This window comes from Gobio gobio (genome assembly GCF_949357685.1).
Source record: "Gobio gobio genome assembly, chromosome: 17".
Lineage (NCBI taxonomy): Eukaryota > Metazoa > Chordata > Actinopteri > Cypriniformes > Gobionidae > Gobio > Gobio gobio.
Genome location: NC_137110.1, coordinates 4,222,475 through 4,366,653, shown reverse-complemented (window position 1 = coordinate 4,366,653; position 144,179 = coordinate 4,222,475). Strand labels below are relative to the sequence as shown.

At 38.3% G+C, this 144,179-nt stretch overlaps 2 protein-coding genes across 4 annotated transcripts in view; both read right to left on the bottom strand.

Annotated features, from left to right (window-relative positions):
* Nucleotides 1-65,113, bottom strand: part of gnai2b (guanine nucleotide binding protein (G protein), alpha inhibiting activity polypeptide 2b) — a 104,144-nt gene extending 39,031 nt beyond the window's left edge. Inside the window, exon 1 of the mRNA XM_079841629.1 lies at nucleotides 64,379-65,113. Within this exon, the coding sequence (XP_079697755.1) occupies nucleotides 64,379-64,496 (118 nt within the window). The 5' untranslated portion in view covers nucleotides 64,497-65,113. The remainder of the gene's footprint in view (nucleotides 1-64,378) is intronic.
* Nucleotides 65,114-77,456: 12,343 nt separating this feature from the next.
* Nucleotides 77,457-142,940, bottom strand: slc38a3b (solute carrier family 38 member 3b). 3 transcript variants are annotated; one of them, XM_079841626.1, is made up of 17 exons: nucleotides 142,799-142,940; nucleotides 126,231-126,380; nucleotides 123,134-123,154; nucleotides 122,952-123,033; nucleotides 122,708-122,823; nucleotides 116,029-116,102; nucleotides 112,288-112,380; nucleotides 110,421-110,502; nucleotides 97,197-97,279; nucleotides 96,117-96,175; nucleotides 95,526-95,699; nucleotides 93,798-93,877; nucleotides 93,618-93,718; nucleotides 93,384-93,508; nucleotides 89,902-90,046; nucleotides 83,497-83,600; nucleotides 77,526-79,657 (listed from the first exon to the last, which is right to left on the bottom strand). In XM_079841626.1, exons 2-17 carry the CDS (start codon nucleotides 126,332-126,334, stop codon nucleotides 79,553-79,555), a joined length of 1,548 nt encoding a protein of 515 aa, XP_079697752.1. In that variant the 5' UTR covers nucleotides 126,335-126,380; nucleotides 142,799-142,940; the 3' UTR covers nucleotides 77,526-79,552. The 3 variants fall into 3 exon arrangements, with proteins under 3 accessions (XP_079697753.1, XP_079697752.1, XP_079697754.1); XM_079841627.1 differs by lacking the exon at nucleotides 123,134-123,154 and having other exon boundaries at nucleotides 77,457-79,657; XM_079841628.1 differs by lacking the exon at nucleotides 123,134-123,154 and having other exon boundaries at nucleotides 122,952-123,062; nucleotides 142,799-142,939.
* Between the last annotated feature and the right edge of the window lie 1,239 nt (nucleotides 142,941-144,179).

Genomic DNA, 144,179 nt, shown 5'->3' with positions numbered 1-144,179 from the left:
AGTCCCAGACTAAAATATTGCCAACACAACAATTCTGTATGCATGCATGCATCTGATAGCATTGCATACTCTAGAAATGATTCGCCCAGTTTCACAGACAAGGCTTGAGTGTTGTCCCAGACTAAAATGCATGTTTGAGCTGTTTTAACTGAAATCAACCATCTTAAAATATATCAGTGCCATTGTTTTGTCTCAAGATGCAACACCAAGATCTGCATAAATTCTAAAAAATTAGCATTTTTTATCCGATAAGACGTGCATAAACTAAGAATCACATTTAGCGAATAAATCCCTCGATGCGCAATAAAAAAAACACTTTGTTTGTCGTGTTTTATATGTGCAATCTGACACGCCAGCCATTTATGACGTAGGAAAAAAGAGCCACAGTGGCTTCCCCAGTTGTAGCAAGATATTTTGCACCTATTTCCAGGGAGATGATGATTTTGTTCTCTTGAACACATGGGATGGAAACGCTGCTTTATTCGCAAATGTTTTATGCAATATTCCATTTTGCGCACAAGTTAAATTCACAATGGAAACATAGCTATTGCTGTGTACAAACATCATAAAAAGTTAGGGATGCACCGGCATGAATATTTTGGCCGATACCACTGACCGAAACATCCAAATCTTTATATAATTTTTAAGAGCCTGACTACAAAAACAAGTCTCACCATTAAAAGCCATGTCCCAAGCACACAATTGTATTGATGTTCTCATTATAATTCATGTAGCCAAAATGACAGATTGTATTTTCAATCTGTAAGTGATTTCAAACCTATTTCAAGCAATTCTAACCCATCATGTTGAACAGTGCGCATCTAAAGTGTCTCACCTGAAGGAAATAATACAATATTTTTTTTTGGCTTTAAAATATCGGACAAATATTTTTATTGGACTGATAACATTAAAAATTTATTGGCTGATACCGATATGGTGGCCGATATATCGTGCATCCCCTATAAAAAGTGCCATTTGAAATTCTTCACAGAATCCAACACAGAACGTTTACCAAAAATATTTCAGTCAATACACAAATCTAAATGAAAACGTATTTCGGCGACATGTGCTATCTGGGAACATTGAGCTTAAAGGGGTCATAGAATGACATTTTTGTACAAGTTAATATGATTCTTTAGTGTCTAAATGAAAAGTTTGTAATATACTTTAATTAAAAATTCTCATTAGTATTGTAAGAAAACACTCATTTTACCTGGTCAAAACCAACTCAGTTTTCAGCAAGTCATTTCAGTGTATGTGACTTTAAATGATAATGAGCTTTGCTCACCCCGCCCCCTCTGCTCTGTGGGGCGTTCGGTTCGACCCGACACAACACCACAACACACGTGGAGTGTTGCCTTGACAACATTTGAGGGTATATTTTCGAGAAATAATGGCAACGGGAGTCTCTGAGGACACATCTAAGCAACCTTATCATTTTGAACCGGAGTCGGACCAGGAACAGATGACGAACCCATCGAAGTTCGAACAGGACGTTTCTGAATGGTTGGTTAACGTCATGTCACTTTGATCTATCTTTGTACTGGCAGAGTAGCGTAGTTGCTATGTGTTTACTGATGTGTTAGTTCATTGACAGATTGATGTTATGTTATAAGATTTTTTTTTTACATTACTTCTTAATCAGTAACAGACACCGTTATAAACCATGTACAAAAGTAAGCTTAGTGTAGTGTTACCACGTTAACTTTATCACCCGAGTACACAGTTTGTAATAACAACCATAACGCGTTGTTCATTATAAACGTGGGATTATGAATTATATTGAGAACGTCATACACAGAAAGCATGCCGTAATGTAACTTACCCTGTAAACTTTAGCCTCATTCATCGTGAAGCGTGTAAGCGATTTGCAAAGATTAATATAAAGGTTAATAAAACACAACACCACAATCGCTTAGACGCCATTCTGCTCCAGAGTATCAACAATGGCGGACTGATGACAGCTCGCTCAGGGCGGGTCTGTGTTGAAACGCTGCTGTCAATCAACAATCGTAGGGGGGGCGTACACCGTGTAACGTCACACGGTCAGACGGCTCGATTTGAGACAGGGGAAAATATATAAGGATATTAAAAAAAAACACTGGATGTATTTTTATCATTATAGGATGGTTGTGTACAGGCACTGCCAACACACATTTCCGTATAATCAACTTGTAAAAGTGCATGTACCATTCTATGACCCCTTTAAATCATGAAATATGAAGAGAACAAATTCATGTAAATTGTTCATAAAACCATTCTTGTGCAAATTGCTGAATCCAACGCATTCAATTCCAATAGCTCAAACATTTGAGCATGATGTTAGATATGCCAGAAATCATGGCTCGATTTCCAGGAAAACTCATAAATGCAATGTAAATGGTTTTGGATAAAGGGTCATTCCGTGTCAGCTCAACCATAGGTCCCAGCCTAAAAAAGCACTTCTTCTGTTTTTTGCCCCAAGTTTGCATGCATGCAAATCAAGATTTATTAAAGACACTTTAAAACCATTAAGGTTTTAAACATTTCTTTTGGTATCTTAATTTTAAAGGCCCCATATGCTTCAAAAAAAAAGAAGAAGAAAAAAAAGTATCAGCTGTGTGTAAAGTGACCCACATTTGGTTTTTGGCCATATGGCCAATTTAGCCACATTAAGATCTCCATATCTCTGGGACTGAACCATCGAGGGCCTTTAAAACGAAGACGCCAAAGGGAAAGTTTCTTAGAAAACAAAAAATAAAAGGATTTTAAGATATCTTTAATTCTTCTTGAGTTACAGGCATGCAAACTTGGGACAAAAAAACACAAAACATGCTTTTTTCCCATTTTTGAACAGTCACTGTTGGCATATAATGCAACAAAGATTGATAAAGTCAACAGATTTCACTAATAGACCTGCCAATCTCTGTGTGAAAATAAAATAATGATGCTGCCATCTTTCTAAAGTCATTTTTACCCCCCTGTGATTTGACTCCAAATTGAAAATTGTCATTTTGAATCCCTTCTACAAAACAGTGGATTACTCTGTTTTTATACACACACACACATCTGTGACATTTAATATTTAGGCTTTTATCACTATTTATCTTTGTTTTTCTTCAGGAAAAAAATTATTAACAAAAATCAAAGATTTGATCCGGGGAAGCTAACACGAAATTTGGTTGATTTGACACTGAACGACCCAAAAGCGTCTGCCAAATGCATAAATATAAAATGAATCAGCTAATGGTTTTACGATTTACACAGATTCATTCCCCTCGTGTTTTATGAATGAGCCTCAATGTTAACTGTCATAAAGTATCTGTAATCTAATAATTAAAAGGACAACTCCCGTATGAATCTCAGCCTGCACACACGGTTCACATTTCTTTTTGGCCAGCTTTTAGCGTGCCACACTACCTTCATCTGATTTAACACACTTCTGCTCATCCAATTTATCTGGAAGAATAAAGAATCTATTCGCAAGCACTTAAACAAGTATTGCTATAGTCAGACCATTGATTCACAAAAATAGCAGAGCAAACATGCTGTCACGCACTTGTTAGCGAGCCGTTATTGGTGACACAGAACACTCCACTGAATATAAACGGACCAAATTCAACATTCCCAACACCCTGAAGGATCGCTTGCGTAATTTCATAAATACTTTCAGTTACTAATTTCAGTTGAATCTCCATTTAACACATTTGATCATCACCATCCGCTCGGTACACTGGAAAATGTGGGGGGAAATGCACAGATTTGGTACTTGTAACCATTTTCCACTGTGGTTGAGATGGATTATGTGGTCTAACATCATAATTCTCATATACCTTTTTATTTAAAGTTTGACCCATGACCAGTAAATCAAAGTGTAATGTGCTGGGACGTCCAAACATTGAGACAGTGTCACAGAAGGAATGATGCTGATGAAAAGCGCTCTCTTTTTCCATAATGGAAACATGACTGAGGGAAAGAGGCAGAAGAAATAATAAAGTAATAAAGGAGAGTAGCATGACAGAGAAAGGACCGTGGAAAAAGAAGTGTGTGTGACCCAAACTTCATGGTAAACTGGTTTTTAGTTGCAAAATGAAAGAATTGCTTAATATACTGTAGATGGTTATTTAATGAGGCTGCGCTGAACTGAACAGAAACAGGACTTTCAGTTCATTTCCCACAATGACATGAATGAGCACATCTTTGTATGCACAGAATATTAAATATTAAAAAGACATTTTGGACATTGCAAAATATCTTGGATAAAAGGGTGGTGTCATATAACGACTTATTATTCACATTTGACCAAATGAGGCCGAAAAAAATATATAATCCTTTTCAATTTGACACTAAATCATTTGATACCTTTGAAACCTAGCAGAAAAAAGTAAATGCAAATTAATTAATCTAAATGAAGAATGTTACACCCACTAATATAATTCTGACGCGTCACGTTCATCTAATTTAGCTTCATTATAACTGGCAATTCTTTACAGAGAAAGATCAGCTGACTGTCTAACATTTGAACTCTACTATTTATGCCTGTCTGCCAGAGCCTCAGGTAATCATAAAGTTTGAACTAAGACTTATGGTCTTTAGCGGTAGAGCACCACCAATGAAGCTTACTTTAAAAACAAGCCATGTGAGATCAGTCTGCGTCAGTGTTGGCAAGTCCGCGACCCCAATTATGTGATATTTAGCCCCGGGAATGCGAATTTTAGTTGGCAACCATGCCAAAAAAACACCCCCCAAATGCGTCCAAATGTGGAGAAGCCCCCCTGAAATGGGATTGGGCTTATTTTGGGCTAGTTTTGAGTAGCAATTGGGCGGGTTTTGTTGTGAAAACCTGGCAACCCTGGTCTGTGTGTGCATCACAATCCACCTGTGGTGGAAAAACAATTAGAAAATGGGATTTCTTTTCATTGAAGCCAAAAACTATATTTAGAGCACCTCGAGTATTTACTGTAGATGGGCAGAGAGCCAAACAGGAAACCGCAGCACTAGATCTTATTAAAAAGGAAAAACACTCTTTTACTCTTGCTGTGCCTCGCCTACCTCTGTACTCGCTCGTTTCTGGACAACTTTGGGATCTTGTATTGCTTATGGCAGTGTTTCCCAACCACTAGTGTGCCGTGGATAATGATCAAATTACAAAAAGAAAAAAAAACAATAAATACAACAAATAAGAATAAGCCACTGTCTGGCGGAAACCTAGTATCTCTATATTTTGTCATTTTTGCTTTATTTTTTTAACTCAGTGCGATTGCTCATCCTTTACACCTGTATGTGGGTTAGTTAACCAATGAAAAGTATTAAAAAGAGCTTGTGACTAAACCACGTAACTCCATTGGTCAGTCAAACCTCATGACTCCACCCACCTCTATCCTGAATGAAGCGCGGCACGCAGTTTGGAGATGGATTGCTGCTTGTTTGCAATGCAATGGTAAATTATACTTTTGTTAAAAGTACAGAGTCAGTACTGACATTTTAAAAATGTGGTGATACCAGCATTTTGAGTGCTGTTGAACAGATTCTTAAACTCCTCTGATTGGCCACTGTGTTCACGCGCTCAACATACATGTCTGTGATTGGCTACAATGATCAATGCTTCAAAAACATGTTGTAAATAGACATCTTTCCAAATATCAACACAAATATCAACACAAAAATCAACCAAAGATTAGAGTTGTTCCGATTCCAATACTAGTATCGGAAATATCACCGATAGGGTCTGTGGATATTAAACTGCAAAATACTATTTAAATATTACTCCTGCAAATTCTACGTCTCTGTGGATGACGGGCGCAGATGCGCGGGCGCGCACACACACGCGAGACGTTCGCTGTCTTTATAGTCTCTGCCGTGTGTCACTATATGAGGACATGAACGCATAAACTCACTTTATGAGAATTTACCATTTCATTTAAGAAAACCGTCATATCACGAACACAGACACTCAAAAGGTGTTCACGGCAAAATAAAAGTTTGGTTTAACGTGAATAAATTGACAATATATTAAGCTACTCTACAGTAGATTTAGCCACGTCTCTATGTAATAAGAATACATCTATTAATAATAATAATTATGACTAGACAGTTGCTTATTTTTTACTTGTTTTGATGTAAAGAGATTACTTTCTGATGAATATATCATTGTTTATATTCCTAGACTTATTTGTTGCACAGTTATATACATTATATTGTAAAACTAAAATATATTTTTTAGTTTGCGGAGTTAGATTTGTGGCTGCATTTTAAGTTCTTTTTCACTTAAAAAAATAAATAATATTACTGTCAAATAATAAAAATCCTGTAATAAATACAGTAGTTCACTGTATGTATTTGTTCATGTTTTATTAAGGGATAAGTCTGAAGCACACCATAAAATAATTCTAGCAATTCATACAGGGCTAGTAGTATATACAGATACACACCCAGCTATCGGATCAGTACTCTGTATCAGCCGATACCCTGAGCCCAGGTATCAGAATCGGAAAGGGGAAAAGGGTATTGGAACAGATCTCTGTTTACTCCACCTCTCAGAGGAAATACAGAGCAAACATGTCATCTTTTATGGTGCAATCCATAAAAACCGAACCTGCCTTCTCACCAGCCCGGAAGAAACACTAACTCCTATAGGATGCATCTACGGGAGTAATTGCCTTTCATGTTGGCTCCATAAGTAACATCAGCTTTCAAGCAGAATATAGTTGTAGGAAGTAGAATGGCCATTGCTCAGGTCAGGACTAATGGCCTCGTTTGATCTCTGCTGGCCCGTGTCATTTGAGCTAGATTAATCCCTTTGCTACGTCACCGGTTTGAACTTTGCTTAAGCTGGACCGCAGAAAATACATCAATAGAGACCTGTTTTCAGAAGCAGACGCACATCAATCATAAACAACGATAAAACCCATCATTTCAAAGATTTCTGTCAACTGCTTTACTTCTTTAACAAACATTAAATACACTACCGTTCAAACGTTTGGGGTCGGTCAGATGTTTTAAACTCACCAAGACTGCATTTCTTTCATTTGATTGATACAGTAAAAAATCGTTTTAGAGTAAAATATTATTGCAATTTAAAGGAAGTGTTTTCTATTTTAATGCATTTAAACTGTCATTTATTCCTGTGATCAAAGCTGAATTCAGCATCATTACTCCAGTCTTCAGTGTCACATGATCCTTCACATAACACTCTTAATATCATCAAATCTCCATTTCATCATTTTTTTTCTTCGTAAATCATTACTATTGTAATGTAATTATTACTATCTGTCTGTGGGTTTAGCAAATATTTAACCAATGAAAAGTATTAATAATTGCTTGTTTGCAATGCAAGGGTACATAAAGAACAGTTTCTTTGAAGAAGGGCAGCATTTTCATTTGAGGCTGATTTTGGTCAAATGTTAATAATATAATAAAAACATGTCAAAAGCCAGACCGAAATGTTTAATTATTTTTTTTTAAAAAAAGTTTTTTTTCTACAATTTCTGAAATGTAGTGTTTCCGGATATACGGGGTTTCCACCCAACAGCAAAAATATGAGATATATCGGTCACCATATCGGTATCGGCCGATATATGTTCATTTTTTAAGGTATCGTTATCGGCCCGATAAGAAAATTTGGTCGATATATTAAACCCGATAAATAACGTATTATTTCCTTTAGATGCTGTTCAACATGATGTGTTTGAATTGCTTGAAATATGATTGAAAATCAATTCAAAAAGGAAAATGTGCAGCCCAAATCAGTCATATCGTCTACATACAATTATAATAAAAACATCATTGTTTGTTTGGGACATGGTTTTTAATGGTGAGACTTGTTTTTGTAATCAGGCTTTCAAATTATATAAAAATTTGGATTTAGATTTATCAGCCCATATATCGGTTATCCGTATCGGCCAAAAGGTGCATATCAGTGCATCCCAAGATATGAGAAACGCATTATATTCTTATCATCATCAATATGGAAAAAGCTGAATGGATAGTTCAAACAAACAGCATTAATTTTAAAAAGAAATGTTTTGTAACATTATAAATGTCTTCACTGTCATTTTTTATCAATTTAACGCATCCTTGCTGAATTTTTGTATTAAATGGTACTGACCCCAATCTTTTATTTTTTTATTTATATATATTATATATATTTATATATTTATATATATCATCCAAAATAAAAGCGTGTTTACATAATGTGTGTACTGTATAATTATTATGTATATATAAATACACAATCATGTATACATTTAAGAAACATGTGTGTGTGTGTGTGTGTGTGTGTGTGTGTGTGTGTGTGTGTGTGTGTGTGTGTGTGTGTGTGTGTGTGTGTGTGTGTGTGTGTGTGTGTGTGTGTGTGTGTGTGTGTGTGTGTGTGTGTGTGTGTGTGTGTGTGTGTGTGTGTATATATATATATATATATATATTTTTTTTTTATTTTTTTTTTTTATATTATTTATTTTATACTGTATATAAATATTTATAAATAATAAATTTTTCTTAAATATATACATGAATGATTGTGGATTTATATTTACATAATTATACAGTACACACACATTATGTAAACTATTTATTTTGGATGCGATTAATCACGATTAATCAAATTGAAAGCAATAATACACTTACATTACATACACAAACACATAATTATACAATTTACTGATTGTAAATGAGACGTACAAAAAAATGGCTAAAATTAGATTTTTACACAATATTTATTCTTTCATTAAAACACTGAAAACACAATGTGCGTGGATGCATCAGAGCACAGAGCTCATTTAGTATGCACACTAGTTTAAATGTGAATATGAAGTTAGTCTTTGGAGGTGAGACTGTTGTTGCGGATAGAGGAAGTTCAGTGCCCCTGTAGAGCGGGACAGTAATGATATCTGCGGGGAATCCTAATCAGATAACTTAAATCAAGCCTCGGGGAAAGCTTAATTACAACTGCTGCTCTTGTTTTCTAACTCTCAGTGAGACTTTATTTTCCTTCTCTCCTAATTCTTGTAGTCCAGCATTAAGCCTGTGGGGGCCCTCAGCAGCTCCTCTCGCTCTCAGGGGCCCAGCGCTCTCTTCCTGCATGTGTTTTTCTCTTCTTTGATCACTTTTTGCACAGTAACGAAACGTCAGAGAGTCTCAACTTCACCTGTCTCCTGAGGCTCCTTCATCTTCTCTGCCATCCATTACATTTTCCTAATGCACATTTGTTGTTTCCTGATTATTAAATTATGGCGTTGCATGCAGCGACCATCAAGTGCAAACACACACACTCACACACACACACACACACACACGCTACATGAAAAAAATGCGATATTCCAATTACACTCAAAAGGTCATACGGCTGTGAATTATATCCCTATAATTAAATACAGTGTCATATGTCTTGTGATCAATGCTCAGTCATATTTATATGCTGAATCATGCACTTAATTATTTCTGCTGCGCAATACATTGGTCACACTCACATCAAGCATATCTTGGTATAATGGGAAAAAAATATTAAACTAATATGATTTCCAAAGTGGTCAATCATATAGATTGATGGTATTAGTTTGTGTAACTCTAAAACATCCATAATCATTTGCTATTTCAAAAAATATATACAATTACAATAATTAAAATATTGAAAAAAACTAAGTTCGGTGTGTCACGTTTAAGCTAACATTAATAAATAAATTATTGTTGTAAAGATGATTTATAATGTTACAAAAGATTTCTATTTCAAATAAATGCTGTTCTTTTGCACTTTCGATCCTGACAAAAGTATCACGGTTTCCACAAAAATATGAAGCAGCACAACTGTTTTCAACACTGATAATAATCATAAATGTTTCTAAAGCCGCAAATCCTCATTTTAGAATAATTTCTGAAGGATCATGTGACTCTGAAGACTGGAATAATGATCACAGGATATTAATTACACATTCAAATATATTTAAAAAGAAAACAGATGCTTTAAATTATAATAATATTTTACAATATTACTGTTTTTCTATATCAGCATAAAATAAATGCAGTCTTGGTGAAAGACAATTCTTTATAAAACCACCTTAAACCACTCCAACATAAGCATATTCATGTTTTAAAGGTTCAAAACGTGCTGCAGGAATGATCCCGAGTCCCACGATTCATGTGCCTTCTGCCCTCATGCAACGCAGATCAGGTTTGTGCTCCGAATGACAAACACAGATTCATCTCAAACACGGCTCCAGAGGAAAACTAATGAATAAAAGACAAACTGGCTCCTATAAGAAAACAATAGGTGCCACATTACTTTAAGGGCCACATAAAAACAAACATTACATTTTGCACACACTTCATCCCGTCATGCGTTTACGACGTCTGCCCTCCTTTTACGGCATCAGCATTTTTATCCATTTTGTGGATGACCTGGAAACTAAGCTTCACAAGTGGGAACCATAGACTGTAAAAAAAATATGGACGTAGTGTCCGTGACGTCACCCATAGGATTCAGAAGAGCAGTTTTGAAGCGTAAAGTCATGTTGTCAGGGTGTAACTCCCGGATAACAGAAAATGGGCAAAGAGGCGGGACATGGGCGGAGCTGAGGTGACGACTAACAGACAGCAGACAAACAGCAATCCACCTGTCACTCAAAGTGGCCACGCCCTTAATTATGCAGAACTTTAAGGCTTTATATAATGTAAACGGATGAGTTAAATTTACCCCCCTCACAGTCGTCATGAAGGGCAAAATTAGCCGTATAGATCAAAAGCACAATTTGTCCCAGACTGTAAACATGTGTTCTTCTGCTGTAAAGTTGGGCATTTTAACATGAGCTCAATGAGATTCTGCTCCTTCTGGAGTCTGTCTCTAGTGGCCAGTCCATGAACTGCAGTTTAACTCACTTCCGTATTGGCTTCAAGAGAAACTGGGTGAGGTTGCCGCTTGGTGGGAACTGAATGTCTTTTCCAACATGAGAGACATACAGTGGCTCAGATTCTGTGTAAAGAACAGTTCTTTGTTAGTGTCACAAACCATAATGACGTAAGCATCACTTGGCCATTGAGTGTAGTTTGGCTTCCTCCTCAATGCATCCTATAAACACTGGCCGCATTTCCATTACCCTTCAAACTGCGCAAATTGAAAATATACCCAATGGAAACGCATCAATTTCACAAAAACTCACATTAATTGCAAAAAAGTTGTGGATTTTCAATGCTTTAGTGGTTCTTATATTGTGAAGCTCAACATCAATCAGAACTATATTCTGTGGTTTTCCTCATTAAGGGAATTTGGTCTTTGTGTTTCCTCATAGTTATACTCCTGTGAAACAGGAAGTCATGGCTGGACAATTGCATGCTTCTAGTCCCCCTGGTGTGCTAAAAATGGGAATATTATTAGGAACATACTTCAGAGATATTTTACTCCAAAAATTCTAGGGGTGCCAATTAGGGTTGGGTACCGAACTCAGTACTTTTAAGGGCACCGACCGAATTACGTCGTTACTACCAAATGTCGGTACCTGAGAACGCATCTGGTGATATAGACTAATGTCTGTGAATATTAAACCGCAAAAAGACCATTTAAATACGAATCATTGGTGTCTCTGTGCGAATGAATGCCGTAGACGTGCGGTTTACCACACGCACACAAACGCGAGCGCGCGAACGCACGCGCGCACACACGCGCGCACACACACACACACGCACACACACACACACACACGCACGCACGCACGCACGCACGCACACGCACGCACGCACACACACGCACTCACTCAGAATCGCATGTGACTGTCACATGTTTCCATCTCTGCCTCTCATATGAGGACATGAACGCACGAACATCATCTCCAGAGCCACTGAGAGACACTTTATGAGCAGTTTACCGTTTCATTTGAGAAAAACGACCGCCATATCAAACATACAGAAACTCAAAAAGGTCTTCACGGCAACCTGTCAAAATAAAAGTTCGGCTAACTTGACAAATATATCACTGCTGTACAGTAGAATTTAGACACATCTCAATGTAATAATAATAATACTAACACTAATGTAATACATAATTAAACTTTATTTTTTTAAGTAATAAATTACAATGTTTCTTCATGTTTTCATGTTACACTTTGTTTGACAAAAAAAAAGTTTAATTAAATGATAAATTAAATTAATGTCTTATGTCTTTATTTGATTACCAGAAAATACACAACACATCATTTGTGGGGAATCTTTTCATAGACATTAAATTAAAAAGAAAAAAACAATATGGTTGTTTTTACTAATTATGTGAAGTAGCTAGTAGCCTAATATTTACTAGTAAATATTACAGTAATCAAACATCACAGACAAGGGCAGACAGAGAGCAGAGCAGCTCTGGCATAATGTCAATAACACTTTTATAAATGACTTACAGGTTCTTTATAGTTATTGATGTAAACATCCCTAAAGTACCGAAAAAAGGTACCGTTGGGTACCGGTACCGAATTTTGAGTACCGATACCGGTACCAGTTAAAATGTGAACGGTACCCAACCCAATTATGGCCAACGTGTTTTGGAGAAAACATTTCTCTCAGTGTGATTTTCAATTGATCATACTTAGCAGCAGTGCCAATAATTCTGACGTACATATTTTAAATCATAACATGTAAATTTATATTGTTGTTGCCAGTGACGATCTCAGCAATAACAACATAAAAATCACTTGGTCACAAATACGACCGTTTTAGTGGCAGTCTGGAGACGTACTAAATGTAGATGTTTACCCAAAAGTAACTCTATTCAACATCTCCACAGATCAGACACTGAAGATTAGCCTTCAAAGCCAGCAGAACTGCCCAACAAGCATTTATGATAGAGATGAAATCATCCCATTTGAATGTAATAGTGCAAGCAGAGATTTCTGAAACTTCGCCAATAGAAGGATGAAGAACATGTTATTATTAACATGATATAAGTTGAGCAATAAACATCAAGAACATGCTGTTCAGAGAGAGCACAAGTGTTTCCCATGTGTGTTTCTCCAGTGCTGCGAGGCATTCATAATACCACCAGCAACACAAAAGGTCAGAAGCGCCACTCTGTTTTCTATTATAAAAACACACATCTTCAAGAACGCTGATGACTAAGAACCTTTGCGTCTCCAGTCCTATAATTCATCCTAATACAATGGCAGCTTCCTCTTTGTGTGCCTGATTCAGACAGACAGCTCCCAACTGCCTCATGTCGTACAGAAGCCGTGGAGGAAGTGAGCAGAATTGATCAAACTACAGCTGGCAGTAAAGGCTGGCACTGGCATGAAGATCCAGCCTGCAAACCAGGCCCTGCGACCCGACCCAACACGACCCGTGCGGTCAAACTTGAAGATTGAAACCGGAAAATCAGACCGAACTTTTATAGCTCTCCATGGCTGTTAGCGGAACATCTGAAATGGCCGACATCTTTTTTTTTTTTTTTTTTCATTCATTCATTCATTACAAGCTTGAACCTCAAGTTATAAAATCAAACACTGCCCCTTGTTTTATTTGTTAACCTAAAATGTTACATACTTAAGAGGATAGTTCACCCAAAAGTGAAAATTAGCCCATGATTTCTTCTCCTTCAAGTCATCCTAGCTGTACATGACATTCTTTCAGACGAATACAATCAGAGTTATATAAAAAAAAAAAGTCCTGCCATGACCCAAGATTTATAATGGCAGCCCAAAATTTGAAGCCCATAAAAGTGTATCCATCCATTATTAAAGATATCCATACAGCTCGGGGGGGGTTAATAAAGGCCTTCTGAAGCAATGCGTTTGTGCAAGAAAAATATCCATATTGCGCCAGAACGCCTTCCGTATTCAACTTTAGAAAAACGCGGAAATGCCGCGACATATGTCGGACGTAGTATAAGCGTTTTGAACTGCGAGAGGCGTTACACTTTCTTTGTAAGTTGAATACGGAAAACGTTCAGGTGGAAGCTAGATATTTAATTTTATAACGTGTTAAATATGGATATTTTTCTTACACAAACCCATCAATTCGCTTCAGCAGGCACTGTGTAATTTTACTATCCCTTTAAGTCATCATTTACTCCCCCTGGTGTTGTTCTAGTGCAGCATGACCTTATTTCTTCTTCGGACCACTAAAGGATAATTTTTTTTAACTGTCCCGCTCGTGCTTGATTATCATAATATCATATCATAATATAATGCTTGATTGACTGATGTTAAGAGTGTATGTTCAGATATATAATAGTATATCAGTCTGGCGAGTAAACTAAAACATTGACTAGCCAATGTCTGTGTATGTTTGTGTATACTCTATTTTCGTTTTTATTGATATTTATAAACAAAAATTCAGAATTAGCCTTATTTTAATCATTTCAAGCTTATTTACACATTTTGCCATGTGCTTGTCGTTTTTTATTTCATTTTTATACATGTTCTTTATGTTTTCTGATTTATACTGATTTTTAAAATATTCTTTTAATTGTTTTTATTTTCAGTTAGCAATTTTAGTTCTTCAATTTAGATTTATTTTATAGATAGAGACAGACAGATAGAGATAGAGATAGAGATAGAGATAGAGATAGAGATAGAGATAGATAGAGATAGAGATAGAGATAGAGATAGAGATAGAGATAGAGATAGAGATAGAGATAGAGATAGAGATAGAGATAGAGATAGAGATAGATATAAAATATTATATAACTTAATTTAATATCTTAAGTTTTTTGGAACACTACCAAGCAATTTTTTATTTATTTTTTTATTTTTATTTAATGATAATAACCCTGATCCAAAGCCAAAATCATGTGGTCATGGTGTGCCATCTAGAAAATTTACCCAAAAAAAACACTACATAACCCCAAACCATAGTAATATATAGTAAAACGGTTAACTATATAATCCTTTTGTAACCGTAGAAAAAGTTAACAGTCTGAGTTAGAAAAACACAGTGCTTTCAGCGCTGTTAAAAATAAATAAATAAATGGCAACATTTATTTTACATTGAATTGCATCATGTATATGCCATTATAAAGGCCATCAGCCATTGAAAATCCCATCCCAATAGAGCACTAATCCCAAGCAAATCAGATTCTGCACAGGAATAATCCAATAATTCATAATACGTCCGTACCTCCATCTGCACTACACACTATACGCTCTGATAACACAATGCATCTTGTTTGTCATTCACAATGCCCACTGGTATAGTCTTGAACCTGCTGTTGCTCTGTTTATAGTGGCTAAAGCCATCCAAGCTCGAGCACAGATGAGACATGACCGTCAGCGATTACATCCAGCTTCATCTTCCCAACACAAAACCCCTCATTTCCACAGATCCTCTTTTCTATCAACGTGAAAGGCCAATCGTTCAAACACACTCTCGAGTCGTGCCACCGGGAGCGGCGTGTGAAATGAATCCTGAAGTGGAACAAATGAAAGACAGGGAAAAAGTGGGTCAGAAACCAAGAGCGGCTCAGCACTTCTGCATGCTGCACTGCGGTGGTGCGAGCACGTCAACTCCCACTTCCACAGCGGATCCAGGCTGCGCCGCACACACACACACACACACAACATCCCAGTGTGAATCCAGCTGAGCGTCTGAAGGTGCATTTCCTTCATTAATGCAGCTGTCAGGCTCAATAGCCCGAGACGGATTGAGCCGATAAAGAAACAGTCAAATTGTAATTGTATAGCTAAGCAAGAGACAGATTGGAGTTATTATATTTATGCATTTGGCAGACGCTTTTATCCAAAGCGACTTACAGTGCTCTTATTACAGGGACAATCCCCCTGGAGCAACGTGGAGTAAAGTGCCTTGCTCAAGGACACACTGGTGACCGCTGGGATAGAACCAGCAACCTTCTGCATATCAGTTAAGTGGTTTAACCCACTGGACCACCATTATTAAACGGCATAACCAAAGGCCAAGCTTAATCCAAATGGAAAGGTTTGTTTACAGAGGATCAGATCCTGCAGTAATGCCATGATGTACTAATAGATGTAATGGACACCAAATCTTCTCAACAGAACATCTGCAACTGCGGTCATTCATTTACCGTCTTAAATACATGTACTGTGAGCGATTCATCAGTACACGGCACGGTTTGTAATTCTTTGAAATTATTTTCCTTTCCGGATAACATAGCTATATGTGACCCTGGAGCACAACACCAGTCCTGTGTCTCACGGGTATATCTGTGGCGATAGCCAACAATACATAGTTCGACTCAAAATTATCGATTTTTCTTTTATGCCAAAAATGATTAGGATATTAAGATCATGTTCCATGAAGATATTTAGTAAATTTCCCACTGTAAATATATCAGAAATGTATTATTAGTAGTAATATGCATTGCTAAGGACTTCATTTGGACAACTTAAAAAGGTGATTTTCTCAATATTTAGATTTTTTTTGCACCCTCAGATTCCAGATTCCAGTCGTATCTGAGCCAAATATTGTCCTATCATAAACCACATTAATGGAAAGCTTATGTTTTCAGCTTTCAGATGGTGTATAAATCTACATTTAAAAAAAAAAAACCCTTATGACTAGGGTTGGGTACTATTCACATTTTAACTGGTACAGGTATCGGTACCCAACGGTACCTTTTTTCCGGTACTTTAGGGATGTTTACATCAATAACTGTAAAGAACCTACAAGTCATTTATAGAAGTGTTATTGACATTATGCCAGAGCTGCTCTGCTCTCTGTCTGCCCTTGTCTGTGATGTTTGATTACTGTAATATTTACCAGTAAATATTAGGCTACTAGCTACTTCATTTAATTAATAAAAACAACCGTATTATTTTTTCTTTTTAATTTCATTTCTATGAAAAGATTTCCCACAAATTATGTTTTATGTATTTTCTGGTAATCAAATGAAGACATAACTCATTAATTTAATTTATCTTTTAATTGAATTAAACTTTTTTGTCAAACAAAGTGCTGCACAACTGAGCTTTATACAGTTCAAATTAAAACATGAAGAAAAATTGTAATTAATAAATAATAAAAAAAATAAAGTTTGATAATGTATTATTATTACATTAGTGTTAGTATTATTATTACATTGAGATGTACAACAGTAATTTATTTGTCAAGTTAGCCAAACTTTTATTTTGACAGGTTGCCGTGAAGACCTTGGAGTTTCTGTGTGTTTGTGATATGACACCGTTTTTCTCGATTGTAACGGTAAAATGCTCATAAAGACTCTCAGTGGCTCTGGAGATGATGTTCGTGCGACACATATGAGAGGCAGAGATGGAAACATGCGACCGTCACACGCGATTCTGAGGGAGTGTGTGTGTGTATGTGAGGTAAACCCATAGATTGTAAACCGCGCGTCTACGCATTCATTCGCACAAAGACACACATGATTCGTATATAAATTGTCTTTTTGCGGTTTAATATTCACAAAAGAACGCATATTGAGAAACGGCCGTAGTTTGCGGACGGGACAGAGATGTCGGCGATTCTACGTCATCCAATGTGAAACCTCCTGTCACCGATCCATCAGTCAGTGTGAACACAGCAGACACTCAATGCTACCCCAGATAGTCATGCAATGCCAATAGAGCAGTGATTGAAAATCGTGCCGTGTGAACTCAGCATCAGGCACGTGCAGAGGGGGGGGCTCTCAGACACATATCAATGATAATATCGTGGTCAATAAAACGAAATAAATGTGATTATTATAACATGACAATGTATACAATAGTAACGAACAGCTCAAAAGTCGGACAATTTCTGTTGAGGCGTTGCTATAACGCGTTGCTATGGGTTGCGTGCATTTTGATTGACAGCTGATTTTCCTCTGTTCGGAAACGGCTCTCGAGCCAAATATGGTCCTTTCAGAGAGTGTGTGGCCTTACGGAGAAAAAGTAAACCAATATTTTTTTTTCCATCCATAATCAGAGCTAATTTGTTGATTTAATTACAAATCTATAAATTATATATTTTAAAGTATTACACAATCCACCAATGCCCGTTTGTCATGTGTATACACCAACCAATCGTGATCTGGCAAAGCAAGTTCAGATTCCATTGGGCGATGTGAAGCGGTAATTTTCTGTTCTTATTCATAAATCGGTTGAAAATTACATGGACAGACAAACTAACGTTTGTGGAACGATTTCCTGCGGCTTTTCTCATTTTATAAATTGCATCACTGACTAAATGGATTTTAACTGACAACAAACAAATCTGCACAAAACCACAGCAGCAGCAGCAAAAGTTGCATTAATGGTAAGTAGTGTTAAAATCACTTGTATTTATGTATATTGATACACCGTTTACTATTTCATGAAACTATCAAAGTTAACAAAACCCAAGTGCCACCGGCTCCTACAGGCCTATATGTGAAGTGTAGGCTGGCCAAATGGTTACGTGAAAGGACTTTATTATATTAACGTTACCATTTTTGAATATTATGCAGCATTATGAAAGAAGTCTCTTATGTTCATCAAGCCTGCATTTATTTAATAAAAAACAGCAATATTGTGAAATATTATTAAAATAATGGTTTTCTATTTTAATATAATTTAATCCTGTGATCACAGCTGGATTTTCAGCATCATTACTCCACTCTTCAGTGTCACATGATCATTCAGAAATCATTCTAATATGAGGATTTAATGTCAATGATGGAAACTGTGATACTCTTTTCAAGATTGTTGGATTAATACAAATTTAAAAAGAACAATGTAATAATATTTCACAATATTAGGCTAGAGTTTTTTTCTGTATTTTTAATTAAATACATTTGAGCCCCTGCCCCTGAAGAACTCTCTGCACGGCCCTGCTCGGCATTATAGTAAGGGGTCGGTCATGAACGATTTGTTAATTTTGAACAAATCTTTAATATGACACGGGAACAACGAACCGTCTCAGAGAGCGATTCGTTCATTTAGTGTTGACCGCACATGTGCCACATCCCATAGGTTCTGTACAGGAAACAGAATTGATTCGTTCACGTCCCAAGTCTTCAGGTTCGAGTCCGAGTCGTTCGCTCATCCCGTGTCATCCTCAGAGGCTATGCTGTCTATACCGGAAAGAGACCTATCGAGTTTCCCCATTTCAAAGCATCTATGCAAGATGCGTTTGCATACTACGCTTGGAATCGCTATTGGTGTGGCCCTTCCCAAATGTCCTTTTCTTGTCTGCTCTTGCAGACAGGGGCTAAAAACAGCAGCACACGATCACATCTCCCCGGGGAAGATCAGGATAAACCCAGCATCTCTGATCTCTCCGTTCCTCGGAGCACGGCTTACCCTTTTAATCCACACACCATTCTTATAGCAAACCTCAAATGTGTCTGCAATAGTCACCTTTATTTATATAGCGCTTTTTACAATGCCGATTGTTTCAAAGCAGCTTCACAGTGTTAAAATAATGCAACAGAATAATATGCAAGTAATAATACTGTTCACTTGTTCACTCCTCAATACACACGCTCGGTCTTATTGAGCACAAAATGAAATGTGTGTCTTCATAATCTTTCATCAAAATGTAGTAACTTGCTTCAATTCTGAAAGTATGTTCCTTTTCTACTGACATATGGGCAGACCAATTCCTGAGTCCCGACAGAAAATCAATCTCACTTTTACCCTACATTTGTACTCGTTTTTCCTGTTTTATCCACTTGGAAATGCATCACATTATTCCGAATATAAATGAGCTGTGAATGCTGTTCCATGTTGAGATTTGCTCAGACACAAAACCACATGCATCCAATGTTCGTGAGTATCTCTAGATTTGATTGAGCTGATGTAATTCTGCAGAACAGATTATTAGAGATAAATCCATGTAAACACACCATGCCAATGAGATTATCATTTTGCAGTTTAATTAACAGAATATTAAAGGAAAAAAACAGCTGATACTTGAGGTTAATACTAATGCTGTTAAAATTAGCACGTTAACAAATGTGATTAATTTTTTAAAAATCGCATACATTTTTTTAAATGTCATTTATTAGTGATCTCAACACAATCTCCAAAACATTACAATTTAATATTACAAACTTTCTGGCACTCAAAGACACTCTAGGGCTGTGGATTAATCCAGAACACCTTCCTTTCCTTCACAGCGATGCGCTTTCGTTCCTTCCCAAAAGCCCAAACTTAACATCCAAATGAGTGAGTGTTGTAAAATGCAGTCTACTGTTGCTAAACTGCGGGATGTGCTTGATATTAAACAGTGTTATTAAAAGCATATTAAGCCATGAAAGAGATACTGTTCCCTAGGCGGACTCCAGTGCACACACACCGAGATGGGGCTGAACGCACATAAGCAAGTTTACTGTGGATTCAGATACACACCTGAACACTCAAAGGCCGCATTTACACTGCAGGTGTTGATGCACAATTACAATTTGGTGACTATATGGGATCTTTTTGACGATCCGCTTACATCATCTTTTCAAACCGTATCCGATATTTGCATTAACACTATACACTGGTGAAACAGCCCAAGACGCTCTGACCTGGAAAAGGAAGTAAAACGGCACGATGTGCAATGGACGCTGACAAAATGATTACAGTGTCTTCACCCCAAAGACATGAAACCTCCACTTTACTCCACGGTGTCGTACCTTGACGTCATTCGCCTCCGTCCCTTTTTCAATGACGTACGACTCGCATTTACTGGGGAATATCTGATTTGACCGCTTACATGGAAGACACAAAGGCACGTATCTGAATCATATCGGGTTTATTACCACATATGAGTGAGGCCTGAATCCGATCGGAGGATAACAGAATTTATACGTTTTTTTCCTGCTTACACGTTCACGTCATATCCGATCTGAGCCACATGTAGGGATGAAACTATTCAAGTTTCACGATAAAATGTACTGACGGTAAGTAATATTGTTTAAAATTTAATTATCATTAAAACCGCGTGTGATTATCAGGATTTTGAAAACTCGCGGTAAATCCTGTCCAACCAGCATCCGTCTGACGCAGGCGCAGTGCGCAACGCTGTTTTTTGAATGAGAAGAAGCTCCGCCCACACGATACGCCTCCAGTCGCTCTTTTTTTTCTGAAAGATTAGGTACAGCATATCTTTCTTTTATAAATATACTAGAGATGCTCCGATCAGCATTTTTGGGGCCGATCACCGATTACCGATCACCAAGATCATGATCTGCCGATTACTGCCGATCACAGAATGGGAATCTTTTATCTATAATCTTGCAGAGTTTGCACCATTTGTAGAAATGATGAAACTAACTCTAAACTAACTGAGTCAAGATCTTGAAGAACCACCAAGTGTTTATTTTAGAAAATGAGATAACTTAAGGCTACTGTAGGCCATCTTTCCCAAATAAATGTATATAATAAATGTACATAATTATCTCACTTAAATATTTGATCATGCAGTGCATTTTTGTTTTTAAAGACACATTTTCAGGTGGGTCTAACATTAGTAGCTATTGAGTTAAGAAATACTAAAGACATTTAATAAGAAATCAAATGTAAATTAATATTGGTCTTCCCTAAAAAATTTAATTAATCCTTACACTTAAAGTTGCAAAAGTTAGTCATTCAAGAGCAGTGAGTGTCATAAAGGTTCATCAAACAACACAAAACAAAGAGAAATTCAGAGACAGCAGCAGTTTATTCGACAGCTGTCACTTTAAGAGCGAACACGGATACGGTTACACACAGTTGCACAAACGTTCACTCGCGAGTCACGACGGGGTTTACGTGCACACTCGTCAAGACGGTCATTTAGTACATACATTTGTGTGTATCTGACCATTTCAGCGCAATTTGTCCTCGCAAGCTTTTTGTGAGGTGGCCTGTTTTTGTGTGCGTGCGTGCGTGCGCTCACGGTCTGGAGAGCGCGCTAGTGCTGAGCGGTTTGAACACTGGCAAGGCTTAAAAATAAATGCAAATGATAAACTTTAGTGATGATGCGACACTGCCTCGATTGTGCAAGTGTCAAATCCTGTCAACTGAGCAGCTCGATGTTAGTGCAGATGCGATGATATGAAACCATTTGAGCATTTTGAGAGGGAGAGAGAGAGCGCGCGCACGCTGTGATTCACTCTCGCTGTTTGTGAACTTACGTCCCACAGAAAGTTTTCAAATGACTGCGTAAGTTATTTAATATAGAAATATGAATTGTACCTCACCTTCAGCATTATAATTATTTTACCCGCGCTGGAAAGAGAATGAGACGGTGTCGCTGCATATCATGCCCTCGCTCTCATGGCAGGTGCGGGTTTGTGTCGTCAGCATGAGATCGGTTCATGAGATCGGCCTTTTTGGAGACCGCCGATCAATCATCCCACAGCGATTATCGGCAGATAGAGATCGGTTGCCGATCAATCGGAGCACCCCTAAAATATACTAAAACTGAAGACTTTTCGGAGATATATGAAGGACGCAATACTACTCTAGATACTATACTATAGATACTCAAGATTGACATGAGATTGACCGAAACTGAGTGTTTCACCCACCCTTTAAAAAAAAAATCAATGATATCTGTCCACTGCAACACGATCGCTTTTCATTTAAAATGGTTTATTTAAAACAATAATTTTTCAAACAGATGGAATTAGAAATACAGGCCTGGCTCTAACAAAAGCCCACTTCAAATAAAAGCCTGTTACCTTCTGCAGTTCAGGTAAATAAAGGCCCCGGTTTTTATCTGAGGAATTACAGTATTATCATATTAGACACATCTGAGTGTGTTGATGATGTGATGACGTTACTCTGTGTGTTCTCTCAGCGGCTGCTATGACACTTGTTCACACTGCAGTGAGAGTAAACCGTTTCTGCAGAATAAAACCACAAACCGAGGGGAACGCGGATATGATGTCATCGACAGGCCACGCCCTCACACGTCCCGGTTCATTGGTTAAAATACATCTCACGATTTACAAACAGTTTGGGATATTGTAAGTACTCAACTGAACAAAATATATAACACTGGCCTAGTGGTTTCTGGATATTTTACTGCAAAAATGTTACATAGTGCAGCTTTACTTAACCTAGCATTAGTTTAATTACATTTAAAATTCATCATATCACCCACCAAAAATAGTGTTAAATAACAGTGATTTCATGATTATGATTTTTACCATAATAGAGCAGCCTCCACATAAAAAAAAATTATTTATAGTTTTAGTTTAGTATAGTTAAGACTTTAAAGCATGAAAGAAAGTGCTATTTTGCCACACAGCGTGTAGCCAAAGTATTCTTATACCAAAAAATAGTCCAAGATTAATCTAAAGCGACTTAAAAGAGAAGTAAAGCAGATAGTAACATTACAAACGAGACGCACATGCTAACGTCCGTCTCCTTTGTGGATTTAAAACCTCGAGTCACAGGCCACAATGGAAACACTTGAGTTTAATAACAGCGTGTTTTAATATAATCTGCATGTTCTTTCTGAAACCGCACTGATCTTCCTGTTTTTGCCAACAGGAAGCTGGTGCAAATGTTCCTCTGCAAGGTATCAGCACATGTGTGAGTGTGTGTGTGTGTGTGTGTGTGTGTGTGTGTGTGTGCGTGTGCGTGTGTGCGTGTGTGCGTGTGTGCGTGTGTGCGTGTGTGTATGATCTACACGTTTCATTACGAAAACGGAACCGGTCGAACCAAATCCAAACAATAAATCTCTGCCTTTGTTTCTGAAGCATGTTCAATTTAAAGCAGATTTCAAGGTATTGCAGCTCAAACTGAAGCGCTGAGAGAAACTGCACTGCGTTGTGCCTTTCTATTCTCCCTTTCCTTCTACTGTGTCTTTGTTACCGTCTCTCTCTCTCTCAATTCACCACAACATGAAATATTTCCACCGCAAGTATTTGTTGATGCTCTGCAGTTGCTCAGACAAAGAAGTTGTGTTTCCATCTCAGGGTTTTGCACTCGCACATACATCAAGTGCCTGCAAGCATGAGCACATGACACTAGCTGTCAATCAATGAACATATACCATTGACAATATGCAATATATCATCAATAATCATCATCATACTAGCTAAACGGATCACCTCGACCGGCACAGGCTAAACAAATTCAGCTATTCCCTTAATCATATCAAGACAAGTCCCATTAATTAAGGGCCAGATGGATAGTCTCAGCGCACAGAGGATGCCAGTATCTGAGAGAGCGCTTCTTCCAGCTGTTCTGGGTCTGTGGGGTACCAAAACAAACAGATGCACGAAAGCTCAGGGTTGAAAGAAAGTGTCATTGCACAAACTGACCGAGGATAGCACACAGACGTCTCAAAACTAACATGGCGCTTTCAAGTTCTCATCTAGCCCATTAAAGCCATAACTTGAGACGCAACTTGAGACGAGGTATTTGTGGAAAATGGAGAACTGAGAATAGTGCTTCCTGCACCGCAAAAGACAGGACTGAATATTATAAAATCAAATTACTGGACACCACCAAAGCAAAACTCAAAAGAAAACATCTGACTGTTGCATTGTCCAGGCAAACATAGCACAACCGTTGTAGTCTGAACGAACGAACGAACGAACAACTGACTCTTATGAACCGGTTCTTTTTAATGAATTGATCAAGAAAACATCCAACTAGGAATGAACTAGAGCTGCAACTAACGATTATTTTTTCTGTCGACTAATCTAACGATTTTTTTTTTTTTTTTTTTTTTTTTTTTTTTCGATTAGTCGACTAATCTAACGATTATTTTTCTGGATTAATCTTATGATTCTTTTTTACTGATTATTGTATTTCAAAGAGGGTAGTGAATTTGTATATTATTTTAACTTGGAATCAAAGAATGATGACAATATTAATTGCATTTCAGGAAGGGTAGTGTACATGCCATTTTATAATGAAATATATGAACACAAGAAGCTTTTTAAACATAATATATAATGATACTATTCATCATAAAATGTATACAGAGTAGGCCTAATTAGGAAAAGTTGTTTACTATAGTAGTTGAGTATGATTTACTTATTGATTTGTCAATAGTAAATGAAAATGCACTTGTATTTATCTGCAAAAGGTTCACATACAGGAGCTTTCAGCATAGTTTTAATATAGTATAACTAGTCGTCTATTTTGAAGATACATGTGCATAAACAACGACTAAAGCTGGCAGAAGTTTTTGCCCAAACTTCAAAGACACATTTAAATGATTAAAGCTAGAGGCATATCTTAACTTTAATGTTACTTTAATCATGCAAACTACCTATATACAGCATGTTATTATGCATGTGTGTTTGAGACAGAGGGGAACCAGGTCGCATTAACAGGAGATATATGCAGCCCATAATAAATAAAAGCACGAGACGTAGCCAACTGGGGTCGGAGAAGAACCCCGGAAAATGTGACCGTCTGTTGCAGCGCCACGGTTCAGCTGCGCGAGAGAACCATGGAGAGAACACTGGCAGCAGGGTTGCCAGGTTTTCAGAACAAAACCCACCCATTCGTTACTCAAAACTAGCCCAAAACAAGCCAATCGCGTTGTGGGGAGGTTAATATCGGGTAAATATCACATAGTTGGGATCGCTTCAACCCGTGGACATGAGACACAGCCCGCGGCAACAGTGTAGAAGTAGCCCAATTCCGCGGAAAAAAACAGGACTTGGCAACACTGATTGGCAGTGTGAAAGCTCCTGCTCTGCCACCGCGCGCAGTGTGAAACCGGAGTTACAGAGCGAACAAAGAACAGTTTTATTCGACTTCTGTTTAAAGTACTCCCACACTTTTGAATGTCGCGGTCTGGCTTTATATGATGATAATTTTCACTATGCCCAGGAGCAGAAGCTGCCATTATTCTAGATCTTCTGTTCCATTCTAGAACGTAAATAATGTGCCACTGACGCGTCGACGCATTTCACGCACGTATTTTCGTAGTCGACGTCGGCGCGCCGTTGCAGCCCTAGAATGAACCAATCAAACTTAAGTCAGAACTAACCGGCTCTGGTTGTTAAAGGGTTAGTTCACCCAAAAAATGAGAATTCTGTCATTAATGACTTCCCCTCATGTCGTTCGACACCCGTCAGACCTCCGTTCATCTTCAGACACAAATGAAGATATTTTAGTTGAAATCTGATGGCTCAGAAAGGCCTCCATTGGCACAATGTACTTTACACTCTCAAGACCCTTAAAAGGCACTAAAGTCCATCTCACTACAGTGGTTCTACAATAACTTTATGAAGCGATGAGAATAGTTTTTGAGGTCAAACAAAATCTAAATAGCGCTTTTATTCTTTATTCTTTATTCTGGGCCTCAGACGTGAACTGGGCTGGCGTTCTGACACATGACTCGGAAGCGAGGAGTCTAAGCTGTTGAATTCTACACTGATCGTGCTTTAGGTCTTGGCGTAGTGCTCAAAATGGGGCTAAAGTGTGCATTTCATGGATGCCCGAACTGTGCTCGACGTCATTCTCGCGCATGCGTCGTGGTTAGGGCTGCCACTAACGACTATTTTTATACTGATTAATCTATCGACTAATTTAAATCACAATAATTTTCAACAATTTTACTTAAAAACATTTCATTTAACTTGCAACGTTGGCCTTCCGTCGTGTACTATAAAAAAAAAGTATAAATGTAAACAAGCCCTTGACAAAATGTGAAACTAAAAGATTAAAAATGTAAAAAAGGTACAAATTTGTAAACCAACATAAAAAAAGAGAATATCAGCAAATACTTTTTATATAGAATAGTGTTGTCAAGATACCCAAATTATGACTTCGATACGATACCAGACTTAAATACTGATACTGAATCCATACCATGGCAAAAAAAAAAAACTGTAAAAGTTAGGGCTGTACGATTAATCGAAAAATTACCGAAACCGACATTCAGAACCTCTAACTGACGTATTTTTCCCATGTCGGTTATTTCGGTTTTCACGTGACTCCGCCCCGTCATTCACATCAAGTGCAGTTTGCAGGCACACAGAGATGCAGGAGCAGTTATCTGTGTTTATAGATGCCCAGAATCACTATAGTAACTTCATGTTTTACACAGTTTATACAGGTCAGTTAATTGCTGTTCTTATAGCCTATGCGCTGACACACACACACACACACACACAGAGAGAGACGGTGCGCGCAAGGCCCGAAGCCAGATTGCTTTCACTTTCATGCTCTTAAAGTTTGTCAAGTACATGCGTTTAAAAGGTCCTGTTCTTCGTGATCCCATTTTTCAAACTTTAGTTAGTGTGTAATGTTGCTGTTAGAGCATTTATAATACCTGTAAAATTATAAAGCTCAAAGTTCAATGCCAAGCGAGATATTTTATGTAACAGAAGTTCCCTTTCAAAGCCTACAGCGAACGGCTGGTTAGGACTACATCCTGGTATTTCCTGCTTTAATTACGTCAGTAGAGCAGTATGTCGACTAACCTCCGCCCACAAGAACACGCGAAAAAGGGGGCGTGGTCTTGTTGCTCCCGCGTGGAGAATAGGAAGTGTTGCGTTCGGTTGCGTTCGTATAGTTTGTTTGTTGCCATGTCGTCGAGACGCTGTTATTTTCATCCCGGAGTCAAGTCACCTTTGTTTGGCTTTCCCAGGGACGCTGTACTTAGAGATCATTGAGCGCATGCATCCCCGTTATGGTGAGAGGCGTGACCTTTCCGGTAACGTGCGCTCTGCGTGCCCTAAGCTGCTGTCCAATCACAACACGGGAACCGCTGGCACAATCAGAACTCGTTACGTGTTTCTGAAGGAGGGACTTCATAGAACAGGGAAATCTTTCAAGCCGTTTTGAGGACAGTGAAAACAGCGGTATACAGATAAGTAAATTGTGTGAAAAATACTGTGTTTTTTTACACGCGAAACATGAACACATGTTATATTGCACACTGTAAACACAATCAAAGCTTCAAAAAAACACGAAAAACGGGACCTTTAAAGGCTTGCCAGTTTCAACATTTAAAGCGATTGTGCACTATTCAAAAACAACAATACGTATCTGTTCAGTGCTCAGCTTTTTTCTGTTACACAGAGTCGTGTTGCGTCTTTGACAACACGCGCGCGCGCCCTGAAGGCAGACTCTTTCACCCAAGTCCTCACAAAGCTTGTCATTTGTATGTGGTTTAAGCCCTGCCAGTTTGAACAGTAAAGCGAGTTTCGACCATCAGATGTGAATTATGTTGAACTAATGCCTGATATATTGTGACAAACGAACACTCAGACAGAAGCTTGCACATCACGTGAAGATCGCGCGCAGAAACACAGTGTCACCGCCGTCCTGTGACTAAAGTCACTAAAGGAGCTTAGAAACTCAACCGTTATAGTCATACATTTTAATACCTTTGAAGTAAGTACTAACCACAGCTTCATAATGAATAGAGACGGTGTGACTAATTCACACACACAATATCTCTCTCATTAATGCATTCAACTAAATGTAATGTAGGCCTACTGTGTTCATTTATTTTTTATCTAATGTACAACAAGCTGAAATCTGCCCCATAGACAATAACTGCTGAAAGTCAACCGTTTCCTTCAAGTATTTTAAAATCACAAAGAAATGCACTTTCATTAGAAAAAAAAAATCCACCTTTAATAGTAGAAAATATTTACAGTACAAGCCTTATCAGTGAACTTACTAAAAAACCTTATGAGGGCAAAAAAAGCAACAAAAATAAGCGAAATAATCGTTCATTAATCGTAATCGCGGTCAAATGTTTAATTAATCGAGGTTTTTATTTTTGGTCAAATCGTTACAGCCCTAGTAAAAGTAATTGAATAATATGACAGAACTTACTATTAATTGTTTTAGGGTTTAAAAAAACCCTAAAAACTCACTTGTCCGGCATGTTCCTGCCCTGCTTCACACAGAATATGAGGTCCGGCCCTTTAAGAGCTGCACGGACCAAATTTATTGTAACACTCGATTTCTCCTTCAACTCTGTATACGTTCACTAAAGACATTTCCGACTGCATTTACCCGAATACTCGCCAGGACGAGCATTTTTACATGTTTTTTACCAATCAAACCCAATTATCTGTGAAACTGGCGTTGCAATCTGTGAGTGAAAGGCGTTCGTCCCAGCCTTGCCGCACTTTTCTGTTGCGTTCTTTTCCCTGAGCTGCGTGTGTATATTTGCCTGTTCTGCTTCCATTGTTTAGTGAACGGTGGAGCTCACACACACACACACACACACACACACACACGTCCTCACTCCTGCTGTCACACATCCACGCAAATTGAGAAATACTGCTCTTATTAGAGTGCTGTCATTTTTAAAGTACCGGTAATAATACAATTTCATATTGTACCCAACTTACCCAGTCGACTAAAAATATTGACGACTAATTAACAGCGTCCACGCAGTCGATTGTATCGACCAATCGCGACAGGCCTAGTCGTGGTGCTTCGTGAGTTCACGTCTGAGGCCCAGAATAAAGTTGAATAAAATCGCTATTTTGATTTTTTGTTTGCACAAAAACTCTCGTCGCTTCATAAAGTTATTGTAGAACCGCTGTAGTGAGATGGACTTTGTAACGACGTCTTTAGTGCCTTTTAAGGGTCTTGAGAGTGAACCGTGCATTGTGCCAATGGAGGCCTTTCAGAGCCATCAGATTTCAACTAAAATATCTTCATTTGTGTCTGAAGATGATCGGAGGTCTGACGGGTGTCCAACGACATGAGGGTAAGTCATTAATGACAGAATTTTCATTTTTGGGTGAACTAACCCTTTAATAAAATGTACAAGCATTTGTTGTTTTTTAAGTTGCCAGCCACTGCCAGCATTTTTGGCCATTTTCACAAAAATGTCATGGCCCCCAGAATATTAAGTTGTATGAATATCTCAACATGCAATATCAAAAGAAAGAACAGAGCCTCTGCTTTATTCCAGCTTAATGCATTCATTTTTGATCAACACTTGAATGTAGGTAAGTTTCATAAAAAAAGCAACATTTTGAGCAAAAGGCTGAGAAAAATCTTGTTTTGGTCACGGACTACATCCAGATCAGATTCAGAACGATGATCAAAACACAGACGAGTCGATCAAGTCCATCAACCCCTCAAAGCTTCACAGTCCTACAGCTCGCCCGAGGTCGACATTTCATCCAGTAACATTAGGCCGTTTTGATTTATATGCGGTTTAATGTTGATGATAGCATTATTTTTCCAGAAACATAGCCATGAAAATCATGTAAAGTATGGTGGTGGTGGATCTTTAAAGTGCCACTATTATGCTATGTTGTAGGAGAAAACATAGCATAATAGTGGCACTTTAAAGATCTAAAGGTTTCTACACATCAAAAGGTCAAAAAACACTTTCATTTTCCTCATAATATACACTGCACATCACATTTTTCAATAATTCTCAAACGACTCGACGGATGAATCAGTCTCTCTAAATCCTTCCTTTCCGCGAGACTGCTCTGATTGGTCAGATGGGCCGGTCTGTTGTGATTGGTCTACTGTGTGTCAGAAGCTAAACGCTCATTTTCTCAGTGATACGCTACTCATGCTGAGGTTCATTATGAGATGTTGCAGCTGTAATTCCTCACCATCAGCATTAACAAGAGTACATCCATCAACAAACCCGTGTGTGTGTGTGTGTTTATGATTTACTGCGGCACACATGCGTGAACTGTATCAATAACAGCGCATACGCTAGCCCAGCGCTAACGTGAATGACTGATGTATTAACGTTTACAAAACAAATCTTGCTCCATCCTTTATCTTTACTCAAAGTAGTAAGAACGACACACAATCTGCATTAATAGACACAGTTTGAGGTGGGGATTACAAATTTAAGAAAGTACATTGCATTTAGCATTTAAAGCTACACTAGTATGTAACTTTTCCGTCCACTAGAGGTCGCCTGTTCAAAACAAAGGCGTAGTTTGATGACGGCACGTTTGAGCGCAGAATCTCGGGACATGTGGTCTTCACCTCACAGCCGGTGGAAAATAATCAGGATAGGACTCGGGCAGAAATCATGTTCATGGATGCGATTATTGACATTACTGTAGTCTGAAGTAGAGCAGGAGCGAGTGTTGTGGAGCTGAGCAAGGCCGCAGGAGCGATTGAAGAGCGGGACTGTTATTATGGCATAGTCGCTGGTGGGACTTTTATTATGACACGGTTGCCGGCACCACTTCCTCTTTTCCAGTCATGAGTCTGAGGTAACCCAACTCTGTTTATCGTATTAGATATATCTGAGTGTGTTGAAAAGGAAGTTATGACGTTCGCTCGGCGGCTGCTATGACACTTGTTCACACTGCAGCGAGAGTAAAGTGTTTCACTGAATAAAACCGGAGACCGAGGGTGACGCAGATATGACGCAATCGACAAGCGACTCCCTCACACGCATAGCTCACACGTCCCGGCTCCTCAGTTAAAATAGCAATTTTCTCACGATTTACAAATAGTTTAAAACATTTGGGATATTCTAAGTACTCAACTGAACAAAGTATATAACACTGGCCTAGTGGTTTCTGGATATTTTACTGCAAAAATCCTACATAGTTCACCTTTAAGGTAAATATCAGATGAATTAGTTTGCGATGCAAATCTTCCAGGCCAGTTTCCTGTTCTCTTTATTGTAAGTAAAATGAGCACCATTTGTCTTTAATGGCTCTTGGAGCCCCCGAGTGATTGAATTATCATCTATGCATTTGAATGACACGGTTATGCTGATTAAATCTGGACGGGTGACACCGTGATGTCTGAGGTGTCCTTTTACCTACACAATTACATACACAACATATGCATTCCTTTGTTTGAATGTCCCCTCCCCTGCTGTATAATCCCCACCCCTAAAATGTAGATAAAATACAACGTCCAATTTCTTTAGTTAAACTGTTTTCGGACAACCTGCAGCACAGAGAGTTCTCATTAAAAGAATAACTTCTGTTTGAACGCGATCCCGAAGTCTCCTGGTTTTCACTTCCGAGTTTCCTACACTTTAGAAGATAAAAGTTCACAACAGCTGATGAGCAGAAGTATTTCAGTAAGACCATAATAACGGGAGTTAGCCGGAAACTTGCACAATATACAACTCAAAACAAGTATTTTGAAAACCCGGTAGAAAATATACACATCAATAATTATTCATACCTTCAGGTTGTGATTCTGAGGAGCTGGTCCAAATAGACTGGCACTGACCCATCTCTCAAGAGCAAGTGTTTTGTGAATACTGCATTGAACAGTGGTCAGCAGAATAACGTTTGCGGACGGGTCAAGTTGTTCACAGGTGAATCTCGTACAACATAGGCGGGCATTATGCAAATTATGCACATTATGTGGAGAATCGTCATGCATTTAGATTTAGAATACAAACGACTCGTTTAGGCGGATCAGAGTCGATTCTTTCTTTTGGGAGATGATAACTTTATCACAAACTTTCCACTTTAAAACTTTGCAGAACGTTTACATTTCACAAACCGCTTTATTACACACTGCATGACAGGGAATATTGTAGGGAATAGTGCCACTTTAATGCTGTGGGGATTAGGGCTGCACGATTTGGGGAAAATATCAAATTGCGATTTTTCTGGTTAAAATTGCGATTTAAAATGCCGTTATTATTTTTATTTTTACAAATGAAAAGTGTGTATATAAAATTGTGTTTATATATTAATATGGTTAATAATATTATTATGATTACTATTATTGCTTAATAAAAATAAGAAATATTACTATTACAATAACATTTTCATTATTACACTTTTAAAATAGCATTTAAGAATATAACAGTATAATAATAATAATAATAATAATATTTTACTAGAAAAATTATTTTACAAAAGAAAATTATGGGTTAATATGCAGACAGCCTATGACTAAAAATCATTAGAAAGGTCTAAGGATTTATTGTAAAAAAAAATACATACACAAATCTGTGCTTTTTATCTGTGATATCAATTTCTTAAAGACTGTCTTTAATATGAAATATGAGCCTCTTATGCATCCACTGTTGGGATTAAAACTCCTGTACATTGAAGAAAAACATATGGATTGTCAAACTTTTGGGTAGAAAATAAGAATAAATGCTTCTAAATAAATGTATAATTCATACAGGAAGCCAGAGGGCGCCCTCAAGCAGAAACTCCACATTTGCCTTAGAAGAAGTAATCGTTTGTTTTCAGGAAATCCCTTCCCTATGGGAAAATCCCTAAAGTGAAGCTCACGCTGTAGGGTGAATAAAACGAAGATAGAAATGCTTTGACTGATTAATAATAAACATGAAGATAATACTTCTGCGACAAGATATGGTGTATTGAGCTCTTCAAGCTTTCTCTGGTATTTTCATAATAATAAAGTATGCAGTGCTGATTGACATTCTGTGATAAGCCACATCAGCTCGACTGACGATATGAAGTGAGTTAAAACGTGTTATTAAACGTATTTTGTTGGACAGGTTTATGAACACTTCACACTGCTAGTTTGTGAAGATGTTTGACCCGTGTGGCTTTTTCAAATGCGCGTTATAAGCGACTCAAACTCGCAGTCTTTCAGACGGAGCAGCGTTTACTGATCTCAGAGCCGCTCTTCACTCGGGGCATTTATTGATTTCATTAAAATCGCAGACTTTGCGCTTTCATTATCGCACATAACCCAAATCGCGATTGCGGTTTGATTTCGATTAATCGTGCAGCCCTAGTGGGGATGGTTTTCTTCCAAAAGCCTTGGACAACTTGTTAGGATACATGGTTTATAAACTCCAAGTACAAGCAGATATTAAATCAAGACCTGACTGACCCTGCAAGGAACCTTAAAATTGTCCATGATTTGATCTTCCAGCAAGACAATGATCTAAAACAACTCAATATCAACAATAAAAAAGGTTCACTGCCCATTAGGGGTGTAACGGTACACAAAACTGACGGTTCGGTACGTACCTCGGTTTTGAAGTCACGGTTCGGTACGGATTCGGTACAGCAGTTTTACAAAATTGCTTTTTATTAATTTTTATTCAACAGTGGTTTAATGAAAAAAAATTGTGTCTGTCCTTAAATTAATTCAGTTATAACTAAAAGTTTCTTAAAGATAATGCTGTAAACTATATAGGGAGCCCTTACTTACATATTGCTATTAAAGATTAACAACAGAGCCCAAACTATTAGCCTAAATTCAGTTGCTATTTATTTTTAGATATAATAATCAACACTCATAAGCTTCACATAAGGCAGTTTTTGCAGTAACTTCTAAATCGAATTATAATAATTTTTTCTCCAATTTTTTGTTGAAATATAATCATTTAGTGGCTGTAATTTTAATGACAGGTTTATTTAAACATACATTAAATAAACAAGACATCACTAACAGACTAAGTAGTATATAATGAATATATAGGCTAATATAATGAATATATAGGCTAATATAGTGCATGTATTCAGTGAAAGAGTTAATCTCTCTAACGTTAGTGAGCTAACAGCTGTGGACACTGAAGGACTTCTGAGGTAAACGTGATTCTACACGACATTGTTTACCAGCTGTTTTATTGTCTTTCCGCGGTTGAATCACAGATGGAGTGATTACACAACATATGATACGTTTCAGTAAGTTGTAATGTATCCTCAACAAGATATTAATTTATATTTATTCTCTTCCTGATCGCGACGCGTTCACTCGCGCGGCGCGCGCTGCCGCTTGAAGTTGAACTGATACGCGTCTATCAGTCACGTAACATTAAAGAGCATTAAAATGCATTTATCGTTTGAATTTCGTGATAAAATGGACTGAATACTCAATATGTTCGTGTGGGAACTAGGATTGAAGTGTGTTCCGCGCTTTAAACAAGCCGACTGTTAACTGTTAAAGATTGCATTCATAACCGTTCGGTACACGCGTGCACTGAACCGAGAGCCTTGTACCGAAACGGTTCAATACGAATACATGTAACATTACACCCCTACTGCCCACAGAATGAAGGTTTGGCCATGAACATAACAGGCCCTTGAGCCGAACCCCATAGAAACCCTGCGAGTGGAAGAAGAGAGTCCTCTAAATCTGAAGGCTCTGGAGAGATTCTGGATGGAGAAATGGACTCTCTTGCCATATGTTCATCAACCTTATCCAATAGAGTCAGTCCAGTCTCCCCAACTGAGCAAGCCAGAAGCGACAATGGCAGGGAACCCGAGCTCCATCTGTGACAGAAATGGAGAAAGAAAAAAACCTTGGGAGAAACCAGGCTCAGTCTGGGGACCAGTTCTCCTCCGGCCAAACTAATCAACATGGTGTGGTTATGATTCCAGGCTGCATGACAAGATAGATGGTGGATTGGTATTATTCAGAAGATTTCCTCCAGACACCAAACCAGATATTTTTCTATGGTTTTGCTCATATTTATGGCTGCATAGGACACAACGGTTCTAAATGTCTGTCTGAAAAAGAATCATTAATGGGGATTTAAGGATTCAGAGCCATTAAATAATCATAATTCCTTAACATTCCCAACCCTAGTGGAAAATTGGGAAGGCTAAAGTAAGGCCGTATGGAATGCCACGTAGAATGGAAGTGGAGGGAGGAAACGCAGTATTTATCCTGAGGCAGGGAACTAGTCTACACTCACCCATGGCTGTCTGTCTGCCCGCCCGTCTCTCTCTCTCTCTCTCTCTCACATATACTCAGATTAAAGAGCATTTCTGTCTTTATGAAGCAGCTACTGGCCACATGTGCTGAACAGCTGCCCCCATAAACACCGGATTCAGCTGCTTTTCATTTGCTTATTCTTCCATTAAACCACCTTACATCATCTCCTCCGGCAGGAAAAAGTGGCAGGTCTGCAGCAGTTGGGATTTTAGTGTAACAGAGCGGTTTTGTAAAAAAACAAGGTGAAAAATCAAGGTATGAAATAATGGTGTGGTGGGGAGAAGAATGTGTGAATACCTGCAGAGAGACATGCTATAACATGAAAGAGCAGGATTTATGGAAAGAGCACAGAAAAATGCTGTGGAAAACATAGGAATACTTGTTGAATCTGAGATGGACAGAATGACAGAGAGACAGATAGAAGTAACAATTATTTGATTTTAATAATTATAAAAAAGTTAGACAGAACAATAAAATGATAAAAGGATAGATAGAATTATAAAGTTATAGAAAGACAGAGACAACACGTAAGATAGACAGAATGATAAAATGATAGAACGATAAATAGAATGAAAAAGATAAATAGAACAGACAGAACATTAGATAGATAGAAGAATAAAATTATAAATAGAACAAGCAGTCAGAACATTAGATAGATAAAGATTAAACAAACGATAGACAGAAAGATTAAACGAACGATAGACAGATAGAATGATAGATATAACAATAGATAAAACAATAGACAGAATGATAGAACGATAAATAGATAAAATGATAAATAGGACAAACAGACAGAACATTAGATAGACAGACAGACAGACAGACAGAAAGATTAAACAATCTTTCTTAACGAAAAATAAATAGTGATAAAATGATAGAAAGATAGATAGAATGATAAAACAATTGATAGAACAATAGATAGAATGATAGAAAGATAAAACGATAGATAGAACAATAGATATAATAATAATAGATGAACAATAGATAGAGTGATAGATAGACTGAGATAGAATGATCGATAGAACGATAAATAGAACAAACAGACAGAACATTAGATAGACAGACAGAAAGGATGGATAGATGAATAGATGGAACAATAGATATAATAATAGATAGAACAATAGATAGAGCGATAGATAAAACAAAATGATAAATAGAACGATAAAACAATAGATAGAGCGATAGATAGATTGATAGATAGAACGATCGATAGAACAATAGATAGAATGATAGATAGAATGATAAATAGTACAAACAGACAGAACATAAGTTAGACAGACAGAAAGGATGGATAGATGATAGATGAACAATAAATAGAGCGATGGATGGATGGATGGATGGATGGATGGATGGATGGATGGATGGATGGATGGATGGATGGAGACAGACAGATCGAACAAACACACAGAACATTAGACAGATAGACAGACAGAAAGATTAAACGATAGATAAAATGATAGAACAATAAATAGAGTGTTAAACAATAGATCGAACATTAAAACAATAAATAAAACGACGGATAAATAAATGGATAGATGGACAGACAGAATAATTGTATATGTCTCATATGCCATCTTTCAATTCAAATATATAAATGTGTGTTATCAGCATCAGCCGTTCTATGATGTAAACATTAGCATCGCCCTTGAAAAACCTTCACAATCACACTAAACTCCTGCCTCTCCCTCATCTCAGCAGACAGAGGCCAAACTCATCACACACACACACTCACTGGCTTCAGACTGGCCTTACATTCAGCCTTCCTTCAGTTAGGACATTTACAAACAGATTTCAGTTAAACACCTCAAACATGCATTAGTCTACTAGCCTCAAGCAGACACATGTGCTTACTATAGGGTTTGTTTAGGGTTAGTGCAATGCAATTATTCATAGCTTATAGTCATTACTACAGAAACGACATTTAACTCTAAAATAAAAAGTGTTACCACTTCTCAAACATAAGCCTCGAAGAGCCTCTGTTTGCTCAACTTGTTCATGTTAATTATTAGCTTATTTCTGTCTATGATCTCGCTGTAAGCAGCAGGAGGCTCGTTTCTAGATGAAGAACAAAAGCAAAACCTGACATGAAATGAAAGAGGGAAACAAGAGCTGGTTGCGTGACGATCTTGGGAAGTGTACAGCACACGATGTACAGGGGAACATTGGCTGGGATTTACAGAGATGCACTCAGAATGCAATCAAAGTCTTCTCATAAATCACATGAGGAAGGAGTTTAAGACTGCAGTTTGACCAGGGATCAGTTCTCGCGCACACACACACACACACAATCGTAATATAGATCAATTCAATAAATGAGTGTTGACTGAACGTGGGTTTAGATGGCATGTTCCAGAAAACATCTGTAAAGACACAAATAAACTACAAACTTTCCTTTATCTACAGATTTCCTAGGAGCATTCCCTCATTTTTTTTGGTCTTTGACATTTTATTAGAGTAGCAAAAGTATATATATTTTTAACATTTTTATTCTTGATCAAAAGTGACAGTAAAGACATACATGATGTACAAAAGACCATTTTAAATAAATGTACATCAACTTTTGTTGATCACAAAAAATATTAGACCCAAAAACTATTTCCAACATTGATAATGGTTCTAAACAATTGAGCAGTTTTTCTGTCTTTTCTATGTCTACATGTATAGTGTTCAATCATAAGACTTTGGTCATACCGCTAATGCTAATTCACCCTTCGCCGCAAGTTTGATTGACAGGCGATCTGACCAATCACATCGCCGAATCTACAAAGCAGTCAGGAGAGTTAAGGTGCGGATACACTTCTCCCTGCGACACTTCTGTCCACTTTATTCCTATGGCTGACGTCAAGCCACTTTAACGAGCCCGCAAAGCTTTCCGGGAAGCAAGCTTATTTTCGTAAACAAAAACTGAAACTAAGACTAAAACTAATGGTCAAAACTTTTTCATAAACTGAAATAATTTAAAAAATCATATTAAATGAAAAACTAAAACTAAACAAAACTAGCAACTCTTACTGAAAAACTAACTGAAAATAATTAGCAAAAATAAATATTAGTTTTCGTAATTAATAAGCTCCCTTTACTGTGGTGGAAAATCATCTTTAGGCTAATATGAATGAGTTTGTCTGGAATTTATCATTTTTACTTTTATATTTTTTATGTTGCATTGTTCCATCTCAGACCATTGTTTGTCGTATAGGTCATAGTTTGACTTTTAAAGGTGAAGACCCAACTTTATGCATGTTTTGGAAGATTCCCCTCTTTTGTTGGACTGTCCTGGGTTAAAACAAGAATGCTCTTTTGTCAAGTTATTTCACTTAAGGACTTATTTATTAGTAAGGTTATGCATTAAATTTTTTGAGATTTTTTAAATCATAAATTAATTTAAAAAATGACTTGTTGTGTTTGTTTGTATTTATTTGATATTTGTATTTTTGTAATATAATTTCTGCCATGAATATAGCCTTAGATGCTGACATGGCATTAAATAAAACAATCAGTATTCCATTATTTTATTTTTGTTATTAAGACGTCTGCATAAGAGTAAACTCTAATCGGAGCAAACATTAAACTTTGCTGAAGTTAAAAATCTTGATTTGGTCTCTACACTGCGTTCTGGTAACTCTGCTAAACTATAATTACTAAAACTAAAACTGAAACGAAATATATAAAAACTAAATAGAAATGTGTATACAAAATAAAAACTAAACTAAAACTAGCAAAACAATTCATAAAACTAACTAAAACTAAACTGAAATTTGTAGCAAAATTCAAAACGATAATAAAATAAAAACTAATTTAAAAATGCAAAACTATAATAACCTTGCCGGGAAGGCGGTGCTGCATTTGAACAAATGCTGCGCGTTAAAAAAGCTGGCAGAAGCCCATCTTTATGCAAATTAATCCATTTAACGCGGCGCGACTATCCAATAGAAGTAGAGCACATGGAGACGGGAGACGGGGGGGGGGGTTCCTTTCTCTCGCTGGTCCTTTGTTTTTCATTCCCCGCTGGCTCCAACGCACGCCTATAGTGGTAAACTTGAGGAACGCCCATCAACATACACATGAGGGGCCGCAAAAGTGGATCTGTACTGTTAATAGATTAACATTGGTGGACTTGAACTTGGAAAAACGGTGTGTACTGACGTCATTCCACAGTTGAAACAACATTTCTTTTAGTGTTCATTCATGTTTATGTCATGCTTATAAATTAACTAGAGAAGTAAGAGATGATCGGTTCACGAGCAGCTTTAACTGAGGCGCTACAGCGATCACCACATATTAAAGAGCCACAAAACGATATTTATTGTTAAAATGTATTTATTTTTAAATGACAATTTCAAAGTGAAGACTTTATTTCATATCAAAAGTAACGTGCTCTGTCCTGTCTGTCGGCGTGTTGTCAGTGTCCTCTTTGCTCCGCGATGTATTTTCTCTACGTGAGAATGTGTGTGTGGTGTGAGAGAGCCATGGCTTGTCGGACATAGCAACAGTAACTAAAGGGGGCGGGTCTTTGCGAAAGGTCAATTGATAGTAATAGTCAAAAGGACAGACAATATTAATAGGTGTAAAATAAAAATCAAAGGAGAGGATTGAGTAATGGAGCAAACTAGATTTGAACTCTCACTGCCGCCATGACCAAATGAGTCAACGCTTGCACTCAGCGACAACTCAAGCAGTTTCCTTTCAAAAACAGTTTAAAAGGGGTCATGAACTGAGAAATCCTTTTGACACAAGAGGTCCTCAAACTATAAGAATAGCCTGTGAGTTTCAGAACTGAAAACGTCCTTGTTAGTCCAAAAACAGCTTTTATTGAAACCAAGCCCAGAGAACGACTCATTGTGGAATGAGCCAATCATAGAAGATCAACGCCCACTTCATCATCGCAACTTTGGCCCCGCCCACTGGAGTGTTAGTGAGATGATGAGGAGAGAAGAGCAATACATGATCACTGGACTAAAAATAACATCACCTTCCAAAGGATCCTAATGCTAGGAATGAGCTTATTTATTCTCAACAATGTGAATGTCTCAGTCGAGCATTATTTATGTGTATTCGCTACATTTCACTGTGGATTCTTTGGGAAATCAGTCGCAATTTCAGACTTTTACGATATGGACTTGACAGTAATGCCACAACATGTGAGTAACCGTGTTAATTCTAATGCCTGATCTGAGACCAGTGATTTCTGATATGTAATGATTCATTACACTGAAGTCTCACAGCAGCCAATCACAGCAGTGGGAGTTTACACTTAAGTCTCACAGCAGCCAATCACAGCAGTGGGCGTTTACACAGTAGACACAGCAGCCAATCACAGCAGTGGGAGTTTACACTGAAGTCTCACAGCAGCCAATCACAGCAGTGGGCGTTTAGAAAGTAGACACACAGCAGCCAATCACAGCAGTGGGAGTTTACACTGAAGTCTCACAGCAGCCAATCACAGCAGTGGGCGTTTACACAGTAGTCACACACCAGCCAATCACAGCAGTGGGCGTTTACACAGTAGTCACACAGCAGCCAATCACAGCAGTGGGCGTTTACACAGTAGACACGCCCCTTAAAACGGGGAGTTCAAATCAGAGGCTAAAATCAGGGTAGGAAAAATGCCTTTCATTTCTAAATGATGACCATTTTTGAAGAAAAAAAATCATACTAACATTATAAGTGCACTACAGGAAACACTAACAAACAATAAAAGAATGCAGTTCATGATCCCTTTAAATGTAATCTGTTTTTTTCTTTTCAGATGGCAAGTATACTTCTTGCATGTCCATAGTGTCCTCTCAAAGAAAAGGACGCTCTTGAGACGCTGAGAAGGGGCGTCCATAATGACAGCATTCACTACTGTGATCAATTATACCAATTTAGAGCATTGTCGTGTAAAGAGTCGTCCAGAGCGCTGCCAGTGTCTTTGATCTCCAGCGCGGCTCTACATCGCCACCCGTCAAGTGGCCTAATCAGAGCCGGAGCCCAATTTACATCTCCGAGCAGAGAACAGAGGCGTGCTTCAAAAAGAGGAGAGCTTCACAAAGAGCACTCCTACAGAGACCCTCCACCGGAGGACTGACGGCATCGCGTCAAAGGGGTTTCGCAGTTCCCTCCATATTCCATCTGGCACCACGTGAAGTCAGCAAGTGAAGATACACCAACGCCAATTATGGTCAAGATTTACTGACTAAAGAGGACTTTGTCAAATGGACTACATTTGGTGTTACACTAGACATGTGCCGGTAAACGGTAATAAGATATACCGCAATAATGAACATGCACAATATTGTTATCGTAGGCACTTCAAAATACCGTGAATAATTATTTATTACGAATTTTTCAGATTTTTAGAAGGAATTTTAAGAATACTTTACCCATCAACCGTTTAAAATGAAAAACACGTCAAAGAGGAACGTGCACTGATGTAAATAGACCGTGCATGAGCCGAGCACATGGCGGAATGAGGAGATGCGCTGAAGTGCACATTCATTCTTTGACAGCAGAGGGCGCTGACGGAACAGCAGAAATGCAGCCGTTTCCCCAGTAATCACATAACCTAATACATAATACTTAAAGACTTAAGGCTATTAATTTTCAAACTTGCATTTTATATTTTAATCTGGACTAAATTACATGCCCTAGATATTGTTTGAATATGTTCTGACTGTTGTTCAATCACACACTTTACAAGGCTCTATTATTTAACATTAGTTCCTTCATTAACAAACTGACAATGAAAAATACTTCTAAAGCATGTATTAATCTTAGTTAAATGTACATTTCAGCATACCTATTGTTCTTTATAATTCTTTTGCACTTTAATCTGTTTTAAATATTTGTTTACTTTATACATTTTTGTGTATTGCTTTATTGTATTTAAATGTTTGGTTCTTTTGTTATAAGAAAGTGATTTAACCTGTTATAGTATGACAACACTTTTTTTGCAACTTATTTCAATATCGTGATAATACCGTATACCGTGATAAAAGCTTCAGCAATTAATCGCAACATGAAAATTTGATACCGGCACATGCCTATGTTACACCAGGGGCTGGTTGCATAAACTAAGACTAGGATTACATGGTCTTTTTCTTTAAGACCGTTCAAAACAAATGCAGATTGGTCTAATTTGATATTTAAAGGGGCACTTCAGCGCTGGGAAGATGAATGTGTATTTAAACTGGGTCATTTATGTAGTAGAAATGTAAAATTGTTGAATTCGGTGCCTTCTAGACTGAGAAAACACTTATTTTTGTCTCATGTGGATGAAAGACAACAACAACTCCCAGAATGCACTTGCTTCGCTGCCCTTACGAGGCCACTTCCAAAGCCACGGCTATTGGTTATCACCTGCCCACCGCAGCACCGCCCCCAACGTCGTTTTGATATTCATAGTAATAAAATAATTTTGTTCAGTTAGAGAAGATCTCATTCATCACGATAGAAGAGCTGAGCAGAGCTGAGGTAAGTGCGGCATCATTCTCGGCGCGTGTCCAGTCTGGCGCGTTATCAGATCGCATATGGAAGCTTAACTTTCATAGGAATTAATTGAAAAGTTGAAACACTCACTTTGCTCTGCACCGCTCCGTTATTAATGCCCGAGCCGAGCGGCCGAGCGCATTTACATTCTGTGAGTGAGATCTCTCCCCTGTGAGCGGGTTGAAAACATGCAGAACTAGCTCCTGTAGTCTCTAGCCTCTAGGGCTGTAATCTCCCAGTCGATTAGTCGATTATTGGTCGATACGTTCTGGCTCGACCAAAATTTTGATTGGTCGATTTTTTTCAGCGTTCATTTCATTAGTTTTTGCCGCGTTCATTTCATCAGTTTTGCTGCGCCGCGTTCATTTAATCAGGTGGAAAGCACTAATTGCTAATGGGGGTGTTTTCAGAGCACCCCTGTTTCACAGGTAACAGTCTGCCTTCAGAACACCCCCATTGTTTTCACTTCTTTTGGATTAGCCCAACCAACTGGCGAAGAGAAGTCTCTCGCCGGTCCTTTGTTTTTCATTCCCGCTGGCTCAAACGCACACCCATAGCGGTAAACTTGAGGAACGCCCATCAACATACACATGAGGGGAAGCATCACAACACCACGCTTCAGTCGTGCCGCAAAAGTGGATCTGTACTGTCCGTTTTCCCGCGTTCATTTCATCAGTTTTGCCGCGCCGCGTTCATTTCAACAGGTGGAAAGCACTAATTGCTAATGGGGGTGTTTTCAGAGCACCCGTTTCACAGGTATGAGTCTGCCTTCAGAACACCCCCATTGTTTTCACTTTTGGATTAGCCCAACCCACTGGAGAAGAGAGACAGATTGAAGAAGGCTAGTTTTCTGTAACTTATATTATTTATTTAATTGTGAGAGCGTTTTTTCTGCTCTTGATCTGGCTTGTTTAATAAATATTCCTTTTTTATTAAAGTGGACGTGCCTTTTGTGTTTAAGAGTAAAAGCTTTAAGTTAATAGTCTCTTCGTGTCTCAGCCGCGAAGCTGAGCTCCTAACGTTCGAGCTGCACAGAGCGGCTGAAATTATACTGTCTGTCAGTTATTATAATACATATGACAAAAACAATTGTCTAAATTATGTTGCATATTCCTCAAAAGTTCTTGTGATGATATCTAGTTGACAATAGTACTATATTTTGGGAAGTCATAGGCTATGATATTGCACAGGTGCACTTGATGCGACGCTGTCAGAGCTGACAGACTCGTGTGTCAGACTCATTTCAGTGCAAAATAATCAGCTCAAAAACTATTTAATATACTGCAAATAGCCTACTAGTTTTTTATGTTTATTTATAATTAATTTATGCAGACAACAAGGCTACCAAGTACTGCGCACTGTGCGCAGCTAATTAATTTAACTTTTTTTTTCCTAACGTCATTTTTAGTCGATTTTTAGTCGAAAATTTCAGGACTCCAGTCGACCAAGATTTTCTTTGGTTGATAACAGCCCTACTAGCCTCTGGCCAAAAATCCTCATATGACGCAAAATGACGATATTTGTGTCATCGGAGGATTTTTCCCAGAAATAAAATGAGTAATTCTCTCGTCTCAGGGGGATATGAGGGGGGAAAGTTAGCCTGGATGCCAGCCGAACTTAGCCCCGCCCACAACATTTGAGCTCGGGCAGTTCGGTCTGGACTTGATCCGTAGAGGAGTAATTATGCCCGAACAGAAACTGTTCGGACCAATGAAATCATCAGGGCGGGCTTTAGACGATGATGGACAGATGATAAACAGTAACGTAATCATCCACGTCATCAAAGAGCGCTTGGGTTGAGTTTGTTTTAATCCTAAACGGAGAACTTGTTCGTATGCATTCACCTTTACTATTTCTCTCAGAAATGATGTTCGTGTTGGTAAGTACTCTGTGTATCCTTAAATTCTTTTTTTACAACACCGGCAAAGATTGTTTACACTCATCTTTTTCTTCTAACGTTAGGCAACTTATTCCAGCGTGCGTGCAGACAGGGTTGCCAGGTTTTTACAACAAAACCCGCCCAATTGCTACTCAAAACTAGCCAAAAACAAGCCCAATAGCTTTCTGGGGTGGTTCTCCGGGGAAAAAAATGGCATTTGGGGGGTAAAATATGTGTTATTTTGGCAGGGCTGCCTTCTAAAATTCGCATTCCTGGGTCTGTATATCACATAATTGGGTCGCTTCAACCCGCGGACTTGGCAACACAGTGCAGTTGAGTTCTGTTGACATTTGACAACTAACGTTATGCGTCGCTCCGTTGCTCTGATTGGTTGTAGGTCTATCCAATTGAGGTCTTTCCTGTTTGGTTGAAACACGCCCCAGCAGTATCAGACTCATATTCTGACTAGAATTGAGTATGACGACGTCAGGCTAGGGGAAACTACCATAATTCCGATATACTACCGGGTTTCTACTAATACAAAGCTTAATGCTAAATCACTGAGGTAACCCTTTAAAAGTAAGACTGATTACCACTAACTAACCGCTAGTTGGTCTAACACAGTCTTAACATAATGGCTATGTTTAAGAAACCGGTCCCAGCAATGAAAACAAAATCAATATTTGACCGAAAGACTGCCCAGGTAACAGCGGGGATTTAAGAAGCATGTGACAGGAAAACCACCATCATAACCACAAGAAACTCAAATAGACCATTATGGAAGTAAATCTTCATAACACAAAACATGCATGGCTATCATCTGATACAATACAGTATTTGCCAATTATATCATCCCAGCCATCATACACATTTCAGCAAGAACGCATTAAATTCATCGAAAGTGACCGTATCCTTACAGAAAAACCACATGAATATCACATGTGGAACACACACTTTGCACATGTGAAACGTGTGGTTTGGGAACAGTTGTGAAATCAACGTGATCACACATTTCAAATGAATCCTGAACAAAATGCATCACCATTTCCACAAAAATATTCTTGGTCAAATGAAGTTAGCCTGGATGAGCATAAGAGACTTCTTTCAAAAACATGAACATTTCTGACCAAGCCCATCTTTTTGAACGGATAGCAGTGCACGTACACCATGCAAATCTGTGTGTTAAGATGGAACAATGTTTGATTTCTTCTCTATTTTCTCCCTCCATTTCGCACGGCACAGATCACAATACGGCTGCAGGAGGTTCCGTCTATTTTCTGAGCTTTAGCAGGAATGGACTGACAATGAGTGTGAGAGAAACTGGCAAACCGGCTGATGCATTCAGCCTATAATGACAGAAACGGCACAGGAGGTCGCGGGTAAATGGCTGCAAGCATTTTAGTCCCAACAGGCGGAGATCAATAAATGCACAACATCCCAAATAATACACGCGACAATAAAGGAACAACTATTGTAGAGCTGCCGTAAACAACTAAACAAGAGAAAACATCTACTGTGGAGGATCTCAGCACAATACGTCAGTCCTCGAAATAACTTTCTCTGCCACTGAAACGGGTTCAGATCAATGGTGTCTCAGCCGCTCCAGCAATGGACGCAACTCCGAATAACTATCGGTGTGGATTTTTGCCAATAACTGATTGTTTCACCAATCAGCCATCGGTGCCGATTAATCAGCAAAACCGATGAATCGGTCGACCTCTAACTCAAAAACTATTTGAGTTAGTGTATTGTGTGCCAAGTGTTGAGGTCTGTGTGTTCATGTGCCGCGTCACTTCTATTATGTAGATATGGTGTCTACACAAGATCTATTGTATTATTTCTAAGTAAAATTTAGTTTGAGTAAAAAAGTATTGCAAAAGTAGAAATTACTCAACCTTTTCCTGGCTAAAAGGTTAAAGTTACTTATTTTCTTTGTTAATTTTACTTAACTTAGTTAAGCAGAGTTACTTAATTCCATGTGTGAAATTTACTTAAATATGAATGCAAAAACATGCAAAAGAAAAATGTAATTTGTGCATACAGAAATGAGATTTATGGTGGTGATTTTCAGTAAATATCTTAAAGGATTAGTTCACTTTTAAATAAACTTTTGCTGATAATTTACTCACCCCCATGTCATCCAAGATGTCCATGTCTTTCTTTCTGCAGTCAAAAAGAAATTAAGGTTTTGGATGAAAACATTCCAGGGGTTTCCTCCATATAATGGACTTCAATGGGCCCCAAACGGTTCAAGGTCCAAATGACAGTTTCGGTACAGCTTCAAAGGGCTTTAAACGATAGCAGACGATGAATAAGGGTCTTATCTAGCCAAACAAATACAATCGTGGTCATAGATGTATACGTAGATGCCTCATTAGCGCCTGCACGGATCAGTAGAATGAGGCATCTACGATCAATATATCTATGACCACGCTCGTATTTGACCTCACTTAGCGGAGCTCAGAGATGATCACGCTCGTCTGATAGGAGGTAAAATAATAGCATAAATACTGCTCGGTTTCTCGCAGAAACTGATGGTTTGGCTAGATAAGACTCTTATTCATCGTCTGGTATCGTTTTAAGCCCTTTGAAGCTGCACTGAAACTGTCATTTGGACCTTGAACCGTTTGGAGCCCATTGAAGTCCATTATATGGAGAAAAACCCTGGACTGTTTTCATCCAAAACCTTAATTTCTTTTCGACTGCAGAAAGAAAGACATGGACATCTTGGATGACATGGGGGTGAGCAAATTATCAGCTAAAGTTTATTTAAAAGTGAACTAATCCTTTAAGCACTGCTCCGTTCATCACACAAAGTAACCGCATTTTTTCTGAGGACTTAAAATCTAGTGCACAAGTAATATCAATTATTTTTTTCGTAAAACATGGACCAAACAAACAGCACAACATCCCCATAAAACTCTAGGTTTCGTCAAGTTTCAAAGGACCACTTGCAACACCAGCTTTTGGTATATTTCAAGCTGAGACTTGAAGACCTGACATGATTCTATGAAAGAGCAGGAGACACTTTCAAGCTGAGCACGGTTGATGTAAGACCTCTGAGACGAGCTGAAATAGGAAACCTAGAAGCCAGACGTGTGCTTTCAAATGTGTGTGTGCACTGAGCACAAATCACAGAGGAGGACTTTGGAGGGCACAGACTCGTTCTGAAGTGTGTGTGAGTGTGTGTTTTGAAGATGTACGTGTGTGACAGTATGACTGTGCGGGAAGCTGTCAGCTGTTCTGCGGGGAGTCACCTTGAGTTGCTTTTGCACGCTATCTGAAGGTAGAAGGAGAAGGTGCCGTTTTATCACTGTCTGGGACTGTCGCTTTGTGCTGGATGTCGACCGACAGGACTCTGACCTCTGCTCTTTCCAACCATGAGCCAAAGTTACACAGACACAACACAATGACTCAACACTGCCAATGTAAACAGAGCAGCTGATAAATCACTGGAGCCACTCGCCTGAGGTTTTTAACAACAGATACACCAGCTCATCCCAAAACACTCACCTCTCGTGAAATGTGAAATTACGAGTGTGTTCTTGATGATCTATACAGCAAAACAACTGCTTATCTGACCACATTAAAGTGCGCTGTACTGTACGTTAAAATATTGATTATATATACTGCCATTCAAAAGTCTGGGATTGGTGAAAATGTTGTTTTTTAAATGTCTTATGCTAATTTAGCTGCATATATTGAATAAAAAAAATCCAGTAAAAACTGTAATATTGTGATATATTCACATACAAAAGTCATTTTAAATTGTAATATATTTTCAGCATCATTACTCGAGTCTTCAGTGTCACATGATCCTTCAGAAATCATTCTAATATGATGATTTGATGTTGAAAACAGTTGCTCAGGGGCAGACTGGCCATCTTAAGCGTTTTCCTGTTGGGCCGCTGGACAATTTGCTATGTAAATACATAAAGAACTGAAGTAGGCATTTGGGTCATTTCGTGTCAACTCAACCAGAGGTCATTTTGTTCATTTTTTTTCTGTAGAAAGACAAACATAAGGTGTAATGAAAGCCAAAAAATTAAATGTCACAGATGTATATACACGGAGTAATCCACTGTTTTGTAGAGGAGGGTCAAAATGGCGATTTTCACCTGAGATTTGGAGTCAAATCACAGGGGGGTAAAAATTACTTTAGAAAGATGGCAGCATCCTTATTTTATTTTTACACAGAGATTGGCAGGTCTATTAGTAAAATCTGTTGACTTTATCAATCTTTGTTGCATTATATGCCAACAGTGACCGTTCAAAAATGGGCAAAAAGCACTTTTTGTGTTGTTTGCCTCAAGTTTGCATGCCTGGAACTCAAGTAGTATTAAAGAGATCTTAATATCCTTTTAGATTCTGATTCTTAACAAACAGTTATTTTGTTATCTTCATTTTAAAGGCCCTCGATTGTTCAATTCCAGAGATATGGACATGTTAATGTGGTTCCATGAGTAATTTGTACACATTTTCAGTGGCCAAAACCAAATGTGGGTCACTTTGCAATTGCATACAGCTGATACTATTTTTTCCATTTAAAGAGGAATGTCTAAAGAACAAATGTTTAAACTAGAAATGCATCTTCCTTTTCAAAGTTTGTATGCTTATAACTCAAAAATAGGGCTGCACAATTAATCAAATTTGTATTATTTAAAAAAAAAAATCAAATCAAACCAATGTATAGTTTACATTTGAGGCTTAATGCTATAGAAAAGCAATAAAAGGTATTCAGGAAGAACGTTTTTAGCTTATTTTCATATAAAAAAAATATAACCTGCAGTTCAAACAATGGTATAAAGCTACTCAAAATATCATTCAATGTAAATTGTGATAATTGTTGATTATTCCCTTGAAATTGTAATTTTGATTATTAATTGATTAAGATGTCGTACAGCCTTACACAAAGTATTCAAATAACTTAATATCCTTCTAGATTCTCAATAAACTTTGCTTTTTAAATCTTAATTTTAAAATGCCCTATATAGTTCAGTCCCACATATTGGGACCCCAATGTGATTCCATGTCCAAATTGTTGAATTTAACCATTTTCAATGGTCAAAAAACAAATGTAGGCAACTTTTTAAACAGCTGATAGTTATTGCGTTTAAAGAAGAATGTCAGAAGAGCAAAGAACACTGGAACTAGACATGTATTTTGTTTCCCTCCATCTAAACAATTGAATACAACACCCATCTGAGTGCCAAAAACAATTTTTCCTCAGTTTACATGTCTTTAATTCAAGAAGTGTTAAAGATATTTGAATGTCATTTTAGATTCTATTTCTTCTGAAACTTTTCTTTTGTAATCTTCATTTTTAAGGCCCAATGTGGTTCAATCCCAGAGATATTGGGATGTCAATATGGTAACGTGTAGTTATGGTGGCTTCAGAAGCTGTTAAAATGAACAAAACCCCATCGTCCAAATATCCCTGAAACTCATTCAAATATATAGATTCTTATAAATACATGCTTGAGAGCAAGTTATAGTGCCTCAACTTGACCAATTATCAGTGGATTTTTGGTAGACATAAAAATGTTAGGTCAAAAATGTACATTTTACACACAAACTGACCACCAACTGCAACTTTCAGATGGCATCTGTATTTTTTAGCACACAGGATTGTGGGATATCAAAGGCAGCAAAGGAGACACCTATGCTGCCTTCAAAAATCAATCAGATGAAGTGATTTCAGTAGACAGGAAGTGAATCTAACATCAGACGGATATTTTTAAGCTTTCAGAAGCAGCCTAAATGTGTATTTGGACTAATTTATTTTTTTAAATCATTTAAATGGGGTAAAAAGGAATATATTTCTTAATAAATAGGAATATAATGGTTTTTAAACCATTATTCCAACCCAACAGCCACTGAGATATGATTCTAAGAGAAATATTAACATATAATTCTAGTTAAATGGCCAAACCCTTGTCTACTGTTAAATGATGTGCAGCTGAAACCTTCCTCTGGGATTTACAATACACACATAGAAATGTCTAAAAAGGGGCCGGCATAAAAGAGTCCTGAATAGCTTCGAAAAATGAGTGTCTGTAACAGCACATGAACCCTCCAGATAGTCACTTGCCCCCATTCTGTGGCTCAAATCCATTAGTATGTGATGTAACCGCCACTGGCCATTCTCCTTTCAGAAATACTAAAGACAAAAGAAAGTGCTCAGTCTTCTGGAAAGCATGAGGAATTTCCTTGAGTTCTGCCAACCTAGTACACCTGAGATGTATAAACGTCATGAGGAGAGCTTGGTTTACATAAACACAAGACCACAAGTACTTCCTGCTCGGAGTCTGTGACATGACCTTGACTCCTCAATTGTTTGGGGATTCAACACTTGCCACCCATGTGCATTCTGGAGGCTAAAAACAAAGCTAAAAACAGCCTGACTCAACGATACGTCCTGCCAACTCGCTAAATAAAACCCAACTGATAAGAGTCTGGCGTATCCATGAACACCAGACATGTGTCATAATGGAGAGTTGCTCATAGACAGAGACATGAAGAGAAGGCAAGGTCAATAATTCTGACCAGAGCGGTTTCAAACATGTGACGCATACTGAGTAAGGAGTGAAAGAGGCTATTAGGGGGAAAAAAAGCCTGCCTGAACCACAGTTCTGTCACAAAACCTAGTGAGATTCCTACCTAGACAGCATTTGTAGGCGTCGTAGGTGTGGTCCTCAATTTGTAGACGACAAATTACACGCTTGAGATTTTTTTTCCAAGCAATCCCACAATGCACAGCAATGAGAACATGTTTTCATGCTTAAATATAAACTTAAATCAGACATTGCATGATTTCATTTGATTAAAATTATACTGAAGTAATTAAGTCGAAAAATCGTTCAAACCCTGATTGCATTAAAAATGTACAGAAACATTTCTATAATGAACTGAACATTGAGTGCCTTCAATGCATGATTACATTCTGATTGCTGTCAATATCCTGGCAACATATTTATAGGGCAAACACGTGTAAATGCATTCAAGTGCATCATCTTAAAATTCAGATTAGAGGTGGGCGATATACCGGTAGAGATGTTGGACTATCGTCTCTATCACGGTTACACTCATGTGACGTTCCTGTGCGGTCATGAAAGCTTATCGTTTGCATGTGTTTTTAATAGGGCTGTAATCTCCCTGTCGATTATTAGTCGATACGTTCTGGCTCATGGGCGTCACTAGGCCCATTTTAGGGGGGTTTCAAAATATTTGAGAAAACCAATCAAATCAGGGTAGGTGGGCTTCATGTACGCACAGAATCTGCTGAGGCTGAGCGCGAATTTTAGCTTGCCGACTCAACGTCAAGTGCGAGATATGTTGCTAAACTAAACATTTCATATTTGAAAGCAGCTTTTTTAGGTCAAAAATGTTAAAACACATGTCAAAAATATTCAGGCAAATGAATAAACTTGTCTAATTTCACCATTTTGAATTGAAATAGGCCTATGTAATGTCATTAAAATAATTAACAAACAAGAAATATTAACAAAGCAATTTTCTTCAGATTAGGCATAGTATTTGTAGTAATGAATAATAGTAATAAATGTGTGCATATTGTGAATTAATATAATTCCATTTGTAGCTTTCAGTAAATAAAAAAGCTCAGTTTTTTCAGCCTGCATTGGGCATAATATTAGTAATGAATGTGTGCATATTGTGAATTAATTTAATAAATTGAGTTACCTTTCCTGGTAGCCTTCAGTAAATTAACATGTATTATAAAAATAATTAAAAAACATAAATAGCCGTTAAACGTTTAGTCTCCATTGACGAACTTTATCAGTCATTTCTGTTCACTGACATGGTTTTCAAGCTATTGTTATCTAATTTTTGGCGTTCAGAACATCTTAAAATGCACAAATGTAGATCATGGAAATCAATTTTCTCGAGGGGTCATGCCCCCGAACCCCCCTAACCTCACATTTGGGATCTCATTGATTATAAACCTGCCTACATTGTATGATTAAGGGCATGAACAATATGGGAATGCAGAATAAGGAATTAATATTTGATTTATAAGTATTAATAAACAGTCAATATCCTAATATGCATACTAATAAGCTACTAGTTAATAGTGAGAATTGGACCCTAAACTTTTTCATACCCTCACTGGCTGAGCCCCCCTAAAATGAAAATCCTAGAATCGCCCCTGTTCTGCCTCGACCAAAATTCTGATTGGTACATTTTTTGCCGCATTCATTTCATCAGTTTTGCCGCGTTCATTTGATCAGGTGGAAAGCACTAATTGCTAATGGGGGTGTTTTCAGAGCAGCCCTGATTCACAGGTAACAGTCTGTCTTCAGAACACCCCCCTTGTTTTCACTTCTTTTGGATTAGCCCAACCCACTAGAGAAGAGAGACAGATTGAAGTAACGTTAGGCTACTTTGCTGTATATTATTTATTTATTTAATTGTGAGAGCGTTTTTCTAGTCAGTCCTCTTCTACCAAGTCAACAAAGACAAAGACATCGACAGTGTGGCAGCATTTTTTTTTTTTTTTATAGAAAATGGGAAAAAAGTCGAATGCACATTTTGCAAGCAATAGTTTGCATATCACAGCTCAACGACAAACATGTCAGATCACCTAAAAATGGTAAGTTAACTAGCGATGCGCTGTGGCCACTGTTTGTATTAGTTGAGCCTATGCTTTATTTTTCAGTTATTTTGCACTTTATTTCGTTTCTGCTCTTTTTGGCCTGTTTAATAAATAATTCCTTTTTTATTAAAGTGGACGTGCCTTTTGTGTTTAAGAGTAAAAGCTTTAAGTTAATAGTCTATTCGTGTCTCAGCCGCGAAGCTGCACAGAGCGGCTGAAATGATTGTGTCTGTCAGTTATTATAATACATATGACAAAAGCAATTGTCTAAATGATGTTGCATATTCCTCAAAAGTTGCCTTGATGATAACACTAGTTGACAACATAGTACTATATTATTTTGGGAAATCATATTGCGCAGGTGCAGGTGCACGGGATGCAACGCTGTCAGAGCCGACAGACTGGTGTGTCAGACTCATTTCAGTGCAAAATAATCAGCTCAAAAGCCATTTAATATACTGCAAATAGCCTACTAGTTTATGTTTATGTATAATTCATTTAGGCAGACAACAAGGCTACCAAGTACTGCGCACAGTGCGCAGCTAATTCATTTAACGTTTTTTTTCCTAACGTCATTTTAGCCGAAAATTTAGGACTTCAGTCGACCAAGATTTTCTTTGGTTGATTCCAGCCCTAGTTTTTAAGCATTGCGGGTTAAAAACAGGTGATTTTAAACCTCTGAAGCACAATTATCTGCTGCTAATCAGCTTCTCAGCGCTGTTTGAGAGACGTGCAACATGTCATAACTGGGCTTGAGCGGGTAAATACACATACCTGTGTCAAAGTGACATGTATTTGCAAGTAAAAATATGTTATGTCTTAAAGGGTCATCACAGCCTATGACGTTGACATGAAGATTAATTTAAACCAGGAAGTTGAAAATAGAGCAAAAGGGTTTCAAATTAACTAGTTTTCTCCCACATTCAACACTAAGAGATGGTAATAACTAGGGATGCACCGAAATGAAAATTCTTGGCCGAAACCGAAAACCGAAAAAGAGGAAACCAAGGCCGAAAGCCGAAAACCCAAACACCGAAAGAAATTATGCCAAATATTAGTACCATTGCATTTATCGCTATGACTGTGTACTAACTTTACTAAAATCAAGGCATTGCAATTGCATACATTAATATTAAAGTTTCAAAGAATAAATCAATTACAAGTTATGCCAATATTTATTTAGCACATTGCAACAAGGCAGAGTATAAAATAAAATTCAAACTAAAATGTTTAACTTGACCCCACTCATTTGTACATTAAATAATAATGTACAGGCCTACAGAACGGTTTTTAAATTAAATGTTCTCTCATAAAAACAAAGTGCATTTAGGTCTAGTGCATTTAAAATTGTTCTCTGTAGGACTACTACAAGAAAGTGCATTCAGAACAAGTGCAACTGCTTAAAGATACATTTATTTTCTCTGTAGGCCTTTAACATAATAGTGTACCAAAGCAAAGACTGCCATAGCCCATATGTTAACTGTAGAATAGGGGTGTAGCGGTACACAAAACTGACGGTTCGGTACAGCAGTTTTACAAAATGGCTTTTTATTTATTTTTATTGGTTAACTGAAAAAAAAAAGTCTGTCCTTAAATGAATTAAATTATAACTAAAAGTTTATTGAATATATTGCTCTAAACTATATAGGGAGCCCTTACTTGCACATTAATATTAAAGGTTAAAAACAGAGCCCAAACTATTAGCCTAAATTCAGTTGCTATGTATTTTTAGGTCTAATAATCAACACTCAAATAACATCGTACACAAACATGTACACTTCACATAAGGCAGTTTTTGCAATAACTTCTAAATCTAATTATAAAATAGTTTTAAATCCAATTCGTTGTTGAAATATAATCATTTATACACAGTGTCTGTCATTTTATTTAAACATACATGAAATAATCAAGATATCATTAACAGGTTAAGTAGAATATAATGAATATAACGACTAATATAGGTCATATATTTAGTGAAAGAGTTGATTTCTCTAGTGAACTAACAGCTGTGGACACTGAGGTGCCTGAGGTAAATTATGCATTGACTGTATGCATTGACTACATGACTGTTTAGTTTACAGCAGTTATAGTGAGGTCTTTCCGCCGTTGAAACACTGATTGAGCGATTACACCACATATATACACATGACAGTAAGTTGTAATGTATCCTCAACACACCTTAGATGTTCATTCATGTTTATTCTTTAGGAAGAGATGATCGATCGCGCTCACAGATGATCGCGTTCACGCGCGCGCGCTGCCGCCAGATTGAAGTGTGTTCCGCGCTTAAAACATGCCCACTGTTAAAGATTGCGTTCGGTTTCACAGTGAAGTCTGGTCCTCTTCTCATCGAGAACATGAGCTCTCGCTGTCAGTGCGTGTGCATGGAGCAGACGTGGGTGTTTCTCAGATATACTGAAACACGTCCACACCGCAGACATGTTGCTTCAGACAAGCACGTGCAGGTCGCGGTTTCTGGTTGCGTCATCACAACATTTCGGCCATGTTGTTTCGGTGATAAAAGTCTTTCGGCCGAAAATTTTCGGTGGCCGAATATTCGGTGCATCCCTAGTAATAACATTGTCTTCCATGATGTTCAACACACATACTTCTGTTAAAATCTCAAAACATTTGGTTTAGGGTTTCATGACCCTGTAAGTTGAGAAAGAACTGAGAAATTGAGGAAGAACACCACATGAGTAGCCTATATTGGATCCGTGCAGTTGGTCTTAAAGTGACAGTGTCCAAATTTACCTGCTGTCATTATTAATAATGCTAATCAGACAACAAACAAAGAGAGAAAATCTCTCACTGCTCTTGACTGAATCACTTTTGTAACTTTAATAAGAATAAATGTTCATGCTTTTTATACATTTGATTACTTTATACATTTTATGAAGTATTTCTAGTGCTTGAAGTTCTTCAGGTAATTCTGTTGTAATTTGTTTTCTTTGTTCTTTCATTATCATGGTTTATTTGTCTTTAGTAAGCTTTTTTTAGGCTAGTATAGTTTTTGTTAATGGTATTGGAAATGGTGATAAGAATTATGTGAATTTTGGTGGTATCAAAAATGTTAAAAAAACGAACTATATTGTGATATACAGTCAAAACAAAAACGATTCAGACACAGATATATTGTTTCACTAGCGTGTGCAGGACACTATAGTTCATTTATGTACATGAGGATCGCAAAATAACGTAAACTGTGACATATTATACCCAATATATTCTTCATACAGTGACTACCAGAATTAAAAAATGCAAGCAAAATGATTCAGACTCTTTGACCTGAGCATGTTTGGCTTCAGTGTTGTTTCTTGAATTGCTAATGTGACCTTTGACACCACATGAACAAAACGAAGCATTGCTTGCTCATTGGTTGAGCTAAAATGGTATTATCTAATTGTGTTCCTTTAAATTTAACAACTGATTGGTCGATTATGATCCATTACATTCCTTTCTATCAAAGTTATCCGACATTATCAAGATGAATTTGTTCAGTTTAACTTGAGATCTTGCCATATTTTATTACCATTTTCTAAACTATAGCGAATAAACAGTGATAATGTGAGAAAATGTTGAAGGTGTCTGAATAAGTTTTGGTTTGACTGTATATATCGTGATAAAAAGTTACTCATACATAACGATATAATGCTTTGGTCATATCACCCACCCCTAATTTAGCTCATTGGCTTTCTCCATTTTTACATGGCTAGCGCTGGATTTTTATTAATACTAATATGTGACAATTTAACAGTTGTCGTCTTGGCTTCAACAACCGAATTTTAAAACAACTCGACTACCTGTACAACCCAAGACAGGCGCTGGAGTCAGTAAACAATGGAAAGTAACCACGCCAGCATCATTTTCACAGTCCGAACGCCTCAAACTGATGATGTTGATGCACGTTCAGAAGCAATATTGTGAAAAAAAAACGCTGAATAAGGCAGAATATGGTGCTGACGAGAAATTGCACTGTGTTTACAGGATTTAACAGCATGATCGTCTATCATTTTCAGACCTGAGCGTATATGAAGTCATTATTGGGAGCTCGGTAAACACTGGTGTGTGGAAATCCCTATTTACACTGTAACCAGCCTGGACTCGAGCGTCTCGTTTCTGATCTAACACCATGAGCCGGAGACCTAAATAATGTAGTATATGTGCTTTCTATTGCTTTTATTTATTTACATCGAGATATTTTTGACGTGGAACACGTTATGTGTTGCCTAGGGGGAATCAGTGTGTCGAGCTAAGTTCATCCAATTTTTTGATTACATCTCCCCTATTCCCCAGGCACGTTTTCCCGGTGTTCTCGCTCCGGCTTGCTCTCTCCGCAGGGTAAAGCGTATTGAGGGGCGCGCGGCTGTCACACCTGTCCTCACGCTGTCAGCATCAGAGCACACATGCTGAGCTACTAACAGGATATGACATACAAGACACAAGCGCTCCAGCTCAGGGTGGCGTGGCGGCACTGAAGTGTGAGGAGAGGAGACCAGATGCAGAATTAGGCCACAGTTTTAGCAACTACACTAACTTTAAAGGGTTAGTTCACCCAAAAATTAAAATTCTGTCATTAATTACTCACCCTCATGTCGTTCGACACCCGTAAGACCTCCGTTCATTTTCGGAACACAAATGAAGATATTTTAGTGTAAATCTGATGCTGAGAAAGGCTTCAGATAGGCCTCCATTGGCATTCAGTACATTTACACTCACAAGACCATAAAAGGCACTTAAAACGTCGTTACAAAGTCCATCTCACCACAGTGGCTCTACAATTATTTTACGAAGCGACGACAATAGTTTTTGTGCGCAAAAAAAAAATCTAAATAACACCTTTATCCAACTTGTTCTTGTCTTCCGTGTGTGTCTCCACGACGCATGCGCGAGAATATGACGTAGCGCCAGCGTTCGGGAATCCATGAAATGCGCACTTAAGCCCCATTTTGAGAACTACGCCGAGACCTAAAGCACGATCAATGTAGAATTCAACAGCTTAGACACGCGCGTCTTCCTCTGCTTGTAAACAAATCTCTTCTGGGTCTTGTGTCCGAACGCCGGATCTGCGTCATATTCTCGCGCATGCGTCGTGGAGGCACACACGGAAGACAAGAACAAGCTGGATAAAGGTGTTATTTTGATTTTTTTTGGCGCACAAAAACTATTGTCGTCGCATCGTAAAATAATTGTAGAGTCACTGTGGTGAGATGGACTTTGTAACGACGTTTTAAGTGCCTTTTATGGTCTTGTGAGTGTAAATGTACTGAATGCCAATGGAGGCCGATCTGAAGCCTTTCTCAGCATCAGCTTTCAACTAAAATATCTTCATTTGTGTCTGAATATGAACGGAGGTCTTACGGGTGTCGAACGACATGAGGGTGAGGAATTAATGACAGAATTTTCATCTTTGGGTGAACTAACCCTTTAAGAGATTAAATCAGCCTTTTGACGAACTCTGATACTTCCAAACTCAAGCGAAATGTCTGATTGGTGATAAATTGTGCGCACTATAGGTTAAAAACCAGAGAGATATCCTCTCTCAAATCCTCTCTTTCCCTTGTAGTTGGAAAACATGAGCAATGTTAACCAGACTGCATGAAATCTGACACGTACTAGATAAGCCAGGCTAATGAATCAGATAAATATCTGGCAAAATTTAAAGTGGCACATTATGTGCAAAAAATCTATTTGCATCCTTGTCAATAAACAGTAGAGCTGCACAATTAATTGTTAAAAGATCGTGATTGATTCAAACACACACACGTAAATGGCAGCAGTTTGGCGGTCTATTAAACCTTCACAGCGAACAGATCCGTGTTCACGCTGATCCAGAGAGAGCAGATGTCATGTATAGGTTTGCTTCACAAACAGTGTTTTCAACTACACAGTATTCAAGTTATATCAGAAGTACTGTGATAGAGGTTTATAGCTCGGATATGAACACTGATGCATGTAGCGAGCAAATACATTTTGAAGGTGAAACTGACGCATCAAATATAACGGTGGCGACAAGTGACTGTTAACAAATGTATTTGTCATTGAATCATTCATTCAACACGATTTATTTTTGGAGCATTTTGTGAAAATTGCATGATCGAGGACCTTTGCTTGTAAGTCTTTTAATGCTATCTAAAGATATCTCGATATCCATACAATACGATATGACTACGTGTTCGGTGAAAACCAGAATCTGAATTAAAATGTGTTTGATTTAAGCCTACATTTCAAAAATTTGTGTCAGAAAATGTATTGTTTTTAAGCCTTTGGCACATACGATCACACAGGTGTGATCAGTCTAGGCTGGCCCTGAGCGGATGATCAAGCGCATCACATGATCAAATGTTGAATTTAGCCAGAGACAGGCGCGCTCAGAGCTGTCATACATCACAACTTTTCAGTGTTTTCAACCACATACTGTTTATTTTAGGTTTCAAACATATAAATTCTCATAAGTACTAAAAAACCAATACATTTAGAGTTTGTAAAATACACACTGATGTCTATGGAAGAGGTAATAATAATCCTTTCCATTATAATTCGACACGTTTTATTCATATCGGATACACATTGTGTAAGTAACTTCAATGTTTACTCTATTCTATTCCCAGTTCACCAGCCACTTACTTTTAAGAATTTTGGGAGAAGTGGATGAATTCACGTGTTGTAAACATAGAGGTTGTAAATCCAACAGATCCGATTCTCTGAACTGCGTCTGCGGCACAAACTAACACGGCGGCGCCCATCGCGCATACAGCTCAACTAATGCCATCGTTATAAAGGTGTTTAAACTACAATATACTTCCACTTGCATGTATTTGACAATCGGAATATCAGATATTTCATGCTATAGCTAACACATTTGTGAATATTCTGAATAAAAAAGGAAAAAATGACATAAAAGCAGATCATCATTCATTCAGCGCTGTTGCTGCTGCGGTGTGTCACGTGACAAGCAATGACGCGTCACCATGGAAACGCCGCCCCCCCTCTCACAATATAGTTCCCACGCCCCTGGTAGTGTGCGCGCGCTGGCTTTAGCGGTGCATTCAAGGGCACTCGTAAAACTGATGTTTGTTGTGACTGCCAGAGTTGTATGCAGGGCGAGCGCGGAGAGGGGAAATCTATATCGTTGCTTTTTTCGATAGTAATATCTTGAAAGTTCATATCTAGATATAGATACGATAACGATATATCGTTCAGCCCTACTGACCAGTGCCCAAAGCGTCGCTCCATAAAGACATGGATGAGCGAGTTTGGTGTGGAGGAACTGGACTGGCCTGCAGAGAGTCCTGACCTCAACCCGATTGAACACCTTTGGGATGAATTAGAGCGGAGACTGAGAGCCAGGCCTTCTCGTCCAACATCAGTGCCTGACCTCACAAATGCGCTTCTAGAAGAATGGTCAAAAATCCTCATAAACACACTCCTAAACCTTGAGGAAAGCCTTCCCAGAAGAGCTGAAAAGGGTGGGCCGACTCCAAATTAAACCCTACAGATTAAGACTGGGATGACATTAAAGTTCATGTGCATGTAAAGGCAGGCGTCCCAAAACTTTTGCCAATATAGTGCATCTACATTATACTACGGGGCTGTTGAATGCTCGAATCTGATCTAAAGTAGTTCCAGCAGGTTGAGACCGCATTACAGTTCCATATCACTCCGCCAAATGATTTCAGTTATTTCAAAGCTCCTTACAGCTGACAATTGCAAAAGAACCAAAACCCACAGCGACACTGACAAAACAAATAAATATAGTAAATAGGGGTGTAACGGTACACGTATTCGAAGCGAACCGTTTCTGTACAGTGGGTGTGTGTACCGAACAGTTACGAATGCAATCTTTAACAGTTGACAGTCGGCTTGTTTTAAGCGCAGAACACACTTCAATCCTAGTTCCCACTCGAACATAATGAGTATTCAGTCCATTTCATCAAGAAATTCAAACGATAAATGCCGTTTTGACGCTCTTTAATGTGACGACTGATCACTGTAGGCACGTCAGTTCAAGCGGCCGTGTGTGAACGCAATCATCTGTGAACGTGAGCTCTTCCTAAAGAATAAACATGAATTAATATCTTAAAGGATGTTGAGGATACATCAACACTGAATCGTATCATATGTTGTGTAATCGCTCAGTGTTTTAACCGCGGAAAGACGTCAATAACACAGCTTGTAAACGATGTCATGTAGCATCACATTTACCTCAGGCAGTCCTTCAGTGTCCACAGCTGTGAGTTCACTAGAGAAATCAACTCTTTCACTAAATATATGCTCTATATCAGCCGTTATATTAATTCTACATAACTTGTTAGTGATGTCTTGACTATTTAGTGTATGTTTAAATAAATCTGTCATGAAAATGACAGTCACTAAGATTATATTTCAACAACGAATTGGAGAAAAAACGATTTTATAATTAGATTAAGAAGTTATTGCAAAAACTGCCTTATGTGAAGTTTGCATACTATGTTATTTGAGTGTTGATTATATCTAAACATAAATAGCCAGTGAATTTAGGCGAATAGTTTGGGCTCTGTTGTTAACCTTTAATATTAATGTGCAAAGTAAGGGCTCCCTTTATAGTTTACAGCAATATCTTTAAGAAACTTTTAGTTATAATTTAATTCATTTAAGGACAGACACAATTTTTTTCAGTAAACCACTGATTAATAATAATAAATAAAAAGCAATTTTGTAAAACTGCTGTACCGAACCCGTACCGAACCGTCAGTTTTGTGTACCGTTACAACCCTAATAGTAAACAATAGGATAAAAACCACAAATTATGTCCACAAAATTACTTTTATTAGGCTATGTCGGTTTCTCCCACTCACACAGAAACGTGTTGTCAACGCAGCTCTGATGAGTTTATCAGTAAAAAGGTTTAACAACTTAAAAGCTACATGAAATTTCTTACTAGCGATGTAATAACGCCGCTGTTTTTGAAGCAGATAAACTTACGTTTTGCTATTAGTAGAAACGCTGCGGCTGAACACTGTTGACAGATACACAGACTCATGTAATACACACTTAATCTCTCTCTCTAATAACTGCATTAATAACGGCATTATTCTGCTATCAGTGGCTCAAAATGTTATTAGCTCTAAAATGGCGTTTTTGGAATTAGCAACAGAGGCTTGGGATGAGATTTAAGAAATGTAAGAAATTAGTCCTACACACACAAGAGCATTTAAAGGACAAAAACCTGACAAATGTCTTGAAATACAACATCTGAACAATGTTGAGGTGTGGTAACCGTCGTATAAAGTATAAAGTTTACAATTGTAAAATAATGCACACCCAAGGTGTAATTCCTTACACTCTAAAAAATGCTGGGTTTAAAACAACCCAAGTTGGGTTGAAAATGGACTAATCCAGCAATTGGGTTGTTTTAACCCAGTAAATGGGTTAAATGTTGGCATAAAACAAACCAATTGCCGTGTTAAAACAACCCAATATTTGAGTTAAAACAACCCTATAGCTGGGTTAGTCCATTTTCAACCCAACTTGGGTTGTTTTTAACCCAGAGTTTTTTAAAGTGTACTTATAATACAGCTCTTGTGCACCCTACTCTCTACATTACACTGTAAAAAAAAAGCTTCATTTACAGTGTTTGTCCAATGAATTTAAATTGACAAAGTTCTCTCAATGTCAGGGTAGTGCCATATTAATTTTTTTACCAGGAATGAAAACGAGGCTGTGAAGGATAGTAGTACAGTGTTCATATTGTTCATCTGACTAAGGTCTATTGGCCATAAAAGCCCAACTGCAAACATCACTCGTGCATTCTGCAGCACAGCTAATAGATTGTAAAATCTGTTTTTGTACTGATCATTTGTTGATCCACGTACCAGAACATCCACTGACAGGTGTGTATCAACATTCAGAATCGTGCGGGATACACACACCCCACCGGTTTTCAGAATCAAGCATGCTTTCGTTTACCACCAATGGACCAGAAAGAATAAAAATGGATTGGTTACAGTGGGAGCACTCAGCTTTAATGAAGTATAATTGAATGGTAAAGTCTTTTGTTTGGAGCGGTCTTTATCTGATTCTCACAGCAGGGTTACTCGACAAGTGCACGACCTGCAGACTCGAACCTGGACGCCTTGCTAAAAGACAAACTGCATCTTCATGGATGCACGTACACTTCATATAATGCCAAGCACCAATAGAACAAGAGAGAGCTGAGAATATTAATGACAAGGCCTGAGCACAACACAGAATCCATGGAAACCACATAATTAAACATTGATAACTGTTTTTTTTTCCCAATGCAGAGGTGAGTATAGCTAATGGACGTATTGCATAATGTGGAGAAAATCTGCAATTGACCTAAACAATAACTGATAATGATGATGTAGATGACACAATATGCTTATGCACTCTGCAAACTATTATTTATATTTTAATATCATATAACAGTGTTGAGATACACAGGAGGGCATCCATCCCCATGCAGAAACATGCCTAAACATGTCATGAGCACAGTACAGATGGTAAAATCACGGTACTTTTACATAATTTAACCCCCCAAAAAGTGCCATAATACATTTGGAAGTACCTTGCACAGTATCACCATACCATAATACTCCAATGTGCTCCGATGGGGAATGTATGAGCATGTGCGCAAATCATATAAACATGCTTAGAAAACACGTACAAAAAAAACTGTATTTATATGGAAAGCAATTGCGTATTGTCGCGGTTTATGCCAAAAAAAACATTGCATTTCTTACTGCTTGATTTAAAATTTATAAAAATATTGTGATTTGAAGTCTCGCGCATTAGATGCTGGTGTGTGTTGTGTTTGCATCCCATCTCTAATCGACCCGCACATCATATGCTCACTAAAAATCTCCTCAAGACGAGTTGCAAAGCACTGGCATGCATGTGACAAATAGCACTGGGAAACGAAATCTTTCGCGGGAGCCTGAACACACACACACACACACACACACACACACGACGTGCTTGACTTACCGAGCAGGAGCAGTTTCACCTCCCTCGCCGCCTTCTCTCCATCCTCCCGCAGGTTTTTGTCGATCATCTTTGATCTCTCGACGGCCGCCTTGTCTTCTGTGCTCACCGTGCATCCCATGATCGAAGCGTGCGCGCGTCAAACTTCAACGAAATACGTCAGATCGGCCGAAGAACTGTAAACTATAAAGACGCCGCGTGGATTGACAGATGTGATATGAGGCGCAAAGTGTCACAGTTTAAAAGGGTTGATTAGGAGAATGCCCGGCCTGTGATTCTCCATCAATCAGGAGGGCTAGAATCTGTTTAGACGCGATTAAAAAGTTGCTTTAGCGTTCCACCAAATCAATCAATCAATCAGTCTTCCGTCCTTTAGCGCCTCCGTTGAGATCAAAGAGCAGCCGCGATGTCGGCGCTTTCATCTGTTACCGCCGCTCACAGTTGTTGAAATCATTTGCGTGCACTGAATCAGGTGCCGCGTGAATATATCCAACTCTTGAGAAATTCTGCCGCCAAACAGCTCTTTTCCCGTAATTATTGAAAAATTCGAACGTGCTGCATATCGATCCGAACGCTTATTTAGAACGAATTTCGAATATTTAAATATTCAAATTGCGACCGTTGCAGCGTTCGGCGTGGCGCTCCGCTCGCGCTGCTCTCTTCTGAGGAATAAACAGAGCGTAAGAATGTGCAAAAGCCAAAGCGTGCTCGCACCCACCCACTGATCAACAACTGCCCGTGGATTGTGGGAAATGCAGTAGTTTTCTGCTGCTGCTGATTCCGAACAACTAAGTTATGGGATGTTCGAATCGTTTTAGCGAATCGGTTCGCTCATATGATTCAATGAACTCGTTGCAAATGATTCATTGATTCTTCTCAAATATCATTCAAGGTTAAATTATATATTATTATTAACACACTGGCGTTTAAACAAAAATGAAATATACTACATACGTAACAAGAAACATTTCACAGAAAATACATTTTTTGTTTACATACACTCTAAAAAATGCTGGGTTAAAAATAACCCAAGTTGGGTTGAAAATGGACTAACCCAGCGATTGGGTTGTTTTAACCCACACTCTAAAAAAATGCTGGGTTAAAAATAACTCAAGTTGGGTTAAAAATGGACTAACCCAGCGATTGGGTTGTTTTAACCCACACTCTAAAAAAAATGCTGGGTTAAAAATAACCCAAGTTGGGTTGAAAATGGACTAACCCAGCGATTGGGTTGTTTTAACCCACACTCTAAAAAAATGCTGGGTTAAAAATAACCCAAGTTGGGTTGAAAATGGACTAACCCAGCGATTGGGTTGTTTTAACCCACACTCTAAAAAAATGCTGGGTTAAAAATAACCCAAGTTGGGTTGAAAATGGACTAACCCAGCGATTGGGTTGTTTTAACCCACACTCTAAAAAAATGCTGGGTTAAAAATAACTCAAGTTGGGTTAAAAATGGACTAACCCAGCGATTGGGTTGTTTTAACCCACACTCTAAAAAAATGCTGGGTTAAAAATAACTCAAGTTGGGTTAAAAATGGACTAACCCAGCGATTGGGTTGTTTTAACCCACACTCTAAAAAAATGCTGGCTTAAAAATAACTCAAGTTGGGTTAAAAATGGACTAACCCAGCGATTGGGTTGTTTTAACCCACACTCTAAAAAAATGCTGGGTTAAAAATAACCCAAGTTGGGTTGAAAATGGACTAACCCAGCGATTGGGTTGTTTTAACCCACACTCTAAAAAAATGCTGGGTTAAAAATAACCCAAGTTGGGTTGAAAATGGACTAACCCAGCGATTGGGTTGTTTTAACCCACACTCTAAAAAATGCTGGGTTAAAAATAACCCAAGTTGGGTTGAAAATGGACTAACCCAGCGATTGGGTTGTTTTAACCCAGCAATTGGTTTGTTTTAAGCAAACATTTAACCCAACCGCTGGGTTAAAACAACCAAATCACTGGGTTAAAACAACCCAATTGCTGGGTTAGTCCATTTTCAACCCAACTTGGGTTATTTTTAACCCAGCATTTTTTAGAGTGTATTATCATTATCTTATTGATGTAATACTCTTCTCATAATTTAAAATATATATATTTCATAACACAAGTAACCTGTGTACTTTGTTTACCACTGCACTACGTGTAATAAAGAAGGTTTACTTAAAAGTAAAATATTATATTTTTATATTTTAAATCTTTTCACTACCTCTGTAAGGATGTAAGGCAGTAAATAAACTTGAATCAAGAAGTCCCATGTGGCATTTTATTCATTTCTGCAGTACAATACCCTACATTTAGGCTAGTTAAATAGTGTTTATAATCCATAATGTTAAATGTCTCTCACCTCACGTTTCACTCCCTGCGAATCAGTTCGAATGAATCATTCAAAAGAACCGATTCAGTAGAACGAGTCGTTCGCGGCATCAGGAATGTTTGTGCCACGGAGAAACCTATTAAAATATTCAGCAATAATCACACCATTTTATGCAGATAAATAATAAGAATAATGGACCACATGTAAAATGCACTTATATCTGACATTTGTCATTTGGATCTGCAAAACATCGCCCTCAAGTGTTAGAAAAGTGTCAGGATTTCACAATCTTGGAAGCCTTAAAGGGATAGTTCATCATTTACTCACCATCAAGTTGTTCAAAACCTGTATGTATTTCTTTCTTCTGCTGAACACAAAGGAAGATATTTGGAAGAATGTTTGTAACCAAGCAGATCTCGCCCCTCATAGGCTTTGTGTCATAGCTGGGGGCGTGGCCTGGGGGCGGAGTCGGCGTGGGGGAAAACAGTCCCACACAATGTAAATGCATGGGGTTAACCCAGTTTAGCCAGTGTAGAATCACTTTTGCTGCTCGACAGAGCAAGATATATAGAATAACTGAGCCCTATTGGGTCAGATTGTCCGTACAGAATCTGTGACTGATAAACGACCCAACAGAATCAATGGCCAGAGTGTCATTTTCTAATCAAAATGCAGCTCCGCCGACCCCCATATAGGTACAAAATACTTCATAAATCACCAATGAAGACGTTCATTCAGTGTTCCTGAATATAATGGATTAAAAGTATGCATTACATACACTTAACGTTTTAAAATGATCATAAAACGTGTCTTGTGCTATGAAATTGACATGTCAGTGTCACAATATTGGGTTGTTTTAACCCACCGATTGGGAGGTTTTAACCCAGCGATTGGGTTGTTTTAACCCAGTGATTGGGTTGTTTAAACACAGCTATTGGGTTGTTTTAACACAGCGATTGGGTTGTTTTAACCCAGCGATTGGGAGGTTTTAACCCAGCGATTGGGTTGTTTTAACACAGCTATTGGGTTGTTTTAACACAGCGATTGGGTTGTTTTAACACAGCGATTGAGTTGTTTTAACACAGCTATTGGGTTGTTTTAACACAGCGATTGAGTTGTTTTAACACAGCTATTGGGTTGTTTTAACACAGCGATTGAGTTGTTTTAACACAGCTATTGGGTTGTTTTAACACAGCGATTGAGTTGTTTTAACACAGCGATTGAGTTGTTTTAACACAGCTATTGGGTTGTTTTAACACAGCGATTGGGTTGGGTTGTTTTAACACAGCTATTGGGTTGTTTTAACACAGCGATTGAGTTGTTTTTACACAGCGATTGAGTTGTTTTAACACAGCTATTGGGTTGTTTTAACACAGCGATTGGGTTGGGTTGTTTTAACACAGCGATTGGGTTGTTTTAACACAGCGATTGGGTTGTTTTAACACAGCGATTGAGTTGTTTTAACACAGCTATTGGGTTGTTTTAACACAGCTATTGGGTTGTTTTAACACAGCGATTGGGTTGTTTTAACACAGCGATTGGGTTGTTTTAACACAGCGATTGGGTTGTTTTAACACAGCGATTGAGTTGTTTTAACACAGCTATTGGGTTGTTTTAACACAGCTATTGGGTTGTTTTAACACAGCGATTGAGTTGTTTTAACACAGCTATTGGGTTGTTTTAACACAGCGATTGAGTTGTTTTAACACAGCTATTGGGTTGTTTTAACACAGCGATTGAGTTGTTTTAACACAGCGATTGAGTTGTTTTAACACAGCTATTGGGTTGTTTTAACACAGCTATTGGGTTGTTTTAACACAGCGATTGAGTTGTTTTAACACAGCTATTGGGTTGTTTTAACACAGCGATTGGGTTGTTTTAACACAGCGATTGGGTTGTTTTAACACAGCGATTGAGTTGTTTTAACACAGCTATTGGGTTGTTTTAACACAGCGATTGGGTTGTTTTAACACAGCGATTGAGTTGTTTTAACACAGCTATTGGGTTGTTTTAACACAGCGATTGGGTTGTTTTAACACAGCGATTGGGAGGTTTTAACACAGCTATTGGGTTGTTTTAACACAGCGATTGAGTTGTTTTAACACAGCGATTGAGTTGTTTTAACACAGCGATTGAGTTGTTTTAACACAGCTATTGGGTTGTTTTAACACAGCGATTGAGTTGTTTTAACACAGCGATTGAGTTGTTTTAACACAGCTATTGGGTTGTTTTAACACAGCGATTGGGTTGTTTTAACACAGCGATTGGGAGGTTTTAACCCAGCGATTGGGTTGTTTTAACACAGCGATTGAGTTGTTTTAACACAGCGATTGAGTTGTTTTAACACAGCTATTGGGTTGTTTTAACACAGCGATTGGGTTGTTTTAACACAGCGATTGGGTTGTTTTAACCCAGCGATTGGGAGGTTTTAACACAGCGATTGGGTTGTTTTAACACAGCGATTGAGTTGTTTTAACACAGCGATTGAGTTGTTTTAACACAGCTATTGGGTTGTTTTAACACAGCGATTGGGAGGTTTTAACCCAGCTATTGGGTTGTTTTAACACAGCGATTGGGAGGTTTTAACCCAGCGATTGGGTTGTTTTAACCCAGTGATTGGGTTGTTTAAACACAGCTATTGGGTTGTTTTAACACAGCGATTGGGTTGTTTTAACACAGCGATTGAGTTGTTTTAACACAGCTATTGGGTTGTTTTAACACAGCGATTGAGTTGTTTTTACACAGCGATTGAGTTGTTTTAACACAGCTATTGGGTTGTTTTAACACAGCGATTGGGTTGTTTTAACACAGCGATTGGGTTGTTTTAACACAGCGATTGGGTTGTTTTAACACAGCGATTGAGTTGTTTTAACACAGCTATTGGGTTGTTTTAACACAGCTATTGGGTTGTTTTAACACAGCGATTGGGTTGTTTTAACACAGCGATTGGGTTGTTTTAACACAGCGATTGGGTTGTTTTAACACAGCGATTGGGTTGTTTTAACACAGCGATTGAGTTGTTTTAACACAGCTATTGGGTTGTTTTAACACAGCTATTGGGTTGTTTTAACACAGCGATTGAGTTGTTTTAACACAGCTATTGGGTTGTTTTAACACAGCGATTGAGTTGTTTTAACACAGCTATTGGGTTGTTTTAACACAGCGATTGAGTTGTTTTAACACAGCGATTGAGTTGTTTTAACACAGCTATTGGGTTGTTTTAACACAGCTATTGGGTTGTTTTAACACAGCGATTGAGTTGTTTTAACACAGCTATTGGGTTGTTTTAACACAGCGATTGGGTTGTTTTAACACAGCGATTGGGTTGTTTTAACACAGCGATTGGGTTGTTTTAACACAGCGATTGGGTTGTTTTAACACAGCGATTGAGTTGTTTTAACACAGCTATTGGGTTGTTTTAACACAGCGATTGAGTTGTTTTAACACAGCGATTGAGTTGTTTTAACACAGCGATTGAGTTGTTTTAACACAGCTATTGGGTTGTTTTAACACAGCGATTGAGTTGTTTTAACACAGCGATTGAGTTGTTTTAACACAGCTATTGGGTTGTTTTAACACAGCGATTGGGTTGTTTTAACACAGCGATTGGGTTGTTTTAACACAGCGATTGGGAGGTTTTAACCCAGCGATTGGGTTGTTTTAACACAGCGATTGAGTTGTTTTAACACAGCGATTGAGTTGTTTTAACACAGCTATTGGGTTGTTTTAACACAGCGATTGGGTTGTTTTAACACAGCGATTGGGTTGTTTTAACCCAGCGATTGGGAGGTTTTAACACAGCGATTGGGTTGTTTTAACACAGCGATTGAGTTGTTTTAACACAGCTATTGGGTTGTTTTAACACAGCGATTGAGTTGTTTTAACACAGCGATTGGGTTGTTTTAACCCAGCGATTGGGAGGTTTTAACACAGCGATTGGGTTGTTTTAACACAGCGATTGGGTTGTTTTAACACAGCTATTGGGTTGTTTTAACACAGCGATTGGGTTGTTTTAACACAGCGATTGGGTTGTTTTAACACAGCGATTGGGAGGTTTTAACCCAGCGATTGGGTTGTTTTAACACAGCGATTGGGAGGTTTTAACACAGCGATTGGGTTGTTTTAACACAGCAATTGGGTTGTTTTAACCCAGCGATTGGGTTGTTTTAACACAGCGATTGAGTTGTTTTAACACAGCGATTGAGTTGTTTTAACACAGCTATTGGGTTGTTTTAACACAGCGATTGGGTTGTTTTAACACAGCGATTGGGTTGTTTTAACACAGCGATTGGGAGGTTTTAACCCAGCGATTGGGTTGTTTTAACACAGCGATTGGGAGGTTTTAACCCAGCGATTGGGTTGTTTTAACACAGCGATTGGGAGGTTTTAACACAGCGATTGGGTTGTTTTAACACAGCGATTGGGAGGTTTTAACACAGCGATTGGGTTGTTTTTACACAGCGATTGGGTTGATTTTACACAGCGATTTGGTTGATTTTACACAGCGATTGGGTTGTTTTAACACAGCGATTGGGTTGTTTTAACACAGCGATTGGGTTGTTTTAACACAGCGATTGGGAGGTTTTAACCCAGCGATTGGGTTGTTTTAACACAGAGATTGGGAGGTTTTAACCCAGCGATTGGGTTGTTTTAACACAGCGATTGGGTTGTTTTAACACAGCGATTGAGTTGTTTTAACACAGCTATTGGGTTGTTTTAACACAGCGATTGAGTTGTTTTAACACAGCGATTGGGTTGTTTTAACCCAGCGATTGGGAGGTTTTAACACAGCGATTGGGTTGTTTTAACACAGCGATTGGGTTGTTTTAACACAGCTATTGGGTTGTTTTAACACAGCGATTGGGTTGTTTTAACACAGCGATTGGGTTGTTTTAACACAGCGATTGGGAGGTTTTAACCCAGCGATTGGGTTGTTTTAACACAGCGATTGGGAGGTTTTAACACAGCGATTGGGTTGTTTTAACACAGCAATTGGGTTGTTTTAACCCAGCGATTGGGTTGTTTTAACACAGCGATTGAGTTGTTTTAACACAGCGATTGAGTTGTTTTAACACAGCTATTGGGTTGTTTTAACACAGCGATTGGGTTGTTTTAACACAGCGATTGGGTTGTTTTAACACAGCGATTGGGAGGTTTTAACCCAGCGATTGGGTTGTTTTAACACAGCGATTGGGAGGTTTTAACCCAGCGATTGGGTTGTTTTAACACAGCGATTGGGAGGTTTTAACACAGCGATTGGGTTGTTTTAACACAGCGATTGGGAGGTTTTAACACAGCGATTGGGTTGTTTTTACACAGCGATTGGGTTGATTTTACACAGCGATTTGGTTGATTTTACACAGCGATTGGGTTGTTTTAACACAGCGATTGGGTTGTTTTAACACAGCGATTGGGTTGTTTTAACACAGCGATTGGGAGGTTTTAACCCAGCGATTGGGTTGTTTTAACACAGAGATTGGGAGGTTTTAACCCAGCGATTGGGTTGTTTTAACACAGCGATTGGGAGGTTTTAACACAGCGATTGGGTTGTTTTAACACAGCGATTGGGTTGTTTTAACACAGCGATTGGGTTGTTTTAACACAGCGATTGGGTTGTTCTAAAACAGCGATTGGGTTGTTTTAACCCAGCGATTGGGTTGTTTTTACACAGCGATTGGGTTGATTTTACACAGCGATTGGGTTGATTTTACACAGCGATTGGGTTGTTTTAACACAGCGATTGGGTTGTTTTAACACAGCGATTGGGTTGTTTTAACACAGCGATTGGGTTGTTTTAACACAGCTATTGGGTTGTTTTAACACAGCGATTGGGTTGATTTTACACAGCGATTTGGTTGATTTTACACAGCGATTGGGTTGTTTTAACACAGCGATTGGGTTGTTTTAACACAGCGATTGGGTTGTTTTAACACAGCGATTGGGAGGTTTTAACCCAGCGATTGGGTTGTTTTAACACAGAGATTGGGAGGTTTTAACCCAGCGATTGGGTTGTTTTAACACAGCGATTGGGAGGTTTTAACACAGCGATTGGGTTGTTTTAACACAGCGATTGGGTTGTTTTAACACAGCGATTGGGTTGTTTTAACACAGCGATTGGGTTGTTCTAAAACAGCGATTGGGTTGTTTTAACCCAGCGATTGGGTTGTTTTTACACAGCGATTGGGTTGATTTTACACAGCGATTGGGTTGATTTTACACAGCGATTGGGTTGTTTTAACACAGCGATTGGGTTGTTTTAACACAGCGATTGGGTTGTTTTAACACAGCGATTGGGTTGTTTTAACACAGCGAGCGTTGTGCTCGAGCCCCTGCCCTTTTTCAAAATGAATCAAAAGTGCCCCTCTCAGACAAATATCAATGATAATATCGTGGTCAATAAAACTAAATAAATGTGATTATTATAACATGACAATGTATACAATAGTAACGAACGGCTCAAAAGTCGGACAATTTCTGTTGAGGCGTTGCTATAACGCGTTGCTATGGGTCGCGTGCGTTTTGATTGACAGCTGATTTTCCTCTGTTCGGAAACGGCTCTCGAGCCAAATATGGTCCTTTCAGAGAGTGTGTGGCCTTACGGAGAAAAAGTAAACCAATATATATATTTTTTTCATCCATAATCAGAGCTAATGTGTTGATTTAATTACAAATCTATATATTATATATTTTAAAGTATTACACAATTCACCAATGCCCGTTTGTCATGTATATACACCAACCAATCGTGATCTGGCAAAGCAAGTTCAAATTCCATTGGGCGATGTGAAGCGGTAATTTTCTGTTCTTATTCATAAATCGGTTGAAAATTACATGGACAGACAAACTAACGTTTGTGGAACGATTTCCTGCGGTTTGTCTCATTTTATAAATTGCATCACTGACTAAATGGATTTTAACTGACAACAAACAAATCCCTGCACAAAACCACAGCAGCAGCAAAAGTTGCATTAATGGTAAGTGTTAAATTCACTTGTATTTATGTATATTGATACACCGTTTACTATTTCATGAAACTATCAAAGTTAACAAAACCCAAGTGCCAGCGGCTCCTACAGGCCTATATGTGAAGTGTAGGCTGGCCAAATGGTTACGTGAAAGGACTTTATTATATTAACGTTACCATTTTTGAATATTATGCAGCATTATGAAAGAAGTCTCTTATGTTCATCAAGCCTGCATTTATTTAATAAAAAACAGCAATATTGTGAAATATTATTAAAATAATGGTTTTCTATTTTAAGATAATTTAAAATATAACTTATTCCTGTGATCACAGCTGGATTTTCAGCATCATTACTCCACTCTTCAGTGTCACATGATCATTCAGAAATCATTCTAATATGAGGATTTAATGTCAATGATGGAAACTGTGATACTCTTTTCAAGATTGTTGGATTAATAAAAAGTAAAAAAGAACAATGTAATATTTCACAATATTAGGCTACTGTTTTATCTGTATTTTTGATTAAAGATTTTTGATGCTTGATGAGCATATGGAGATATTCTGTATACTGAACGGTTCCTGCTTTCCTGGAAAACTGCTTCAACGAGTCCCGTACGCGACAAGTATGAGTTTATTGGCGTTTTATTCAACAAAGTTTTGCCATTGCAATTAATGAAATCTCTTTTTTTAATCTTTACAATACTACCAGCATCATGTAGAGCAGATGTTTGACTGTAATGGATGTATTGCACAGGCTTTCGGAATGGACGAACGGCTCCGTCTGTTTATTTAACACTATATAAAACTTCAGATCAGGGTTTTTTAACTTACTAGAGGTGCAGAACGCCACATGGCAACTTTTCGTTCAAAACAAATCATAATCATTACAAAGAGTAAAGATAAAGCGTCTAACAATGTCTACATGCATTCATTCTAATGGCTTGTTTTCTCCACCGGAATATGGCGGATATGACGTTTTGTGGGCGTTCCCAGTAATGCCGACCCAGTCTATTGATTACCATAGTATATTTTCCTACTATGTTAGTCAATGGGGAGCCAAATATCTTCCAAAGAAATGTATACAGGTTTGGACCAACTTGAGGGTGAATACATTTTTTTTGAGTGAACTATCCCTTTAACTAGTGAAGTAAATATACTAGTTTTTGATATTGACCCATAAAAAAGAAGTCAATCTTATTTTTGCGCAGGATATTAAATACAAAACTCACATACAGGTTTAAAAACTTTTTTATTGTCAAAGTGGTTCTGCTATTTACACTATACAAGCTAAATATGCATCACAAAAGCGGTTCACATTTATATACAATATATACGAATGAACTAAACAATCTATCATATGAACCCGACTGTATCGATTAAATAAGTGTAGTGTGTAAATAATGCTCTGTGGTGTGTGTGTGTGTGTGTGTGTGTGTGTGTGTGTGTGTTCCTTAATGAGAGGGAAAGTTCCAGATGATCTGTACCAAACAAATACAGAAACTGGGCAGACAAAATAACACTTACAGAGATTCAGTCATTATTATTTTTGCATTACATAGCATATGAATCACACTATTCAGTAACCTTGAATCAATCTTCAATCTAATGCTACTTTGGTTGAAGCAAATATAATATACCCAGCAAAGCTATAACTTAACCCCTTAACTGTCAGACATGAAAATGCACTACCCAAACTTAAATGGGTGTAATATAAGAAGTTTGGTTTTGTGTTAAAGAAGACACTCGGTAAAAAACATTACTATAAAATCAAAACCATAAGTCTAATCAAGTTGTGTTCCAAATTTGAAGTTGATATCACAAAAATTAAAGTTCCTATGAGATTTTTGTTTAGGCGCATTACCAAAAATAGCCACCGGGTGTCATCCACATTCCATTTAGATGCGGTTTCCTGTAACAAATTACAAAATTTCTGTCCAAATACTACTTCTATCACAAAACAGTCACCAAATATGGAACCTTGAGACTCAGACCTTTCCGACGATATGCGTTTTGTCAAGATTAGAAAAGATTTTGATTATAAATGTTGTAATATGAAACATGACACCGCCCACTAGGCGAGGAGCCCGCTAGAAGAATTTAGAGTACCGTTTCCATAGTAACGCAAATTTCAAAACGGTTTCCACAGGATGAATTTTGAGTTTGTAAGCTTTCCAATGACACCTAATTTATGATAATTACTAAAATATATGATATGAAAAAAGGCGATAAAAAAGAGTGCCAAGGTGACAGGTAAGGGGTTAAGCATAATAATAAAATGACAAATTAGCATTCATTGTAACCAGGATAAAAAAAGAAAGTTCATAGAGTTTCTAAACAGCACCTATATGGTGATCAGTGGCAAAATAAAAAATTAGGTAGTATCTAAAGGGTATTTAAGGTAGCTGGTTGTAATGTGAGGCACTTTTTCTTTAGGATATTAAGGTTTATAAAACTTACAAGTACAAATGAGAATCAGATTAAGGAGAATAAAGCAAGAGTTGCATAACGGACATGTTAAATAGTGACAATTGGGGACCACTGGCATTCAATCTCCAGCATAAAGTTCAGTTTGTTTTTTTTGTTGACAGTGCAAACTGAACTGCGATGTCAGCGTCAATGCCATCTCAAGTCTCATTGAATTAGTTCATGTGGTGATATTAAAGGCATGTTTGCTCATGGTTTACCAATATCTGCCACTAGCTAGTCATCAGTCGGCACATCATATTAGCACAACCAATTGTACACCAGGATTGCACAACACTGTATTTTGGCAGAATTCCAGTTTTGAAAGCATCGCATGAACTACAGAGTAAGAGCGAGAGATTTCAAACACAGAACATGCATACGATTTCCTTCAAACTAGCAAAAAATACTGACGTCTTTCACGTTTCAGCTGGTTCGTTTACCGCTAACACCGAAAGCAGGGTCCATAGATGCTCAGATTACAAGAAAATGAACAAGTTAAACACGCAGATGTGAAACAACGAAACATTTACAATGCGAGATATTTCTTCCGAAGCAGCTTCCAAACGAAATCACTTAAACTTCACTGCGGTGAAATGCTTAATATGACTGTTTGAATTCTAATACAGGGGAGATTACGTCTATTTCAAGTAAAATGTAGTTTTATGTAGAGTTGTGGGCAGAATTATTGGCACCCCTGGTAAATATGATCAAAGATGGCTGTGAAAATAAATCTGCAGTGTTTAGCCTTTTGATCTATCATTAAAAAAATGATCAAAATTCAAACCTTTTAGTGAAGTAAAAGAATTGAAAGTGGTGGGAAACTCATATTATGAAATAAATGCTTTTCTCCACAATTATTGGCACCCCTAGAATTAGTTATATTCCTACTAACATTTACTAGGATAAATATGAGGAAACACAAAGGCCAAATTCCCTTAATGAGGAAAACCACAGAATATAGTTCTGATTGATTGTTGAGCTTCACAAAATATGAAAACAGCTGAAGCATTGAAAATCTCCATATCCACCATCAGGGCAATAATGAAGAAGTTCAATCAACTAAAGATGTTCTGAATCTGGAGGAGGACGTGTGTGTATATCGTCCTAATGCACGAGAGGAGGAGAGGAGGAGTGGACAAAGACTCTCAGAGATCACAGATGGAGAATCACAGAGATTAGTTCAGTCTTGGGGTCAAACAGCCTCTACATCACCACATGTTGTTTGGGAGGGTTTGAAGAACAATCCTCCTCGCTCATCCAGAATCAAACTCCAGCATATTCAGTGTCAGACAGGACCTGGTTCTGTGGTCACATGACACTAAAACAAGAGCTTTTTGGCAGCAAACAGGGATAAAAAGACTCCATGCCCTCGGTTAAATACACCTTTCATGGGCCTATTTTTTTTGGTGGAGGTCCTGGACTTCAAGTTCAGATGCATGGCATTATGGATTATATCAAATACCAACAGCCAGCAGCCATATCACCCTGTAGCCCAAGACTGGTTTCCCACTGAAGCTAAGCAGGGCTGAGCCTGGTCAGTAAGTGGATGGGAGACCAACTGGGAAAATTGCTGGAAGAGGTGTTAGTGAGGCCAGCAGGGGGCGCTCACCCTGTGGTCTGTGTGGGTCCGAACATACTGTAACAAGCACTGTCCTTCGGATGAGACGTTAAACCGAGGTCCTGACTCTCTGTGGTCATTAAAAATCCAAGAATGTCCTTCGATAAAGAGTAGGGGTGTAACCCCGGCATCCTGGCCAGATTTGCCCATTGGCCCCTATCCATCATGGCCTCCTATTCATCCCCATATATATATATATATGATTGGCTTCATCACTCGGTCTCCTCTCCACCAATCAGCTGGTGTGTGGTGGGCGCTCTGGCACAAAATGGCTGCCGTCGCATCAGTCAGGTGATACTGCACATTGGTGGTGGATGAGGAGATTCCCCACTTCTATGTAAAGCGCTTTGAGTTCCTAGAAAAGCGCTATATAAATGTAATAAATTATTATTATTAACAGATGAAGAAATAAAAACCTGACGGCTTCTGCTAGAAATCTGAAAATGGGCCGTGGTTGGATCTTCATCAGGACAACGATCCAAAACATACATCAAAATCAACACAGAAATGTGTGTCAGCACAAAATGAAGGCCGTCCCAGTCCCTGACCTGAACCCTATAGAGAACGAGTGATGGACTGAAGGATCTGGAGAGATTCTGTATGATCTCCAAACTCATCAGGCACTACAGGAGAAGACTTCTTGGCTGACATCTTGGGAAATGTATTTAATAAAAGGGCGCCAATATTTATGTCCAGCGCGTTTTGGAGAAAAACATTTATTTCATAATGTGAGTTTCCTCCCACTTTCAATTCTTTTACTTCAATGAAAGATCAAAAGGCTAAACGATGCAGATTTATTTTTACAGCCATCTGTGATCATATTTACCAGAGGTGCCAATAATTCTGCCCACAGCTGTATATGTATATGAGGTCCTTATCTAGCGTTTGCGTAAATGGCCTCGAGTATGCGGGAACTTGCATTCAGCCTTTAAGATCTTCCACGCAACACACACAAAAACAAGGACACGCTCATCAATACTATCGCACAAACTAATACTCATCCAGTGAACTGCAAAATATATTCGATACATTTAAATAAATACGTTTTTCACTGTTAAAATCTCCATGTGATCAAGGCAAGCCTTGCATTCTACGTCTACTGTGCATACTTTAGGAAAACATATACTTTATGATAGTTTGATTATGGAAATATTTTGCTTTGGCACACTGAAATAGGTGGTGATGTGACTCGTTGATTGTCCAAAGCCCGCTGGAGAGTAAACCGTCTTTACTAAACTAGCTGGCTTCATTCATAGAGCGATCAAAACTTCTACAATCGCCTTGTTCTACGGGCAAAGTAATACACGGATTACATATGTAAAAATCTGATATATATATAGGTCACTCCTGTACAGTGCATTTGCAGTCACTTCAAAGAAATCTAGAAGGGTGCGATTATGTTTCTACAGTACAATCGTGTCAAGTATAAGGGCTCTGGATTGAGTCAATAAAAACGATGACGAGCTAATTTGTACCATAACAGCATATTCCATATTCCTAAGTGAGGATGTACTAAACCTTGAATAAATAATTGACACGGTCAGCATGTTTAAAATATATAACATCAGTCTGAATTTATCAAAAGTGTTTTAAAATAAAGCCATTCCCCCCCCATTGGCAGGTTATCTGTGGGAAATGGGATGTTGTTTTGGGTCCCTCTCACCTTTCCCTTCCTACAGTGGGACGGTGCATTCTCTGCGTCACGACAGGCAGAAAAATACGGATAAAAATAAATCAGATCATCTTCCAGTATGTTACATCGCTAACTATATGTTCGCCACGCACACAAACACACATTCGTCAGAGTTTGTCTCCTAGTGGCCGCCCAGAGCACTGCCGCTTCCTGTTGTCCAATCAATGATGATGAAGCTCAGGCTCATTATCATAAACAACACGCCCAGTCCAGCAAAACAGGCAGCCTGGGGGGAAAAAGAGAGAAACATTTTCAGTCATTAACCAAATAAAATGTATTTTATAAACTGACTTTGAACGTACGTCAACATTTTTCCAGTAGGAGAGAGATAAATGGTCTGTGATGTGAATATTAGAAGCTATGTTTCCATCCACCTATTTTTATGCAATTTTTGGGATGTCGCAAAAAAAACAAACTGGATCTAAAAAAAAAACACAGGTGCTCAATTCACCCTTCGCCGCAAGTTTGATTGACAGGCGATCTGACCAATCACATCGCCGAATCTGCCATTTTGTCCGACAAAGCAGTCAGGAGAGTTAGTAGATTAACGTTGGTGGACTTGAACTTGGAAAAAACGGTGTGTACTGACGTCTTTCTGCGGTTGAAACAACATTTCTTTTAGTGTTCATTAATGTTTATTTTTCGTGCTTATCAGTCAACTAGAATGAAGAGATGATCGGTTCACGAGCAGCTTTAACTGAAGCGATACAGCAATCACGACACAAAAAGCAATTTATTGTTTAAATTTCTTTAAAAAAAAGACAATTTCAAAGTTGAGACTTTGTTTCATATCAAAAGTAACGTGCTCTGTCCTGTCTGTCGGCGTGTTGTCAGTGTCCTCTTTGCTCCGCGATGTATTTTCTCTACGTGAGAATGTGTGTGTGGTGTGAGAGCGCCATGGCTTGTCGGACATAGCAACAGTAACTAAAGGGGGCGGGTCTTTGCCAACGGTCAATTGAGCTTTCAGCTTTTAAACCATTCAAGCGCGACAAGACAAAAGAGAATGCGCTTAGTAGGGCTGGGCGATATGGCTGAAAAATGTATCACGCTAGAAGTGTTTCATATCGGTCGATATCGATAATTATTGATTTTTATGACCCATTTAAAATTAATATATTACATTTAAATATTTTTATTTTAAACTTAACCTTCCTCTGATTATAATCCCCTCTGTTATAAAGGCAGAAATGTCAACACAACCATGGAAAACACTCAAATAATTCAAATGTAAACATGTTTATACTCGACGCGTCTGAGTCATGCAAGACGAAAACGAGACGATAACTAAATAAAAACTAGTGTTGGATGACAAAAACTATGACGAAAATCAACAGTCATTTTCGTCAACAAATAAAAACAAGACGAAAATGTTAGTGAGGGACGATTAGGGAAGAGATCGGGTCAGAACTGATGTCCTGTGTAACAGATGCGCACATTTGATCTGAACTGATCTAACGGCTGGAAAACACACGACCTACAGGCTCACACACCCCCAATCCAGCTCCAGAGCGGCTCAATCAATAACACACATTTATGCCAGACAATTGTTTATGAACTAATGCTGATGAATAATGACAATATTTACTTTACCATGTTTATATAGTAATATGTTTTAGACGGTTGTAACAATGCATATTTTATCTCCTGAACTTGAATGAGCTCCTGCAACTGTAACAGAGGTGCAGACATTTCAAAATAAGAGTCCTGGTGTATTTCGAGCTTGTTTATAATTAAAGTCACGCATTATATATTCGTTTTTGGTTACACAATAAACTGTATTTAATTTCATTCCCATTTAATTCATAGTCAGGAGGAAAGACCAGGATTTGACACATATTCCATAAAGTATCAAAGTATCAGGGTTATAATAGTTAACTAAAACCATTTAAAAAAATCTTCATTACTTGAAATTAAATAAATGTTAACTGAAATTTAAAAAAATGTATAAACTTATTTGAAGCTTTAGCTTAACCTGATATGGCCTACTGACTAAAACAGAAATACAAAGTTATAAAAACTATATAGATGTTTTTAAAAAACAAACAAAAAAGTCAATTGAGCTCTTTCGTGTATTTTTAATGTCAAAAACAAAATGATGTAAAAATGTCAGTTCAAGTGACAGTCGGTTATGTAATGCTTAAATGCTTAATGTATTACAATTTAACTAAACTAAACTAACTAAACTAGACTAAAACTACTGTAGATTTAGTCGACTAAAATCTAATGAGTTTAGATTTAGAATCTTATGATATTTAGTCGACTAAAACTAGACTGAAACTAAAAACAATTCAGGTGACTAAAATATGACTAAAACTAAATGGCATTTTAGTCAAAAGACTATGACTAAAACTAAATTAATTAACTAATTTGCTGTCAAAATTAACACTGCTCCCTGTTGACGTCATTTTTCACGCTCGTGCGTGTTGAGAGCGCGAGACCCCATTTCGCTTGGCGGTGAACTTTCCGCGCGGCTCCGCAACCGAAGATGCATAAGTTCAAGGCGAATCTGGCCGAGCATGACGTCTCATCACACCGGCACCCAGTTTGTGCATCTAAATATGTTGCTTATATTCAAAAACTTAGCCAACAATATCAGAAATAAGCCCTTTTAATGAAAATAAAGATCCATGTTTAATAAAAATGTTCACGAAACTAATTGAAAATGTTTAGAGAAATTAGAAAATGTTTAACTGTCACCGTCCCACAGGTGGGACGCCTGGTGCTCTTTTTTTGATCGCCTTTTTTCATATCATATATTTAAGTAATTATCACAAATTAGGTATCATTTGAAAGCTTACAAACTCAAAATTCATCCTGTGAAAACCGTTTTGAAATCGGACATTGTGTTGCCATGGAAACGTTACTCTAAATTATTCTAGTGGGCTCCTCCCCTAGTGGGCGCTGTCATGTTTCATATTACAACAATTATTTTAACCACTTTATATTCAAAATCTTTTCCAATCTTGACAAAACGCATATTGTCGGAAAGGTCTGAGTCTCAAGGGTCCATATTTGGTGACTGTTTTGTGATGGAAGTAATATTTGGACAGAAATTTACAGGAAAATGCATCAAAACAACAATAAATGGAATTTGAATGACACCCGGTGGCTATTTTTGGTACAGCACCCTAAACAAAATCTCATGGGGACTTCAATTTTTGTGATATCAACTTCAAATTTGGAACACAAATTGGTTAGACATATGGCTTTGATTTTATAGTAATTTTAGAGTAAATTCTTTTTTGTAAAATATATATTTTATATGAAATAAAAAATATTTAGTACAGTATTTTTCATTTACAGTAAATTTAAACTTCCATAACTATTTCATACTTTCATATTTTGAATTGCTTTCACTTCAGCAATAATCTGCAGAATGTCGTCTTTAAAACGAGACCAAACTTTGGTCTATATTCCAAAGCCTTCTTGAACCCTTTAAGTTTGGATAGTGCATTTTCATGTGTATTCTCAAAAAGGGGGGAGACAGTTAAAGGGTTAAGAGATCGGTGATTTAGTTGTATACATGTTCTCCCATCCATATATTCTGTTCTAATGTCACAAGTAATACTGGGTTTTAGGGATGAAACGATTACCGGTTTCACGATAAACCACGATAAAATTTAGTGACGGTTAGTAATATCGTATAAATTTAATTATCATTAAAACCGTGTGTGATTATCACGATAAATCTTGTCCAGTCAGCATCAGTCAGGCGCAGCGCACAGCTATTTTTTGAATGAGAAGAAATGTCAGAAGGCAGTGACAGCACTCGGGGGATTGTTCAGCCTCTAAAAGGACCAAATATGAGGCGTGGTCATTTTTTGGCTTTTACGAAAGTCCTGTGGGAAACTTAATCGAAGATGGTCACCCTGTCTGCAGAACATGCCAGAAGAAAGTCGCTGTAATAGGGGGAACACTTCAAAACTACGCCTAAAACATCATTTAAATTCCCAGCTTTGGATGGAAACCATGGATAAGTGTGATGTAAACGCCTGATGACAGCTTTTGAAATGTAGTTCTCTCTCCAACCGGGTAGCCATGAATCAACAAAGGTTAAAAACTTACAAAGATTTTAGGGGTAGAACGCATTGGCTCCTTATCCTTCGGAACAATACGGATGTAGAAGACAGCAGGAAAGATGAAGATAAGGCACGGAGCGGAGGTTGCACCTGGAGGAGAAAGAACAGGACAAATGCAGATCAGCTAATCAACTGAATCCAATTAAATCTGACACTGATTACAATTAAACATGATGACAATTACAATTCCAGCGGCGCTGTCTCTGCTGATGAAAATGAGAATGGAAAAGTTAAACGAGAACCAAATATCAGTCGTCTTATTTCATGGGCATCACATTAAGTAATTGTAATATTTTACAAGTACTCACATATTTACACCTTGAGTGTAACATTTTCAGAGGACATAAAAAATATTAGACGACAATAAAAGATTATGCCTACCTTAGTGAAAAAAACCTATACCGAAATGTATTTATTTAATCCCAACTATACTACACATCCATTAGCATAATTACTGACATATTGCTTGAGACTTAATGGTATAAATATCATAATTAAACTTTATTTGGAGCACTTATTTATTGCAAAATCCACAAGTCTAAAATGTGTTTTAATATCACCATATATTAATAGCATTAATATCTTGCATTTAAGGACTGATATTATAGTTCCACTTTCAAAATTAGATATACAAGTTATATTAGTAAACCAAAAGTACAATTGTAGGGTAATTATATTAAGTAAATGTATTTGTATTATACTTAGCATAACATGAATGTATTTCAAATACATTTTGGTGCATTTATTTTTCACTAGGGTAAACATTATTTCAATGAGATTATTTTGTGGCATAAAATATTTTTTGAATTAAAGGTCCCATGGCGTGGATTGTTTTTATTATTTTATGTTTCCTGAGGTGTACTTATATCGTTAGTATGATTTTTACATCACAAAATGTCATAATAAGAAATAAAAAGCATTTTTTCTATCCTTTTATTAGCCCTCTGGCTTAAAGGGATAGTTCACTCAAAAATGAAAATTAGCCCATGATTTACTCACCCTCAAGTCATCCGAGGTGTATATGACATTCTTATTTCAGACGAATAAAATCTGAGTTATATTAAAAAAGTTCAGGCTAATCCAAGCATTAAAATGGCAGTAATAGTTGCTCTGTTTTTGAAGTCCATTAAAAATGCATCTGTCCGTCAAATAACTGCTCCACGCGGCTCTGGGGTGTTAATAAAGGCCTTCTGAAGTGAATCGATGCGTTTGTGTAAGAAAAATATCATATTTAAAAATGTATTTCATTTTTCTCTATGGCTCTGCATCAGCCGACCCCGCACCATCCCTTCCGGCGAATAAGGTCAAAATACATGCAAAATACCGGCGTGATCATAGATATATACATATATTCCTCATTAGTGCCTGCGCAGATTGGTCGAATGAGGCATCTACATATATATCTCTTTTATCGCGCCAGTATTTTGACCTTATTCGCCGGAAGTTATGGCGAATTCTAGATGACATTCGTCTGATAAGAGGTAACAAAATAACACAAATACTGTTGGGTTTCTCGCAGAAACCGATGGTTTCGTGTCTTAAGACATCAATGTTTCGCCATAAGCCGCATGGTTTAATAAGGATACGTATGTCTGTGTGTTTTTACAGACATACGACATGTGATTGACAGAGCCGAGCATTATAAAGAGAGTGTTCTTTGATCGCTCTCTGTAGTTTAATCATTTAAAGTTGGCATGAAACGGAAGTTGAGATCGTCTTTTTCTCCTTATTGTGACGTATATCCGAGTGAAACGGCTTCTGAAATTAGAAAAAAATGTAGGGCGAGGCTTGATTTCGTCCTTCGGGAATTGATTGGATCGTTGGAAGTTGGGCGTTGCTAACAAAATGGAGGAAGATTTGAATGCCAGTTTGCACTCAGTTGTGGAGAAAAACGCGATCTACCTCTAAATCTTTTCTACATATGTTACTGAGCATATTTCCTCACTTTTCACTGGTTTATGCTACAGATTTCGCTTATTTTAAGCCTTTTATGGATTTATTTCTGTAAAACTTTTTTCTCAGCTCTCCCTTATAATGGGGTTCACACACTTTGCATTCCTAAGTGCGAGCCGTCACGATAAGCTGTTCGTCCGACTATATTGAGTAATTTTTACATAAAAAAAGCTTTTATTTCTCATATATTTCTCTCTTTTTGCCTCAAGTCCTTCTTGAAGAAGGTATTGTGTACACCGAGAAAAATGCACCTAACCACAATATTGCTACTAGTGTTAGACCGATATATCGGTCGACATATCGGGCCGATATTTGCGATTTTTGCGTGTTTACTGCTGCGTTCGCCGATATTTTTTTCCTCGCATTATTTACAGACAGGCGTCCACAGGGCAGCTCTCACCGTCTTCAAACTGTCTTGCTCTCCCTCCCTCGCGCATATTAATCAAAATCAATTGAGAATTGACACAATGGTAAAAGGTCGAAAGACTGAAGTTTCACGTGGAGCATTGGGAGATTTTTTCCTGAATTACCGCTGGTGTTGCTCTACAAGATATTAAGTTAAGTGCACCTACACTCTGGGTGAAAATACTGGGTTAAAAATAACCCAAGTTGGGTTGAAAATGGACTAACCCAGCAATTGGGTTGTTTTAACCCAGCGATTTGGGTTGTTTTAAGCAAACATTTAACCCAACCGCTGGGTCAAAACAAACCAATTGCTGGGTTAGTCCATATTCAACCCAACTTGGGTTATTTTTAACCCAGCATTTTTTAGAGTGTAACCTTTAAATGACTAGGTTGTAAATAGTTTTAAAATGAAGTATAGTACAGTCAGTGTGCACTTTATTATGATGCTTGCTTGTTGAAACTGTGTGCAATAGTGTAATTATTGTATTTATGCTTAAATATTTATTTTGAGAATTTATTTTCACCACTGAACTCTTTTTTCTTGTTCTACCTCACCTGTTTTTACTATTTGTTAAATATAGTTTTAATAAATGTTCCTTTTTTAAATTGTAAATTGTTATCATCATGATCAGTGTCATTTTTATGATGCAAATTGAGGGAGCAAAAGCAGTATCGGCTCCAAATATCGGCTCAAGAAAATCGGCAGCTCGTATCGCTCATCGGCTAAGGCTGATGAAAAAAAATCGTTATCGGCACTAAAAAAAATCCATATCGGTCGATCCCATATTGCTACGATCAGTGACAGGTTTCTGAGAGGCGGAGCAGAAACGAGACAGGGGGCGATAACCCCGCCCTCGCGCCATAGCACATGACCGGGAGAGAACAGAAGTCGTTTCGATGGGGGAGGGAAAGTTAACATATTTGATTAAAGATTTTTTTTTTTTTTAAATAATGAAGTGCACAGATAAATCAGTTATAGTAAACACTACAATATTAAATATAAAAATACGAAATGTAAAATTGTATTTCATGCCGCCTTTAAAGAGCACCTATCATGGCATTTAAAATGTTCCAAATATTGTTTTAGAAGTCCCCAACAACAGTTTTGCATGCATGCAATGACAAAAAAGACTTTAGTTTTCTTATAATATGCATTTATTTTTACCTGTTTTGACAGCGATTCTCAAATGATTCCTTTAGTGATTCACTTTTCAAAACCCCGCCTTTACGTGACGCTAATCTGCGGTGATTGGTCAGATGACCCAGTCAGTTGTGATTGGTATAGTCTGTGCAGATATTCTCGGAAACGGAACGCCCATCAAAGTCTTATAGTGACAGTAATTTGTTAATATGTGTCAGGAGTTATGAATATGAAAACCGCGTCGGTACTGTTTGATTGTAATATGAGCCTCAGCTGATCTCATTCATAAAAAAACTCCTCACGAAGACTCGCGACAAATCAACATCCCTCAGGGCTTTTAGTTCAAAAGTGTGCAGATGAGGAGACATATTGATAGATTCTCATATGTCTGTGTCAAATTTCTAAACAGAGGAGTATTTTTTATTCAATACTTCCTCAAAATGGGCAGAAATAGCCTAATCATGAGCGATTGAGTCTCTTATGTGTTGTTTTCAATTCATACTGGCAGCCGGAGGGCGCTCTGTGCACGTGTAGTCCATATATGGTACAGACAGACGAAGAAGATACCATGTGCCATAATAAAAGTCCATAATAAAAGCTTCCTGAGATCGCGAAACATACATTTGACGACTAATAATAAACACTCAATCGCGACGATGTATGGTTTGTCTTCAAGCCACTTAGTCTTCAAATGCTCATCCTTGGGCAGATGAAAAAAGTTTGCTTTTGAGTCGCACTTCAGAACACAGCGTCTCGTGGCCATGATGTTTTCTAGTTTTCACTGGCGTCTCGAGGCCATGATGTTTTCTAGTTTTCACAGGCGTCTTGGAGCGCAATAAGTGGGCGTATCGTATTCAAATAACTTGACAAGTTGACGTCATCTAGTCAGAGAAAAAGCTTCGGTCTTCTAACGATTCTTAAAAATGACTCCGAGTCGACTCTTACTTTTGAAAGAAAATAACTATATATACGGTGCACTGTCATATTTCAAGCTATCACAGGATGTTTTTGTTCACTTAGATCTATGTTACACACTACATGAAAGGTAAATTTCAAAATTCCATGATAGGTGCTCTTTAAATAACAGATTTGTTTCATGCTACTAACAGAAACGATGTGAAGTTGGTCGTTTTAGTCATTGGCTTGATTCATTGATGCATTACGCTGAGGGCATCAAGACGGCCAGCGGCGGGACTGACCGTATTAAACGATTCAGAAAGAAAGTCTGTGTGCACTCGAATGATTAGCTACACATCAGAAATCACTGATCACAGATCAGGCATTAATGAACACTGTTACTCACTGTTCGTGACGGCGCTGTCGAATCCATAAAGGTTTGTCTGACATTGCGACTAAATTAAACTGAATCCATTTTCTCCAAATTCTCTGGGCGGGCAAAGCAGAGGAAGGGGAGGTAACGTTTCCCCGTATGACGGCATACAGGGAAGATTCCAGATCAGCTCGTCTGAGCTCTCATCTTCTCAAAGGCAGAGCAGGACAACCAGAACTCGCTTTACACCTATCAACATTTCTAGCCACTTGGGAACCATATACAGGCTAGAGGAACTCATATTACAGTTTTTCTCAGTGGCTTTGGTAAATTTCTCGAATCATCCTCGACATTTGCAAAATAGTAAGTGCATTTCTCAAAACAATTCGTACAAATAGCAAAACACCATGGATTACCTGCAAAAGCCAGACTCTTGCTCAAAATCCTTAGTTCATCTCTCAAAAGTAAATATCTGTGTCAATGAACATGTCAGTGCGATCAGAATGACAAGTCCTTGTGTCATTGTGTATGAATAAGACGGTCAAATTGCTTAGTCATGTTGTCAATATAACTGTACACTGGAGGGATGTTCTGATGTAAATATGGCTAAAGTTTTGATGACAATTATTGTAAATTGTAGGTTACACCTCAGTGTATGTGGGAGTTTGATTGCAAGAGACAAGATTCACATTTATGCTTTTACTGTTTGTACTGTAATTTGTTGTCATTGCGATACAGAAAGGAAAAGACAGCACTGCATAGCACAAAGAGAAAAAAAGAAAAAAAAACAAAAGTAGAAATGTGAACGTCTAATGGAAATGTATAGAAATATGCTCAACATATTATGACAACTTGTTCAACCATTTTGCATATAAAGACTTATGCTATGAAATAATGGCTATATGTTGTGGGGGGTGAGACTATTCAACAGAGACCCATTATAATACACTCTGATCAACATGACGTAAGCAACTGATAATGTAGGAAACAGCAGAGAATTGTACATAATCATTTGCATGGATGTACCAAAGCATTTGCAACTTGTTCAAAGAAATGAGAAACTGCTTTTTTGATGTGCACAAGTGACACAATGATGTGAAGATTGAACAGGTAGTTTTGAGAATTTCAATTCTGATCTGAGAAATGTACCAAAGCGACTGAGAAAAACTGTAATGTTAGGAAAAACCTCATTAAATGAAAATGTCATGCCATGGGACCTTTAAAAAAATACCACACGATTTTTTTAGTTTAGAAACTTGGACAAAAGAGAGAGTTTCATGGCATTGATCTGTTTTGTTTTCCTCTTCATTATGATCAAATGGGACCTTGACACTCACCTTCTTTCCAGTAATATGAGCTAAACACAAAAATATTGATTTAACAGCACAACATTATCTGTTCAAACAAGCAGCGGTGACATTTGAAGCTGATCTCAAGGCCAGTGTCAGTGTCCCTTAATCACACTGAGAAAGCAAGACAAACAAGCGACGCCAACGTGAGTCTTTGCTTTGGCATTTCAGACACATGTTTGAACACAGAACTGTTCCCCTCTGTTCTCAGAAAGCACATTTGACCTGTCTGGATTTTTGTGCTCTTGGGCCAGTGAGGATTGAAGGACTCACCAATGATGCCAAAGATGCCCAGGATGTTTGGGGCGAAGATGACCAGCATGTTGATGAGGGTCAGGAGAACGGCGGCTATGGCGACGTGGCGGATCCAGTTGAAGGTCTTATTAGGAAACGCCATCTCTTGAATGGCTCTCCGTACCTTTGAGAAGAAGTAGCAGATTATTTAGATTTCATTTTCACTGACTGAAATGACTGTATGCAATATGTGAGCAAGCAAGTGAATCTGTCTACATTTTCCAATATTCCTCTTAAGAGTGGGCGGCATGAGTCCTTTTATATCACAATGACGGTGTTTGTATAAATATTAGGGCTGTCAAAAGATTAATCGCGATTAATCGCATCCAAAATAAAAGTTTGTGTTTACATAATATATGTGTGTGTACTCTGTTAATTATTATTTTTATATAAATACACACACATTCATATATATATTTAAGAAATATTTGCATGTATATACATTTATATAATCTATAATATATATAAATATAAATGTTTTATATATAAAAAAAATATTTTTTTCTTAAATATAAACATGCTTGTGTGTGTATTTATATATAAATAATAATTAACAGAGTACACACACATATATTATGTAAACACAAACTTTTATTTTGGATGCGATTAATCGCGATTAATCTTTTGACAGCCCTAATAAATATAGTTGTTATTTTTGCTGTATTTTTCATCGCAAAATGGTCGATATACATCAGTGGTTCTCAACGTTTTAACTACTTCCTTTATTTACAGAAACTAGGTGTGGCAATATATTAAAATAAATCAAATAATTATATATAATTCAAATTAAAATCGTTTAATTCATAATTACAGAAGTTTCAAGCTATTTTTTTCCTCACAAATAGTTATTTTTCAGCTATTTTTTACTTGATAAAATATGTTATAACTTTTTAAAGATTGTATTAATTAAGGGGGGATTTGGGGTTGCTTTTAAAACATGAAGCATATTGGATTTACACTTTGAACACATTATCACCTATTGGTCTTAAAGGAACACGCCTCTATTTTTGAAAATAGGCTCATTTTCCGTCTCCCCTAGAGTTAAACAGTTGAGTTTTACCGTTTTCGAATCCATTCAGCCGATCTCTTTAGCATAGCTTAGCATAGATCATTGAATCTGATTTGACCGTTAGCAATGATATTACGCAATTCCTGAAAATAGTCCCCAGCGCTCCCTGTGTAAGCAGGTAGTCACATTGGTTATGTTGACGGAAGTTAGCCTATTTTCAGGCGCTGCACAACTTTTCATTTTCTGTCGGTCTTAGTTCACGATGTAACTACAGAAGAGTCAAGTTTTAAATAGGAAAAATACCGAAACTCTTTGGTCATTTTTTGAGCGAGATGCTAACGGTCTAATCAGATTCAATGATCTATGCTAAGCTATGCTAAAAGTGCAGACCCAGAGATCGGTAGCCTGGATGCCAGCCGAACTTAGCCCCGCCCACAACATTTGAGTTCGGGAAGTTCGGTCTTGACTTGATCCGTTGTGGAGCAACTATGCTGGAACCAGAACTGTTCAGACTAGGGGTGGGAATCTTGAGGCACGTAACGATTCGATCCGATTCCGATTCTGGGAGTAACGATCCGATTCCCAGAACGATTCTTAACCATACATTTTTGGTAACTAATTATCCTGCTGTGCAAATACATGAACTTTACATTTTAACCAAAATTGGAGATAGTATGTGTTTTGTTTTTAGTTAGAATATCTGTTTGACAGTATTGCCATATTAAAAATGATTATGAAGAATGTTATTGATTCTTATGATTGGATTTATTGCATTATTTCTGATATTTTGTTTTGGTGTTGGTATATTTTTTTGCAGTCAGGTATTCTTTGATATGATTATTGTATTCGGTTAATTGTTGTTTTTACTTTTATTCAAATGTTTCTATTTTTGGAGCTGTGGTGTGCCAACTTTTCCTTCCTTTTTTACAAGATTTTATTAATTTACATGACTTTTCCATATCTAGAATATCCAGGTTTTGGACCGTAGGTTCTTAAATAAAAATGACAAGGACAGACAAGTTACATTAGGATATATGACGACTTATAAAAACTAAAACTTATTTTGTCTCAATAGGCCCCCTAGTGGGTCCTGACCCCCTTTTTGAGAATCACTGAATTACATTTGAAGCATTTGGCAGAAGCTTTTATCCAAAGCCACATTTACATTTGATCAGTTCTTGCTTTCCGTGGGAGTCGAGCACATGACCTTGTTTGATCTACAGGAATGAATAACCTTGTCGTATCGATGTTGATAATCAACTGAATGAAACGCTTCACAACTGAAAGGAAGTTCTTGGTTGTTTGGGCATTAGTGGCACAATGCTCCTGTTATGCTGCGTTCACACCAAACGCGAATAGAGCGTCAAAATCGCGTCTAGTTTCACGCACAAACATTTTGAATGCATTTGCGCGTCCGCAGCGAGTTGGACACGCGTAGAAATCGAGCGCTGGAAGCGAAATTGACGCGCGTTCAAGGCGCTCCAGGAGAAATATGTCATAAAACACCACTCTGCCTCTTTTCATTTTCATTAAAAATATATATTAAGCATTAATAGCCACACAAATGTGGTCCAGGCAACACCTACATTATCTTCACTGCATGTGTATTTAAATATCCTTAAAATATAAAGTTATGAAACTTCTCTTTGCCCTCATTCAAAACGATTTGGCAGACAACAAATGATAGATTCATAAGAGCAAAGCTCGGCCGTTAGATCTACACAAGACGAGCCACTACAGGCCATCAGAGCAGCGGCAGACGCCAGAAGCACTGGCTGAGGAAAGGCTGCTCTCGCTGGGGTTAATGAGCGCTGATCGCCCGCTGATCCCCTGGATCTCACAACTCCAAAAACACAAGATTATTTTTTTTTTTAAATAGGCGCTCTCTTTATAAATAAACCACAGATTTGAGCTTTAAACAACTACATTCCCACCTGAAAAAGTCTTAAAACTACATTTTGTGACACAATAGTACTATTTTTAATTTATGCAGGGTTTCTCATACACGTCACTTTACCACGTGACAACAGCAAGCAGGCTCCTGAATGGTTAACACGGCGCGAATTGACGGCAAAGTTAAAATTTTTCAACTCGGGCGTCAGACGCGAATTCGCTTCAAACGCGTGAATGCACAAAAGCACCATTCGCGTGTAACGCGCAAGACGCTCAATTCGCGTCCAATTCGCGTCATTCGCGCAAACTGGACGCGCGAATGAGGCGGATTTGCGTCCTTTGCGCCGCGCGAAACGCGCCTTCCGCGCCGCGTAACCTCCAGACGCGCGTCAACACACCTTTCCATTGACTTAACATTCAAATCACTCGCGCCAGTCGCTCTATTCGCGTTTGGTGTGAACGCAGCATTATAATCAAAGCTTTACCATTTACAGAGCAGGCTTTTGCTTGGTGTCTGTTTTGTCACTGGATATATAACATATGAACATGTGAAACTCACTGGGAACAGAACGATGGGCACAGTCAGGGTGACGGCGGTGAGCACAGCCAATCGCACGCAGAGGATGAGAGTGTCATAGGGGTCGATCCTGCTGTATGTGTGCAGAAGCTCGGCCTCAACGTTAGCTGAGGGAAAATACAGGAATTTGTCTACTTAGTTTGCCGTTTTCACAACACATGGATGCATTCTGATTCGAATATTTCAGGGCGATCTCATCTGAATAATGAAACTTACTGTAAAATGTAAGGTACCCAAAGAGAGCAGCTAGGAAGTACATGGTGTACATGATCAGGATGGAAATGTTGGAAACGTGCTGCATCTTCCTCTGAGTTGGGCTGCAGGGAGAAAAGTATGAGATTATTTCTGCACGAAACTGAAAACAGTTCCAGTGCTGCTTTAACGCCGTCCACTTACTTGCGAAGCTCGGTGTAGATGGGAAGGACCTCGGGGTGGCAGACGAAAGCAAAGGCCAGAATGGGGATGGTGTATGCGGTCTGTGGAACAGACGGTGTTGTTTTAATGCGTTCTGATACGTTTATCTGTCAACAGTAGCAGCCTTTGCTTATGCTTACCATGTTTTACTTGAAAATGAATAAAAATGCCCCTGAAATTCAATATAAATGAATAAAAAAAATGCCACAGGATTTGTAACAGGATATACCATATCAGCAAGAATATCATTGATTTTATACTACAGTTCACTTATTTTGCTCTATTTCGCCAACTAAAATGGTTCCAAACAAATCCACAAGCAAAACCGTGATGTTTTGTTACTGAATTAATCTCTTTTTTAAACAAATTGGGCTAATGAATGATTCAACGACTCACTCATAAACACAGTCTCTCCGTCAGAAATCGATAAATAGTATAGTTCCAGCGATATATATTATGCTACAAATAGACACCAAAAGAGTAGTCTGTCCAAATACATAGTATTCAAAAAACATGTCTGCGTCTGAAATCTCATACTCTCTTGAGTAGGTGCTTACTTCTCGAAGTATGAATGCGTGTAGTATGGATGTAATCCGGACATGTTATATTCTCCCTGTTCTATCAGCGTCAGTTGTGTCGCTTCACTGTCATACACAAATCCTCTCCCGAGGCCTCATGGGATAGTGAAGTGTCCATCATACACACTTCAGAATCTCACCGGAAGTAGTAGGTCATCCGGGGTACGGTTTGCCTACTGTGAATTCAGACATGCTTCTTTTGTCACATACTGTTTTTCTCCTACTATATAGGAGGAAGTTTGGGATTTTGGATGCGCCCTATTATTTTCAAAGGCCGCCTCAGTCTGTCAATTATTTAACTAGATAAAGTTTGTAGATAGATAGATAGATAGATAGATAGATAGATAGATAGATAGATAGATAGATAGATAGATAGATAGATAGATAGATAGATAGATAGACAGATAGACAGACAGACAGACAGACAGACAGACAGACAGACAGACAGACAGACAGACAGACAGACAGACAGACAGACAGACAGACAGACAGACAGACAGACAGACAGACAGACAGACAGACAGACAGATAGATAGATAGATAGATAGATAGATAGATAGATAGATAGATAGATAGATAGATAGATAGATAGATAGACAGATAGACAGATAGATAGATAGACAGATAGATAGATAGATAGACAGATAGACATGATAGACAGACAGACAGACAGACAGACAGATATATACAGATCGACAGACAGACAGACAGATGACAGACAGACAGACAGACAGATGATAGACAGACAGACAGACAGACAGACAGACAGACAGACAGACAGATGATAGACAGACAGACAGACAGACAGACAGACAGACAGACAGACAGATGACAGACAGACAGACAGACAGACAGACAGACAGATAGATAGATAGATAGATAGATAGATAGATAGATAGATAGATAGATAGATAGATAGATAGATAGATAGATAGATAGATAGATAGACAGACAGACAGACAGACAGACAGACAGACAGACAGACAGACAGACAGATGATAGACAGACAGACAGATAGATAGACAGACAGACAGACAGACAGACAGACAGACAGATGATAGACAGACAGATAGATAGACTGACAGACAGACAGACAGACGTTTGCGAACGCAAGCGTTTAACTGTAGAATACCTGTGAGTTCACGGTGAACATCTGCGGGCTGCAGTTGGAGTCCTCCGCCATCACATGTCCGTTATGGTAGCTGTGGGCGTGGTCAACGCTTGCGTTTGAATGTGTGTGAGCCAGCGTGCTATTTGCCGAGAACTCCTCGAACGGGCACAGGATCTGGAACCTCTTATAGATGACCTAAAAATAAAGAAAGGATGGAGTTGTCACATGTTCTCTGTTCTGCTTGGTTTTGTAGTTCTTCAAAGGGTCAGACACTCTTTGACAAAAACACTACACTTGTGAAACATCACAGATCATATTTATAAACCAATTAAAAGCCTCAGTCATCTTCTTCTGAAGTCAGTCTGAGTCAGTATTTCATTAGTCAGCATTGCTCGGTGTTCATATGATATAATATCCCTTCCTCTAACACACCTCTGGGAAAAGTGTGTGGGCGAACGGTTATGTGAATCTGTGAATCCACACGCTCTGAAATATGCTTATAAGATACAGAGACAGGATGCTAGTGAGTTTTTGGTACCAAATAATTGATTTATGAATGTCTAATGAATGATGAATAAGAATTTTGTTTTCATATTGTCTTGAAATACTTACCGCACTAAGAAAGAAGACCATGCAGCTGAGTGAGAAACCACTGGAATAACCGAGGTAGCCTGAAAATGTAAATATAGCGAAGCACGTCAATATGCCGTCACAGTGCTATTGTCAATCCACACGCATGCGTTCAAACTATAAATGCATGTGCTAAGAAAAGCGCGGCGAGTTATCGCTCATCTCAGGAGCTAATCTCTGCTGACAGAGCTTACCAGACACAAATACTGACAAGGTCAGCGTGAATCAATCACTAAAAACACACCAAAACAGCTGTGCACGGCTAAAACACCATTGCTCTTTTAGAAAAACACACTTTTGTTGTTTATTGGTTTAAAGGATTAGTTCACTTTTAAATAAACTTTTGCTGATAATTTACTCACCCCCATGTCATCCAAGCAGAAACCGAGCAGTATTTATGATATTATTTCACCTCTTAACAGACGAGCGTGATCATCTCTGAGCTCCGCCATAACTTCCGGAGAGTGAGGTCAAATTTGATCGTGGTCATAGATGTATACGTAGGTGCCTCATTAGCGACTGCACGGAACAGTACAATGAGGCATCTACTATCGATAGATCTATGACCACGATCTAATTTGACCTTACTTGCCGGAAGTTATGGTGGACCTCAGAGATGATAAGAGGTAAAATAATAGCATAAATACTGCTTAGTTTCTCGCAGAAACTGATGGTTTGGCTAGATAAGACCCTTATTCATCGTCTGGTATGGTTTAAAGCCCTTTGAAGCTGCACTGAAACAGTCATTTGGACCTTGAACCGTTTGGGTCCCATTGAAGTCCATTATATGGAGAAAAATCCTGGACTGTTTTCATCCAAAACCTTAATTTCTTTTCGGCTGCAGAAAGAAAGACATGGACATCTTGGATGACATGGGGGTGAGTAAATTATCAGCAAAAGTTTATTTAAAAGTGAACTAATCCTTTAACTTCTTGCCTCATATGAGAACAGAATGTGCTTTTAAAGTGCTCTGTAACATGAGCGGCCCATTCATCTGGCTCAGACGCACAGGCGAGGTGAGGAGAGCGATGAGATGGACTGAAGGGGAAATGATGGACTCACCCAGCTGTTTCATCAGAGCCAACGGCAGGATGATGGAGATGGACACCAGCACCACCAAGTAGTTTCCATTGAGATACCACTCCCTGCAGAGACAGAGACAGAGAGTTCAGCAAATGTCCAAGCTCACTTTAGGGATGCATTCTCAGTAAAATCAGCCCAGAGAAGCTTATTTCACGTGGTAACGCCAAAATACTGTCAAACATCAAGCTTTGATTGTGAACTCAGAGCTTATTTGCTTTTAAAATGCACCTACAGAGCACATCACAGTGAACTGTATCCCCTTTTAAATTGGACATCCTTACACATCACGTCTGTCTGTCTGTCTGTCTGTCCGTCTGTCTGTTTATCTGTCTCTTTGTCTGTCTGTCTGTCTGTCTGACTGACTGACTGACTCTCTGTCTATCTCTTTGTCTGTCTGTCTGTTTATCTGTCTCTTTGTCTGTCTGTCTGTCTGTCTGACTGACTCTCTGTCTATCTCTTTGTCTGTCTGTCTGTCTGTCTGTTTATCTGTCTCTTTGTCTGTCTGTCTGTCTGACTGACTGACTGACTCTCTGTCTATCTCTTTGTCTGTCTGTCTGTCTGTCTGTCTGTCCGTCTGTCTGTTTATCTGTCTCTTTGTCTGTCTGTCTGTCTGTCTGTCTGTCTGTCTGTCTGTCTGTTTATCTGTCTCTTAGTCTGTCTGTCTGTCTGACTGACTCTCTGTCTATCTCTTTGTCTGTCTTTCTGTCTGTCTGTCTGTCTGTCCGTCTGTCTGTTTATCTGTCTCTTTGTCTGTCTGTCTGTCTGACTGACTCTCTGTCTATCTCTTTGTCTGTCTGTCTGTCTGTCTGTCTGTTTATCTGTCTCTTTGTCTGTCTGTCTGTCTGACTGACTGACTGACTCTCTGTCTATCTCTTTGTCTGTCTGTCTGTCTGTCTGTCTGTCTGTCCGTCTGTCTGTTTATCTGTCTCTTTGTCTGTCTGTCTGTCTGTCTGTCTGTCTGTCTGTCTGTTTATCTGTCTCTTAGTCTGTCTGTCTGTCTGACTGACTCTCTGTCTATCTCTTTGTCTGTCTGTCTGTCTGTCTGTCTGTCTGTCTGTCCGTCTGTCTGTTTATCTGTCTCTTTGTCTGTCTGTCTGTCTGACTGACTCTCTGTCTATCTCTTTGTCTGTCTGTCTGTCTGTCTGTTTATCTGTCTCTTTGTCTGTCTGTCTGACTGACTCTCTGTCTATCTCTTTGTCTGTCTGTCTGTCTGTCTGTCTGTTTATCTGTCTCTTTGTCTGTCTGTCTGTCTGTCTGTCTGTCTGTCTGACTCTCTGTCTATCTCTTTGTCTGTCTGTCTGTCTGTCTGTCTGTTTATCTGTCTCTTTGTCTGTCTGTCTGACTGACTCTCTGTCTATCTCTTTGTCTGTCTGTCTGTCTGTCTGAATAAGCTAAAGTCACAAAAAGTTGGCGTGTTCCTTTACCCGAGGAACCGGGACATGTGAGGGAGTCGCCTGTCGATGACATCATATCCACGTTCCCCTGTTTGTGGTTTTATTCTGCAGAAACGCTTTACTCTCACTGCAGTGTGAACAAGTGTCATAGCAGCCGCTGAGAGAACATCCTCAACACACTCAGATGTGTCTAATATGATAAACAGAGCTGCGTTACCTCACACTCATGAGCGGAAAAGCTAGGGTTGCCACCCGTCCCGTAAATACAGAATCATCCCGTATTTACAAGCAAAATGACGCGTCCCGTATCAAACCAATACAGGACGCGATTTGTCCCGTATTTTACACAGGTCCACACATAGTTCAATAAACACATACAGATTTTGCAGTGTGGAGAATATTGATAGCAAATATAAAGAAATCAATTTCACAATAAGTAGTACAGGAGCTCATTAGTGCGTGATTGCGTTTTAGCGGCTTTGTTGCTAGTGTTGTAGTACTCGAGACCGGTCTTAAGACCATTTTTTGATGGTCTTGGTCTTGTCTTGGTCTCGACTGCATTTCTCCTCTGTCTTGTCTTGGTCTCGGATTTAGAGGACTCTGGATTTTATCTCAAGACCAGTCAAGACCACAATTGCTGGGATATCACTAAATTGCCGGTGCATTGTCTGATTTAACATCATTGATGTGATTTGATGTAAATCTTACAGCTTAAAATGCAATCAATAACTTCTTTGTAATGTGATTTCTTTTGTAACTGTGCTGTCGGGTTCAAAATCAATGTGGCATTGTCTTAAAAATGCCAAAAATTTATATAAATGCCCACAAAATTCTGAGATTTCGTTTTTTTTATATAAAATAGAATATAATTAAGCAATATCGCATTTATGATATATATGATTTATACAAACGTTCAATAAACAAGAAGTTCATATTAAATGACATTTTAAACTGTCTTTGCTAATTTGCAGCATTTCGTTATTAAATGAATCAGCTGCTTTGAACAAATCGGTTGAATAAAGGATTCCAGGACTGTTCAATAATGTTAATGTTTTAATGTTAAATTAATTTGAATATGATTTATGCAGGTGTAAGTGTACTAGTTCAGATGCAACTTCTGTGCCATGAATTGTATTGTTAGTGAATTGATTGGTAACAGCGCTATAGTGTCTTACTATTCTAATTGTATTTAATTATTCATTATAAGTAATTTCTCACAGTAGATATGGATCTTTTAGATGAATTTAAGGACTGCTGGTCTGGTCTTGGTCTTGACTCGGTCTCGCCCTGTCTTGGTCTTGGTCTTGTCTTGGTCTCAACCCCACAAAGTCTTGGTCTTGTCTTGGTCTCGGCACATGCTGGTCTTGGTCTTGTCTTGGTCTCGGCACATGCTGGTCTTGGTCTTGTCTTGGTCTCGGCACATGCTGGTCTTGGTCTTGTCTTGGTCTCGGCACATGCTGGTCTTGGTCTTGACTTGCTCTCGGTTTAGGTGGTCTTGACTACAACACTATTTGTTGCCATAGCGGCTGAGTCTCGAGAACATGCGCTGTAAACCTGCGCGGTTTTTAAAAACATATCGAGCTTGCGTCGCGTCCACCGTTTGAACGCAAGAGGATCTCCAGATATAGAACTGAATATCAAAAAGGTATCAATGGGTCTGTCCAGTAACTCATGATGAACCTCAGGCCAACTGCACACTTTATGAGAAGCATTTCAGTGTCTCAGACTGACTGACTTAAAGCAGCAGCGCTGACAGACCGCTCTATGTGACACACACATCCGTGCTTCTAAAGCTATAGGCCTATAGTTTTTTTAATGGATAATATATTAATATAATATTCCATACATTATCAGAGCTTGGCAGATTTTTTTAGTTTATTTATTTAATTAATAGATTAAATAAATGTTATTATTAATTTATAATTTAGCTAGGCTATATTAATCATACATGCATAATAAATAATCCTGTCATATAAAGTTTATGACATTTAAATTTTTTTTTATAAAAATGGGACAAATAATTACAAAATAGATAGTCATAATTTAAGTAAATTAATCAAAAAACTAAAACATTTTGAAATTCAAAAAAGTGTATACTGGTTCAGAATGACTGATTAAAGGGACAGTTCACCCAAAAATGAAAATTCTGTCATCATTTACTCACCCTCAAGTTCTTCCAAACATGTCTACATTTCTTTGTTATGTTGAACACAAAGGAAGATTACTATGGAAGTCAATGGTGCCCCAAAGCAGCCTGGGTACAAACTTTCTTCAAAATATCTTCTTTTGTGTTCAGCAGAAGAAAGAAACTCATACAGGTTTGAACATCATGAGGGAGAGTAAATGATGACAGAATCTTTTAGTTTTGGGTGAACTATCCCTTTAAAGTGCACCAAATAGGCTAATAAAGAGTTCTTTAGAAATAAATAAAATAATCAAATGTAAAATAATATAAAATGTGTTCTGTTTCAAGTTCACACTTGATCTCATGTTTTCTTATGGTTTATTATTGAGCTGTCAAGTTGTCAATGTTGAAATAATTTCATGACATATGACATATGACATGAGTCATAATATAAGTGCTTCCTCAGCTCCACAACACTCGCTCCTGCTCTGCTTCAGACTACAGTAACGTTAATAATCACATCCATGAACATGATTTCTGCCCAAGTCCTATCCTGATTCTTTCCCACCGGCTGTGAGGTGAAGACCACATGTCCCAGGATTCTGCGCTCAAACGTGCCGTCATCAAACTACGCCATTGTTTTGAACAGGCGACCTCTAGCGGACAGAAAAGTTACATAGTGCAGCTTTAAGTATATATACGTATGTGTGCGCACTGCAAAATATGTTTGTATGTTTTTCAGGAGATTTAATTCTCCTGCCAGGCTGTTGTTGAAAATAAGAACTTAAATAACTCGCCTGGTTAAATAAAGGTTGAATAAAACTTTAACCCCCCCGGTTTCACAGACGAGGCTTAAGCTAGTCCCAGACTAAAGTCTAAACCAACCATCTTAAAATATTTCAGTGACATTGTTTTGTCTCAAGATGAACACCAGTACTGCCTTTTTTCTAAAGCACATTTATAAAAGCTACTTAACAGTGAAATCAATGATGCTCTTTAACACGGTTACACTTCTAAGAGAAAATTTAGGCCCGGTTTACTGACAAGGTTTAGACATTTAGGACATTTAAGGTCATTTTTAGGTCCTTTTGACCTGATTTCTTTGTTAATTGAGTGCTCATTGGAGTGGTCCAAGACCCTAGGACTTTCGTCACACTTGAACCATGAATACACAAAAAAAAAACTGGATTCGAGGAATCTTGTGGTTGAAATTTAAAAAAGTAACAAATCCTTCCCTCGCAGGTCAATTTGACCCCCTTAGGAATGAATGGAGTGTGAGGAATGCTTCAGTACACATAGAAAAACCTACAAATGGTCAAAATTCAAAGTAAAAATGCTAAACCTTTACCAAAAAAATGATTCTATAATGTGTACATGTGTATCTGAAAGCATACTGAAGAGAAACTGACTTTAGGACCCAGCGGAACAGCTCACCTGCTCCATATAGAGCTATAAGAGTCATGAAATATCATCTTATATTATTATTTTTCCACAAGAGGTCGGCAGAGACACCCGATGTGAGATATTCTGAGCTGAATTAACAGGGTTATGCATGAAACTGAGTTATGTTGAATTTAAGTTGTGAAGAATGTGCTTAAATTATATTATTTATTGATAAAATCTAGTAATTTAAAGATAAACTAAATAAAAAATCTCCAAAAAAACTGCATTAAAAAAATAGAAAAATATTATAAAAATGAAATGATATAAGCTTTCTGGATCCAAAAAAAAAAAGTATAATTTTAGGGTTTCGGGTCATTTTGACTAGCGAGGGACAGATGATGCTCTGTGTGGCGGTCAAAAATGACCAATTTTTTAATTTTTATTCAAATGAAATGAATGTACTACAATTTAGTTTGATAACGTTTTTTTATCTAATATTTTGTATTTTTTAGGGGATTTTATGGTACTAAATTATATTTATGTATTAGTTATAATCCATTTATTCCATTACTTCCAACTTAAACGGTCATAAATCACTGCTTTAGAGCACAGACTTCAGTTTGATCTCTTTTCAAAGACCACACATGGCAGATTATTGAAACGTTTAAAAAAGTGAACTTAAAAAATCTACAGAATTTTACATTTACTGTTATGAAAAATGCACAAAAATACAATTTAAATGTTTTATATGAAATCTACATTTCCAAAAACACATTTTACACTAAAACTGCAAGAAATTCAAAGCCATAAAAAAAAAAAAAGAGCTTTCAGTCAGATTTTTGGAAATCCCGTCCCATTCATTTTTGACCGTGAGGAACACAAGTGTGACTTTTTTTGTTTCAGGACCATTTAAGCTTTTCAAATTATGTCCATGACTTTTTTTGTGTAAGCATAACAAGTGCCAAACCCTTATCAAGTTTCGTATCATTCCGATGAAGTAAAAAAACGTAACATTTTTCGGTTTGATCATGCAATCTCCACTATATGTGGCAATTTTGAATTGCAGAAATAATATCATCTTTTATAAATAATTGAAAAAGGGTATCTGATACAATAAATTATTTAATTTAGCAAAAATTAGTTAAATGGTTCAAAAGTGACAGTAAAGATGTTATAATGTTTTAAGAGATTACTATTTTAAATAAATGCTGTTTTTTAAACATTCAATTAAATAATAAATGCAATGTTTTCCACAAAAATATGAAGCAGCACAGCTGTTTTCAACACTGATAATAATCAGAAATGTTTCATCACATTAGAATGATTTCTGAAGGATCATGTGACACTGAAGACTGGAAAATTCAGCTTTGATCACAGAAATAAATTATATTTTAACATATTTTTAATTGTAAAACAGTTATTTTAAAATTGTAATTATTTCACTGTATTTTTGATCAAATAAATGCTGCTTCTGTGAGAGACATTTTCAAAAACATGAAAACAACTAATCCATATTCCGCCAAAACCAAATATACCTGAGTGTACCTTTAAGGGATGTGATATGTTTTCATTGCTATCGGTTGCTGTAAATAAAGCGTGCAACCTGTAGCTAAAAAGGGCAACAAAACAAACCAGCGAATAGTACAAAATGCAACCACATTTATTTATAAAGAAGCCAGTCTCCTTTTCTGCTGCTCTGCCTGTCTGACAAGCCAACTTGAGCAACTTGACTTGTGCAGCTGTAGAAAACATCGACACTAAACCAGAATCAACCTGTCGAACTCCATCCGATTCCACAGCGAGTCTGCAGTTTCATGATTTATGTTGTGTTTGCTGAAGCCGCTAGAGACACAGACCATCGAAATAGTTCAAAGCTGACTGCAACATGGCACAGTTCCCGCTCCTGGACTCAAGTAACCGCCACACACACACACACACACACACACACACACACACACACACACACACACACACAGGAGTCACAAGGTGTTGCGCAGTGTGTAAAGTCCAGACCTTGTTTGACACTCCTCTATTTTCAGAGCCTCTCCGCTCCTCCCAGTTCCAGTACTCAAACACTGACAGGGACGGTTGGGATCAGACTGGATAGACGTGGGAATGAAATATCATAAACACATTATATAAGATGTGTTATCGTTAGGGGATGAAGAATCCTCTGCAGTAGAAGTGGCTGCTTTTCAGAATGTGCAGATGTAAAACTAATTAATTTACATGTCGGCTTTTGCATAGCAACTATCTATATCTATATATCTATATATATATATATATATATATATATATATATATATATATATATATATATATATATATACACACACACACACACATACACAGATCAGGCATAACATTATGACCATAAGGTGAATAACACTGATGATCTCTTTATCACCTGTTAGTGGGTGGGATATGTTAGGCAGCAAGTGAACATTTTGTCCTCAGAGTTGATGTGTTAGAAGCAGGAAAAATGGGCAAGCGTAAGGATTTGAGTGAGTTTGACAAGGGCCAGATTGTGACGGCTAGACGACTGGGTCAGAGCATCTCCAAAACTGCAGCTCTTATGGGGTGTTCCCGGTCTGCAGAGGTCAGATCAAAAGTGCTCAGAGGAAGGACCAGTGGAGAACCGGCCACAGGGTCATGGAGGACCAGTGGAGAACCGGCCACAGGGTCATGGAGGACCAGTGGAGAACCGGCCACAGGGTCATGGAGGACCAGTGGAGAACCGGCCACAGGGTCATGGAGGACCAGTGGAGAACCGGCCACAGGGTCATGGAGGACCAGTGGAGAACCGGCCACAGGGTCATGAAGGACCAGTGGAGAACCGGCCACAGGGTCATGAAGGACCAGTGGAGAACCGGCCACAGGGTCATGGAGGACCAGTGGAGAACCGGCCACAGGATCATGAAGGACCAGTGGAGAACCGGCCACAGGGTCATGGAGGACCAGTGGAGAACCGGCCACAGGGTCATGGAGGACCAGTGGAGAACCGGCCACAGGGTCATGGAGGACCAGTGGAGAACCGGCCACAGGGTCATGGAGGACCAGTGGAGAACCGGCCACAGGGTCATGGAGGACCAGTGGAGAACCGGCCACAGGGTCATGGAGGACCAGTGGAGAACCGGCCACAGGGTCATGGAGGACCAGTGGAGAACCGGCCACAGGGTCATGAAGGACCAGTGGAGAACCGGCCATAGGGTCATGGAGGACCAGTGGAGAACCGGCCATAGGGTCATGGAGGACCAGTGGAGAACCGGCCACAGGGTCATGGAGGACCAGTGGAGAACCGGCCACAGGGTCATGAAGGACCAGTGGAGAACCGGCCATAGGGTCATGAAGGACCAGTGGAGAACCGGCCATAGGGTCATGGAGGACCAGTGGAGAACCGGCCACAGGGTCATGGAGGACCAGTGGAGAACCGGCCACAGGGTCATGGAGGACCAGTGGAGAACCGGCCATAGGGTCATGGAGGACCAGTGGAGAACCGGACACAGGGTCATGGAGGACCAGTGGAGAACCGGCCACAGGGTCATGGAGGACCAGTAGAGAACCGGCCACAGGGTCATGGAGGACCAGTGGAGAACCGGCCACAGGGTCATGGAGGACCAGTAGAGAACCGGCCACAGGGTCATGGAGGACCAGTGGAGAACCGGACACAGGGTCATGGAGGACCAGTGGAGAACCGGCCACAGGGTCATGGAGGACCAGTAGAGAACCGGCCACAGGGTCATGGAGGACCAGTGGAGAACCGGCCACAGGGTCATGGAGGACCAGTAGAGAACCGGCCACAGGGTCATGGAGGACCAGTGGAGAACCGGTCACAGGGTCATGAAGGACCAGTGGAGAACCGGCCACAGGGTCATGGAGGACCAGTGGAGAACCGGCCACAGGGTCATGGAGGACCAGTAGAGAACCGGCCACAGGGTCATGGAGGACCAGTGGAGAACCGGCCACAGGGTCATGGAGGACCAGTGGAGAACCGGCCACAGGGTCATGGAGGACCAGTGGAGAACTGGCCACAGGGTCATGAAGGACCAGTGGAGAACCGGTGACAGGGTCATGAAGGACCAGTGGAGAACCGGCCACAGGGTCATGGAGGACCAGTGGAGAACCGGCCACAGGGTCATGGAGGACCAGTAGAGAACCGGCCACAGGGTCATGAAGGACCAGTGGAGAACCGGTGACAGGGTCATGGAGGACCAGTGGAGAACCGGTCACAGGGTCATGGAGGACCAGTGGAGAACCGGCCACAGGGTCATGGAGGACCAGTGGAGAACCGGCCACAGGGTCATGGAGGACCAGTAGAGAACCGGCCACAGGGTCATGGAGGACCAGTGGAGAACCGGTCACAGGGTCATGGAGGACCAGTGGAGAACCGGCCACAGGGTCATGGAGGACCAGTGGAGAACCGGCCACAGGGTCATGAAGGACCAGTGGAGAACCGGTGACAGGGTCATGAAGGACCAGTGGAGAACCGGCCACAGGGTAATGGAGGACCAGTGGAGAACCGGCCACAGGGTCATGGAGGACCAGTGGAGAACCGGCCACAGGGTCATGAAGGACCAGTGGAGAACCGGTGACAGGGTCATGAAGGACCAGTGGAGAACCGGCCACAGGGTCATGGAGGACCAGTAGAGAACCGGCCACAGGGTCATGGAGGACCAGTGGAGAACCGGCCACAGGGTCATGGAGGACCAGTAGAGAACCGGCCACAGGGTCATGAAGGACCAGTAGAGAACCGGCCACAGGGTCATGAAGGACCAGTGGAGAACCGGTGACAGGGTCATGAAGGACCAGTGGAGAACCGGCCACAGGATCATGAAGGACCAGTAGAGAACCGGCCACAGGGTCATGAAGGACCAGTGGAGAACCGGCCACAGGGTCATGAAGGACCAGTGGAGAACCGGCCACAGGGTCATGGAGGACCAGTGGAGAACCGGCCACAGGGTCATGAAGGACCAGTGGAGAACCGGCCACAGGATCATGAAGGACCAGTAGAGAACCGGCCACAGGGTCATGGAGGACCAGTGGAGAACCGGCCACAGGGTCATGAAGGACCAGTGGAGAACCGGCCACAGGGTCATGGAGGACCAGTGGAGAACCGGCCACAGGGTCATGAAGGACCAGTGGAGAACCGGCCACAGGGTCATGAAGGACCAGTGGAGAACCGGCCACAGGGTCATGAAGGACAAGTGGAGAACCGGCCACAGGGTCATGAAGGACCAGTGGAGAACCGGCCACAGGGTCATGAAGGACCAGTGGAGAACCGGCCACAGGGTCATGAAGGACCAGTGGAGAACCGGCCACAGGGTCATGAAGGACCAGTGGAGAACCGGCCACAGGGTCATGGGCGGCCGAGGCTCATTGATGCCCGTGTGGATCAAACAGACGAGCTACTGGAGCTCAAACTGCTCAAGAAGTTAATGCTGGTTCTGATAGAAAGGCGTCAGAATACACAGAGCATCTCAGTTTGTTGTGTATGGGGCGGCACAGCGTTTTGCATAGGGCTGTTTTGGCAGCAAAAGGGGGACCAAAACAATATTAGGTCATAATGTTATGCCTGATCGGTGTATATGGATATCATATTTTATGTAAATACTGGAGTGACAATATTGGAAACAGTAAATATTAGAGACAATTATAATAACCAGAATTTATCATGCCAATAAATAAAAAATATATTTTATTCTATGTGAATGTATTAGTCCAAATGTTTTCGAACAGACAAAATAGTATAAATATAGAATATGAAACAACGCTATACTACACTGTTGTCATTGTTAACTAAATCAAAACCAAAAAGATTAAATATAAACCCTAAACTTAAAAACACTAACTGAAATAGATACGTTTAAGTACAAAATACAATACAAAAGCACATATAAAAATTACTCAAATTAAAATGAAAACTGAAAATATCAAAATAAAAGAAATACTAAAATAGTAAATACTATGTGTGGTTATTGCCTGTGCAAAAAAAAACATATTGGTATAATTGCATAAAAAGCTGTGGTCATGTGAAATTATAGCCAAAAAAATGACTAGAATTGTAATTCAGCAGTGTGTGTGTGTGTGTGTGTGTGTGTGTGTGTGTGTGTGTGTGTGTGTGTGTGTGTGTGTGTGTGTGTGTGTGTGTGTGTCACTTCATGCTGCACCTGGTCCTGAAATTATACAAAAGCTCTCAGTCAATGCATAATGTTAACACTGAAGCACACGCCTCCATCTTTGCTGACCGGTTCAGTGTTATATATTTCAATATTTCACCTTGCCCATCCACACTTTACCTCGGTTAATTGGAAGCTTTCAAACTAATCCAGTAAACATTTTAAGTTAAATAAGAGTATTTTGCATACATTAAATATCTTAAAAAAACTACAGAAATGTCATTTCCACCACAGAGGGCAGTGTGGTGGAAATGACATTTATGATTACAAAGTACAATTGAGTAGATTTGTGAAATAATTTTTATATTATAATATATTACAATACTTTTTATATTTATCAATTGAAGTTTCTCTACATTCACGTTAATTAATTGAGATGTGGTGGAAATTATATTTGTTATCGGAAAAAATGTAAAGTAATAACAAGTTCTCTTGTAATCTAAGCTTGTCCTCTTACAGACCTTAAAACTAGACTCATTATTTAAACTTATGAGGCTGTGTCACGTGACTTTTGAACAAGTTTTTTAATTCAACTTCACATGGCTAAAGGTGCACCTAGATGAAGAAACGGCCAATGAAATACACATTACATAAGACTGTGTGTGTGTGTGTGTGTGTGTGTGTGTGTGTGTACGTGAGTGAGTCTGTGTGTGTGTTTGTGTGTGTGTGAGTGTGAGTCTGTGAGTGTGTGAGTGTGTGTGAGAGAGAGAGAGAGAGAGAGAGAGAGAGAGAGAGAGAGTGAGAGTGAGAGTGAGAGTGAGAGTGAGAGTGTGTGTGTGTGTGTGTGTGTGTGTGTGTGTGTGTGTGTGTGTGTGTGTGTGTGTGTGTGTGTGTGTGTGTGTGTGTGTGTGTGTGTGTGTGTGTGTGTGTGTGTGTGTGTGTGTGTGTGTGTGTGTGTGTGTGTGTGTGTGTGTGTGTGTGTGTGTGTGTGTGTGTGTGTGTGTGTGTGTGTGTGGACTGGTAATCATCACGTTATGGGGACAAAATGTCCCCACAAAGATAGCAATATCCGAAATCCTCATCCTTGTGGGGACATTTTTAGGTCCCCATGAGGAAAACATCTTATAAATCAGACTAAGTGATGTTTTTTGAAAATGTAAAATTGCAGAATGTCTCCTGTGAGGGTTAGGTTTAGGGGCAGGGGCAGTGTAGGGGGATAGAAGATACGGTATGTACGGTATAAAAACCATTACGCCTATGGAAAGTCCCCATAAAAGATGAAAACCAAACATGTGTGTGTGTGTGTGTGTGTGTGTGTGTGTGTGTGTGTGTGTGTGTGTGTGTGTGTGTGTGTGTGTGTGTGTGTGTGTGTGTGTGTGTGTGTGTGTGTGTGTGTGTGTGTGTGTGTGTGTGTGTGTGTGTGTGTGTGTGTGTGTGTGTGTGTGTGTGTGTGTGTGTGTGTGTGTGTGTGTGTGAGTGAGTGAGTGAGTATTGCACTGCTCATATAAATAAATCACCTTGCCCATCTACACTTTCTCTCTGTTAATTGAAAGCCTTCAAACTAATCCAGTAATTATGGAAGATTTGGATGTTTAACCTTCAATGACTTCGTAATCTTGCTAACGAACGATTTTACGGGGATTAAAATTAAAAAGTGGCTAGAATTTAAACAACGACACTCGCAGGACTAGTAATTAAGATCTGATGTGTGTTTTCCACACAATAATCAACTTGATAAAACAGATGAAACTAGGATTTACCCTGAGGACACAAGCAGCTGAATAGAGTTATAACCCCGCAATTGTTTTAAGATTCGAGAAACGAGTTGTGTCTACTGACATCAGCACGTTAAGCGGTTGCCATGACAGCACGCTTGTTTAAAGCAGCTGTCACGCGCAGAAGGACAGAGGTGTGGTGGGAAAGAGACAGCATCAGCCAATCAGCCTTCGTTCTCTTATTAACCGACCAATCACAGTTAGCAGCAGCCGCCACACCTCCCCCTTGATGCCAGGTTGAGATTTCTGAGTGTTTGCCCTGGTGGACTGCAGGTATTTGACCTCAGCGGGGACATTGTCAGCTGATAATGACAGTACATGTCCTTACCAGTGACTGGAGGAACGGTGAAGGGAAGAATTAGCAAAATTGCACCCTGAGGGAAGGTGGAGATTTCATTTTAAATTCTTACCCTGAACTGGTATCAGTTTTCAAAAACGCCTGCAGGACCAGTGGGAACTCCGACTTGACGATGTATAAGTAACTGGACATGGCTATAGGAAAGAAAAAAAATTTTAAATTAGAAGAAACACGATCAAAAATGTTTTTATGCTCATTTTGCTTGTTGCACCCTGCTGAGACATCTCTGCAAAGCACTTGTTGAACTAACTTCCAAACCCCTCAGTAGATTTTCGGACTATATTTAAATAGCTCTAATATCAAGGCCTAATGTCCAATTTAACGCATCCTCTGTTATGGCGGAGAAACCATGACACGAAATGGGCTGATGGCACAATACGGCCCTATGCTTTGTCCTATTTGCCAAGTTCAAGGGTCTATAAAAAAGAATGGTATTGTGAAAAAGTGTTACAAATGTGGCTTTTCTTAGGGGAATACCTCTAGTATCAAGGCCTAATGTCCAATTTAACGCATCCTCTGTGGCAGCGGAGAAACCATGACACGAAATGGGCTGATGGCCCAATATGGCCCTGTGCTTTGTCTTATTTGCCAAGTTCAAGGGTCTATAAAAAAGTCTGGTATTGTGAAAAAGTGTTCAAAATTTGGCTTTCCTTAGGGGAGTACTTCATATTTCAAGGCCTAATGTCCAAATTAATCCATTTTCTGTGGCGGCAAAGAAACCATGACACGAAATGGGCTGATGGCACAATATGGCCCTGTGCATTGTCTTATTTGCCAAGTTCAAGGGTCTATAAAAAATACTGGTATTGTGAAAAAGTGTTCAAAATGTGGCTTTTCTTAGGGGAGTACCTCTAGTATTAAGACCTAAAGTCCAATTTAACGCATCCTCTGTGGCGGCGGAGAAACCATGACACGAAATGGGCTGATGGCACAATATGGCCCTGTGCATTGTCTTTTTTGCCAAGTTCAAGGGTCTATAAAAAAGGCTGGTATTGTGAAAAAGTGTTCAAAATTTGGCTTTCCTTAGGGGAGTACATCTAATATCTAGGCCTAGTGTCCAATTTAACGCATCCTTCTGTTATGGTGGAGAAACCATGACACGAAATGGGCTGATGGCACAATTTGGCCCTGTGCTTTGTCCTATTTGCCAAGTTCAAGGGTCTATAAAAAAAGACTGGTATTGTGTAAAAGTGTTCAAAATGAGGCTTTCCTTAGGGGAGTACCTCTAGTATTAAGACCTTATGTCCAATTTAATGCATCCTCTGTGGCAGTGGAGAAACCATGACATGAAATGGGCTGATGGCACAATATGGCCCTGTGCATTGTCTTATTTGCCAAGTTCAAGGGTCTATAAAAAAGGCTGGTATTGTGAAAAAGTCTTCAAAATTTGGCTTTCCTTAGGGGAGTACTTCATATTTCAAAGCCTAATGTCCAAATTAACGCATCCTCTGTGGCGGCAAAGAAACCACACAGTGAAATGGGCTGATGGTGCAATAGGTGGCTAAGTTTAATGGTTTCTTGTGCACTCGAAAGGTTGTTTTATTATGGTGTTTTATTATTTTATCAAGGTCTTTTGAGAGGGTCAGTGCAAAGAATATTGTGAGAACAATTTATTGCGCGGATTAAATATGAAAAGTCACAGGTTAGTCCAAAGAAACCTGAAGAACAGGCACAGGAATAATTTAGGGACAAAATAACATGGAAACACAGTGTTAAATATCAGCATAAAGCAAGTTTCGTAATTTTACCAATTCAGAAAGTGTGTGAAGTAAAGTACAGGGGTGGAAGTGAACTGTCATAACAAGACAGGAAAATAAAGAGATGAATGAGAAACAAGAAAAGACAGGAAAGGAATAAAAAAAAATATTATGTCTGTTTGGGCAAATATTAATGTCTCATTCCCATCAGGTTCTCTTTACCTCCAATGTTTTGAAGAGTGATGGCGATTCCGGCCGCCATCTTCCCTGTCATTCCGAAGGCCCTGAATCCCAGCTGTTCGTATGATCTGATTCCTGGAAAACATGAAGAGAGAGACGAATCTCACCACCAGAGCCAAGTTTCCACAAAACACTATCTCGTGTTATGATTATGTTTGCCTGCGGTGACCGCGGAGTTAACATAGAAACTCAGTAAGCCCTAAAATGGAAGTAGAATTGTGTTTTCAGAAAGGAAATGACATCACATATTTTCATTCATATATATATATATATAATAAGATATACATATATATATAATAAGATATAAAAACAGTATATAAATATAAATAACCACACACTTGTATTGACTGGCGAAACAAAAACAAAACTTTGCGTCTTTAAATGACATGCACCTTTATCTGCTGAACGCAAAAAGAGCGTTATATGAAAATATGTGATGTCATTTCTTTTCTTACTGAGTATATATAGATATATATGAAAATATGTGATGTAATTTCTTTTCTTACTGAGTATATATATAGATATATATGAAAATGTGTGATGTCATTCCTTTTCTTACTGAGTATATATATATATATATATAGTTAGGTTACATATAGTTTGGTAGTTGACAGATAGACAGTAAAAAAATTACTAACTTTATAAAATCTTTCTCTTTGTTTTTTCTTTTTTTTACTGTACCATAAATGTGTCCTATGGTGTGACATAGCAAAAACAAAAAAACAAAACAACAAAAATTATATACAAATAGCATGAGAGAGATTTATCTTCATTGTTAGACATTTATTTTCATATAATGCTATTTATTTAATATAAAATTATGAATAACATTGTGACGGTACAGGTGTGTGACAGTACAGGTGTGTGACAGTACAGGTGTGTGACAGTACAGGTGTGTGACAGTGTGTGACAGTACAGGTGTGTGACTGTACAGGTGTGTGACAGTGTGACAGTACAGGTGTGTGACAGTACAGGTGTGTGACAGTACAGGTGTGTGACAGTACAGGTGTGTGACAGTGTGACAGTACAGGTGTGTAACTGTACAGATGTGTGACAATGTGACAGTACAGGTGTGTGACAGTGTGACAGTACAGGTGTGTGACAGTACAGGTGTGTGACTGTACAGGTGTGTGACAGTGTGACAGTACAGGTGTGTGACTGTACAGGTGTGTGACTGTACAGGTGTGTGACAGTGTGACAGTACAGGTGTGTGACAGTACAGGTGTGTGACTGTACAGGTGTGTGACAGTGTGACAGTACAGGTGTGTGACAGTACAGGTGTGTGACAGTGTGTGACAGTACAGGTGTGTGACAGTGTGTGACAGTACAGGTGTGTGACAGTGTGACAGTACAGGTGTGTGACAGTGTGACAGTACAGGTGTGTGACAGTACAGGTGTGTGACAGTACAGGTGTGTGACAGTGTGACAGTACAGGTGTGTGACAGTACAGGTGTGTGACAGTACAGGTGTGTGACAGTACAGGTGTGTGACAGTACAGGTGTGTGACAGTGTGACAGTACAGGTGTGTGACAGTACAGGTGTGTGACAGTGTGACAGTACAGGTGTGTGACAGTGTGACAGTACAGGTGTGTGACAGTGTGTGACAGTACAGGTGTGTGACAGTGTGTGACAGTACAGGTGTGTGACAGTGTGTGACAGTACAGGTGTGTGACAGTGTGTGACAGTACAGTTGTGTGACAGTGTGTGACAGTACAGGTGTGTGACAGTACAGGTGTGTGAGAGTGTGACAGTACAGGTGTGTGACAGTGTGACAGTACAGGTGTTTGACATTGTGACAGTACAGGTGTGTGACAGTGTGACAGTACAGGTGTGTGACAGTGTGACAGTACAGGTGTGTGACAGTACAGGTGTGTGACAGTGTGACAGTACAGGTGTGTGACAGTGTGACAGTACAGGTGTGTGACAGTGTGACAGTACAGGTGTGTGACAGTGCAGGTGTGTGACAGTGTGACAGTACAGGTGTGTGACAGTACAGTTGTGTGAAAGTACAGGTGTTTGACAGTGTGACAGTACAGGTGTGTGACAGTGTGACAGTACAGGTGTGTGACAGTGTGTGACAGTACAGGTGTGTGACAGTGTGTGACAGTACAGTTGTGTGAAAGTGTGTGACAGTACAGGTGTGTGACAGTACAGTTGTGTGACAGTGTGTGACAGTACAGGTGTGTGACAGTGTGTGAGAGTACAGGTGTGTGACAGTGTGTGACAGTACAGGTGTGTGACAGTACAGGTGTGTGACAGTGTGTGACAGTACAGTTGTGTGACAGTACAGGTGTGTGACAGTGTGTGACAGTGTGTGACAGTACAGGTGTGTGACAGTACAGGTGTGTGACAGTACAGGTGTGTGACAGTGTGTGACAGTGTGCGACAGTACAGGTGTGTGACAGTGTGTGACAGTACAGGTGTGTGACAATGTGTGACAGTACAGGTGTGTGACAGTACAGGTGTGTGACAGTACAGGTGTGTGACAGTACAGGTGTGTGACAGTGTGTGACAGTACAGGTGTGTGACAGTGTGTGACAGTACAGGTGTGTGACAGTACAGGTGTGTGACAGTGTGTGACAGTACAGGTGTGTGACAGTACAGGTGTGTGACAGTGTGTGACAGTACAGGTGTGTGACAGTACAGGTGTGTGACAGTACAGGTGTGTGACAGTGTGTGACAGTACAGGTGTGTGACAGTGTGTGACAGTACAGGTGTGTGACAGTACAGGTGTGTGACAGTACAGGTGTGTGAAAGTGTGTGACAGTACAGGTGTGTGACAGTGAGTGACAGTACAGGTGTGTGACAGTACAGGTGTGTGACAGTGCAGGTGTGTGACAGTACAGGTGTGTGACAGTACAGGTGTGTGACAGTGTGTGACAGTACAGGTGTGTGACAGTGTGGGACAGTACAGGTGTGTGACAGTACAGGTGTGTGACAGTACAGGTGTGTGACAGTGCAGGTGTGTGACAGTACAGGTGTGTGACAGTGCAGGTGTGTGACAGTACAGGTGTGTGACAGTACAGGTGTGTGACAGTACAGGTGTGTGACAGTACAGGTGTGTGACAGTACAGGTGTGTGACAGTGTGTGACAGTACAGGTGTGTGACAGTGTGTGACAGTACAGGTGTGTGACAGTACAGGTGTGTGACAGTACAGGTGTGTGACAGTACAGGTGTGTGACAGTACAGGTGTGTGACAGTACAGGTGTGTGACAGTGTGTGACAGTACAGGTGTGTGACAGTACAGGTGTGTGACAGTACAGGTGTGTGACAGTACAGGTGTGTGACAGTACAGGTGTGTACATGTTTCATGCTTTTGAGTCAGTTAAAGAACTTGCTATTTGTAGCAAACCTGTCATTAGCAGTTAGCAAGACACATTTGCATAATTTCCAGTGATTATGTAGTTGAACATACATTTTTTATCAAAAATGATAATTTAGGGGTGTCACACCAAAAGACAACAACGTAACACTTTTATAGTGGTCCCAAAAAAGTTAAACATTTGAGACAAAAACTAACCATGTGCACATGGGCGTCTCACGGGGCTTCAGTAACATGACCCTGAATGGGGTCCTTTAACTAATTAAAGTTGTCCGTGGAATTGCCCGGTTAAAATGACAGCAATTTTAACTCAGTGTCTGTGTTTACTTCAAGCCATCTGTACACCTGATTAGGGAACGACAATACAACAAACTGATCAAGAAAATGTAGCTCGTCTTACCAACAATACCAGAACACTTCAGCAGGAGGTGAATGGAATAGCAGGACAGTCCGGCTACAGCCGTGAGGAGAAACCTGAAGACAAAATACAGCATCACTTCAAATCTGCACATATATGCTTTATTTAGAAAGTAATCAGGCAAGAAGTAGTAAGAAAGTTCCTCTATTGGAGATCAATGCACTACATTCTACTTACTAAACTGACATTTAGCTGACCTATTACCTGAAATGACCTTCAGTACACACATTACAGGGACAATCCCTATGGAGGAGTCCAGCACACTATTAAAACCACTCAAATACAACAGTACATCTATAGCTGGAGCTCTAGGTGCACTGCATACATTATTTCTGCCTTATAATAAAGTCTATGGTACTTTATACATGCGCATTAACGCTGATGAGTAAGAATTACAGCTGAATGAATCTTGGGAAAGAGCCAGTATTTGTGTTGGAACCAAAAAAGTACATCTGCTGATAAACTGTTCTATGAAAGCCCATGATCAAACACACCATGGAGCGATTTTACTGATCCATCCAGCTCTTTTCTGTTAGCTTATGTCACGGAAAGTCTGAGTTTGCCAGCTTTCAGAAAGACAAATATCTGATAAAAGCCTAAGCTACACGATAGTGGAAGTCTCTTGCAAGGCGATTATTGTACTTTCAGGACACTTTCACAATGCTTCACCGTGGGAGGCGGTCACTGTCCTTGAATTTAGTCCATTTGGATGACAAGTATCTGATAAATGGCTAGTAATTAACAATGGCCTCTGGAACGACTGTATTCAAACAGGATGGATGTTCTCACAGACTTTTGACGTCAACAGCTTCAACACCTCTACAATAGAATTATGTGAATTTGCATCGACCATTTCCCTTTTAACACCTGGTATTAAGATGCGTTTTGGTCAATCACAAGTGGACGACGCTAAATACAGGTGTAAAACGTTTTGAGCTTGTCCACTTTCGACCACTTCCAGAGGTAGTGAAAACAGATTGAAAACACATTGCTTTCTTAGCGTAACGCTCATGTGGTCAAATGCACACGAACAGCCTCTAAAAGACCCCCTACTCTCTAAACATTATGGGATGACTAGCCAGACGGGATTTAAACTTTGTCGGCAGGAGACCCAAGTTTGGTTTGAAGATGAAAAACGTCCCAAACACAATGTTCTCTCACATTCCTGATCTCTAACACACACTCACAGCGTTCGGCTGGTCTTGAGTCTGTCAGAGCAGAAACTAAAGCGGATGCTCTCCGTGTGTTTTCGTTCATATGTAAATTGCACGAGCTGATTTTGTCCATTAGATCTGAAAAGACCCTCCCCTCGAAGAAATCAGGACAGAAGTGGTTAAAAGAGGACAAAATACACAGATTAAAACACTCTGAGTGCATGCTCTGAAGCTCACACGATAATCTTTTATATAGTAATCATTTTATTTGTAGGTGGTTTGACACGCGATCTGAATCTTGAATCGACTCACTGATTCATAACGCTTCGAAGCTTCATGATGCTGTGTTTTGAAATCGGTCATCACTATGTAAGTCGTTATTTAGGGTTTTTTTGCGCACAAAAACTAATTCTCGTCACTTCATAAAGTTATTGTAGAACCACTGTAGTGAGATGGACTTTGTAACGACGTCTTTAGTGTCTTTTATGGGTCTTGAGAGTGTAAAGTTCATTGTGCCAATGGAGGCCTTTCAGAGCCATCAGATTTACACTTAAATATCTTCATTTGTGTTCTGAAGATATATATTTTATAACAAAAAACAGAACAATGTCTAAAAGCTGATATGTGACAAGGTGTACAGCAAACAAGCTAAAAAACACAGAAATACGTTTTTATAAGCTGTCGACCCAAAAAAACGAGCGTTTAAGAAGATAAAAGTGGATACAGGCAATACGAAGTGAAGCTTCAGCAGGAAGAATGGGTAAATTTTGGGATCCTGACACTCAGTATGCCTCAATATGTCTATGTGTGCAGTAAACATTTTGTCTCTGTTAAGTCAAATATCCAAATGTCCGTTTTATATATTATATTTCCTGTCGCTGATTACGTTCCCCTCCAGTTGCCGTAGTTCTCAGTGTAATATGACCTGTAGCGCTCTGTCTCAATGGCCTGATTCCACTTTTTTGTCCTTAAAAGCTCGTTTTTTGGGTCAACAGCTTATAAAAACGTCTGGGTTTTTGCTTCTGGGTTTTGTTTAGCTTGTTTGCTGTACACTTTGTCACATATCAGCTTTTATACATTGTTCAGTATTTTGTTATAAGTCCGAAATGACAAGGAGGCCGCCTCCCGCAATGCAAAGTCAATGGAGAGTGTTTGATTGTTTTCCCCCCCGATGGGCGTGGCCTTCAGATTATGACGCGTGTCGCTCTGTCTCTATACGCAAAAAAGGGGGCGTGGTCTTGCTGCCCCCTCGTGGAGAAGAGGAAGTGTTGCGTTCGGTTCGGTTCGGTTGCGTTTGTCGCCATCAGACGCTGTTATTTTCATCCCGGAGTCAAATCACCTTTGTTTGGCCTTCAGGGGCTGTAGTTTGAGCGCGTTCATCTCCCCGTTATGGTAAGAGGCGTGACCTTTCCAGGCAACGTGCACTAAGCTGCTGTCCAATCACAACACGGGAACCGCTGGCACGATCAGAACTCGTTACGTATTTCTAAAGGAGGGACTTCATAGAACGAGGAAATTCTCAGGCCGTTTTGAGGACAGTGAAAACAGCGCTATACAGATAAGTAAATTGTGTGTTTTTTTACACATGAAACATGAACACATGTTATATTGCACACTGTAAACACAATCAAAGCTTCAAAAAAACGCGAAAAACGGGACCTTTAAGACTATTCATAATTTTTTTTAATCAGTTACATAAAAACATAGACTGGCCTAATCTGATACGAAAAGTAAGACTGAATGCCACTTGCCTAACTGCGAGTGGCTCATACTAGATCTTAAGACACTGTCCTGACATAATGGCTTAGTTTATGCAATGGGTGAACAGATGCACCAGTGCATTTGCCATCTAAACAACATGGAGCTGGACGTGAACATGAGAACTGCGTCCGGCTGACACTAGCAAAAAACAAGTTTCGCCTGGCGTAACATTGCGGCGGGTGTATGACAGTCTACTTGTGATCCGATCGACCAAAACACATCTTAATACCAGGTGTAAACAGAGCCTGTTGTGATGCATTTATTTGCCCATCACATGATTCACTGTTGTGGTGTTTCTTTATTAGTTTTATTTAAATGGCTATTTAAATATTAAATGGGACTAGGCTAATATAAAGGCAACATCAGAAACATGTGATCAAACTGCCTTCCAAGAGGCGAGTGTGAGGTTTCTACCGCTGAATTTCTTGTTATATGTCTGGAAATAAGACTATCTTTGGAGGAAGCAGTCCTGGCTCGTTGGGTCATTTGATCAGTAGTATTCAATTCCCTGTAACCTGACTGGAGCGGAGGAAGCCTCAGACGTCTCCCCGCTCTCCTCCCCCAACCAAACCCAGAGAGGGAACCAAATATAACAACTATATTTGGATGGGGGCAGGGTGAGCCTAAAAAGAAGGATGTGTCTGGAAAACAGAGGAGGCGGGGCCAGCCCAGGTCATGGCCTTTCTGGGGCCGTGGATAGACGAGAGGGGGTGGAGCTAACGAGTGGAAAATTTTAAGAAGGTGGGAAATAAACATTAAATGGGAGCTCACACAAATGCACGTGTAGCCTTCCTCCTCTACTCTTCGGAAACATCCTCAAATAGCATTCTTCAGTTGTGCATAGCATACATATAGATATAGGAGGTATGATTATATATATATATATAAATAATCTCCAATATTGCCATTAACTAGCAACTTATTATCATGCATATTTCTAGGATATTGGCTGTTTATTAGTACTTATAAAGCACACATTAATGCCTTATTCTGCATGACCATATTCTACATCCCTTAATCATAACAATACCTAAACTTAACAACTACCTTAATAACTGCATTAATCGTAGCTATCAAATCGATTAATCACATCCAAAATAAAAGTTTGTGTTTACATAATGTATGTGTGTGTACTGTGTATAATAATTATGCATATACACGATCAGGCATTACATTATGCTATTCCTAATATTGTTTTGGTCCCTCTTTGCTGCCAAAACAGCCCTGACCCATCGAGGCATGGACTCCTCTAGACCCCTGAAGGTGTGCTGTGGTATCTGGCATCAAGATGTTAGCAGCAGATCCTTTAAGTCCTCGTCTGTTTAAGCTTGTATGTTTGATTGGACCACACGGGCCAGCCTTCGCTCCCCTATATATTCATGGATGAATGTGTATTTTTATATGCTTAATAATTATACACAGTACACACACATATATTATGTCCACAAACCTTTATTGTGGATGTGATTAATCGCGATTAATCGATTTGACAGCACGGTCAATAACACAATGTGCCTTTTTTTGTGTCCAAGTGCATTATTTTTTTTTAATCATTCGATAAATTCATGACATATATCTATAGTATAATATACTATATCATCACCTATATAACCTATTTAGTTTTAATTCATATTTAGTAAATTTAAATAATACATATTATTATCTTTAACCCCGAAAATGTCAGGTGGCACAACTGTCCGAGCAATAATAATAAAAACAAATTATAATAATACAAATAATAATACTAATTCTTATTATCTTAATAATAAAACAAAAATTAAACACTAAATACTACGACATCATTTTAGTTTTGAAACCTTTCCCATAAACAAATGTTATAAATATCAGTAGTTTTAAAGCTGTTGAGATCATTGAAACAAACTGCTGGACAAAAGTTCTCAAATGTCAGGGCGGCACAACTGCAAAATGGCTCTTTTAATATAAATTGACAAACAGTAAACATGATAATGCATCATTAACTGATCATTGTGATAGAGTGAAAAGGTTTGTCGATCTCTCTCAAATACTGGCAAAAAAAAAAATTCAAGTATGGGTAGTTTGGTACACTTTCCATGTCGGGTGGTTCAACTACAGTATAAATACAGTCAAAACTAAAATTATTCAGACATAGATATATTGTTTCACTAGTGTGTGCAGGACACTATAGTTAATTTACGTAAGTGAGGATCGCAAATTAACGTAAACTGTGACATATTATACCCAATATATTCATTATACAGTGACTACCAGTAAAATTGATACAAATTTGGGAGCAAAATGATTCAGACTCTTTGACCTGAGAATGTTTTGCTGAAGTGTTTTTGCTAATGTGACCTTTGACACCACAGACTGAACAAAATTAAGCATTGCGTGGTCATTGGTTGAATTAAATTGGTATTATCTAATTGTGTTCTTAAAGGAACACTCCACTTTTTTGGAAAATAGGCTCATTTTCCGACTCCTCTAGAGTTAAACAGTTGAGTTTTACCATTTTCAAATCCATTCAGCCGATCTCCGGGTCTAGCGGTAGCACTTTTAGCATAGCTTAGCATAGCTAATTGAATCTGATTAGACCGTTAGCATCTCGCTCAAAAATGACCGAAGAGTTTTGATATTTTTCCTATTTAAAACTTGACCCTTCTGTAGTTACATCGTGAACTAAGACCGACAGAAAATAAAAAGTTGTGATTTTCTAGGCCGATATGGCGAGGAACTATTCTCTCATTCCTGCGTAATGATCAAGAGCTTTGAGCCGTTCCATGAGTGCAGCGGCGCAATGATATTACACAGTGCCTTTTCATTTTCCGTCGGTCTTAGTACATGATGTAACTACAGAAGAGTCAAGTTTTAAATAGGAAAAATATCAAAACTTTGGTAATTTTTGAGCGAGATGCTAACGGTCTAATCAAATTCAATGATCTATGCTAAGCTATGCTAAAAGTGCAGACCCAGAGATCGGCTGAATGGATTCAAAAACGGTAAAACTCAACTGTTTAACTCTAGAGGAGTCGGAAAATGAGCCTATTTTCCAAAAAAGTGGAGTGTTACTTTAAATTTAACAGCTGATTGGTTGATTGTAATCCATTACATCCCTTTCTATCAAAGTTATCCGACATTATCAAGATGAATTTGTTCTTACATAGTTTAACTTTGAGTCCTTGTCATATTTGATTACCATTTTCTAAACCATAGTGAATAAACTGTGGTGTATGAATAAGTTTTGGTTTGATTATATATATAAACAACTAATTGGTTGTACCGTCTGACATACAAGAATGTATGTATTAATATTAATGCATGTATATACATTTAATTTAACCATCTAAATTATTCTATTGCCATACATAATTTGATGAGTTGCCCATGTACTTTAAAGCCACTGAAACAAGGAAAGAGGTTTTCAAGAAGCGCCAAACGGAGGTTTGCATGAACTTTAACAGAATGCAATCAGTGTGTGGATCTTTTCCATAGAAAAATCCTGTCTGGAACACCCCTGTTCATGAACATTAACCGCCTCCAAAAGGACACACTCAATTATTCAAGAGCATAACAGATGTAGAGCAATACTTTAATTACCATGGCAATTAGACAGCCAATGGGCTGCCAAACGCTTGACATTCAGATGACGTTAAGATGCTGATGTGACGGGTCTATTTGCATGACTATGTAGAGGATTCGCATCAGAACAAACATACAACAATGCAGCCAATTTGTCATTAAGAGAGTAATGAAGGGATTTCACTTACAAGAAAAGCAGTATGCCAGTATTGGCCATAGCGTAGGCCAATCCCAAAATCCCACTGCCCATAATGGCATTGCCCAAATTGAAGACTGACATGCCAAATGAGGTCTTCCCCTCAAACTGAGAGAGGAAATGAGATTGATAAGCAGATAAAAACACTAGCAGTACTGCTACATAGACTAACATCAACACATCCTTTAGTTTCTACGTGCTATTCATGATTGGTTACTAGAGAGTTGCACACTTACATCAGTGAAACGTGGCTTCTTGCTGTCGCCATTGGGCAGGAACTCAATGTTCTCGCCGAGTGTGCTCTCAGGATCATCAAATCTGTTGGATGGAAGACAGTGGACATTTCACTGAAAACGATCTTGATCATCAGCTGACTTCCGCTTTGACTAACGCCATCTGTTGTGTGTTATTGACGTACCTGCCGTGATGGGTACCATTTCTGAGGGTTGACAGAGAGTGTGAGAGGGTCCATCACCGAGCAGGGGCAGAAAAGAGGGTAAACATGCACTTAGACAAACCCACAAGTCAACACGTCATGCCAGAAGGTAAACGTGCTTCCAGAAATATACACAATATATGTAAGCTACAACTAAAGTTTGCATTGACCTCAGTACAGAAGCACACAATGAACACACACAGAGAAAAAAAAAGTGTCAAATTTGTACCTTTAGGGGTACAACAGCTCATTGCTGGGACGGTAGCCTTAAAAGGAAATATTTGTACCTTTTTTACCACAAAAAGTGTCATAGTAGTATCTTAAAGGATTAGTTCACTTTTAAATAAACTTTTGCTGATCATTTACTCATCCCCATGTGATCCAAGATGTCCGTGTCTTTCTTTCTTCAGTCGAAAAGAAATTAAGGTTTTTGATGAAAACATTCCAGGATTTTTCTCCATATAATGGACTTCAATGGGCTCCAAATGGTTCAAGGTCCAAATGACAGTTTCAGTGCAGCTTTAAAGGGCTTTAAACGATATCAGACGATGAATAAGGGTCTTATCTAGCCAAACCATCAGTTTCTGCGAGAAAACGAGCAGTATTTATGCTATTATTTTACCTCTTATCAGACGAATGTGATCATCTCTGAGCTCCGCCATAACTTCCGCTAAGTGAGGTCAAATTCGAGTGTGGTCATAGATATATCGATCATAGAAGCCTCATTCTACTGATCCGTGCAGGCGCTAATGAGGCATCTGCGTATACATCTATGACCAGGCTTGTATTTTGACCTCACTTAGCGGAAGTTATGGTGGAGCTCAGAGATGATCATGTTCGTCTGATAAGAGGTAAAATAATAGCATAAATACTGCTCAGTTTCTCGCAGAAACTGTTCGTTTGGCTAGATAAGACCCTTATTCATCGTCTGGTGTCGTTTAAGCCCTTTGAAGCTGCACTGAAACTGTCATTTGAACCTTGAACCGTTTGGAGCCCATTGAAGTCCATTATATGGAGAAAAACCCTGGACTGTTTTCATCAAAAACCTTCATTTCTTTTTGACTAAAGAAAGAAAGACATGGACATCTTGGATGACATGGGGGTGAGTAAATTATCAGCAAAAGTTTCTTTAAAAGTGAACTAATCCTTTAAGGTACGTATTTGTACTCTAAGGTACTAATATGCACCTTTTAAAGGTAAAAAGGTACAAATATGTCCTTTTAAGGCTATCGCCCCAGCAATGAGCTGTTGTACCCCTAAAGGTACAATTTTGACACCCTTCTTCTATGTGTGTATGATATAAGATGCAAGTCTGTTCTGATTGAGAAAGCAGGGAAAACATGCTAATAAAGCAAAACCAGTTATTTAAAATGGCCTGGTTCTCCATGCAGGTAGTAGATGAGAAAACAAACGTCCTGTCACATGCAATTAAAGGCACAATATGTAATTTTTCGCCGCTAGAGGTCGCTTATTCAAAACAAAGGCGTAGCTTGATGACGCTTTGACTCTTCAGAGCTTTTATTCTGCCGCAGACGAGGCTTCCGCTTCTTCGCTCATGTGTGTGTGTGGTAACGCAGCGCTGTTTTATCATATTACACACATTTGAGTGTGTTAAAGTGGTTATAATGCTACTACTATGAGACACTTGTTCACACTGCAGTGAGCGAGATCATATTAGGCGGTAAAACATGGCACTCTGTGCGGTAAATCAACAACACCAGATTTAAACAATAAGACTAACTGTGTTGAGCTGGAGAACAATCATTAGTTTCTGTCCATCAATGATCCAAACAGTGTCTAATAAAACACATCAGATATTAAAGCGGCTTTGGTGTTTCCATGGTTTCTACAATAACACCGGAGGGTAACGAAGGTATGATGTCCGTGTCCTGGTTAAAATCGCTTATTTCTCTGGATTTAAACATTCCTGGAAACGTTTGAGATAATGCACAAGTCAACAAAATATATAACAGTGTTCTAGTGGTTTTTGGATATTATTTAATCCCAAAAATCTTACAAATTGTGCCTTTAATTTATCTTACTGCCACATGACAATGAAAATCAAAATGTTCCCTATAAGTCAACTCGGCGGCCATCTTTGAAACACCTTTCGGGCAGCTTTCAGTCATGTGAGTGCAGCTTCTATATCTTTGAATGGGGAAGTATCAAGTTCTCAAAAGCGGTTCGCCAGATTTAGGATTAAATATCATATTTGAAGTCACCACTGAAATCTGACAACAACTGTCTCCTAAATTTAGCTTCTAAATGCTCAAATCATGACAAAAAATAAGCCTGTAAGCCACTCATTTTGGGACTTGCGACTCAAGCTTTTTGAGAATTAATTTTTTCCCAAATTCTGTTTTATTTCCTTCCAAATTCTGTTTTTTTCCATTTAAATTTTTCTGGATTCAATTTTAATGACATGTCTAATTAATAAAAATAATTTAATTTATTCATTTGTTTACAATAATAGGACCCTATGCAATTTTATTTTTCTTCAGAAATTCTGTGTTGTGTATTTTAGTTTTTCTGGTAATCAAATGAAGGCATAAAACGTTAATTTATTTGTAATCAAATTAAATTGAATTAAACCCTTTAATTTTTTTGCCACACAAAGTGCTGGCCAACAGAGGTTTAACATGGAAGAACAAATTTGATTATTCCTTTAAAAATAAAGTGAATAATTATTGTATTGATGTTATTATTAGTAGTAGAATTACATTAAGACATACGTTTTACTGTATAATAGTAATACAATAACACTATACAATAGTAATATATTTCTGTCATAAATTAAACCAAACTTTTATTTTTGACAGAATGCCGTGAAGATCTTGATTTTCTGTGTGTATATGATATGACAATAGTTTTTCTCAAATTACACAGCAAAATGCTCATAAAGTGACTCTCAGAGCAGCTCTGGAGATGAAGTTGGCTTTTCAGCAATTGGCTCTTTTATCTAGAAGGCGGGGCTTATTCCGCCATATTTCTCCCATTCATAGAAATACAAGTGCACCGTCTATGTATATCCAAAGTCTTTGATAAAACTGAATGATTAGAGTAATGCAAAAGTGCTTACTGTTCTTCCTCCATCATAGTCTTCATCGGCATGCACATTTCCTCTCCCAGGTCATGACCTTTCCCATTGGGTAGGATACTCATTTCTGATCTGGCGGGTTCCATGGTGGAAGCAGTCAATATCCCGCAGTTCTGTGTGTTGTCCAAGTTGCTGAAAAGGAAAGCAACAATTAAAAAAATGCAACTATACGAGTCAATGATTGGATTATAATTGATAAGCTTTTTAAAAGAAATGAAAAGCTACACACTCCATCAATCAGGGTTAAAAGAACTGGAATTCCTTTCATTCCTAAGGGGGTGAAATTCACCCGCGAGGGAAGGATTTGTTACTTTTTTACATTTCAACCACAAAACCCAGTCATTTTTTTGGTGCATTCATGTTTGAAGCATGACAAAAGTCCTAGGGTGTTGGACCACTCCAATGAACAATCAATTTTAAAAATGAGTTTCGGGTCAAAATGACCCGATGGAAGGATGAGTGTTCTAACTGAAATCAAATCAAGTGTAAATATTATTTGAGAAAGTTACATGAAAATTAAAAATGTTGCCTAGGAAATTAGCTGAAATAAATAAGGATAAGGTGAAGTTCTAAAACTGATATTAAATAAAGCTAATTCGAAATATTAAAGAAGAAGGTCAAGCTTTAGATTAAGGTCCAATTCTCACTAATAAATGAACGTGATTTTAACGGTAAAAGACTGTAAAAATGCTACGGTGGAAAACAGTTAACAGAAAGTTTACGTACTATATACAGTAAATAATTGTAATAGATCTAACCTTACATTTAATGTAATTTTACAGTAAAATATCGTTAAATTGAAAAAGAAAAAGTCATTTAATTTGGAAAACCGTAAATTGACATTCCCAGAATTCCCTTCGTGACACTTCACATTTGATGTATTTTCGTAGAAATAACTGTTTCTTAGTTTTCTCTAATCAGTTATGTACATTAGGGTTTTATGTTACATCTAATGTTGTTAAATTAATGTTTATTGCATTTTATAAATGTCATGTGTGCTACCATGATGGTGTTTAGTGTTTGTGTGAATGACACTTCCATATATTAGTATTGTCCTCCTAAAAGCTCTGATTCATCATGTGACTCTCATCTCCACTGTGATTGGTGGTTGTCAGTATTTATCAAAGGTATATCACATATATTAGTATTTCAATAGGTTGGTAATTTAACATTATTCAGTTAATCAACCCGTACATTTTTATAGTGTACCCATTATTATTACAATATAAACATTTAAATTATATTGTTTTGAACTGTAAAATAGACAGGTAACTAAGTGCTGTCCCGTAAAACCTAAAATGTTGCTACCGTATTTTTTACGGTAAAGTTCTGGCAACCACAGCTGCCGTTTTTTACCGTAAATTTTACGTGGATTTGTTTTTTTTTTACAGTGTACGACTTTTGCCTCAATAAACTCCTAATTAATGCTTATTAATAGTTATTAAGGTAGTTGTTAGGTTTAGGTATTGGGTATGATTAAGGGATGTAGAATAAGGCATTAATATGTGCTTTATAAGTACTAATAAACAGCCAATATCCTAGTAATATGCATGCTAGTAATAAGCAACTAGTTAATAGTGAAAATTGGACCCTAAAAGTGTTACCAAAAAACTAATAAAAATGACAAAATCACATAAAAAAACTGCCAAAAAGTACGTTTTTAAAAAAAAAGAGCTAAAAAGTAAAAGCTAATCGAAAATATTATAGCATTAATAAATACATCAATGCATTATCTTAATAAATACTATAATAGCATATAAATACTATACTTTATACTAAAAAGCGTAAGGTAATACCATGATATATCATTAAAATGCTCATGTGCCACAGTATTAGCATTATACCACAAAGTACTTTTAAAGAATATGCATAAAAAACATGATACACTCTCAGAAAAAAAGGTACAGCACTGTCACTGGGGCGGTACCCTAAGGTACAAAAGTGAAAAGGTACATCTTTGTACCTTACATAATGGTACATATTAGTACCTTAAAGGTACATATTAAAGGTACCTTTTCACTTTTCTACCTTAGGGCACTGCCCCAGTAACAGCGCTGTACCTTTTTTTCTGAGAGTGTATTGGTGTACATGTCCAAAAACAATCTATACTTAAGGGTATCTGTCCATGTTAATTAAGTCTGATGGAAAATGTCATTTCTTCTTATTAGGATTCATCTTTACAACATCAGTAGTGCACAAAATCACTCTAGAAATCATCTCAAATCAGCCTGATCGGGTACATCGCTACCTCTTGGCTGTTGAGTTAAAGCAGTGCGGCCACCTAAAGAAATGATTTAGTCTCTGGCCTTCACCAGTTCCCCCAGAGACCTCATTTCCATTTATGCATGCTATTAAGTCGTCAGTTTTCAATGACAACAATGAGACGCAGCCCACCAGGTGTAATTTTAGGCCAGCAGATGTTCTCGCTCTTCAGCGAACAGGCTCTTCACAATCCCTGGAAAAATGAAGGCTCAATAACATTCACCACGTCACTGTTTCTTTTATGATTGAGGTTTTCAGTCCACTGAATAGTAAGGCCATTGAGACGCCCAGCTGTCACGATGAATTTAACACACACACACACACACACACACACACACACACACACACACACACACACACACACACACACACACACACACACACACACACACACACACACACACACACACACACACACACACACACACACACACACACACACACACACACACACAGTGAAGAACCATGTGAGTGTGTTCATTTACGGCCTGATAATTGAGGAAAGTCTTGAGTCTAGTCCTGATGATGCAGACGTGAGATTGGATTCCGGCACTATTAAAATGTAAAATTACTAGCAACATGTGTCCAAGCGGCTCCTCCAGTTTCTCCTGAAGCCGATACAGAAGTGACTTAAACTGCAGTTCATGGACTGGCCACTAGCGACAGACTCCAGAAGGAGCAGAATCTCATTGAGCTCGTGTTAAAATGCCCAACTTTACAGCAGAAGAACACATGTTTACAGTCTGGGACACATTGTGGTTTTGGTTTATACGGCTAATTTTGCCCTTCATGACAACTGTGAGGGGGGTACATTTTTTTATAACTCATTCGTTTACATTATATAAAGCCTTAAAGTTCTGCATAATTAAGGGGGTGGCCACTTTGAGTGACAGGTGCCGTTTGTCTGCTGTCTGTTAGTCATCACGTCACCTCAGCTCCGCCCACGTCCCGCCTCTTTGCCATAGATGTATGTGGTCTTAAGCTGCTTTCACACCAAACACGAATAGAGCATCAAAATCGCATCTACTGATTAAATTCGCATCTACTCATTAAAACCGATTAAAAACCGATCAAAGACTCTATAAATTGAGCGTTTGAGCGTCCAGGAGAAATATGTCATAAAACACCACTCTGCCTCTTTTCATTTTATGAAACATAAATAGCCAAACAAATGTGGTCCAGGCAACTCCTTCATTATCTTCACTGCATATTTAAATATCCTTAAAAAATAAAGTTATGAAACTTCTCTTTGCCCTCAATCAAAACGATTTGGCAGACAACAAATGATAGATTCATGACACCAAAGATCGGCCGTTAGACTCCAAAAACACTATTATTTTTTTTAAAATAGGCGCTCTCTTTATAAATAAACCACATATTTGAACTTTAAACAACTACATTCTCAATGGAAAAAGTCTTAAAACCTCATTATGATTTTTATGTCGCCGATATGACAGACTTGAGCTGCACATGTTGCTCTGAACTGTATTTTAATTTTTTGAAGTGATTTCAATCATATTTCAAGCAATTCAAACCCATCATGGTGAACAGTGCGCATCTGAAGTGTCTCAGCTGAAGGAAATAATACATTATTTATCGGCTTTAATATATCGGCCAAATTTTTGATAGCACTAACATTAAAAATGAACATATATATCGGCCGATACCGATATGGAGGCCGATATATCGTGCATCCCTATAGTTTAAATGATACAATCATTCAAAACTTTGGGGTCAAAAATACTTTTTTTAAAAAGAAATTAATACTTTTATTCTGCAAGGGCACATTAAATTGATCAAATGTGACCGTAAAGACACTATAAGGTAAGATTTCAATAAGAAATTATTTCTGAAGGATCATGTGACACTAAAGACTGATGCTGAAAATTCAGCTTTGCATCCTAGGAATAAATACAATTTTAACATATATTCAAATAGAAATCAGTTATTTTAAATTGTAATAATATTTCACAATATCACTGTTTATACTGTAGTTTTGATCAAATAAATGCAGCTTTGGTTAACAGAAGATTTTTTTTCCTTTTAGCATCACTAAATACCCAGACAAAGTTGGATAATGCCTTCAGACAGTCAATATTGCAAAAACAAACCCCTGAAAATAACCCGATCAGGGTTCACGGTGCGAAGATGACCAGCTGAATGTACATTATCCCGCACATTTTATCCTCACTGAGGCATTGTTCAATTATCACTGTACTTACAGGAACAGACGCAACATGATAACGTGACAAGCTTTTGATCGGGCATTACAAACAGCAGCTCTTCTTCGGGGTCCGAAGGGGCTGTAAATTGTAACAGGAGCTTGAATTTCACATGACGATGATATGTGAGGTATGGATTCCTGACGTCGCCTGCGTGCGATACATGTTTTTGGCAGCCCTAACACTGCTTAATGCGGAGTTTAGCCACAAAGATTGAGCTCAAGGCTATTAAATATGTCTGATCAGATCAATTCAGCTCCAACTTTATGACAGAGGCAGGAAGAGGGTCAGAAAATGAGGCTGTAAAAGAGCATAATAATAATTAGCAAATACACAGTAACAAAGTGGATAAAAGGCAATTATGGGGTTAATATTCAAGGACTACTTTTTGAGATGAGCGACATATGATAACTCAGGTGTAAAGCGCAGTATTAAGAGATCACGCATTTGCCATTTTTATCATCCCTCACAGCTGTTTCACACAATGCACTGTCCTTGACGTCCATTCAACAAGTGCTGCCTTATCTAAAGGGCTGAACATTCACAATAATATAGACGTCACACTAACCAACAACCCAAACTAGGGTCAAGAAACAGGACAAGCTTGACTCTACAGACAAATTTTAAAAACGCCTCATGCACAACCGTCTTTCTGAATCTATTTTATGAGGCTGCTGGAGTCAAGGAGGTGAATTCATTAGAATAAACTGCTTTTTTTCCCCACACATCAAGTGCAAATGTTATGGGTCGGGAGTTTTATTTACAAGGTATAAGTCTGCCCTGGTCAGATTGTTCCATGTTCCTTCAAAACATCTCAGCTCTTGACACCAATAGCAGCGAGAGCACAACCTCTGCTCTGATTGGTTGGCAGCCTCCGCTCCTGAAGCCCATGCCTGCTGGTGTGGAAGGTCTGGCGCTTCACATGCAAAACACACCATGTTTAGATGATCCCTTTTCAACCGAAGCAAATATGACTCATCTCAAACCATTTTGGGGTTGAACACGGTATCATCAGCATCATGATTTTCCCTGAGGAGTTTTCTAGGGATAAATGACGGGAATTTATGAAAAAAGACTGTAAGAAACATTTTTATATAACTATAAATAAAAATGTTTGTGTCACTAGTCAGTACAAATATATATATCTTTTTTTGACATTTGAAATTTAAAACTCATGTAAATTATCTTATACATTTTTTTATATTAAAATATTTTGTTAATAAATATAAAAAACGATATTATATATATATAAAATTATATAAAATTATATTAAAAAAAAAAAATATATATATATATACACACACACACACACACACACACGTATATAAACATTTATTTTATAAAAAAAGTTTATAAAACCTTTATTTTAAAATAAAAATATATATAATTATACTTTAATACTTAAATAAATGTAAAAAACATATACATAAATATACATATATATATATATATATATATATATATATACATATATATACATATATACATATATATTGTGCATTTATGTGTGTGTGTGTGTACACGATGCATGTGTATATGTGTGTGTGTGTGTGTGTGTGTGTGTGTGTGTGTGTGTGTGTGTATATATATATATATATATATATATATATATATATATATATATATATATATATATATATATATATATATATATATACACACACACACACACACACACACACATTTGTTTTATAAAAAAGTTTATAAACCTTTACCTTTATTTTAAAATAAAAAAATATAATTTATAAGATCATTTAATTATATACATTTCAAATGTTTAAAATGTGTGTAAAAATATGTCTGATGTGTGTATATATATAATAAGATATAAAAAAAGTATATAAATATAAATAACCACACACTTGTATTGACTGGCGAAACAAAAACAAAACTTTGCGTCTTTAAATGACATGCACCTTTATCTGCTGAACGCAAAAAGAGCTCTAACAAACCTACTGAAATAGCTCATTATCACCAGGAACACTTTAAGAATCAAATGTGTGATTAACAAAGTCATTTTGTGAGGCGTTTATATTTGACAGACAATTATTCCACATCATTTCATCCCTCCTCAAATTCTCTGACCTGGACCGACCATAAACCTCCCACATCTGGTTCCCACAGATGATTGACAGTCACCTTAAGTGTGTGTGTGTGTGTGTGTGTGTGTGTGTGTGTGTGTGTGTGTGTGTGTGTGTGTGTGTGTGTGTGTGTGTGTGTGTGTGTGTGTGTGTGTGTGTGTGTGTGGCAGATAACAGGCTTTAACCACTTAAAATGTTTAACAGGTTGTGCATGGTTGGATAGCAACAAGTGTGGCCGTCAACATCACGCAGTGGACAGTGACATCACGCTATTAAATGTGATTTGCCCGTGCTGATGATGATAATGAGTATAGGAAATCATTTGAAAGACGTGGATAATGTCAATTAAATTCATGCTTGCACAAGGGAGCTTTTAATTAGGCCGGCTGAACTGTTTCACAAACAGTGAATCACATATAATTGACACCATGAGAGTAAATGCCTCCTCCTGTGAGCTTCCAATTAATAGATGAGGGAGCCTGTTCCTTTAAATTGATCCTGAAGCAAATGTATAGCACATCTACAACCAGACAAAAAACATTCATTCTTCTCTTTATGAGCAAGACAGAGGGTCAACAAGTGCCAATTTCACCACCAAAAGGCCACCTGCCCACCATTTTACATCAATGCCCCAGAGGCTTCTGGGGGTAAACTGAGGTTCAACACTTTCACGACAAACGCTCTTCAAACAAAGTCCTGCTAGCCCTGATGTTAACCACACCAAGCACTTGGTAACTGGACACCTTAAAAATAAATAATGTGGTGGTGCTACTATGATACACTCTAAAAAATGCTGGGTTAAAAACAACCCAAGTTGGGTTGAAAATGGACAAACCCAGCAATTGGGTTGTTTTAACCCAGCGGTTGTGTTAAATATTTGCTTAAAACAACCCAATCGGTGGGTTAAAACAACCCAACCCATTCGCCGGGTTAAAACAACCCAACCCATTCGCCGGGTTAAAACAGCCCAACCCATTCGCCGGGTTAAAACAGCCCAAACCAATCGCCGGGTTAAAACAACCCAACCCAATCGCTGGGTTAAAACAGCCCAAACCATTCGCCGGGTTAAAACAGCCCAAACCAATCGCCGGGTTAAAACAGCCCAACCCAATCGCTGGGTTAAAACAGCCCAACCCAATCGCTGGGTTAAAACAACCCAACCCATTTGCCGGGTTAAAACAACCCAACCCATTTGCCGGGTTAAAACAACCCAACCCAATCCCAACCCAACCGCCGGGTTAAAACAACCCAACCCAATCGCATTTTTAGAGTGTACAGTCGGCTCTGGCGTGCTTATAGTTGGGGACACTTAATATTCAACAATATTACTGATTTGATTTCACTTCACTGTTTGACACTATTGAACTGAACATCTGAACTTCACTGTTTCTGCAGAACTGTTTTATAGATTAAATTAACTAATTTTAAGGGGAAAAAATGTCCTTGAGATTTTAACATATAAGAGGTCCTCATACTATAAGAATATCCTGTAAATTTCAGAAGTGAAAACTTCCTTGTTAGTCCAAAAACAGCTTTTATTGTAACCACGCCCAGCCAAATGCCTATTTATGACATCATAGATCATTGAAAGACCGCTTCTGCAGAAGAAGATCAACGGCCACTTCATCATCGCAACTTTGGCTCCGCCCACTGGAGTGTTAGTGAGATGACGAGGAGAGAAGAGCGATACAGGATCACTGGACTAAAAATAACATCACCTTCCAAAGGATCCTAATGCTAGGAATGAGCTTATTTATTCTCAACAATGTGAATGTCTCAGATGAGCATTAGATCTGAATATAATGCTATAATCAACACTTTTCACGATTAGTTAACCTTGAGAGCTGTAAAAGTAAAATCGTGCTGAATGTTCAAATCAGAGGCTAAAATCATAGTAGGAAAAATGGCTTTTAATTCTAAATTATGACCATTTTTTATGTAAAATTCATACTAACATTATAAGTGCACCCCAGGAAACATTTTAATACAATGCAGTTCATGACCGCCTAAAAATGTATCATCTTTACAATGGAACTGAATCACTGACTTGAGCTGAACAGTTTTCTTGTAGAGCTGCTGTACAGTGAAACTGTTATCACTGTAAAGCTGCTTTGAAACAATCTGAATTGTATGAAGCGCTGTATAAATAAAGGTGACTTGACTTAATGATACCATGTTCATGCTCCACTTTATAGAATACCTGCTCGTGCCATGTTTTATCAGGACTGATTCAACCTCTGAGGTTAGAAGGACCTGCCCTGTGCAATGATGGCTCTTCACCAGACTGAGGTTTATTTTACAGATAAAGATCAGTGACACTTACTGGTTTCTATCCATCTATCAACTAGGCCTGACGCAATAACCAGTATATCGATATATCTCACAATACACTCACCTAAAGGATTATTAGGAACACATACTAATACTGTGTTTGACCCCCTTTCGCCTTCAGAACTGCCTTAATTCTACGAGGCATTGATTCAACAAGCTGCTGAAAGCATTCTTTAGAAATGTTGGCCCATATTGATAGGAGAGCATCTTGCAGTTGATGGAGATTTGTGGGATGCACATCCAGGGCACGAAGCTCCCGTTCCACCACATCCCAAAGATGCTCTATTGGGTTGAGATCTGGTGTCTGTGGGGGCCATTTTAGTCCAGTGAACTCATTGTCATGTTCAAGAAACCAATTTGAAATGATTGGAGCTTTGTGACGGAGCATTATCCTGCTGGAAGTAGCCATCAGAGGATGGGGACATGGTGGTCATAAAGGGATGGACATGGTCAGAAACAATGCTCAGGTAGGCCGTGGCATTTAAACCATGCCCAATTGGCACTAAGGGGCCTAAAGTGTGCCAAGAAAACATCCCCCACACCATTACACCACCACCACCAGCCTGCACAGTGGTAACAAGGCATGATGATCCATGTTCTCATTCTGTTTACGCCAAATTCTGACTCTACCATCTGAATGTCTCAACAGAAATCCAGACTCATCAGACCAGGCAACATTTTTCCAGTCTTCAACTGTCCATTTTCTCCCACAGGACTGCCGCATACTGGATGTTTTTCCCTTTTCACATCATTCTTTTTAAACCCTAGAAATGGTTGTGCGTGAAAATCCCAGTAACTGAGCAGATTGTGAAATACTCAGACCCGTCTGGCACCAACAACCATGCCACGCTCAAAATGTCTTAAATCCCCTTTCTTTCCCATTCTGACATTCAGTGTGGAGTTCAGGAGATTGTCTTGACCAGGACCACACCCCTAAATGCATTGAAGCAACTGCCATGTGATTGGTTGATTAGATAATTGCATTAATGAGAAATTGAACAGGTGTTCCTAATAATCCTTTAGGTGAGTGTATGTACATGACCTCAATATATTTTTTGTGATGCAATATATCGCTCATTATGTTTACATGATAATGAATTTCACCAACATTTTACTGGATTGTGCTTCATCTTGTATGTTTTCCGTGACGGAGGCGAAAGTGATTCTCGGTCAGGTCCTTCATACACAGAGCGATTATCGACAGGTGAAAGAAAGCGCCATTTGAGGCGTTACAGTGTTTTCCTCACAACTACTGACAGTTTGGCAGAATAAGCCCAAGTGGTAGGGCTGCTCGATTATGGAAAAAATCATAATCACGATTATTTTGGTCAATATTGAAATCACGATTATGTAACACGATTATTTCACATGACTTTGGGAATGTGTTGTATTTATTAAAAATACACCTTTCAACAATTCAATTGAAATTGTAACATTTGTTGTACTTTTTGAACTATTAAAATAAATAATATAACATATATTCGAATCAAAGTATAAAAGTATTCACGTAAAAATGATAACCACAAATAAATAAGATCAACAATATGGTTCGGCTATGCTTTTCATGTACGTCTAACATTAGTTTTCAGGTACAGAAATGTATCAAATGTAAAATAACATTGCATATTTGAGTGCATAAATTAAAGATTAATCCTATTAAACTTACAAAAGCTATTCAATCAAGAGCGGTGAGTGATGTCCTTGTCTTTTGTTGTTTGACATTAAACAGACAGCAGTAAAGGCTACTGCCTCTTTAAGACCTCGCGTCGTCTTTATCGACTGTATAAAGTTCACTTAAGGCATATACAAACTATGTCTGCTAGGATACTCATCAAGATGGACATGTTGACATACGTTTTGTGTGAGTTTGTCCGTTTAAGAGCAAGATTTGAAAGAGAACTCAATATTTGCGCGCTGAGAGACGTGAGCGCGCTCTCGGATGAGCGCACAGAGACACATTTTCTCACAGCGCGCGCGGCTTCTCATTCTAAACCTAAACCCTAAAGCACTAAACCCGGGTGATGACGGTGAAAACGACTGGTCATATTCGAAAATATGGCAGCACTCGCAATAACTGTAACTGCCCTCCTTCTGCCATCTTTACTCGCGCCGAGTTTTTAAATTCCAGCGGATGATATGCACACGAGTCACGAGACTCACGACCTGAGAGAGAGTTGTGGGTTCGGGAGGGGCGGATGTGCGCGTGCGCGTTTCATTCAGAACGCAAGGCAAAATAATGGTTTTTTCTCGATTGTACTATTTTGGTGATCGTTGGGAGGCAAAATCGAAATCGAAATCGAAATTCGATTAATTGCACAGCCCTACCAAATGGACTCGATTTCAAAGCCGCAATCCCCTGATCCGCTGCACATATAAATGTCAACGCAGAATGAAACGCCGTTTCACAAGGGAAAATGTTTATTTACTATTTATTCAATTTTTTATTTAGAATAATATATTTTGTAGCCTTAATTTCCATGATCTAAAGAATTAAAAGGTTGGCATTTGAAAGTGTGTAGGTCTACTTGCATTATTATGCTGTTATATTAGGATTATATATTCAGTGGCATAAAATAGTCTTAAAATGACAATAATATCGTTTATCCCAATTATTTCTGGGATGATATATCGTGAAACGAAAAGTAGTTATCGTGACAGGCCTACTGTAAACTCACTTGACCTGACTGGATTCTGGTCCACTTTTCACAATCCAATCAATTCCTATTAAATATATCCAACCTAAGCGTAACTACTTCACAAGGAGGCGATTTTATACGAATTCATCAAATGTCATTTGTATAGAAACGAACTACATGTGATCTTGGTCCTGTGACTCAAAAGCATACAAATGTCCCATGGCAACTTCAGGCTCAAGTGTACAGAGAATAACAGCAGCATAAATGAACTCCTCACTCAAACCAGACGAGACCGCTATCCTAGCAAATCATCCGGCCTGGCCTTGGGGCATGAGGTCGTGACCTCTCGTCTGTCAGCCCGGACGCAGAAGCTCTGACCTCACTGGATGCACATGTTTACATCCAGGACAAAGTTTGAGGAAGGGATACGATTGGCCAGGCACGTTCAGCTGATGTCACGTTTTGTCTCTAGAAAATTCTGGGACATTCTTGTTTACTCACGTTCATTGATCGCAAAGAAGTTCACTGGAAAAAAACTGATTTTTGCTTCATCATTGCCACACCTCTTCTGATATCAGCTACCAAGTGAACTATTGATTGATCGCTACTGTCCATTCACTTTCAAAGTGCGTCACACTGTATTGCCCCATTCATCAAATGAGTAGTTGACAAATAAGCAGGAAAAAATGCATCCTTTTTTTGATGTAAAACACCACTTTTGAAGAAAAAAATGCATATTGTTATGTAGTCTGAGGTTTGAGAAAATATAAGGGTCATTTTTACTGAAATGTGACCTATGGTATCGCACCAAAGGACAACAGGAATGAACACTTTTATAGTGTATTATATTAATAATACAAAACATTTTATATTAATCTGATCAAAATCAGGATATGGTGTAACCGGAGGACATGGTTTTCAGTGACAAAATGCATCTAGTTCCTATGCTTTTATAAATATATGGATGAAAAAAATGACTGTCATTTACTAAAATAGACACTTGTAAAATGTAAGGTGTTTTATTAACATTTGTATGCTTTTCTTTTTAATTGATAAAAGTTGTAATTCATTGAACCATGCTTGAGACAGTCACACCATAGGACAATTTTGAGATTTAGCTCCCAAATTTTAAATATCTAAAGGAAAAGCAGTTTTTATATGAACAGGTCCATGTAAGACAAAACAATGTTTAACCATTTACTACATTTTAAATGTTGACAATATTCATCTTTATCTTGTGTGACAGTGAAAATGCCATGTCACATCAACAAACCAAATAATGAAATCCAAATCTGAGTTTTAGTCTTCGCTGTAAACTCAAATAAGTTGGCAAACAATCAGCTGCCTAGGTTAAGACTAGGGCTGCCACTAACGAATATTTTTATATCGATTAATCTATCGACTAATTTATCACAATCATTTTCAACAATTTGACTTAAAAAGCAACGTTGGCCTTCAGTCGTGTAATATAAAAAAGTATAAATGTAAACAAGCCCTCAACAAAATGTGAAACTAAAAGAGTAAAAATGTAAAAAGGTACACATTTGTAAACCAACTTAAAAAAAGAGAATATCAGCAAATACTTTTAATATAGAATAGTGTTGTCACGATACCAAAATTATGACTTCGATACAATACCAGACTAAAATACCTCAATACCGATAATGAATCCATACCATGGCAAAAAACTGTAAAAGTAATTGAATAATATGACAGAACTTACTATTCATTGTTTTATGGTTAAAAAAACCCTAAAAACTCACTTGTCCGGCATGTTCCTGCCCTGCTTCACACAGAATATGAGGTCCGGCCCTTTAAGAGCTGCACGGACCAAATTCATTGTAACACTCGATTTCTCCTTCAACTCTGTATACGTTCACTAAAGACATTTCCGACTGCGTTTACCCGAATACTCGCCAGGATGAGCATTTTTACATGTTTTTATATCTAGTTAAGACATGTAAAGTTTAAGTAAGCAGAACTTGCAGATTTTAATTGCTCTGAACTTGAAATATTTGAGTAAACCAAGTCATACATTTTAACTTAAAAATATTATGTAATCTCACATTTTTAGTAGTGGAAACTTGACTAGCTTTGTCACAATTCATTTCTCATTTTGCCCGTAATTACCAGCAGAGGGCACTCCACCCCGGACTGTCACTCCTTCATAGACTACATTACCCATCATCCTTTGCCCGGACTCAACAGCACTCATTGATTACATCCACCTGCACCCCATTACCTTGTTAGCTCACACTATAATAGCCTGGTGGTCATGTCGGTCATTCATTGCGAAGTCTTGTTTGTTGTATAACTGCATTTCTGAGCGTTTTCCCTGGTTTCTTGCCTCTTGGTTTTGGATTACTTGCCTGTTCCTTGGATTACCCTTTTGCCTGTCTATCCTGTCTTGTTTGCCTGTTTGGACTGCTTGCATGTGTAGGACCTTTTGCCTGTTTCTTGACTACGATTGTGGATTATCCTTTAATAAAGCTGCGTTTGGATTCTCAGCCTTTGTGTCTCAGAGCAGTTCCATTACAAGCTTTTAATTAGCTAATTCAATAAATGCCACCTTGTTAATTTACACAATGCTTTGGTAGCATTAGCATAGAACTTGCTGAACATTTAACATACAGTATACAGTGGCAAGAAAAAGTATGTGAACCGCTTGCAGAATCTGTGAAAAAATAATTTTAACTAAATAAGAGAGATCCTGCAAAATGCATGTTATTTTTTTATTTAGTACTGTCCTGAATAAGATATTTTACATAAAAAATGTGAAAACCTCTTGAATTTGAAGGTAAATTGTACTTAATTTGTCCTCCGGGAAACATGTAAGTATCTTCTGTTGTTTCTGAAGGGCAGTCCTAAATGAAAAAAATTTATATTTAAACAAAATTAGAAAAATTGACCTCTTCATCCTGTTTGCGTTTTGCGTTTTTGTTAAGTCGTGTTATGATATTGTTTTGAACTGCTTGAACGACAATGGCTATTAACTGTTTAATTTTTTTGTAGGTGTGTTGAATTGTATTAAATCCAGACTAAAACTCCTAATAATCAAACTAAATCATAATAATTAATGTTAATAATAATATAGGGAGCCCACAACAACAAAATCATTCAAAAATGTATTGTCCCTGGTTTTTAATTAAAAGATAATAACAAATGCGATTTTAGTGATCTTTTGACCACTCAAATAGGAAATGTCCCCGGTTTCCATTTCAGAAATCTGGTCACCTTAGTGTTTGAGTCCCTCAATCGTCCTCAGTGTGAAAAGATGGATCTTAAAATCATAAAGTCAGTGCTGGAGAGGGTTCAAATGTGTAAAATATGCGGGAAAACTGAAGAATGTGCAGGACCTGGAGGATTTTTCTGAAGAACATTGGCCAGTTTAACTGCTCAGGACAAACAAGGGACTCACAAACAACCATCACAAAACACACACACAGCCGTGGATCATCCAGGGAACAACACACACACACACACACACACAGCCGTTGATCATCAGGGAACGACACACAGCACTGAGAATCAATGGTTCCTAACTTTTGATCAGGGTCATTTTAATAAATTCAGCTTTTTTTTTTTGTCTTGTGGACTATATGTAACAAAAAATTGTATGTAAAAAATCTTATTCAGGACAGTACTAAATAAAAAAGAACATCCATTTTGTATGATCTCTCCTATTTAGTTAAAAATATTCCCATTTTCACAGATTCTGCAAGCGGTTCACACTTTTTTCATGCCAGTGTATCTGTCCTCAAACTGAGCTCACGCTCCACTCGTCACATGATGGAAACCCTACAACAACCCAACATAACAGAAACTCTTCTATACTAGCATAACAAAACATTAAGCACTACTAACTCTCACACTTAACGTTACTAAAAAAACATAATATAACACTTAATTTTGGCATTTACTGTCCCTTTTGGGTGTCATGGCAAAGCATGCTGGAAAATAGAAATCCCAGCACAGTTTCAGTTAAATTTAAATAAAAGTTCATGAAAACTCAAAACACTTCAAATGTGTCCGTAAAAACGTAAACGTAAGTTCTAAATACTTGAGTTTATTTGAGTTGGCTCTACTCAAACCATTTGATTATGTTGAGCGTTATGGTTTACAGTCAGTGTGATATCTCTGAGGTTCAGTTTTACCTTCTGCTGATGATTTCCCACTTTCTCCCCGACCTCTGACCCCTCATTCCCTGACTGATGAGCATAAGGTCCAGAGAACCCAGAGATTCATATCTGACATCCTCACAGGCCATCTGGCATGCCAATATTCAATACACTAGCATGAACGAAAACCCAAGTACGCTGAGCGAGGAGACAAACCCAATTTGGAGAGGTAACCGAAGGACACAACACGTGGTGCGAGATCCTGTTGACCCATGCAGCAGATATTGACCATGCAAGCAAGTGTGGGAAAATAAGCTACTTCTGCATCTTTGTACGTATCATTTTCAACACTTATCCAAAGGATTGGCCTTAATTACAATCAACAAGCAGATAATGATTCTTCAAATGCTCTGTTTGCACAGCAAAATGCACCTTAAGACTATTGCAATACATCAAATTATGTCAACAAATGAACCAAAGTTAATAATAGTCTGCTTTTGAAATGTATATTAGCACTAATAATAGAATCAATTCATATTATTACCAAACTACTAGCATTTACTTTTATTTATTTCAATCATTCCATCCTTTTTAAGTCATTTTCACACAAAAATATATAAATCTCTTTAAATCATAAATTGAAAGCATGTTCTTCATAAGAGGTGTATTGAAGTATGAACTCCATTTTTTAATAATGAATCAGTGGACAAAAAAATGAACGTGACGTCAGAGGCCAATATACAAAGTAAAACATATACTTAACATACTTATAGTTATAATGCAGCTCTTTAAGACCAGCACAATGGAAAAATGTTACATTTGAGTCCACATCTAATGCATCTCAAAACTAGGCTACTTTAAAAAATAAAAATAATTTAAAAAAAACATTGTGTTACTTACTGGTCAATGAGCTCCTGATCTAAATTTGAGAAATGATGTTCTGGGTTTAAGTTTCCAGGGTTTCGGGTGCTTTATGTTCCTGTGGTTCTTCACCTCGTGTGGTTTGATCACAATAGAGACAAAGCGCGGCTCTCAGTGTGTGAGTTACTGAAGGCTGTGTGGAGGAGAAGTGGGGGTTGTTTAGGTCCCGCCTTCTGTGGAGCTCGGCCAATGGCAGCCGACGAGACCCTCCTGTGGCCACGCCCACTTCTTCCAAGAGCTCCATGAAGATAACCTGAGAAGCATTATTCATTGGTACATGATAGGAAGGAAAACTGGGTAGACTCAAATAAAATAATTATGAGAAGTAAAGTAAGAATACTGTATACGAATATTTTTAATATTCTATAAATTTTTAAGTATAAATAATCGGTTTGATACAATTTACCACTTAGTAAGACAATTGGGGTGTGATTAGTTAATATAAAGTAAACATAAAATAACAAATAAAATATGTATTTGTATAAAATCATATAATTTATTAAATAAGACAATTAATACAATTAAATAATTACATTTAATTACATTATAAAACGGTCATTTTAAGTATAAGTATAATTAATCTTATAAATTTAATACAATTTACTGTTTTAGTTAGTTAGTTAGTTCAAATTAAATTAAAATAAATAATATAATAAAATAAAGTAAAAAGTAAAGTAAAATAAAATGAAATAAAATACACAAATAATTAAATACATTTAAATTAAATTAAATAAATAAATATATATATATATATATATATATATATATATATATATATATATATATATATATATATATATATATATATATATATATATATATATATATATATATATATATATATATATATATATATATATATATATATATATATATATATATATTAAATTAAATAAATATATATATATATTAAATTAAATTAAATTAAATTAAATTAAATTAAATTAAATTAAATTAAATTAAATTAAATTAAATTAAATTAAATTAAATTAAATTAAATTAAATTAAATTAAATTAAATTAAATTAAATTAAATTAAATTAAATTAAATTAAATTAAATTAAATTAAATTAAATTAAATTAAATTAAATTAAATTAAATTAAATTAAAAAATAAAGTACAGTACAGTAAAGTAAAAATAAATGCAAAAAATAATAGAATTTATAAAATAAAATTATTAAATAAAACAATTATTGCAATTAAGTAATACATTTCATTATTTTATAATTATAATTTATAACTTACATTATAAAACAAGTCAATTGTATTAGTGATTAGTTAATATAAAGTAAACATAAAATAACAAAATAAAATATATATTTGTAAAAAATAATAGAATTTATTAAATAAGACAATTAATT

What these genes read in the sequence shown, in the direction of transcription:
- slc38a3b (XM_079841626.1), bottom strand. Translation starts at nt 126,334, where the DNA reads ATGGAACCCGCCAGATCAGAAATGAGTATCCTACCCAATGGGAAAGGT. An exon ending in ACTATGATGGAGGAAGAACA is followed by an intron (nt 123,155 to 126,230) that starts GTAAGCACTTTT and finishes GTCAACCCTCAG; the next exon opens with AAATGGTACCCATCACGGCA. An exon ending in GTTCTACCCCTAAAATCTTT is followed by an intron (nt 79,658 to 83,496) that starts GTAAGTTTTTAA and finishes TTTTCCCCCCAG; the next exon opens with GCTGCCTGTTTTGCTGGACT.